At 39.7% G+C, this 144,179-nt stretch overlaps 9 protein-coding genes and 4 pseudogenes across 9 annotated transcripts in view; 5 read left to right on the top strand and 8 right to left on the bottom strand.

Moving 5' to 3' along the window:
• The first annotated feature begins 9,577 nt into the window (after positions 1-9,577).
• Positions 9,578-10,180, top strand: LOC133056659 (olfactory receptor 5B2-like). Its single transcript, XM_061142233.1, has one exon. It carries the CDS (start codon positions 9,578-9,580, stop codon positions 10,178-10,180), a length of 603 nt encoding a protein of 200 aa, XP_060998216.1.
• Positions 10,181-13,914: 3,734 nt separating this feature from the next.
• LOC133074314 (olfactory receptor 5B3-like) lies at positions 13,915-14,846 on the bottom strand (annotated as a pseudogene).
• Positions 14,847-26,744: 11,898 nt separating this feature from the next.
• LOC133056664 (olfactory receptor 5B12-like) lies at positions 26,745-27,692 on the top strand. Its single transcript, XM_061142247.1, has one exon. The coding sequence runs from the start codon at positions 26,748-26,750 to the stop codon at positions 27,690-27,692; it is 945 nt and encodes a 314-aa protein (XP_060998230.1). The 5' UTR covers positions 26,745-26,747.
• Positions 27,693-39,647: 11,955 nt separating this feature from the next.
• Positions 39,648-51,539, bottom strand: LOC133074458 (olfactory receptor 5B2-like; annotated as a pseudogene).
• A 1,506-nt stretch (positions 51,540-53,045) lies between these two features.
• On the top strand, positions 53,046-54,035 carry LOC133039978 (olfactory receptor 1S1-like). Its single transcript, XM_061119766.1, has one exon. The coding sequence runs from the start codon at positions 53,079-53,081 to the stop codon at positions 54,033-54,035; it is 957 nt and encodes a 318-aa protein (XP_060975749.1). The 5' UTR covers positions 53,046-53,078.
• A 6,887-nt stretch (positions 54,036-60,922) lies between these two features.
• On the bottom strand, positions 60,923-61,870 carry LOC133056670 (olfactory receptor 5B3-like). The gene has a single exon (XM_061142259.1). It carries the CDS (start codon positions 61,865-61,867, stop codon positions 60,923-60,925), a length of 945 nt encoding a protein of 314 aa, XP_060998242.1. The 5' UTR covers positions 61,868-61,870.
• Positions 61,871-75,307: 13,437 nt separating this feature from the next.
• LOC133056677 (olfactory receptor 5B3-like) lies at positions 75,308-76,249 on the bottom strand. Its single transcript, XM_061142273.1, has one exon. It carries the CDS (start codon positions 76,244-76,246, stop codon positions 75,308-75,310), a length of 939 nt encoding a protein of 312 aa, XP_060998256.1. The 5' UTR covers positions 76,247-76,249.
• A 348-nt stretch (positions 76,250-76,597) lies between these two features.
• Positions 76,598-90,216, bottom strand: LOC133040080 (olfactory receptor 5B2-like). Its single transcript, XM_061119859.1, has 4 exons — positions 89,305-90,216; positions 87,258-87,317; positions 77,261-77,394; positions 76,598-76,874 (listed from the first exon to the last, which is right to left on the bottom strand). Exons 1-4 carry the CDS (start codon positions 90,214-90,216, stop codon positions 76,598-76,600), a joined length of 1,383 nt encoding a protein of 460 aa, XP_060975842.1.
• A 9,467-nt stretch (positions 90,217-99,683) lies between these two features.
• Positions 99,684-100,652, bottom strand: LOC133040170 (olfactory receptor 5B2-like). The gene has a single exon (XM_061119949.1). The coding sequence runs from the start codon at positions 100,650-100,652 to the stop codon at positions 99,684-99,686; it is 969 nt and encodes a 322-aa protein (XP_060975932.1).
• A 5,845-nt stretch (positions 100,653-106,497) lies between these two features.
• On the top strand, positions 106,498-107,459 carry LOC133040262 (olfactory receptor 5B2-like; annotated as a pseudogene).
• Positions 107,460-113,120: 5,661 nt separating this feature from the next.
• On the bottom strand, positions 113,121-114,068 carry LOC133056679 (olfactory receptor 5B2-like). The gene has a single exon (XM_061142288.1). It carries the CDS (start codon positions 114,066-114,068, stop codon positions 113,121-113,123), a length of 948 nt encoding a protein of 315 aa, XP_060998271.1.
• Positions 114,069-124,080: 10,012 nt separating this feature from the next.
• On the bottom strand, positions 124,081-125,018 carry LOC133056684 (olfactory receptor 5B2-like; annotated as a pseudogene).
• An 18,625-nt stretch (positions 125,019-143,643) lies between these two features.
• Positions 143,644-144,179, top strand: part of LOC133056689 (olfactory receptor 5B3-like) — a 945-nt gene continuing 409 nt past the window's right edge. The window contains exon 1 of the mRNA XM_061142316.1: positions 143,644-144,179. This exon is cut by the window's right edge and continues 409 nt beyond it. Coding sequence (XP_060998299.1) covers positions 143,644-144,179 — 536 coding nt within the window.

Here is a 144,179-nt window from a genome sequence, read left to right on the forward strand (position 1 = left end):
AGATGCAGTGAGATGCATGCAGCATTAGAGACAAATACAACCAGCCAATCAGGTCTGAAGGGAAGGGATGGAATTGGGGTGAGATACTGAGTTCCAAGGAGACAGGCGTATGCACTCCCTATAAACCCTGCCATTGACGACCTGGGAGACATCGTCCTAAACCGAGTTTCCTTTTATCTAGCAATAAGATGAGGTGATATTGGAACCTACTTCAGAACTCCTGTGAGCGTTAAATAAAATAATCATGACAAGCAGTTCAGACAATGTGGGGGCTCAGTGCCATCCTGATGAGTGCTCTCTATAATCTTATAATTAAGATAGAATGATGGAGCCTATTGATTTAGAAAAGGCTGGTGACAACATGCAGGGCTTTGAGGCGTGGATGGGTTTTTAAGTATTGTAGTTTTATTTTATGATTTCTACTTTTTTTCACGCACTATGTCCACTTGGACCTTTCTTTCTTTCTTTTTTTTTTCAGTGTTTCCCACTCTGTCTTCCTGTCTTATGTTATTGGCTTTGTGAACTACTCTATGCAAGAAGCCAGGGATCTGCAAGACTTGTTTTGTTTAAGTACTTTTTTTAGTTTGATACGCATTTTAGCTTGTGTTGAATGACTATCTTAGACTCATTCTTAGAGTCATTACTGTCAACTTTTAGCTGGACAGCAGATACTGAGGGTTGAAAATTCATGTCTGTGGCATTGACTTTAACCCTGCAGATTGTTCAAGAGCAAGACAAATGTTTTAAGTCAATTAATTTGTACATTAAGTCTTTGAGAGGGCATGCATTTTCTGGTAACTACTACTTGTTACCATTTTCTACCTGGCCCTTCCACACATTCCTTCATGTGTCTGAATTGATTGTATTTGTATATAAACACATCACTCAAATCGTAGTATAGGCTATAATTTCTTGTTTAGCATTTGCTATATTTTATGATGACAGGTAAATTCCTATTGGGCCCAAATGGACAATCCAGTAAAATAACGGCTTCTTAAAATTCTTAATTTAGTCACATGCACACAATACTTGTCACCACATTAGAGAACATAAACACACATTCTAGTATTAGAATGTGGACATATTTGGAAGCCATTATTTAGACTGCTACAATGGGAATGAAAAAAGCATATAATAGATAAATTATCTATAGAATTAGAGATTATTGAATCTGAGGTGTCTTCATAGATCATGTGGCCAAATTCCTAGTTGTGTCTATTAATCGACAGGAATGCAAAAAGAAGTATTAACTTGTCCAAAGTCAAATATGTAGAATGAATCCATTCCCAGATCACATTTATGGGGATTAGTGACAGCTCTCACATAATACTTATGTGCTAGTTTATCTCTCAGCTAGACAGAAATCAGACAAGACAGACAAGTGGGCAGGCAGATAGATAGAAATATAGAGGATGGATGGATGGATGACTGGGTGATGAATGGATGGATGGATAGATAGAGAGATAGGCGATTAGACAGGAGAAGGAGAGTTTGTGCATACATATTCATATCCATATACAGATAAGCTCCTAAGATCCCCTGGAGGAGGGCATGGCATATAAAAACAACATGCATTTATGACCATGTGTTTATGACCATGCATTTATGACAACATGCGTTTATGAATCATAGCATCATTTAATCTAGGTTTTTGCTCAGTCTCTGAAGGAAAGCAGCTTGACATATCCTAAATATTACTGTACTACCTCCTGACTGAAATATTTTTACATTTAAATACTAGATCCATATGATGATTTCCGAAAAGTATTCAAAGAGCCAGATATGAGCTCAGAAACTCATAAAATATGTGACTGCTTCTGCATGAATTGCATTTTTCACTAAAAATGAATATTGAATATAGGAGCTTACCGTGTTCTTTGAGAAAAGGAAAAGTCAATCTTGAAATATGAATCTGAAGTCAGAAATCATCCTCAAAATTATTTGGAGATTTTGTCTCTCACGATCTGCTTCAAAGTTCCAATGTCCCTGAATCATAAAGAAATGAAGAAAAGATAATTATATGGAGCTAGGAAGCTTGAATTCAAGTCTCACATCTACTGGGTTTTTCTGAGTATTTGGAAGAGTTCTTTACCTTCTGCCAAGTTCAGCCTTTTTATTTATGACATTTAAAAAAGAAATAATAAAATTGTCACTCCCACATACTTTGCAGTATTTTGCCTGTAAAGAGCAAATGAAAGTTGGTCTATAAAAGACCTTAGACCTCTTCCTTTCAACAAGAATGAATACAATTTTTTACCATAGGGCATTTCCCCTGCTGTCTTTAAAGACTCTCTATAAATAGCTTAAGGAAAGGCCAATGTGTTGACTAAAATGTATTAGCATTCACCTGAATAAATGGTGAACAAATGCTTCTGCTTGGAGTCTAGCCTTTAAAAACTAATGCCATTAAAAAAGATAATAATGCCATGTGGTGTCATCATAAGATTTAGAGACTAATAAATGGGAACCAGGAGAAAATTATAAAGGTACATTGCTTTTGGAGGAGCAGGTGTCCTATGAGGGCAATTAATTTTTCTTTCCTCACGTATCTGGGGAAGAAACAATTCAACTGCCTACAGGGACATAGCTTGGTATGTTGAGGAGCACATGGATGCATTTTTCAGCAACTCATGTCACCCCCCCCCATATTTTATTAAGATGTAATTTATGTACATGAACAGCAGCTTTAACCCCTTTAATTTATTGTGACTGTTGAGACTTGAACTATCAGTTCAGTTCAGTCACTCAGTCGTGTCCAGCTGTTTGTGACCCCATGTAGCACACCAGGCTTCCCTGTCCATCACCGACTCCTGGAGCTTGCTCAAACTCATGTCCATTGAGTCAGTGATGCCATCCAACCATCTCATCCTCTGTCATCCCCTTCTCCTCCTGTTTTCAATCTTTCCCAGCATCAGAGTCTCTATTAAAATTTTGTTTTGTTTTTATGGACAAAACATTTTCCTTTTTCACCTTTCCATCTTTTAAATATTCTAGCCAAAGATTAGGCTACTGCAAGTGTTAGGAGACTGACAAACAATGTCTTTATTTCTTTTATGGGTTTGCATTGAACACACAGATATGGCACAGGAATAAGAAAGATGGGAATTAAATCAACTTTTATACTGATAATTTAAAATTTTGGTTTAGCTCTTTAGGAAGATGGGCTTCTTTTGATCTTGAATTACCCTCGTGTATAGGCTAGTGGTACCCCATCTACAAACCCATGGCAATCATTTTGTCTGTGTAGAGTACCAGCTCTTACAATGAGGGCTTATTTTTGCTGCTAGAATATGTTCAGTCTATGTATGAACCATATAATTTCTCTGGTGGCAGCCATCAGTAGTTGTCAGATAGAGGCAGAGTGATAAATCCCTCAGATTCTTCATCTTTCAGGTAGTAAAGCTCTGAGGCACGTCTATGCGGTCTTCAAGTGAGCCCTGGGGTAACTGAGGCCTAGTCGTCCACATGGGCAGCACGCTCACTCGTGTCGCCTGTCTTGGCCAAGCTTCTGTTCCTGAATCACTTGCTTGCTGCTCAATCTGTGCTTTCTTCTGGTAACTCTAACATACAACTATTTGAAATGAAATCCCCCTCTCCTTTTTTTAGCCACATCACTCAGCTTGCAGGATCTTAGTTCCCCAACGAGTTATTGAACCCGGGACCTCGGCAGCGAAAGTGCAGAGTCTTAACCACTGGAACCGAGGGAAATGAAATGAAATGAAATCCTTGACTCTGGGTCTGCTTATGGAAAATCTAACCTAATATTTATCCTAGGATTAGTGGTCTCTCCTTTGATGGGCAGTTCCTACCATTACTTTTTCTACATAATTAAAGCGGGATAGCAGATCAAAAGACACCTTTGCTGCAGATAAGAATGAAGAAAAAGAAAGAACAAATTATGCTCTACTCCTCTTCCAATTTCTGCAGTCTGATGAATTAATCTCTTACCTCCTGCGGAAGCACTTTCCCTGAACTTCTGCACCTGTGGATAGTATACTAACTTTTGATTTCTGTGTCTCTGATAATGTTTGATTTTGCCATCACATTCAAATAGTTTATCTGGCTATGGAAATCTAGCCTGATATTTATTTTGTCCTATTTTTTTAAAGCTATCAGGCCACTGAATAATCACTTCAATTTTTTTAAAATAAGAAAACTGATTCAGGATAATTATTATTATTACTCTGTTATGCTTCCCTCTGCGACAGATTGAATTGTTTTTGTCTCTTCCTCCCAGTTCCTATGTTGAAGTCCTAATACACAGTGCCATGACATCTGGAGGTGCAGCATTGAGAGGCATCCAGAGCTAGATTTGATCATGAAGGTGGGGAGATAATAAGGTGGGGACTACATGCCCTTAAAAAGAAAGGAAGAGACATTAAGAGCTGTCTCTCTTCGCCATGTGAGGATATAGCAAGGAGTTGGCCATCTGCAAGACTGAAAGGATGCTCTTATCAGATATAAATTGACCAGCTACTCGACCTTGGACTTCTCAGCTTTTTGAAGTGCAAGAGATAAATGTTTATTGTATAATCTATGGTATTTTCTTATAGCAGTATAAGTATCTGAACTAGACACTCTCTTTGGCATCTAAAAAGTTTGATCTTTGTATTTATTTTTAATTTAATTTAAAAATAAAAATTATATAAATGTAACATATAAAACACAAAGATTTATATATAGTGAAATGATTATAGCAGTCAAGATTACTAACACATCCATATCCTACATTTATTGTAGGACTACATTTAATTGTCATTTATTATACTTTTCAACTCCAAATCTATTGGTTCCATTTATAATGTCTTGTTGATATTCTCTATTTGTTGAAAAAGCATTCTCAGTATTCCTTTAAACCTTTATTCTATATTTAGTTAAATTCTTTAAGGATATTTAAAACAATTGATTTAAAATCTTTCACTAGTAAGTCCAATGTCTGTGCTTCTGTTAATTTCTGTTTCTATGTGAATGAAACATACTTTCATGTTTTTTAAATGTCTCTTATTTTTTGGTTGAAAACTGGACTTTTAGAATATTATAGTGTGGTAACTCTAGAGATCAGAATCTTTTTCCTCCCAGGGTTGTTCTGTTGTTTTTGTTGTTGCTTGCTGTGGGTTGTAATCCTTTCACGGAGAGTTTTCTACACTATTTTTTAAGAGTGTATCCTTTGTTATGTGAGGTTTCAGAAGTCTCTGTTGCTTTGGCTTGAGGTCACTTACGGATTTGACATATACAAATTTTATTTTTTGGGGCTCCAAAATCACTGCAGATGGTGACTGCAGTCATGAAATTAAAAGATGCTTGCTTCCTGGAAGAAAAGCTATGACCAACCTAGACAGCATATTAAAAAGCAGAGACATTACTTTGCTGACAAAGGTCCATCTAGGCAAAGCTATGGCTTTTTCCAGTGATCATGTATAGATGTGAGAGTTGGACCATAAAGAAAGCTGAGCACCAAAGAATTGATGCTTTTGAACTGTGGTGTTGGGGAAGACTCTTGAGAGTCCCTTGGAGTGCAAGGAGATCCAACTAATGCATCTAAAGGAAATCAGTCCTGAATGTTCATTGGAAGAACTGATGTTGAAGCTGAAACTCCATTACTTTGGCCCCCAGATTCGAAGAACTGACTCACTGGAAAAGACCCTGATGCTGGGGAAGAGTGTAGGTGGGAGGAGAAGGGGATGACAGAAGATGGGATACTTGGATGGCATCACTGACTAGATGGACATGAGTTTGAGCAAGCTCTGGGAGTTGGTGATGGACAGGGAAGCCTGGCGTGCTGCAGTCCTTGGGGTCGCAAAGAGTTGGATATGACTGAGCGACTGAACTGACTGAAACTCCATGATTAAGTCATGATTTTTATGATTTAGTGTTTGTTAATTGCTATAAACCTTTTAACATTTTTTAGAGTTATGACAAAAATTTGATTTTGAAAATTTCTGCTTTCTCTTTTTGTGTTTCTGTGGAATTCCTTAATCTGCCATTTTTCCTGCCTTATCTCTTTTAAGAACATTGGCTATTGCATTCAGGACCCACTGAATAATCTGGGTTAATTTCTCATGTTAATACTGTTAACTTAATCACAACTTCAAATTGTTTGTCACAGAAGATAACTGTATTAGTCAGCTTGGACTTCCATAACTGCATGCCACAGACTGGGTGACTTAACAACAGGTGCTACTTTTCTTATGTTACTGGAGGCTGGAAATTGCAAGATCAAAGTGCTGGACAATTCAGTTCCTGGTGAGGAATCTCTTCGTGGCTTGCAGATGCCAATTTTTCACTGTGCCCTCACATGGTAGAGAAAGAGAGCTCTGATACTTTTCCCTCTACTTATAAGGCAGAAGTTCTATTGGATTAGGGCCCAATTGTTATGACGTTATATAATTTCATTACCTCTTTCTCATCCCTGTCCCTGAAACAGTCACATTAAGGGCTATATCTGCACTATGTTAAATTTGGGGAGGACGGACATGATTCAGTCCATAACAGTAGCCATATAAAGGTCCAAGATATTAGGGACTCATTTATTTGGAAACATTATTCAGCCTCTCACAGATTTGCTTCTCAATATGCTACTATGTCCATTACAGTTTGCTTTGGGAAAAAGAGAGCTTCCTAATGTGGTCACTAAAAGATGTCAGTTAATGAAAGTGTCATCATCTACAGCAGCAAACTGAGCTAGAAAATTGAGCCCCCTCAGTCTGTCAGGAGAAGAGACAGCTAGTGTGTTATACATGTGCTTTCACCCACCCTGACATGACACATTTTTCCAAGTCCATTGTCTACAATTAGTAAATATCTCTGCTGAGTTGCAATGGAGTAGTCACATGTGAGGGAAAGCTAATGGACTGTTTGAACACCAGTATATTTGTGAAACTTGCTATACCAATTTTTGAGAATAAGAAAAGTGTAATATTTAACCTTAAGGGACACCAGAAATGCCCTGGAAACTGTACTCCTCTTGGTATAGATGTCATCTGATGATTGTCCTAACAATCCTCTGACAATTATGTGCTATTATCTCCCTCTTTACAGATGAGAAGCTAGAGTTTGGAGGAGTTAAATAAATTACTTAAATTTTAGGGTGACGCCCTCTCCATGCATTGAACAAATGGGTGACCACTAGATTTACTGCACTAAAAAAAGTGTGATGCCTTTTGGTGGAGTGTGATATCAGAGGCAAAAGGAGAGACGAAATCATGGATCTAATTCCTTTGTTGCAAAAAAGTTCCTAGGACAGAGCTGTGGTGGTAAGGCAAATGTGGTTTTTAAAGAGGATTTTCTGAGAGCTTTTTGAGACATCTTTGTGAAAGAGCGAGAAAAGATATGAGACAAAAATTAAATTTTAAAACACAACAAAACATCAAGCCCTGGGAAAAATAGGAAACAAGTGTAATGCATTGTAGGTGAGAACCAGCTAGTAGAATAAATTCAGAAAACAGTTTGACGTTCTTTTTCAATTAAGCATATATTTACTTTATGGCTGAGCTATCTTTCTCACAGATATTTACTTAAGTGAAATAAAAACCTATATTTGCAGAAAATCTCTTTAGGGTATATGTTTAGATCAGCTTTATTCATAATCACCAAACCCTAAACCAACATAATGCTCCTCAACTGAGTAACAAACAATCTAATGTCCAAAAAATGGAGTACTGCTAAAAAATTATATACACAAAACAAGTAGTTTCCAGAGGCAGTGGCTAGAAGGAGTGGACCACAAAGAACCGTGGGTTTTATTTACATGGTAGAAGTGTTCTATAAATGGTTAGATAGCTATACATATTTAAATTATTAGAATAATACACATAAATTTGTGGATTTTGCAGTTTTGCAATTATGCATTTAAAGAAAAAAAAATGGCAAGTAATACCAAAATATGCATGCACACTCATGTGCAATAAGGTCCCCACAGGGTGTTCAGCTACTTCTTTCCTGGGAAGGTGGGCTGAGGAGCTGTAGATGGTCCCATGGGGGCATCTCCAGAGAGCGCCATGTCTCTGTAACTCACTGCTGGTTCCCTGCACCAGCCTCTGAAATACCAACAACACTCCACATAACATCATTTTAGAGGGGCCTGACTGCATGCCAAGCTCCTAGGTCATCATACACTCACCTGAATATTAATCATCGTCATTGCACACAGGTCTCCCTCCTACCTAAGGAACTGCTATGAGCCTACTTATTGCCAAGGAAATCACCTCAAGTTAAAAGTTATGTTGAATGACTTTAAAATGGTAACCCTCTCTGCTGAGTTTCTCAGTAGACCTTCCCTTATTTGCTATTTACAGACACAACTCTGTAAGCTACACGGGAGTTCACAATGTTTATTTTACAAACTAGGAGAAGGTGATGACTCCAAGGGCACAGCAAGAATTAATGGTGGATCTGGGACTTGAACCTGGGTTCCTGGGTCCCTGTTAGTCCTGGTTCCTGGGTCCTTGTTAGAGTTTCGTCCTTGATCTTTCACTGTCTTAAGGTACTCGGAGTCTTTAGACCACTACCTACAGTTCAGCTTCTTTATCATTACTTAGGCATTATTTCATGGCTGAATTTCTGATTTCACATTCACTATTCAGGACTGACTGTTCCTTCTCTTCAAGGAGTGAGATAATTATTCCATAAACACTCTCAGTGAAAAGTGTAATTCATGCAAAAACAATGGGAAGCCTATTCATACTATGAGTTTTTTGAGCATAGAAATGATGCTTTGAACCTTTTTTCTAAAATAGTGATTTGAGATTGGAGTCTTAATATCAAAATTTCCATTGGTGAGAAGTTTAGTGGTACTTATGAACCCTCCTGTTGCTTCCCTAAAGAAGATGAATAAAAAATAAGACAGATGGTGCTCTGATTGAGCAGGTAGCAATGTTTTTTCTTGTTCATTAACAGTTGGTCTCTCATTAAAGGTAAAAAAAGGAGAAGTGTGAAGTGACTATTCTTTAAACTACACAGAGAACAAAAGGAAATAAATAAATTAGCAAGATCTAACAGCAATTTAACCTTTTACCATCCTTATATTTATTAGTACCTTTATATGTGTTGACAGTGAGGTGACTAAAAGCCCCTGGATTTTGATTAGATGAAAATTAGGCTTCAGTCTTGAGTTTTTTAGGCTAGCAGTAGAATTGTAGAATATCATATAATCTCTCAAATCTTTAACTCCTTTAATGGCAAAATAAAAATAATAGTACTACACATTGTACACATACGCACACACAGAGGCACACACATACTCATACACACATTTACATGTAAAGTTCTTAATATTAGATCAGGATAATTTTGAAGTAGAAATTGTTCATGATAATGCATTTAAATTTCACTGCAATTTCTTTTCTGTTTGTCACTTTTCCCCTTTATTTCTCACTACTACAGTATCTCTCATAATTCCCAAATGGCATTGATGGAGACCAAGATTGAAGTGACACAATTCATCCTCTTTTGACCTATCAGTTCCCCAGAACTGTAGATCCTCCTCTTTATCACGTTCGCTATCATTTACCTCATCAATGTGATTGGAAACCTGGGAGTGGTCACATTGCTTCCCTTGGACTCTCGTCTGCACACGTCTATGCACTTTTTCTTCAGTGACCTGTCTCTGGCGAACTTGGGTTACTCCTCATCTGTCACTCCCATAGTAACGGCTGGATTACTCATTGGAGACAAGGTCGTCCCCTACAATGCACGTGCCGCTCAAGTGTTCTTTTTTGTAGCCTTTGCAAGTGTGGAGCCTTGCCTTTTGGCCTCAGTGGCTTATGACTGCTACACAGGAGTATGCAAGCCCTTGCACAACACCACCACCATGACAACACATGTGTGTGCATGTCTGACCACGGGATCCTATGTTTGTAGTTTTCTGAATGCCTCTTTCCAAGTTGGGGACACATTCAGTCCTTCTTTATGCAAGTCCAACACAGTCCATCACTTTGTCTGTGATGTTCCAGCTGTCCTGGGTCTCTCTCGCTCTGATAAACACATTAGTGAAGTCGTTCTTATTTTCACCATGAGCTTTAATGTCTCTTTTGCTCTTCTGATTATATTGATTTCCTGTCTATTAATATTTGTAAATATCTTGAAGATGCACTCAGCTCAGGGGCACCGAAAGGCTTTGTCCACCTGTGCTTCCCACCCTACCGCTGTCTCCATCCTCTGTGGGACTGTCATCTTCAGGTAATTACAGCCCAGCTCCAGGCGCTCCACGGACACAGACAAAGTGGCCTCTGTGTTCTACTCTTGTGCTCATCCCCATGCTGAACTCTGTGGTCTATGGTCTGAGGAACACGGAGGTGCATTCACGAGAGTCATAGAGAAGGCAACATTTCCTACAGAATTCTAACACTGCAGATGTGCAGCGTGTGTGCTCAGCTGCTCAGTCATGTCCAACTCTTTGTGGTCCCATGGACTGCAGCCCACCAGGCTCCTCTGCCCACGGGATTTTCCAGGCAAGAAGACTGGAGTGGGTTGCATTTCCTATGACAGGGGATCTTCCCGAACCAGGGACTGAACTCACATCTCTGTTTCCTGCATTGGCAGGTGGATTCTTTATCACGAGCACCACCTGGGAAGCCCAGTTAAGAACAGTAACCTTTATTAGCTCCTCTCAGATTTTCCCAAGCAATGAGTTAATTTTTGAAGCTCCACACTGCATTTAAATTCCTGAGATGACACCCTTATCTTTTCAAAAGTCTGATTTCTGGTAAAAAGAAAGCATATTCAGAAATTCAATACCTGAATGAAGATAGCTAAGGAAAAGCGTTGGAAAATTTGGGACCTGTTTGTCAAAACTTACTTCTGATATTTGATTCATTATGTGGTAAAGTACTAATTATGTACTGATGTATTTGATTTGTCATTATTATGGGCACGTACACACTGGAATGGGAAATTCGTCAGAGGTAAATGGAGCATGGCTAGTTTTTAATAAAAATAATTTAAGTTGTTAGTTGAGATATTCAGTATAAAATTTTGTCTAATAGCAATTATTCCTTTTGTGAAATAGCTGTTTTAATATTCTGAATAGAAGGAAGAATTATAGTTTTTAAAATGAAAGTATCTACTCTTTTGGCACATTTTGTTGAGAGATACCTAAATATCATATCTTAAATGAATCAGTATTTCTGTCTTGACTGAGTCATTTTTGTTAAATCAACATGTTGCCATTATAATTTTTAAAAAGATAAAATAATCATCCAAACTCTATAGCGTGGTTCTATCTTTGTGTTCTACACGCTGTGGGTTGGGCACGCTGTTTGCTGTTTATTCGCTCAGTCGTGTCCAACTCTTTGCTACCCCATGGACTATAACCTGCCAGTTCTCCTCTGTCCATGGGATTCTCCAGGCAAGAATACTGGAGTGGGTTGCCATTTCTTTCTCTAGTGGGTTTGGACATATGCCTAGTGAAATGAGAGCTTTCCAGGTGGCTCTAGTTCTAAAGAACCTGACTGCCAATGCAGGACATATAAGAGACATGGGTTCAAGCCCTGGATCGGGAATATTCTCTGGAAGAGGGCATGGCAACCCAGTCCACTATTCTTGCCTGGAGATGGACGGAAGAGCCTGGACGGAGGAGCCTGGTGGGCTACTGTCCGTGGGGTCACAAAGAGCTGGGCACGACTGAGCGACTTCACTTTCACTTTCACAATGCCTTAAGGGAGATAATGGAAGACTGGTGTGTGCCTCACCCCAGAGCCTGTCCTCCATGCACAATGCTACGCCTTCCTCTCAGAGCCGCCTCTGTTGATGGATATGCCCCCGTTGATCCAGTTCTTCTACACATGCTCTATGCACATATCTTTTACTTCAATGTGAACCGTTGACAAGGTGAAGTTGAAAATTTTCTTAAATTAAATTTGATCTAAATATACTTAAAGCCAATCAACCCTGAATATTCATTGGAAAGACTGGCGCTGAAGCTCCAATACATTGGCCACCTGATATGAAGAACTGACTCATTGGCAAAGACCCTGATGCTGGGAAAGATTATGGGCAGGGGGAGAAGGGGACGACAGAGGATGAGATGGTTGGATGGCATCACCAACTCAATGGACATGAGTTTGAGCAAGCTCCAGGAGACGGTGAAGGACAGGGAAGCCTGATGTGTTGCAGTTGGACATGACTGAGTGGCTGAACAACAATGCAGATCATAGTCTTAGGAACCACTCAATGTAGATTTAAGGGTTGGCTTGGGTCCAAGGCATGGCTTGGCTATTGATACTCTTTATTTTATTCATTTTATTATTTTGCCTTGAAGTACAGTTGATTTGCAATATTATATTAGTTTTGGGTAAACAACAGTGATTCAGTAGGTTTCCAGATTATACTCAATTTAAAGTTATAAAATATTGGCTCTGTTCCATGTGCTCTATATTATATCCTAGTTTATAGTCTTAATCTCCTTCCTCTATCTTGTCCATTTTCCTTGGCCTCTCCACACTAGTAACCAATAGTTTGGTCTCTGCATCTGTGAGTCTGTTTCAATTTTGTTACATTCCTTTATCTATTTTATTGTTTTATTCCATTTGTAATTGAAAATATGCAGTATTTGTCTTTCTTTCTCTGACTTATTTTACTTAGCATAGTGCCCTCTAGGTCCATTCATGTTATAGTAAGTGGCAAATTTTAAGTCTATTTATGGATGCACAAACCAAACCAAATAAAAACAAATACATAAATAGAGACAATAGAATAGTGGTTATTAGAGGTGAAGAGGGCTGGGGCAGGTGAAATGGTTAAAGGAAGTAAACTGTATGGTGATGAGTAGAAACTAAACTTTTAGTGATGAATGCACTGCACTGTATACAGAAATGGAAATATAACATTGTATACATGAAACTTGGGATTTCCCTGGTGGTTCAAGTGGTAAAGAATCCATCTGCCAATGCAGGAGATCTGGGTGCGATCCCTGGGTCAGGAAGAGCCCCTGGAGAAGGAAATGGCAATCAACTTTAGTATTCTTGCCTTGGAAGTCCCAGAACAGAGGAGCCTGGTGGGCCATGTAGTCCATGGGGTTGCAAGAGTTGGACATGACCTAGCGACTAAACAGTAACAATAATGATGTGAAACTTATATAATGCTATAAACCATTTAAAGGGAATTAATAAGCATCATTAATTTATTTTAAAGCAACTGCAAACAGAAAAATACACAATGTTATTGCTATCTCAGTGCATTTTTAAAAAAAATGTGAATGTTGGTAGTCATGGATGAAAAAATTTAAAAATTATTATATTATTTTTCTTCCATTTTTCTTGTACTGTGTCTATTATATCCTTTTGAAGACTGTGACGTGAAAATGCAGCTTAATAAAATGACTCGATCAAGACAATTATTAATTCACTTAAGATGGTATGTTTATACATCTGTCAGTAAACTATGCCAACAAAATAAGCACATAGTTTCATCAAAAGTTTATTACTTTTTTTCTCAGACTAGGACTTTTAGAACAGTTATTCAACTAAAGAAAGTAATATTAGATATAAATTTATATTTTAATCCACTAAGTCACTGTTCACATTATTTTTAATAAAAATAAGCACTCTCCATCCATCTCTTGCTAATTTCTCCTCCGACGTGTATGCGTGTCTCTAGGGCACAGGCATGCACTTCTCTTCATGGGCTTGCTTGCTTTCCTGCTTCACCTGTATGCTGTTGTGCATGTGGCAGGTAAAATGCATGTTGAGCATGTAAATGTCCTTAACACGCTTTTCTGACAAGCAGAACAAAAGTATTTTATGCTTTCTTTGGCCATCCTCATTTAGTTGTTAGATTTCCGAACACAATGCTTCCTTATACTAGACAATATACTTTAGAAAAAAATAAGTCCTTATTCAGGACTTCATTTCTGCATGTGACTCAGTGCCTGGGAAAAATCTGAGAAAGTCAAACTGGATCATTATGTACTCTAAAATGTTAAAATGACAATCTTGCCTTCGCAATCATCTTTTTGAAAGCACTCTTGACCTCCTTGTTCCTCAGACTATAGACCAAAGGGTTCAGCATGGGGATGACCACGGTATAGAACACAGACACAATTTTGTCAGTGTCCATGGAATGACTGGAGCTGGGCTCTAAGTACATCGTGATAACCGTACCATAGAAGATGGAGACTGCTGTGAGATGGGAGGCACAGGTGGATAAAGCCTTCTGGTACCCTGCAGAGGAGTGCATCTTCAGAATGGTGACACATATGAATATGTAGGATATTAAGACAACCAGGAGAGCAAAGAAGACGTTGAAACTGGCTACATAAACGAGAACCATCTCACCAACATATCTGGGCAAGAGAGAACCGTGACTGCTGGAACATCACAGAAAAAGTGGTGGACCACATTGGACCCACAGAAAGAGAGACTGAAGGTGATTCCAATGTGGATGGAGGCATTCAGGAAACCGCAGACACAGGAGCCTGTGGACAGACTAGCACACGTGCTTGTCATCATAGCTGCGGTGTAATGGAGGGGTCTGCACACCGCTGCGTAGCGGTCATAGGCCATAGCTGCCAGGAGGAAATTTTCCACTGTGGCAAAGGCTGCAAAAAAGAACATCTGAGCGGCACACGCACTATAGGAGATGACCCCGCCGCCTGTAAGGAACCCAGCCAGGACTGTGGGAATAACAGCTATGGAGTTGCCAAAGTCCATCAGAGACAGGTTACTGAGGAAAAAGTACATGGGCGCCCGGAGACAAGACTCCAAGAGAACCAAGAGGATGATGCCCATGTTTCCAACCACACTGATCACGTAAATGAGAACGAATATTAGAAAGAGGGGAACTTGTAGTTTTTTGGTGTTGGTTAGTCCTAGGAGAATGAACTCTGTCACTTCTGTCGTGTTCTCCATCCGGGTTACTTAAGAATCAGATGTCCTAGAGCAAACAGAAACAAAAGAATAGAGTGTCAAATTTAGTTAAGATTGCCGTAACGGTGAAACTGAAATGTTTATATCGCATGAACATTTTTCATTACAGAAATGATATGTGCTTCAAGATTCTCCACACCTAAAGCATGGACTTAAGAGCGAAATTTAGTGTATTATTCATCTAGAATTCTAAAGTATTGAATGAGGGATTGTAATGAATCATCTATCCAGTTTTTAATTATTTTAAATATGTCAAAACATGATCATTTTGGAATTAATAACTCTGACAGTTCAGCTTTTTCCTAGCCTATTAGATTCATACACTTCTTTGCTGTTTATATGCCAAGACCCGCTCTAGACACAAGAGGACGAGTAATTTGTATTTCCACAAATATTTAGTGGCAAGTCAGATTCTCTTCTCAGACAAAGCATTTCTCAAGTGTGATGTGTCTTTACTAAATTTAAATTAAGCTGCATTTAGCTCTGTTTAAATTATTTATTGTCTTCATTGGTCCAAACTCAGTGTTGGAGGTTGCACAGTGAAAAATCTGAGACTTACATACACAGTGTATGCAGTGGGGTAACTGGAGGAGTAGGGGCATGTACAGCCAGCAGAGGCAGTTCTCAAGGGAAGACATAGCACTGGGTATAGAGTCTGGACTCTGAGAAGAGCCCTAAGTTAACAGCCTGAGTCTTTGGTCATCAACTGACATTCCTGGACCAGTTGTTCTCCAACTGGAAAATTAAGATAGTAAGGAGACCTAACTCAGGTGTTATTTTGAGAATTAAGTTAGATAATGCATGAAAAACAATGAGCAAAAAGCTGAGTGTGCAGCACAGTCTGAAGAAGATAGATAAAACATTACTATTAAAAAGGAATCATGGGCTGCTATCCAAAAGTCTACAAGCAATAAATGCTGGAGAGGGTGTGGAGAAAAGGGAACCCTCTTACAATGTTGGTGGGAATGCAAACTAGTACAGGCACTATGGAGAACAGTGTGGAGATTCCTTAAAAAACTGGAAATAGAACTGCCATATGACCTAGCAATCCCACTCCTGGACATACACACTGAGGAAACCAGATCTGAAAGAGACATGTGCACCCCAATGTTCATTGCAGCACTGTTTATTATAGCCAGGACATGGAAGCAACCTAGATGCCCGTCAGCAGATGAATGGATAAGGAAGCTGTGGTACATATACACCATGGAATATTACTCAGCCATTAAAAAGAATTCATTTGAATCACTTCTAATGAGATGGATGAAGCTGGAGCCCATTATACAGAGTGAAGTAAGCCAGAAAGATAAAGAACATTACAGCATACTAACACATATATGTGGGATTTAGAAAGATGGTAATGATAACCCTATATGCAAAACAGAAAAAGAGACACAGATGTACAGAACAGACTTTTGAACTCTATGGGAGAAGGTGAGGGTGGGATGTTTCGAAAGAACAGCATGTATATTATCTATGGTGAAACAGATCACCAGCCCAGGTGGGATGCATGAGACAAGTGCTCGGGCCTGGTGCACTGGGAAGACCCAGAGGAATCGGGTGGAGAGGGAGGTGGGAGGGGGGATCGGGATGGGGAATACATGTAGCTCCATGGCTGATTCGTGTCAATGCATGACAAAACCCACTGAAATGTTGTGAAGTAATTAGCCTCCAGCTAATAAAAAAAAAAATTAAAACTAAAAAAAAAAAAGAGGAATCGTGGTTTTCTATGCTGGTTTGAGCAAGGTGGATGATGGTGTGCAGAGCTCCAGGTGAGGATGAGTTTTGAGACCTTGTAATCTCCTCTTCATTTTGTTTTTTGCTCACACACCACTTAGGTCCATTCAATTTTTGGTGCTTCCCAATATATCACCCTCTGTTCATGCTCTGCCTGTATAATTGCCCACTCTGGTCAGTGAGCCATTCTTTTGCTTAATTTTCTTAAACTTATATATCAGCTTAGGTTGAAATAGTCTCCTTTTCTTCATTTTTCTTATTACTATTTATCCAATAGTTGAATCACAGATGTAGATGGTTGAAAGTTCAGGGTTTGTGAGTTACCTTTAGCTTGTAGATCTATTTCGGTGGCAAGCTTTTTGTTTTAAACATTTTAAATTTAAATGTATATATTGAATATCGATACCTACCTTACTCCTTGACAAATTAGGATGGTTAATCCTGAATAGTAAGTTTGAAGTCAGAAATTTAGCCATGAAATAATGCATAAATGCTGTCAGAGAAGTCATCTCCCAGGCAGCGGTAGAAATGCTCCCAGGTCTCTAAGGGAGGGAAGATGAGGGAAAGAACACTAGTATGCAGTCAGCTTCTGAATCTACCATGCATTCTTTCTGTGCCCTTGCAGGAGCTGCTTATGTCCTATTTGTGAAATAAATATAATTACATTACTTCTCCCATATAATTCACAAAATTGCCTCTGTAAATGGCAAATAAAGGAAGGTCTATAAAACACTAAGAGGTTATTATTTTAAGGTTGCTTAGTATAATGTTTACCTTGGGGCTTTTTCCCTGATGACTGAAGGCTCACAGCCAATCCTTAGGTCAGCTGAGGACCTGCTAGACTAACAGCCTGCCGTTATTAACATGCAGATTAATAAATGGTGGTAACAGGGCTCAGCGTGCAGTCTGCTCCCCTGAAGTGATGTTGACCAGAGTCAGGGTGGGATTTCAGAGACTAATGCATGGGAATCAGCAGGGAATTATAGAGACATCTCTCGCCCCAGGGATGACCTCCTGGGAGAGCATGAGGGCGTCTACAGCTTGTCACCCCACTTTCCAAGGAGGAAGCAATTTGACTTCCTGTGGGACTAAGCTGGATACTTTGAGGGTCAACACATTCGTTGGTATTACTTGTTATATTTCTTGTTATAGCCCCCATTTAAAATTGACGTATAACTTACAAACAGTAACACGCATACTTATTAGTGTATTGTTTTAAGACTTTGGTCACATGTAGAGTCGTGTAGCCACTACCACAATTGTTGTTGCTGCTGCTGTTGATTTGCTAAGTCGTGTCCACAATTACTCATTATGTTTTCCTAATCTTCTTTGTGGTCAACCCTATCTCTGACCTATTTCCCCTCACAGCCTCTTCTTGTCAGTGGCTTCTAGTGTCATGCCATTGTGGCTGTGAAAGAAACCAGAAAAAAAAACATTAACACATGGTAGATAAGCAATGTGCTTCTAAATAACCAATGATCCAGCAAAGAAACTAGGCAGGACATAAAATAATACCTTGAGACAAGTGGAGATGGAAATACAATGTTCTAAAATCTACAGGATGCAGCAAAAGCAATTTTTTTTTTTGACGCTGCCAGTTTTATTTAAGACTATACATATCTGAATAATCAGTTAAAAAGCAAATGTTCGTTTTTAGAGTTGCACAAAAGGAAAATAATAGGGAAAGTAATGACTGGCTTATGATGTGGGGCCAATTTCCACAAGTTAAAAAAAAAAAATCTAAGTTTTAGAACCTGGGGCTCTAAAAATAGCACTTGTAATTAATACTGTTCTTCAGATTCATAGTTTAAGGAAGTCACTACATTTTATTTCTTGATGTTATGGATTTAACAACATGTTGCTAGCAACATGTAACTTCTCACATGGATTAGACATCAAGAGACTAGTTTATGTAAACTTAAACACTGAAAATGAATACAGTCAGCTATTATGGAACTTACAACAAATACAAACTTGTTAACAACTTTCCAGAAGGCACAAAAGACAGTATTAATAAGAGTGGTCTTTAGCATCATTTTCAAAAATTCTTCCTTGTTTATCTCTCCATCCCCATCATGCTCAGCCTGATCAGCATTTGCTGAAGTTCATCATCTGTTAAATCTTCCCCTAGGTCCTTAGCAACCCTCTCAATATTGCTCAGTGATACACTTCCTGTATCATCATCATCAAATAATTTGAAAGCCTTCAGTATTTCTTCTTTTTCATCCTTTTCACTCATTTTTACACTCATTATGGCAAAAAGTTCTTCAAAACTAGTGGTGCCAATTCCTTCTTTGTCAGTTTCAGCTAACATCTTTTTAATTTCTTCTTTCTTTGACTCAAATCCTAAGGCCCGCATTGCAATCATGTCTCCAACCGGCGCCCCCGGCCGGGACCTCCCAGCTTTACCCGCCAGCCGAGCTGCCCAACAGTCAGCAAAAGCAGTTTTAAGAGGAAAGTCTACAGCAATACAGGCCTACCTCAGGAAACAAACGAAAGTTTCAAAAAAATAATCTAAGCTTACACCTAAAGGAACTAGAAAAAGAAGAACAAAGCCCAAATTAGTAGAAAGGAGGAAATAAGATCAGAGCAAAAGTAAATAAAGACTAAAATAATAAAAGAAAATATCAATGAAAATAAGAGCCAATTCTTCGAAAAGATAAAATTGATAAACCTTTAGCAGGACTCATTAAGGAAAATAAAGGGCCCAAATAAATGAAATCAGAAATGAAAGAACGTTGCAACAGACAACACACAAATGCAAAGGATCCACAAAAGATCACTACCAACAATTATATGTCAAAAAATTCATCAACCTGGAACAAGTGAAAAATTCCAAGAAACATACAATATTCTAAGACTGAATCAGGAAGAAATAGAAAATCTGAAAAGACTGATCACTAGTAATGAAATTGAATGAATAATAAAAAAAAATATTCCCATCAGACAAAAGTCGAGGATTAGACAGTGTTACAGATGAATTCTACCAAATATTTAAAGAGAGTTAAATATCTTTCTCAAACTATTTCAAAAAATTGAAGAGAAATAAATACTTCCAATCTCATTCTTAATCTCTGTCTCATTCCAGCATTACCCTGACACCAAAATTAGAAACTGTTGCATGCAGATTTTGTTCTGGAAAAAGCAATGAAAGGAAACTGCCAGGAAAAGTTTACCTGCGCAGGAGTCCCTCTGTCTTCCTTAGATTCTGCCAGCTTCTTGGACAACTCGGGGCCTTCCCACAACTTCTCTGTTTCCTTGGGTGGTCTTTGCCATACTGCTTTTCTTTATCTTTCGGGCATTGGCTGAGACATTGATTCTCCTGAGAAAATATTCTGACCATTCAGCTCACAGTAGATTTTTACCATTCACTGTCATATGGACACCTTTTTCAGTTTATAACTATATGCTTATCTGTGTGTTTGTTTCCTGTTTGTCGTCTCCACTAAACTTAAGCACATGAGACTAGTAAAACTAATATTGGAGTTTTGAATGAATATGTCTTCCTAGGCTCCAAACTGTGGCTGATACTCATTTGGGATCAATAAATAGTTGAGTGAATGGATAATTCTTAATAATGGTGTAAAGATTTAAGGAATGAGGGGTTGCAGTAAGTTTGGGATTCATTTTGCTTGTTTAATGTTAGAGCCTGTGGCTCTATACTCCCATGGTTATGTCAAATATGTGCCCTAGATGTAATGATGTGACTTGATTTTTTACCTATGTGTTATTAAGTCACTAAGCTGCATCTGACTCTTTTGCAACCCCATGGACTGTAGGCTGCTAGGCTCCTCTATCCATGAAATTCCCCAGGCAAAAAATACTGGGAAAAAAAAAATACTGGAGTGGGTTGCCATTTCCTTCTCGAGGGATCTTCCTGACCCAAGGATCGAAACCACTGTTCCTGCATTGCAGTTGAATTCTTTACCGCTGAACCAACAGGGAAGCCCTTATAGCAATGTACCAATAACTTAATTTTTTATAGATGTTTTAAAGAACAGTTTTAGGTTCAGAGCTGTATTTAGCAGGAGGTAGAGAGATTTCCCATTCATCCCCAGCTCACACAGTAGAGAGTACTAATACTATCATGGGTTCTTAAAACTACTTGCTATAATTTTTTGACATGATGGGTACTCTTCAAGGCATAGTGATGGCTTTTCTCCCAATGACACAGATTCCCAAGTTAGTGAGAACAAAGAGTTTCCAATTGCAAGCTAATTGTGAATCCCAAACTTCATTGCTTCTGGCAGGATGATAACAGTGCTTTCCTGTTAACCCACCTATTATGGTGCAGTGAGGCAGACCAATAATCCTGATGACAGTTTTCGTTTAGGGAATGGGTGTTTTTACTTTCTTTTATTAGGGTTTTATTCTGGGAGGGTGTTGAAATGTAAAGTGCTGAGGAAGAGGCCTTGCTAGCTATGCTGCAGCCACATTGCCTTCTTTTAGATTCTGGCAGCTTCCTTGAAATTTGGAGCTGTGATCCCGCGCCTTTTGTTTTCCATGGAATGATTTTTCCACACTGGTTCTTTGTCATTTTTAGGCCTGGCTGACATGTTAACTTTCCCTTAGAAAGCATTCTATCCAGTCAGATTTCTTCTTGTCTCTCTTACTTTTCCATGTACAATTACTTGCTTATCCTATACATAATGTTACGTATATATGCATATACACAAAGTTATATATGCTATATAAATATATGCTTTTTTTCTATATATTCATAGGCTTAGGTTATTTCCTTGTTTGATGCCTATCTTCTTCACTAAGCTTAAGCATCATGTATGCAAGAATGATTTAATTTTGCATGAGTATATAGTCCCATGTCTCACGGTTATAGTTTATATCCATCTGGGATTAGTAAACAGTTTAATGAGCTGATATTTCTTCTCATTGTACAAACATTTAAGGTGAATTAAGTGAACTGTTAATTCCATGGGTCCACTATGTCTTATTTAATGACAGAGCCTGTGTCTCTGTCCCCCAATATTTATGTCAAATTGCAGCTCTGGAGGTCATGCTGTGGTTGAATTAGTGCAACATCAGAAAGAATTGAGGGCAGGAGGAGAAGGGTGTGACAGAGGATGAGAGGGTTGGATGGCATCATTGACTCAATGGACACGAGTTTGAATATACTCCGGGAGCTGGTGATGGACAGGAAACCCTGGTGTGCTGCAGTCCATGGGGTCATAAAGTGTCAGACATGGCTTTGCAACTAATAAACAACAATAAAAAGAATTACTGCAAATAGTGAACATACACTCACGATCTCCCTCAACAAGCAGAGCTGGATCCCTATAGACAGGTCAATCACATGTTCCCTAGTTAGGTGAGATAACAAGATTTATAGCCCTCATAGGGTATTTGTCCCCTGAGAATTCTATGTCTACATAACTCCCTCCTGGTTCCCACATCACTCTAATTGTCCTCATATTAGAAAGTGGAGCCAAAGAATCAGAGTTACTTTGGCCATTTATTTTTCTTTCGATTTGTTAATAGTTGTCCAGTAGCAACAATGACCTTCCCCCAAATTGTGATATTGCTAAAAGCAGTAACAATGTCCGGGGAAAAACAATTCTAAATAACACTGATAATGACTATGATTGTGAGGACCACTCCTTACTAAGTATGAAGTATTATAGGAATTTTCTTATAGCAGTAGTCTTCAGACAAGATGTTGTTTGGGACTGCCTTTTTATTATTTCTATTTTATAGATAAAGACCCTGAAGCTCAAAGAGGTTAAGTGACTTATTTAGGAAGAGTGAGCACCAGACCCAGGAGCAGAACTCTTGTGCACTGCTTCCAAGGCTGAAACCACTTTTTTTCCTCCAGTTTCTTCCTGCAGCTAGGGAACTTTAAACCTTCTGGTCAAACACTAAAGAAAAGCATCACAATAGAATGTTCACTTGCTTTCATTAACTGAGTTTCTGATCTGAGGTCAACTCACGTATGAAGGTGCTGGATTTGCATGTTGTATTGTTCAGGCAGTCAGGTAAGCCTACAAATCAACTGGATGAAATCTCCTGCGTGCATAAATTTGCATAAATAGACATAGTCAAGAAAATGCATTAAGGAAGCCATTTACCCTTTGATTTACTCAGAGCTGGGGCTTAAGTTCTTTGAATATTTCTTTTATCTGTTTTATACAATTGAAAGTTTTCACCTAAACACTATAGAGGTCCTATTAAAACTTCTATATATTTATGTTGTATATTTTATATATTTATATCTATATATTTACAAAGTATATTTATCATGGGACACTGAGAAAAGCACAGGAAGACCTTGAGTCTCTGCTTGGCTAAGTATAAACTTGCTTGACTTTGAACAAGTTATTTAAACTATTCCAATCTCAATTTTCCCTTTTAGGGAATGTGATCATAGTAGTTATCTTGACAAACAAGCTTTAGCTTTATTTTTCCTCCAGGAGAATGTTGTGCTAAAACCTAAGACTTCCCATGTGGAGGAGAATGTGGGTGGGGAGTTTTATATTGATTCCTAGAACAAATTTTGTTTCCAGGATTTGAGAAATTTGTATCCACACTATTACTCAAGTGAGCAGTATTTAAGGAATCAACAGGATAGCCTAGTCACCCTGCTCTGTATAAATGAGTCTCATACCACTAACCGCAGGAGTGACCTTTGCCCAGAAATCTCCATGCTTCGGTCTGACCCTCACCTGTCTAATCACCTTCCACCCCCTATCTTCACCTTGAGACCAGAGGACTCACCTCATTGTTGCATTCATTACTGTCACTCAGTGTGAAGCTCAGGGTTGTCCTATCAGCCCTCAACTCCTACGAAATCAAGCCCACACATCTCTGTATCTCTCTTTTACTGATCCCAGCTCCCCTCCTGCCCAACTTCTGATATCATTCCACTCTAAAGTTGACAGTCAACCCTCTGCATAACCCAATACACACTTAACTTTTCCTTCAAAAGTTCTCTTTACCTCCTTTGTTTAGCCAAAATCTCTCTGTGTCCTGGGACAGGTCAGCTATCTCAGGAGGCAGTAACCTCCTCTCCCATATTCCCTTTGCTACTAAATCTCTTCATTTTTTAGACCTTATAGCAATCTAGTATTAGTCTGTCTAAATGCTTTCTTTGATACTTCTAAGAAATTTCATTGACTTGTTTATCTTTGGCTGTGCTGGGTCTTTGTTACTGCGTGGACGTTCTCCAGCTGTGGTGAGCAGGGGCTACTTCAGCTGCAGTTCGAGGGCTTCTCACTGAGGAGGCGTCTCTTGTTGCAGAGCATGGGCTCTCGTGGGCTCTGGCTTCAGTACTGTGGCACGTGGGCTCAGTCCTCTGGCTCCTAGGTTCTAGAGCACAGGCTCAGCGGTTGGGGTACATGGGCTTAGTTGCTCAGCAACATGTGGGATCTTTCTGATCAGGGATTGAACTCGCATCTCCTGCATTGACAGGCAGGTTTTTCTTTTTTTCTTTTTTTTTAACCACTGACTCACCAGGAAAGCTCCTTTTGGTGTTTTAATGTGATGGATTTAATATTACACATGTACGTTGAGCCATCGGAAATTTCCAAGAGATTTAATGGTGGTGGTTTAGCTGCTAAATCGTGTCTGACTCTTGCAACACTATGGTTTGTAGCCCACCAGGTTCCTCTCTCCATGGGATTTCTCAGACAAGAATACTGGAGTGGGTTGCCATTTCCTTCTCCGGGGGATTTTCCTGACCCAGGGATCAAACCCAGGTCTTTAGCATTGCAGGAGATCTCCTGTATTGCAGGCAGATTCTTTACCAACTGAGCCACTAGGGAAGCCTAAGAAAGTTCAAATTAATCTAATTTGAGACATCCTCTCTCTAGGAGGAGAAGGGGATGACAGAGGATGAGATAGCTGGATGTCATCACCAACTCGATGGACATGAGCTTGAGCAAACTCCAGGAGTTGATGATGGACAGGGAAGCCTGGCATGCTGCAGTCCATGGGGTCGCAAACAGTCAGACGCAACTGAGCGACTGAACTGAACTGAACTGAGGTATCTGGCCCTCTCTTCTGAGCTCCAGGCTTCTGTATCAGAGCTGTTAGTGCAATCCTTTTACTTGGATGGCCAAAAGGAATCTCAGGCTTAATGATGATTTCTTTTTCTCTTTGTCCCAAGAATCTGCTCCTTTCCCATCATTCTTTGTATCACTATTCAAAAACAGGAGTCAGCATTAATCCTGCTCTCTGCCATCAATATGCAAAGTATCAGTAAATCCAGTCAGCTCTACTTTTGAAATATATCCAAAATTGAACAACTTTTTATTATCTCTCTCACTACCACCTTGGTCTAAGCAATCATCTTCTCTTACCTGGAATAATATAATAGCCTATAATTTCTTTTGCAACTTTCATCTTTATCTTGCTAAATTCAAGTACCTACAGACCTACCAGAGTGATTCTGTTCAAAGAATTCGGATTATGTCACTTTTGGTTCAAATCCTATAATGCTTTCCAATCTCTTTCAGAATTAAAGTTCAATAACTTAAAGTAGTGTGTGAAGTCATTTTAGCTTCACACTGCTGTACTTCTCTCACTTTCCAACTGTAGCCTTATTGGTTTTCTTGCTGTTCCTGGAACTACTTGGCATGTTTTAAATCCCAGCGCCATGTATTTGCTGTTTCCTCTGCCTGGGATATGGGCTTCCTTGGGGGCTCAGAGGGTAAAGAATCTGCCTTCAATGCAAGAGACCTGGGTTTGATCCCTGAGTTGGGAAGATCCACTGGAGAAGAGATGGCACCCACTCCAGGACTCTTGCCTGGAGAATTCCATGGACCAGGAGCCTGACAGACTGCAGGCCATGGGGTTGCAGAGAGGGACAGCAGGGAGTGACTAACATTTTCATGTTCATTGCCTGGGCTGTGCCCTTCCCCCAAGTAGACTCCAGGCCTGCTCCCCTACTTCCTTCAGGCATTTAGTAAAAACTCTCATTTTTGTGAATGAGTCTATCCCAGACCACCATATATTTTTTTCCCCTCTTTTATTTATTTATTTATTTTTTCCATTTATTTTTATTACCAGACCACCATATTTAAAATCATACAGTAGAAGGAGTTTGCAGGGAAAACAAACGACATGAATGATGTTATCAATCCTTTGATTTCACTCTTATTGGCAAGTCATATCTTAGGTCATCCACCTCTCCAATATAGATAGACCAAACCTGCTGTTTGAATTATAATATCTAACAACTTACATAGTTTGAGTTTGTGATACCAACCTCATTGGCTGCTGGGAAGAATTGAGGGGATAATTGACAGACACATGATGTTGCATGCCACCAGAAAAGAAGTTCATCAGTTCTGTACAAGGTGATGCTGGAAGTTGCATCTTTTAATATGGCTATAACATGAATCCAGATCAGGAACATCTGAATGTGAAAGTTAGAAGCTGCATGAATTTAGTAAAAGTTAAAAACTGTTATTTTATAGATGTCTTTATTCCCTGGGCACAAATTTCTACTGTTTTCCACTGTGGGGTAAATTATATACCCTATTTACTGTACAATATAGTGAGAACATTTTAAGTTATATACAACACTATTCTTGACACAATGGAAAGCCAAAAAAAGTTAGTTGAAGTAAAATTAATCCAATTTCATATTTATTTTACTAAGTTTACTCTAGTTTAGTTTAAAGAATAATTTTTGTATTTGTTTTGGAAACTTTTAATTGGGAGCCAGAACTCTTCTAGTTAGCAACCAACCTGATGAAATAGCATACATTCTTTCTTTTCTTGTCTTTACCTTAATTCAGTCTTCTATGAAGTTAGGATGGAGAAGGAAATGGCAACCCACTCCAGTATTCTTGCCTGGAGAATCCCATGACAGACAGAGGAGCCTGGCAGGCTACTGTTCATGGGGTCACAAAGAGTCGTCACGACTGAGTGACAAATGAAGTTAGGAGGTTGGGATGCATTATCTCCAAATCCTTTTAACTGGGATACTCTATGACCTTTAAATAACTTATAATTTTAGCTATTGTGGTCAGGCTTTAAATCTAAACACTCCTGGAAACAAGTTATTTTAATACGGAAATAAAGCACAGAGTGATCATGATAATTGATTTCCATGGAGACTCCCTTTCATTTACTACTTTCATTCTGTTTTTTATTGCTACAGAGCAGCCACACAATTCCCAGTTGATCTCCATGGACAACACTACAGAGGTGACTGAGTTCGTCCTTGTGGGGTTATCCGATGACCCGGAAGTGCAGATCCTGCTCTTCCTCACCTTCTCTCTCATCTACCTCCTCACCCTGGTTGGGAACCTGGGGATGACCGAGCTGATCCTGCTGGACTCTCGTCTCCACACGCCCATGTACCTCTTCCTCAGCCAGCTCTCTCTGGTGGACTTAGGTTACTCCTCAGCGGTCACTCCCAAAGTGATGGCAGGATTCGTCACAGGAGACAAAACCATTTCCTACGAGGCTTGTGCCACCCAGTTCTTCTTCTTCGTGGCCTTTATCACCGTAGAAAGTTTCCTCTTGGCCGCAATGGCTTATGACCGCTATGCAGCCGTGTGCAAGCCCCTGCACTACACCACCGCCATGACGACCAAAGCGTGCGCACGTCTGCTCACAGGCTGCTACTTCTGCGGCTTCCTGAATGCCTGCGTCCACACCGGGAACGTCTTCAGGCTCTCCTTCTGTAGGTCCAACGTGGTCAACCACTTCTTTTGTGACGCTCCTCCTCTGCTGGCTCTCTCGTGCTCAGACGGCTACGTCAGTGAGATGGTTATTTTCTTCGTGGTGGGTTTCAATGCTCTTTTTTCTGTCCTGATCATCTTGAACTCCTATCTGTTTATATTTGTCACCATTCTGAGGATGCGCTCATCTGAAGGACGCCAGAAGGCCTTTTCCACCTGTGCCTCCCACCTCACTGCTGTCTCCATCTTCTATGGGACCGTCATCTTCATGTACTTACAGCCCAGCTCCAGCCACTCCATGGGCACAGACAAAATGGCGTCCGTGTTCTACACCATGGTCATCCCCATGCTGAATCCACTGGTCTACAGCCTGAGGAACAAAGAGGTCAAGGGTGCCTTTAAAACGGCTGTGGGGAAGGCAAAGTCTTCTATAGGATTCATACTTTAAAAATCTTGAATTTACAGTAAGGTACTGTCATCCACTTTAGATCTAACTGAGAAAAATACTTAACTGTTTTCAATTTTCTAATTTCTTATAGTAGTTTCTCCAACTGTTTATTAAGTCTACAAAGCAAAATCTTAAAAAAATCAGACCTAGGAATAATAGGTTAAGAAAAATCACTCATGAACATGGAATTCATATTACAAAATTTCTTCTTAATAAGCATGTTCACCTACATTCTCACATGAACATGTACATTTACATGCATATATTAGCATATGCACACATGCATGTCATTCATGAGAAACTCATGAAACCCAAACAACTACTTAAGGCAGACATGAGATAGATCTGCTGTTATAGAATGTAGAACTATTATTTGGGTGTCTGAGAATATATTCTTAGTATAAATATTTTGACTTATGGAAATAGAATGTTAGTATATATAATGTATATAAATATTATATATTTAGTTTTTTAAAAGTTATATCACCTTGTCCTTTCACATATGAAATGAAACAGGTTTTATATTTTAAAAAGTTGACCTTTATGAATAGCTTCAAATATCTGAGTATTGATTTCTTATTGTCTTTTTGTTTATTCTTGTTTTTAATAAAATGCATCTCTTTTTTTTAAATTTATTTTTTTATTGAAGGATAATTGCAAAGAGTTAGACACGACTGAGTGACTGAGCTGAACTGAACTGAATTGCTTTACAGAATTTTGTTGTTTTCTGTCAAACCTCAACATCAATCAGCTGTAGGTATACATATAGCCACTCTTTTTTGAAACTCCCTTCTGTTTCCCTCCCCATCCCACCCTTCTAGGTTGATACAGAGCCACTGTTTTGAGTTTTCTGAGTCATATAGCAAATTCCCATTGGCTATCTATTTTACATATGGTAATGTAAGTTTTCATGTTACTCTTTCCATACATCTCACTCTCTCCTCCCCTCTCCCCATGTCTATAAATCTATTCTCTAAGTCTGCTTCTCCATTGTTGCCCTGTAATAAATTATTCAGAACCATTTTTCTAGACTCTGTATATGTGCATTAGAATACAACATTTATCTTTCTCTTTCTGACTCGCTTCACCCTGTATAATAGGTTCTAGGTTCATTCACCTCATCAGAACTGACTCAAATGTGTTCCTTTTAATGGCTGAGTAATATTCCATGGCGTATATGTACCATAACGTCTTTATCCATTCATCTGTCAGTGGACATCTAGGTTGTTTCCATGTTCTAGCTATTGTAAATAGTGCTGCAATGAACAATGGGATACATGTGTCTTTTTCAACCCTGGTTTCCTCAGGGTATATGCCTAGGAGTGGGATTGCTGGGTCATATGGTGGTGTTATTCCTACTTTTTAAAGGAATCTCCATACTGTCTTCCACATTGGCTGTATCAATTTACATTCCTACCAACAATGCAAGAGTGTTCCCTTTTCTTCACACCCTCTCCAGCATTTATTGTTTGTAGACTTTTTGATGATGGCCATTCTGACCAGTGCGAGGTGATATCTCATTGTGGTTTCTATTTGCATTTCTCTAATGAGTGATGTCAACATCTTTTCAAGTGTTTGTTAGCCATCTGTATGTCTTCTTTGGAGAAATGTCTGTCTAGGTCTTTTCCCCACTTTTTGATTGGGTTGTTTGTTTTTCTGCTATTGAGTTGTATGTGCTGCTTGTATATTTTAGTAATTAATCCTTTGTCAGTTGTTTCATTTGCTGTTATTTTCTCCCATTCTGAGGGTTGTCTTTTCACCTTGCTTGTAGTTTTCCTTGTTGTACAAAATTTTTAAATTTAATCAGGTCCCACTTGTTTACTTTTGTTTTTATTTCCATTACTCTAGGAGGTGGGTCATAGAGGATCTTGCTTTGATTTATGTCATCGAGTGTTCTGCCTATGTTTTCCTCTAAGAATTTTATAGTTTCTGGTCTTACATTTAGGTCTTTAATCCATTTTGAGTTTATCTTTGTGTATGGTGTTAGGAAGTGTTCTAATTTCATTCTTTTATATGTAGCTGTCCAGTTTTCCCAGAACCATTTATTGAAGAGGCTGTCTTTGCCCCATTGTATATTCTTGCCTCCTTTGTCAAAAATAAGGTACCCATAGGTGCATTGGTTTATTTCTGGGCTTTCTATCTTGTTCCATTTGTCTATGTTTCTGTTTTTGTGCCAGTACCATACTGTCTTGATGACTGTAGCTTTGTAGTATAATCTGAAGTCAAGAAGGTTGATTCCTCCAGCTCTATTATTCTTTCTCAAGACTGCTTTGACTATTTGGGGTCTTTTGTGTTTTCATATGAATTGTGAAATTTTTTGTTCTAGTTCTGTGAAAAATGCCATTGGTAATTTGATAGGGATTGCATTGAATCTGTAGATTGCATTTGGTAATATAGTCATTTTCACAATATTGATTTTTCCCACCCAGAAACATAGAATATCTCTCCATCTGTTTATGCTATCTTTGATTTCTTTCATCAGTGTCTTATAATTTTCTGTATACAGTTCTTTTGTCTCCTTAGGCAAGTTTATTCCTAGATATTTAATTCTTTTTGTTGCAGTGGTAAATGGGATTGATTCCTTAATTTCTCTTTCTAATTTTTCATTGTTAGTATATAGAAATGCAAATGATTTCTGTGCATTGATTTTTCATCCTGCAACTTTGCTAAATTCACTGATTAGCTCTAGTAATTTTCTGATACTATCTTCAGGGTTTCCTATGTACAGTATCATGTCATCTGCAAACAGTGAAAGCTTTACTTCTTTTCTGATCTGGATTCCTTTCATTTCTTTTTCTTCTCTGATTGCTATAGCTAGGACTTCCAGAACTATGTTGAGTAACAGAGGTGAAAGTGGACACCCTTGTCTTGTTCCTGATCTTAGGGGGAATGCTTTCAGTTTTTCATCATTGAGAATAATGTTTGCTGTAGGCTTATTATATATGGCCTGTACTGTGTTGAGGTAGGTTCCTTCTATGCCCATATTTAGTAGAGTTTTAATCATAAATGGGTGCTGAATTTTGTCAAAGGCTTTTTCTGCATCTATTGAGATTATCATATAGTTTTTATCTTTCAATTTGTTAATGTGGTATATCACAGTGACTGATTTGCATATATTGAAGAATCCTTGCATTCCTGGAATAAACCCAACTTGATCATGGTGTGTGAGCTTTTTGATGTGTTGTTGAATTCTGTTTGCTAAATTTTGTTGAAGATTTTTGCCTCTATGTTCATCAGTGATATTGGTCTGTAGTTTTCTTTTTCTGTGTTGTCTTTGTCTGGTTTTTGTTATCAGGGTGATGGTGGCCTTGTAGAATGAGTTTGGAAGTGTTCTTTCCTCTGCAATTTTTTGAAAGAGTTTTAGAAGGATAGGCATTAGCTCTTCTCTGAATGATTGATAAAATTCTCCTGTGAAGTCATCTGGTCCTGGGCTTTTGTGTTTTGGGAAATTTTTGATCACAGCTTCAATTTCAGTGCTCGTATTTGAGGTGTTCATAATTTCTATTTCTTCCTGGTTCAGTCTTGGAAGATTGAACTTTTCTAAGAATCTGTCCGTTTCTTCCAGGTTATCAATTTTATTACCACATAGTTGTTCATAATAGTCTCTTATAATTCTTTGTATTTCTGCATTGTCTGTTGTAACCTCTCCTTTTTCATTTCTAATTTTGTTGATTTGATTCTTCTCTCTTTTTTTCTTGATGAGTCTGACTAAAGGTTTGACAATTTTATTTATTTCTAAAAGAATCAGCTTTCGGTTTTATTAATTTTTACTATTGTTTCTTTCATTTCTTTTTCATTTATTTCTGGTTGGATCTTTATGATTTCTTTCCTTTTACTAATTTTGTAGTTGTTGTCCTTCTTCTACTTTTTCCAGTTGTTTTAGGGGTAATGTTAGGCTGTCTATTCAGTGTTTTTCTTGCTTCTTGAGGTAGTCTTGTATTGCTATAAACTTCCCTCTTAGGACTGCTTTCGCTGCATCTCATAGGTTTTGAGTTGTTGTGCTTTCATTGTCATCTGTTTCTAGAATTTTTTTTATTTCTTCAGTAACCTGTTGGTTGTTTAGATACATGTTGTTTAATCTCCATGTGTTTGTGTTTCTTAGTTTTTTTTTTCTTGTAATTAATTTCTAGTCTCATAGTGTTGTGGTCAGAGAAGATGCTTGATACGATTTCAATTTTCTTAACTTTACTGAGGCTTGATTTGTGACCCAAGATGTGGTCTATCCTGGAGAATGTTCCATGTGCACTTGAGAAGAAGGTGTATTCTTCATTTGGATGGAATGTCCTGAAGATATCAATGAGATCCATCTTATCCAATGTATCACTTAAAACTTGTGTTTCCTTGCTAAGTCTCTGCTTTGATGATCTGCCCATTGGTGTGAGTGGGGTATAAAGTCTCCTACTATTACTGTGTTACTGTCAATTTCTCCTTTTATGTCTGTTAGTGTTTGTCTTATGTGTTGAGGTGCTCCTATGTTGGATGCCTAGATATTTACAATTGTTATGTGTTTCTCTTGGATTGATCCCTTGATCTTTATGTAGTGTCCTTCCTTATCTCTTGTAATCTTTATTTTAAGGTTTATTTTGTCTGATATGAGGATTGCTACTCCAGCTTTCTTTTGTGTCCCATTTGCATGGAATATATTTTTCCATCCTCTCACTTTCAGTCTATATGTGTCTTGAGGTCTGAAGTGGGTTTCTTGTAGACAGCATATATATATATATATATATATATATATATATATAGGTCTTGTTTTTGTATCCATTCTTTTGGTTGGAGCATTTAATCCATTTACATTTAAAGTAATTATTGATATATAAGTTCCTAATGCCATTTTCTTAATTGTTTGGGGTTAATTTTGTAGATCTTTTTTCTTCTTTTGTATTTCTTGACTATATAAGTCCACTTAACATTTGTTGTAAATCTGATTTGGTGGTACTGGATTCTCTTAAGTTTTACCTGTCTGAAAAACTTTTGATTTCTCCATCAATTTTGGATGAGATCCTTGCCGGGTACAGTAATCTTGGTTGTAGATTTTTCCTTTTCAGTACTTTAAATATATCCTGCCATTCCCTTCTGGCCTGCAGAGTTTCTGCTGAAAGATCAGCTGTTAAGAGTCTGAGGTTCCCCTTGTATGTTACCTGTTGCTTCCCTCTTGCTGATTTTAATATTCTTTCTTTGTGTTTGGTCTTTGTTAGTTTGATTAGTATGTGTCTTAGCATGTTTCTCCCTGGGTTTATCCTGTGTGGGACTCTTAGTGCCTCTTGGACTTGATTGACTATTTCCTTTTCCATGTTGGGGAAATTTTCAACTATAATCTCTTCAAATTTTTTCTCATATCCTTTCTTTTTCTCTTCTTCTTCTGGCACCCCTATAATTTGAATATTGGTGTGTTTGATATTGTCCCAGATGTCCCTGAGACCATGCTCAGTTCTTTTCATTCTTTTTTTTTCTGCTCTTCAGAAGTTATTTCCACCATTTTATCTTCCAGCTCACTGATTTGTTCTTCTGCCTCAGCTATTCTGCTATTGATTCCTTCCAGAGTATTTTTAATTCAGTAATTGTGTTGTTTGTTTGTCTCTGCATGTTTATTCTTTAATTCTTCTAGGTCTTTGTTAGTTGATTCTTGCATTTTCTCCATTTTACTTTCAAGGGTTTTGACCATCTTTACTATCATTATTTTGAATTATTTTTCAGGTAGTTTTCCTATTTCCTCTTCTTTATCTGGCCTTCTGTGTTTCTAGTTTGTTCCTTCATTTGTGTAGTGTTCCTCTGCTTTTTCTTTTCTTTTCTTTTTTTTTTTTTTTTAACTTATTGTGTTTGAGGTTTCCTTTTCCCAGGCTTCAAGGTTGAATTCTTTCTTCCTTTTGGTTTCTACCTTCTAAGGTTGGTCCAGTGGTTTGTGTAAGTTTCTTATAGGATGAGATTTGTGCTGAGTTTTTGTTTGTTTGTTTGTTTTTCCTCTGATGGGCAAGGCTGAGTGAGGTAGTAATCCTGTCTGCTGATGACTGGTTTTGTATTTTTGTTTTGCTTGTTGTTTAGATGGGGCGTCCTGCACAGGCTGCTATTAGTGGTTGGGTGATGGTGGGTCTTGTATTCCAGTGGTTTCCTTTGTGTGAGTTCTCACTATTGACACACCCTAGCGTTAGTTCTCTGGTAGTCTAGGGTCTTGGAGTCAGTGCTCCTACTCCAAAGACTCAGGGCGTGATCGCAAGTTTTACATGGGTCTGTATATTCTTTTCTGCTGGTCAGGCTCCTGTCTGCTCTAGCTGACATTCTGCATGCACTTCTGTGTCTGAAGGTGTGTTCCTCATGTATCCATGGAGAGAGATGTATTCCATGTCCACGTACTCCTCTGCCATCTTGTTCCTGTTAGAGCAGTTTTATTTTTAATAGACAAATGTCTAGTCCACGTCTCTGTGGGGCTCCCTGGGTCAACCAAGGGTCTGGCTGCTGCATTGTGGCCAGACTGTGTGTGCTTGCTCCCACAGCACTGGGTGGGCAGGCCTAAAATTACATTTCTTTCCATGCTTTACACGTCTTCTCAATTAAAATTATCGTTTAAAATGTACTACTTTTAGATAATTTCAGATGGAAATTTAGTTAGGAAAATAAATGCCTGTGTAAAGCAGTGTAATCTAGTAAGAAGAAGAAGAAAAAAAGAATGATTAACATGATAGGGAGAATTAACAGCATACTTTAATGAACTTAAATATATAATGTTTGATTTAAAACTTTTAAGTACCGAGAATTACAATGTGATGTGCTATGCTTAGCTGCTCAGTCGTGTCCAGCTCTTTGTGACCCTGTGGACTGCAGCCCTCCAAGTTCCTCTGTCCATGGGGGTTCTCCAGGTGAGAATACTGGAATGCATTGCCATGCCCTCCTCCAGGGAATCTTACCAACCCAGCGATCAAACCCAGGTCTCCTGCATCGCAGATGGATTCTTTACCAACTGAGCCACCAGGGAAGCCCAAGAATGCTGCAGTGGGTAGCCTCTCCCTTCTCCAGGGGATCTTCCCGGCCCAGAAGATGAACCAGGGTCTCCTGCATCACAGGTGGATTCTTTAAGCATCAACAAATTATATGTAATGTTAAAAATATGTTAATAATTTTGTCATTAATAGTTTGTCTCACTTTGCTAAAATATCTGAATCTATATATATTTCATTCTTTCCTCAGGAATCACTTCTTCAAATATTCTTTTTGCAGTTTCTCTCTTCTTTTGAGATTCCCCATTATACATATATTTGTACTCTTGATAGCATCCTGTTTGTCTCTGAGACTTTAATTTTCTTCATTACTTTTGAATTTTTGTTCCTCAGACTGGCTATCTTAAAACTCTTTAATTTTTTTATTCTCTCAGCTTAAATTTGCTACTAATCAACTTTGGTAAATTTTATATTTCATTTATTTTCAACTTAAAATTTCTATTTGGTTTTTGAAATAATTTGTATATTTATATTGATGTTCTCTATTTGGTGAGACATTGTTCTCTATTTTCCTTTGAATTTTCAGGCTTGGTATTCTTTAGTTCTTTGACCAGATTTGTGTTATCTAATTAAAATTTTTGCTTGTTAGAGTAACATCTGGTTTTCCTCAGGGATAGCTTCTACTGCTGGATTTTCTTTCTTTATTGAGATTTCCATTTTGTTCATATTGTTTTTTTGACTTCTTGCACATCTTCCTTTAGTTCTTTGAGCATTTTAAAGACAACTTTTTTAAATGTTTTTGTTTAGTAATCTAAAATCAGGTCTTTTTCAGAGACAGTTTCTGTTTATTTTTTTCCTTTGAGTTGGACAGACTTTCTTGTTTGTTTGTTTGCCTAGTGATTTGCTGTTGTTACTGTTTAAAACTAAACAATTTAATCTACCAATTCTGGACATAAGATTTTCTTCTTTCCCCAGGGTTTGATGCTTTCTGCTATTGCTTCTGTTTCTTGTTTTTGCTTTTTTATTGTTGTAGGATGTCGCTATGCCAAGAATCAGCCTGGAATGTAAACTTAAGGTCCTCTCAGATCTTTTCTGACCCTTTCCTGGGTAATTGTGGTCACTTTCCAATGTCCCCATATATGTAGTCATTTTTGAATGTCCTGGTTTTAATTTAGGGCTCCCAAAGAGGGGAAAAAGAGAAAAATAATGTGAGCAAATAAAAAGAGCACTGTACTTTTTAATGCAGCTCCTTGGTGGCTCAGATGGTAAAGAGTCTGCCTGCAGTGCAGGAGACCCAAGTTCAATTCCTGGGGTGGGAAGATCCCCCATGAAAGATAATGGCAACCCACTCCAGTATTCTTGCCTGGAGAATCCCATGGACAGAGGATCCTGGTGGGCTACAGTCCATGGGGTCACATAGAGAGTCGAACATGACTGAGTGACTCACACACAAGCATCTTCTTAAATTCCCTGGAAATCACTTCAGCTGAGGGAGTTGTTCCTCAGTCACTCAGTTGTGTCTGACTCTTTGCAACCCCATGGTCTGCAGCATGCCAGTCTTCTCTGTCCTTCACCATATCCTGGAGTTTACTCAAACTCATGTCCAACCAGTCAGTGTTGTCATTCTACCATCTCATCCTCTGCCTTCCCTTCTCCTCCTGCCTTCAATCTTTCCCAGCCCTGGGGTCTTTTCCGATGAGTCAGTTCTTCGCATCAGGTGGCCAAAGTATTGGAGTTTCGGCTTCAGCATCAGTCCTTCCAATGAATATTCAGGGTTGATTTCCATTAGGATTTATTGGTTTGATTTACTTGCAGTCCAAGGGACTCTCAAGAGTCTTCTCCAACACCATAGTTCAAAAGCATCAATTCTTCAGCACTCAACCTACTTTATGGTTCAACTCTCACATCCATACATGACTACTGGGAAAAAACCATAGCTTTGACTAGATAGACCTGTGTTAGCAAAGTGATGTCTCCACTTTTTAATATGCTTTCTAGGTTGGTCATAACTTTTCTTCCAAGGAGCAAGTGTCTTAACTTCATGACTGCAATCACAATCTGCAGTGATTTTGGAGCCCAAGAAAATAAAGTCTGTCATTGTTTCCATTGTTTCCCCACCTATTTGCCTTGAAGTGATGGGACTGCATGCCATGATCTTAGTTTTTTGAATGTTGAGTTTTAAGCCAACTTTATCACTCTCCTGTTTTAACTTCATCAAGAGGCTCTTTAGTTCCTCTTCACTCTCTGCCATAAAGGTGGTGTCATCTGCATATGTGAGGTTACTGATATTTCTCCTGGCAATCTTTATTCCAGCTTATGCTTAATCCAGCCAAGCATTTCTCATGATGTACTCTGCACATAAGTTAAATAAGCAGGGTGACAATATATAGCCTTGACGTACTCCTTTCCCAGTTTGGAATCAGTCCATTGTTCTAATTGTTGCTTCTTGACCTGCATACAGATTTCTCAGGAGGCAGGTCAGATGGTGTGGTATTCCCATCTCTTGAAAAGTTTTCTTTAGTTTGTTCAGAGCCACACAGTCAAAAGCTTTAGCATAGCCAATGAAGCAGAAGTAGATGTTTTTCCAGAATCCTCTTGCTTTTTCGATGATCCAGTGGATGTTGGCAATTTGATCTCTGGTTTGTCTGCCTTTTCTAAATCCATCTTGAACAGCTGGGAGTTCTCAGATCATGTACTGTTGAAGTCTAGTTTGGAGAATTTTGAGCATTGTTTTGCTAGTTGGTGAAATGAGTGCAATTGTGTGGTATTTTGAACATTCTTTGGTATCGCCTTTCTTTGGGATTGGAATGAAAACTGACCTTTTCCAGTTCTGTGGCCACTGCTGAGTTTTCCAGATTTGCTGGCATATTGAGTGCAGCACTTTCATAGCATCATGTTTTAGGATTTTTAATAGCCCAGCTGGAATTCCATCACCTCTGTTAGCCTTGTCTATAGTGATGCACACTTGGCTTTGCACTCCAAGATGTCTGGCTCTAGGTTACTGATCACACCATCGTGCTTATCTGGGTCATTGAAATCTTTTCTGTATAGTTCTGTGTATTCTGGGCTTCACTGGTAGCTCAATTGGTAAAGAATCCACCTGCAATGCAGGAGTCCCTGGTTCAATTCCTGGATCCGGAAGATCTGCTGGAGAAAGGATAGGCTACCCACTCCAGTATTCTTGGGTTTCCCTTGTGGCTCAAACAGTAAAGAATCTGCCTGCAATGAGGGAGACATGGGTTCAGTCTCTAGGTTGGGAAGATTCCCTGGAGAAGGGAACAGCTACCCACTCCAGTATTCTGGCCTGGAAAATTCCATGGACAATATAGTCATGGGGTTGCAAAGAGTTGGACATGACTGAGCGACTTTCATTTCATTTCAGTTCTGTGTTTTCTTGTCACCTCTTCTTAATCTCTTTTGTTTCTGTTAGATCCATACCATTTCTGTCCTTTATAGTGCCCATCTTTGCATGAAATGTTCCCTTGGTATCTCTAATTTTCTTGAGGAGATCTCTATTGCAGCAACAATGGCTGCCTATCTCTTTGTTTGCAACTTTGTGATTAGAAGCAACAATCAGAAAGCAGGGCACAAGTTCCCAGTATTGGGAAAATAAGAGTCCTTTTTGCCAGCCTGGAATTCCATCACCTAGAGCTGCAAGCTGCCCTAGGAAAACAAACACAGCTGCCTGTAACACCACGAGGGGTGGAAATGGGTCTGTAAGAGCTGAAATCAATCAAAATTTATCATCCAAATCTTCCTCTGAAGGTTGCAAGCCTTCAGAGTCCAGAGTTCCCAAATTTTTACACCAGACAGATTCTTCCAGTGCAGTTGTTGTCTAGAGAGGCACCCATATTCCCAGTCTTTCTGCATTCTCTTCCTGCATTTTTCCAGAATCCTATCCTCTCTAACTCCTTCCTATAATAATACATGGGATTTCCTTAGGGTTTAGGATACACAGAGATAATTCAGAATAACCTCTCAAATTAAAATTCTTAATAGTCATTCTAAACAGTCATTTTTCTTGCCATATAAATTAGTATTCACAGATTCCAGTAATTAAGCCTTGGATCTTTAGGCAGGCTATTTTCAGCCTGCCACAAAATTACATAGAAACATTTGGTTCTATTTTTAATATTTTATGTAACCTAAAATAGTTCTTAAAGAATCATTTAAAATAATAATTAGAAATGGTTCCAAGATGAGAAACATACTGACAGATATGTCATGTTTATATTTATATGAACATTCAGAATAATTTCAGTCAATTATAACTTAAATGCAGTGATTTTCTAATTAAAAATGTTTTTATTTTTTTCTCCATTTTTATTGGACTCTGGCTCGTCTATTCTTTTGGAAAATTTAATGTGAACATCTTGATTGTATAAAATGACTCAGTCAACTCATAAAAATTAACTTAATGTGTTATACTTATGAATCTATAGATAAAATGTGAAAAAGCAAATACTTTTATTTAAAATTTATCATTTTATTTTTGATCTAGGCCACTTATAACATTTATAAGTGTTATGACACTTATTAAATTCAACAAAAGAAATAAGTAACATTCAATTTAAATTGATGTTTTAATGCTCCAATTAATTACTTGAATTATTTAAATTAAAAAAACCAGACACATTCCATCATATATGGCAAATTTCACACTCCCATATATATGCATCCATGTGAGGCACATACAGAGACCTCTGTTCATGGGTTCATTTATGCCTCTGTTTCACATGTATCTTTAGAGTGGCATGTGATAGAGGACATGCATATAGAATGAGCTTTTGGTCAAAAATCTCCTTGACAAAGTTTTTGACGAGTTGGACACAAGATATGTTGTGCTTCATCTTAGCCATTTGCATTCAGGTATTATAATTCTGGACATAAATTTTCCTTGAGTAGGATAAGCCTTCAGGAATTTAATTCAGTGTGGCCTTTAAATGTGATTGCATACATGGAGAAGACCTGAGAAAAATAAAACAAAGTTTCCATGAATCCTGTGACATCAAAAATCACAAACCTAGAGACAATTTTGCCTAATAAAGAAACTTCTTGAATGCACTCTTGACATCTTTGTTCCTGGGCTAGAGACCACAGAATTGATCTTGGGGATGACCCTACTGTAGGACACAGATGCTATATTGTCAGTGTCCATCGAGTGGCTGGAGTTGGGCTTTAAGTGCATGAAAATGAGTGCCCCATAGAAGATGGAGGCTGCAGTGAGGTGGGAGTCATTGGTGGATAAAGCCTTCTGGTACCCTGCAGAGGAGTGCACCTTTAGGATGGTGTAAATATGAATATAGAGGATATTAAGATCTTCACCACCCAGATAATCACAACGGTGTGATCACTCACCTAGAGCCAGACATCCTGGTATGTGAAGTCAAGTGGGCTTTAGGAAGCATTACTATAAGCAAAGCTAGTGGAGGTAATGGAATTCCAGTTGAGCTATTTCAAATCCTGAAAGATGATGCTGTGGAAGTGCTGCACTCAATATGCCAGCAAATCTGGAGAACGCAGCAGTGGCCACAGAACTGGAAAAGGTCAGTTTTCATTCCAATCCCAAAGAAAGGCAATGCCAAAGAATGTTCAAACTATCACACAATTGCACTCATTTCACCAACTAGCAAAACAATGCTCAAAATTCTCCAAGCTAGACTTCAACAGTACATGATCTGAGAACTCCCAGATGTTCAAGATGGATTTAGAAAAGGCAGACAAACCAGAGATCAAATTGCCAACATCGACTGGATTATCGAAAAAGCTAGAGAGTTCCAGAAAAACCTCTATTTCTGCTTTATTGACTATGCCAAAGCCTTTGACTGTGTGGATCACAATAAACTATGGAAAATTCTTAAAGAGATGGATACCAGACCACCTGACCTGCCTCTTGAGAAACCTATATGCAGATGAGGAAGCAACAGTTAGAACTGGACATGGAACAACAGACTGGTTCCAAATAGGAAAAGGAGTATGTCAAGGCTGTATATTGTCACCATGTTTATTTAACTTACATGTAGAGTACATCATGAGAAACGCTGGGCTGGAAGAAGCACAAACTGGAATCAAGATTGCTGGGAGAAATATCAATAACCTCAGATATGCAGATAACACCACCCTTATGGCAGAAAGTGAAGAGGAACTAAAAAGCCTCTTGATGAAAGTGAAAGAGAAGAGTGAAAAAGTTGGCTTAAAGCTCAACATTCAGAAAACTAAGATCATGGCATCTGGTCCCATCACTTTATGGCAAATAGATGGGAAAACAGTGGAAATAGTGTCAGACTTTATTTTTCTGGGCTCCAAAATCACTGCAGATGGTGATTGCAGCCATCAAATTAAAACATGTTTGCTCCTTGGAAGGAAAGTTATGAGCAACCTAGATAGCATATTAAAAAGCAGAGACATTACTTTGCCAACAAAGGTCCGTCTGGTCAAGGCTATGGTTTTTCCAGTGGTCATGTATGGATGTGAGAGTTGGACTGTGAAGAAAGCTGAGCGCTGAAAAATTGATGGTTTTGAACTGTGGTGTTGGAGCAGACTCTTGAGAGTCCCTTGGACAGCAAGGAAATCCAACCAGTCCATCCTAAAGGAGATCAGTTCTGGGTGTTCATTGGAAGGACTCATGCTGAAGCTGAAACTCCAATACTTTGGCCACCTGATGTGAAGAGTTGACTCATTGGGAAAGACCCTGATGCTGGGAAGGGTTGGGGGCAGGAGGAGAAGGGGACAACAGAGGATGAGATGGCTTGATGGCATCACCGACTCAATGGGCATGAGTTTGAGTAAACTCTGGGAGTTGGTGGTGGACAGGGAGGCCTGGCGTGCTGCCACTCATGGAGTCACAAAGAGTCAGACATGACTGAGCGACTGAACTGAACTGAAGATAACCAAGAGAGCCAAAAAGATGTTGAAGCTGGCTACAGAAACAGGAACCATCTTACGTACATGCCTATCAGAACAAGACAGAGCCATGAAGGCTGGAATATCACAGAAAAAGTGATGGACCATATTGGATCTACAGATAGAGAGACAGAATGTATTCCCAACATGGATGGAGGCTTTCAGGAAGCCACAAAAATAGCAGCTATGATCAGATGTGCACACACACATAGTGTCATGGTGGTGGTGTAATTTAGGGGTTTACACACTGTTGCCTAGTGATCACAGGCCACTAATGTCAAAAAGTAATTCTCCAGAGTGGCAAAGGCTGCAAAAAGAACATCTGAGCAGCACAAGCATTACAGGAGATGACCTTGTAAACTGTAAAGAGGGCTTTCCTGATGGCTCAGACAGTAAAGAATCTGCCTGCAATGCAGGAGACTTGGTTTCAAAACCTGGATTGGGAAGATCCTCTAGAGAAGGGAATGGTGACCCACTCCAGTATTCTTGCCTGGAGACTCCCATGGACAGAGGAGCCTGGTGGGCTCCAGTCCATGGAGTCACAGAGTCAGACATGAGGACAAACTGTGTCACTTCTATCCTATGGTCTATTGATGTTCTTTGGGAATCATGAGATGTCTTGTAGCAAGTGAAAGTAAGGACAAGAGGGTTAAGTGGAATAAAAATTGCAGTGAAACTGAAGTGTTTATGTATCACATGCTTATTTCATTATAGCTAATACATATTTCAAGACTGTTGATATCTAACTGCAAAATTTAATACATTAATTATCTAGATTTAAAAACTGTTAAATTTTAAACTTTCCCAAACCAACAGAGACCTTATCTCTCTAGTTTTAAAATTTTGTATATTTGTAAATTTATATTTGGGAAATTTAATGATTTGGTCAAGATTACTTATCTGGGATGCTCTGTCTCTGCCAATTCAGTTTTTTTCCTATCCTAGTAAAAGCTTACACTTGTAGGGTTTCCCTTGTAGCTCAATTAGTAAAGAATCTGCCTGCAATGAAGGAGGTCCTGCTTCGATTCTTGGATCGGGAGGATCCCCTGGAGAAGCAAATGGCAACCCACTCCAGTATTCTTGCCTGGAGAATCCCATGGACAGAAGAAACTGGCAGGCTACAGTCTATGGAGTTGCAAGAGTTGGACAAGACTTAGCGACTAAGCCACCACCAAAAGCTTACACTTCATCACTCAACTACCATAACAGCTCTAGACACTTTGCACGTATATCCATTGATTCATCTCAGCAATTTCTAGAAGTTGGTTAGTTTTTATTTTTATTTAAATAGTGAGGAACAAGATGGTGAGTAATTTATTCATATTTTGTTGTTGTTGTTGTTCAGTTTTGCTAAGTTGTATCCAACTCCTTGTGACCCCATGGACCGCAGCATGCCAGGTTCCCCTGTTCTTCACTATCTCCCAGAATTTGCTCAGATTCATGTGCATTCAATCTGTGATATTATCTAACATTTTCATCCTTTCCCATCCCCTTCTCCTCCCACCTTCAATCTTTCCCAGCATCACGGTCTTTTCCAATAAGTTAACTCTTCATACCAGGTGGTCAAAGTATTGGAGCTTCAGTTTCAGCATCAGTCCTTCCAGTGAATATTCAGGGTTGATTTCCTTTAGGACTGACTGGTTTGATTCATATTTACATAAATATTGATGGCAAGCCAAGTTTCTGATCCAAATAGAGTGATTTCCAAGCAAAATGATCTTAATTGAATTTAAATCAAATTGTTGTTCAGTCCCTCGGTCGTGTCGGACTCTTTGCGGCCCCATGGACTGCAGCGTGCTAGGCCTCCCTGTCCATCACCAACTCCCTGAGCTTGCTCAAACTCATGTCCATCGAGTCAGTGATGCCACCCAACCATCTCATCCTCTGTCATCCACTTTTCCTCCTGCCTTCAATCTTTCCCAGCGTCGAGGTCCTTTCCAGGGAGTCAGCTCTTCACATCAGGTGGCCAAAGCATTTAACTGTAAATAAGTAAATTTAACTGTAATTAAGTTAAATTTAAATCAAATTAAATTTAACTTAATTTAAAATTGCTCATTTGTTCCATTGGTTCAAATCCAGTGTTTGGAGTTTCAGGGTGTAGTTACTGAGACTTATATACACAGTGTTTGTGGTGGGATAACTTGACCAGTAGGGACTTATACAACCAGTCGAGGTGATTCTGTGAGGAAAGCATAGCCTCATATATAGATCTTGGACTCTGGGATGATTTGCAGATCAGCCTTACTGTTTGCTATCCAGAAATCATGAATCCTAACATAAGTCCCCTGAACCTAAAATTTTCCATCTACAAAATAAAAGTAGTTCAAGTTCAATCGCTCAGTCGTGTCCAACTCTTTGCGACCCCATGAATGGCAGCACGCCAGGCTTCCTTGTCCATCACCAACTCCCGGAGTTTACTCAAAATCATGCCCATCGAGTTGGCGATGCCATCCAGCCATCTCATCCTCTGTCGTCCCCTTCTCCTCCTGCCCCCAACCACTCCCAGCATCAGGGTCTTTTCCAACGAGTCAATTCTTTGCATGAGGTGGCCAAAGTACTGGAGTTTCAGCTTCAGCATGAGTCCTTCCAATGAACACCCAAAACTGATCTCCTTTAGGATGGACTGGTTGGATCTCCTTGCAGTCCAAGAACTCTCAAGAGTCTTCTCCAACACCATAGTTCAAAAGCATCAATTTTTTGGTGCTCAGCTTTTTTCACAGTCCAACTCTCACATCCATACATGACCACTGGAAAAACCATAGCCTTGACTACACGGACCTTTGTTGGCAAAGTAATGTCTCTGCTTTTTAATATGCTATCTAGGTTGGTCATCACTTTCCTTCCAAGGAGTAAGCGTCTTTTAATTTCATGGCTGCAGTCACCAACTGCAGTGATTTTGGAGCCCATAAAGATAAAGTCTGACACTGTTTCCTCTATGTCCCCATCTATTTCCCATAGTGAGATCTAACTCAAGGTGCTATTGAGTAATCAATGAGACATTGCATTGAAAACCAATGAGTAAACCTGTTTATCATCCCTGCTTAGTGTCAGCTATAACATTACTAGGATAGAACGATGGTTTCTACATTGATTTGGCAAGGTGGATGCAGCATGTGGTGCTTTATGTGTGAGTTGTGAAATCTTGAAGCTGCTTCTTAACTTGCCTTTTGTCACACCATAAAGTCACCATGACTTTCTACACCCTCCAGTACTTTTCGCTCTGTTCCTGCTCCACTCATACAATTGCCTGGTTTGGTACTTTCATGTAGCCAGTTTCTTAAAAAAAAATTATTCCTTGAAAGACATATTTTAACTTGTGTTTAAAGAGTCTCCTTTTCTTAAACTCATTCTTTTTTTTTCAGTACGGTAATCCCATATTTGAATCACAGATAGAAGGTGAATAATTATTTGTGGCTTGCCTTTACCCTGCAGGTCTGTTTTAGCGGCAAACCTCAAGTTGTTAAATATTTTATGTGAATCTGTTCTTGTGTAGGAACAGTATTTTAATTCCTTTTATTTGAATCAGAATCCTTTGGAAAGACAGCCATTCAATGCTATCTCCTATTCTCTATCATGTTCCTCCTAGCCCATGAAGGCTTTATGCTCACCAAACTTAATGTACATAATCATGTTATTATATACTATGTTCTGCAACAAATGCTAAGAGCTTAATATATAAAAATGTGTTGTGTGCAAGGTAGGTAGCATTCTTATTCTTATTTTACTGTTAGAGAATTGAGAATTTCTGAAGGAATGTGGTGCTTTACAATTACACAATTGATATGAGGATGATTCAAGATTTAAACCCATTTAAAACCTAATCAAAAGCCTATATTTTTATCCACATCACTGCCAACATGGGTAGCTATGCTAGAAATATTAAAAATAAAATTCTGGGAAAATATTAAAATGAAACTTGAATCTTACTAATTTGCTTTGGTCTCTTCTGTAATTTAAAGAAGGGTCATATAACTCTCCTTTTTTTCCCTTTGCCTCTAATAAGAGGCTCACATATAGTGAACAGGATGAAATTAGTACCTAATTAGAGCATCACCTAGACTATTTTTTTCAATAATCTTTTTAGAGGAACATCATGATAATGTTTCTAAGTATCACCTAACTTCCTACTGATAGAAGTTTTGATGTTTAATATGCAGCTTTTTAAAAGAAAACTCCTGAATGTTTAAACAATTGTTCAAAATATCTATTAGTATATCTGTGCTTAGTAAATCATTGGGTGTAGCTGCCACATTGCTTTTGCATGAATTACAGTTTTCACTGAACGTGTATAATGCAGTAGAGAATCTTCCTGCCAGTGCAGGAGACATGAGTTCAATCCCTGGGTCGGAAAGGCCCCTGGAGAAGGCAATGGCAACCCACTCCAGTATTCTTGCCTGGAAAAATCCCATGGACAGAGGAGTCTGGTGGGCTACAGTCCATGAGGTTGCAAAGGACTGGATGCAACTTAGTTACTAAACAACAGCAACTGAGTGTAGACACTTACCTTGCTGCTTGAAAACAAGCAGCAGCCAATCCTGAAGAGCTGCTTGGAATAAAGAATTCAGCCATGGAATAAAGCGTAAATACTGCTAGGGAACCTCTCTCAAGTGGTGTTCAAAGATTTCAAGGTCTCTAAGTCAGGGAATAATAGTGTAAACTATGTTAATCTGGATTCAAGTTCAGAATTCTCCATGCATTCTTTTTATGCTCTTGGAGAAATCATTCACCTCTTCATTTGTAAAATAAATGTAATAGAATTACTTCCCCCCCCCCCCCCAAAATCCATAGAATTGTGTTTGTAAATAGCAAATAAAGAAATGTGTATAAAGTAACTTGAGAGGAGGGTTTGTAGTTTTAATATAATTAAATTATACAGAATATAAGTAAAGCTTAGTATATTTACTGAATTTCATTTTTACCTTGGAGTGTTTCCTCGGCTATGGCTATAGCGTCATAGGAAATCTTAACAGCCAGAAGAAGACCTGCATGTACAAACAACTATTAACATTTAGATGAATACAGGGTGATCACAGAGCCTAGGACCACAGTCTGGTTCCTCTAAAGGGAGGTCATCCAGAGTCAGGTTGGCTTTCAGAAGCTAATGCATGGGAACCAGGAGTGACTTACAGAGACATGGTGCTCTCAGGGGCTGGCTGCGTGAGAACGTCTACAGTGCTTCTTCCTACTTTTCTAGGAAGAAGTAATTAGACTATCTGTGAGGACCACGTTGGATATTTTGAGTGTGTACATGTTTTTTTTTTTTTTTGTTACTTTATATTGTTTTCATTTTTAATTAGCACATAATTTTCAAACAGTAAGATGTATACTTTTTACTGTATAACTGTAAGAATCTGATCAAATATAGAGTCGGGTAACCACTACCACAGTCAGCCACTATAAATTTCCCTGAGTTTCTTTGCAGTTAACTCAGTCACCAACCCATTGACCCTTATAACCCATAATTTTTCCACATAATTTTGCCTTTGCGAGTGTGTCCTTAACTAGAATCATAGAATATGCAGTCTTTGTGACCTCTTCCACTTGGAATAATTCAGTTTGAGGTCCATCTATATTGTCGCTTGATATCTATAGTAGAACATTTAAATTGCAGAGTAGAATTCCATAATATAAATTTTATGCAGTGGTTTTGTTGTTGTTGTTTTTCCCTTTCTCATGTGAGGACCTTTGTGTTGTTTCCAATACTTCGTGATTGATTATAAAGAAAGCTGGCCTAAAGTTTGGCTAAATTTTTGTATGTGTGAACAAAGGCTTTATTTTGGTGAATTCCTTCACTCATGGCTCATACTGTGGTGCTGGGGTCCAGCCCCGGCAGGACCCAGGGGGTACCCTCAGGATGAACGGCGTCAGTGAGGGAAGACACGTGAGACCAGCCTTGATGGGGCCAAGTCTGCGAGGAAGAGAGAGAGACAGAGAAAGTGACCAGATGGGGTGGGCAGCAGAGTCTGGCAAATCTTTTATTTTTTTTACCGTAGCTTTTATATTCTAAGTTAGTACATTTTTAAGGAGAAGATAGTTTAATATTACATTGGCTCATCCTTCACGAAACCAGGGTGTTTTCTGCATACTTCTTTGTTTATGAGGGTCTTGTACATTATCTTCTGGCCTCAGGGCCTATTGACACTTTATGACCTAGGTGAATGCAAAGCTGTTTTAGGTAATCTATTCTTGAATGAACACAAAGGTCAGTCCTTTTGCAGAAGTTATCAGTTAAATTTATCTAAAAGTTTTACCACACAAAGACTCTGCAGCTCCAGTGAGGCAGCCCCTGCTTAGCATTCCTGGTTAAAATTAACAATTCTGAACTCTTATTTTTCTAAATCTTTAACTATAACCACTTTTAGAATAATATTTTTGTGTTCTCTAATAGGGCTTCCTCACCCCCGAAGGGCTCTGTGCCTGTTAGGGCCTTTATGTGATCAGGTTCTTTATGCTGTTTATGATTAAGGTGTTGTGAGCAGTCACATGCATTAGCACGCATTTGCCAAGCAGGCTAGAATGCCAGCAAAGGGGTCTAAATTGAAACACTCCTTTCATCCTGGATAATCTTATAGGATACAACAGTCCGGCGGACATATTAAGTAAAGTTCTAAGTTGATTCTGTTTGGAAATAGATCGGGGAAGGCCTTCTACCTGTGTCACCGAAATTAGGGAGTAGTCTAATATAGCAAGCATCAGAAAGACAGAGATCATCTTTAAGGTGAGCGCCGGGGCAGCTTTTCGAAATCCCTGAAGTCCTGATCTGCCTTGCTTGTCAGGTCTTCTCCTCACGACCTTGTCATGGGTGGGATCTCGCGTGCTGGCTCCCGGCACTGTGGCGGAGCTAGGGAAAAATTCTGGGTTCCCCAGAAAACCATCTAGACCTGCCACACTCTGAGCCCTGAGTGAGGGCATCTACGGAGTGATGGTGGCAGAAGGGGAAGACCATTGGTAGAGGGAGGGAGCATCAGCCACAGACAGGAAGACTGTGATATTTTCTGATGACATTTTGGACTTAATTTTGCAGGAGATCAAGACTTGCCACCACTCTGGGAGGGTCTCAACAAGAATGATATTCACCCTCAAGAGGGTAAAGGTTAGTCCTTCAGGGGTGAAAAAAATCAGACATTTTAATGGTTTGTGCCTTTCTAAAACTCAACCCTATCTGACAAAATCTTATGTCATCATGTTTAATTTCATGGGAGATGGAGAGAAGTGAGACTAAAGGATCTATAAAGGCTCCTTAAGGATGTGCCTGGGCAATAATGGATAAAAGAATGAGAAGCCTTGCTCTAGACTAATTGGGCTTGAACTTCCCTTCTCAGAGTATTTTCATTGTTTGGCAAAAATTATACTAGATAACTGGAGATAATGAGAGGATGTGAATAGATATGAGTAGCACAGGAGTTGGGTGGTGTTGGACACAAACTTTATATTACTTTCTTCTTTCTAATGACATAGTTCACCCCTGGAACTCTGCTAGCTCTTTCCAAGCTCTCTAGCTGGCTGATACCTGCATTAAACCTATATGCCCAGCGTGCCCATGCAGAGCTTCCCTCAGCTTCTGAACTCAAAAAGTCTTCTTGTGGAATATGATTCCTAACTTCCCGTGTGGCCACCAAGGGGACAGACGATGCAACTTGCAAGTTTGAGAGTGTCAGCCCCCCCCCACCCGGGATGGATGTTGACTGATGGGAAGCAAGAGATGAAAAGGAACAGGGCATGTAAGTGTCCATTTCTTCTCTCCCTGGACTGATCCTAGCTAGGATTTCTCCTTCCAGAAGAGTATGTTGACTGAATATATCTAATGAGACCATGTTCTTGTGAACAATCACCCTTGCAACAGCGCCTTTCATTGCACTGTGTTGCATCTAGCCTAGCCTCTTCACCCTCTATTGTCCTCCTTCTTAAATCCCTGGGATTTCATCTTCCCAATAAAATATCAAGACTGAAATTCTTCCTTCAGGCTCTAGAACTGAGAAGACCTGTGATGAGATAGTAGTTATCATAGTCCCTCTGGGCTGCTATAACAAAATACCATAAATCGGGTGGCTTATAAATAACAGAAATTTATTGCTTACAGCACTGGAGGCTAGAAGTCCAAGACCAAGAGTCTAGCAATTCAATGTCTGGTGAGAGCCTGCCTCCTGGTTCATGGACTGCCATTTTTTGATTATATCATCCCAAAGTGGAAGGGGAAAGGGAGCTTTTTCAGACCTCATTTATAAGGATGCTAATCCCATTCCTGAGGGCTCTGTCCCCATGACCTAATCAACTTCCAAGACTATACCTCCTAGTGCCATCAACTGGGGTCATGTTTCAGCATACTAATTTTAAGGGGACACAAATATTCAGACCATAGCAGTAGTAGGAGAAGGAACTCAAAAATATGCCTCATGGACAAGTCATAGAAATAAGGATTCTGGCTCCACACACATTTCTTTCCTAGTCATGACCAGACAGATAGATAGACAGAACAATTTGCCTTTTTTTCTCCATTACTCAGTTATTTTAAATATTAGTCACAAATATCTATACAGTTAGTCCATGGGTTACACTGATTCCTGTTGAGGAGGAGGTGACTCTTCTTGGTTTGGGTGAGAAGTAGCTGTACTAGATTATGAAGCATGTGTAGTGATTAGAAGTAGGAGTTGATTAATTCTGATTATCTTTCTGGCTATATGAGCTTCCCTGGTGGCCCAGACAGTAAAGAATCTGCCTGAAATGCAGGAGACCCAGGTTCCATCCCTGGGTCAGGAAGATGCCCTGGAGAAGGGAATTGCCACCCACTCCAGTATTCTTGCCTGGAGAATCCCATGGATGGAGTAGCCTGGTGGGCTACAGTCCATGGGGGTCACAAAGAGTCAGACACAACTGAGCAACTTTCACTTTCACTGTATACACAGCCTTCCTTTTTCCTGTCTATTTCAGGGTCTATATTTCCAGCCTTCCCAGTGTATCTGTGAACAACCAAATATCATTGCAATATGTTTCTTTTCAACATTAAAAACCCAGAGTTTACTTCTTTAGTTTACAACTACGAGCTCCAAAGGCCAAATCGCTGGGTCTCCCGATTCCCTTCCAACACTGACATCCATTCAAGTGGAAAGGAGACTGTAGTTTACCCCTTTCCACGAGGGATGGTGTTTCTTTGGAGTCATAATCCCTAGTGCAGGAATTACAGTTGGCTCTTGAGGTATTTACTGTTTTCGCTCTACTTGTCACTAGCGAGAAAGCAGAGAAGGAACTCTCAAAATTCTTACCATCTATCTCGCTAGGAACATAAGACATGCAGCAAATAATTCACTTGCTACCATAGGTAATAAGCGACTAAGTTACAAACAGGGAATCACAGGTGGGAAGAGGCGCCTGAAGATAAACAAACAAAAAAGCTGAGCAGCCTATCTATTCCCCGTAGACCTCACTGAGCCTGGGATCTGAAAACAACCATCTGTCCTGAGGAAAACCCTTCAGGGACACTGTCCCCAGGGATTTGGAAGTAGCTCACTGTCCCACGTGAGCCCGGCGCCGTGACTGTATCAGCGCTGTGCTTGGGGAAAGAGCCTGGTTCTGGGAAGAACACGGGACCTGCTGTCTGTCTCCCCTGCAGCCCTGCCCCCAACAAGCTAAGCTGCTAGGTCTAGAGCCCAGTGGCGTCCTGAGGTCCGAGCCTCTTCCAGAGGTGAGCCCGGTTAGGCTGCAGCGTTGCTGCTCTCAGCTAGCTAGGCAGGGGCCCCAGGGACTCGGGGAGGGTTTTGCAGAACTTCTCGTGGCAGGACATGTAGGGCAGGAAGGGGAGGTTAGAGATCGTTGCTCAAAATACACACTTGCTCATGCTGGTCAAGCGCAAACCAGCCCAGGGCTTCACCCTCCCAGGACCCTCGAAGGCTGCTCCGTGTCTGGCCCCGAGGTTGGGTAGAGATGCCTGCTGCTCCTCTGTGTCTCTTTGGTTTGGCCTTGGCTCCTCCACTCTAAGTTTCTCTCTCTGTCTCTCTGTCTGTAAGTCACGCTTCATGGGGGCAATGAGACCCCGGACCTCCTACTCAAGTCTTCACTGCCTTTTCCAGTTTTCCAAAATCCTGGGGTCAAGAATTGATTTTCTTCTGGCTCCTTCATGGAAAGAAAACCTACGTGGAGACTTGGCTCTCCCTAATCTTTGAGGGACAAAGATTTTGGAGATAACAGCGGAGAGAGAGAAAACCGAGAGGGAGCGAATACCAGGAGAGCAGAAAGGTGAGACCCGGGCCTCTCGGCTCTCAAGCCAGTTTTCTTCCCAATAGTCACATCCCTGCCCCAGGTAGCACCTTGGGAGGTTCTTATCATTTTCTGATCACTTTTAGCCTGTAAAAATAAGTTTTAACTTGAAACTAAAGACTCACTTCCAGGTGGCCAAAAGCCCAGCCCAGTTAGAAACTTCAGTCTCGCGTCCTTCGCAGCCTGCGTCCTCCCTTCTGAGCCGAGTCAGCTCTGCAGCGTGGGGTGTGGCGCAGGGAGCCATAAGGGGAAGACAGGCAGTGGAAAGGGGGCATCTTCTCTCTGCTGCTGTGGAGTACTCGGGGGTGGTGAGTTGTGGGTGGCAGGCCGGCTCCATCGTGAGAACGCTTGGGATTCTTCAGAGGCCTTTCAGGGACTGCTCCACGAAGCATTTCCTTGACAAGGGCGATGAGTTTTCTCCCTGATCTCTCTCTGACTGCCGTTTCCTAAGACAGCCCCTCCCTGACCCCTTATTCTATAACCTCCTCTACCCCAAAAGGCTCCTTCCTGGTTGGAGTCCCAACAAGGAGGCTTGAGCTCAGCGACTTCCCGCAGCCACCACTTGGCCTGTGGGCAAGTCATGCTGTGTCCCGTGTGAGGATAGATGCAGGATGGTCCTGCCATATAAGCAGTGAGCAGATCCACTGTGCTTCCCATCTTCCGACAGAGAGGAAATTCCAAGAGTTTAGGTTCTTACATGTCCCCTAAACCTTCTCCATTCGCCTAACATCTAACCACAAACGAAGTAAATTTCTGGTCTTCCTTTCTTGTACACCTTCTCCAAGAACAGTTCTTTTGGGGTTGGCCCCTGAATTATTCTAATGAGCATACCTAACACTCGGTTGGCTAGTCCCCAAACTCGTTACTTTAATGACTCTTCAAAAGGATGCAGGTGAATAGTGGGAAAGGTCTTGGGACCAGTTAGTTCATTTTTAAGTAATTCCTTCAGAGTTATCTAACATCTTTAGAGAATGGAACATACCTCATATATTGTCCTCAGTTCAGGGCTTGTCACTAATTTGGAGCCAACTGTAAAAGTCACTTTCCGAACCATGTTAGAGTTTAAAACATATTCATTGAGAAATATCTATCATGTCCCCAACTTTTCTTTCTAAGGCATTTCTTGAGTCTCTGCACTGCTGACGGAGTTCCTTATTAAATAATCTTTCTCCATCCTTCATTCCCTTTCAGCCTAGAGGGAGTGTCCACCTCCCTGCCATGACCCCAGGTGAATGGCCCCACACTGGCTTTTCATGTGGGGGTGAAGACTTTGTGGTCCTTTCTCCAGATCAGCAGAAATATGCATGAAGGAAACCAAACGAGCATCTCCGAATTTCTCCTCCTGGGACTCTCCAGCCAACCTGGGCAGCAGGAGCTCCTCTTTGTGCTTTTCCTGGCTATGTACCTGGTCACCGTGGTGGGGAATGCGCTCATCGTTATGGCCATCGGCTTGGACCCTTACCTTCACACCCCCATGTACCTCTTCCTCGCCAACCTATCCTTGGCTGATATTTCCTCCATTTCCACCTCAGTCCCCAAAATGCTGATGAATATTCAGACCAAGAGTCAATCCATCTCCTATGAGAGCTGCATCACACAGATGTATTTCTCCATTGTCTTTGTTGTCACTGACAACTTCCTCTTGGGGGTCATGGCCTGCGACCGCTTTGTGGCTATCTGCTACCCTCTGAGCTACACGACCATCATGGGACCCAGGCTCTGCCTTTGGCTGACCGCCACCCCCTGGGCCCTCAGTAACGCTGTAGCCCTAACACACACCCTTCTCCTCCTCCGATCCGTCTTCTGTGACGGCCACGCTCTCCCGCACTTCTTCTGTGACTTGGCCCCGCTGCTCAGGCTGTCCTGCTCAGACACGGCGGTCAACGAGCTCGTGCTCTTTGTCGTGGGCTCGTCGGTCGTCACCCTGCCCTTCGCCCTCATCCTCGTCTCCTACACCTGCATCACCAGGGCTGTCCTGAGACTCTCATGCCCAGAGGGGCGGTGGAAAGCCTTCTCCACCTGTGGCTCTCACCTGACAGTCGTGTTCCTCTTCTACGGGACCATCATAGGGGTCTACTTCTTCCCCTCGTCCTCTGACCCTGACAACAGAGACAAGATCGGGGCACTGCTGTTCACCGTGGTGACCCCTATGTTGAACCCCTTCATCTACAGCCTGAGGAACAAGGACATGAAAGGGGCCCTGAGGAGACTCCTCTGTGGGAAAAAGGGTTCTCCCTGTGATGCCCTGAGCGTCTGAATTCCTTTTGTCCCCACTGCAAAATGGATGATTCTGCTCAGAGTCCATAGCATAGACAGGATGGTTTAACTTTTGATGAGCTTTCAGAAATCTGCTTCCTATTCCAGTCACTGTGGGGCTGGGGCTTTTCCACACTGCACTGGTCTTGGAAACAAAGTGCCTTATGCCCATGGTGACTCACAACAGTAACATACATTATTGATTATCATCTATGCAACTAGAGAGTTCTGTGAAAATTGTTCATAACTCAGACAATAAGAAGTGCATGTACCACCTATAGTTTAGCTACTGCATCTTTGAGGACAGTTGTTACCAATTCCTTCAAACTACATTGCTAAAAAGCAGGTGTAAAATCCACCTGCTTTTCTATGGGTTACCAAACATCCTCTTAACATCCTTCCTCGAGTACCTCAAAATCCACCCTGTCCCATAGCTCCAACAGGAGCCGTCACTTGACCTCTGCTTTCTTTATTCCATGTGGGCCAGCATAAGACCTAGATTTGTCCTCGAGAGGCTTCAGATCTGACCCAAGTCTGCTGCTAACTCACTGTGTGACAAGCCGTGTTACTAACCTGCAAAATGACAAGTGATCTAATAAGAACAAGTAAGGTGTGTATCGCTAAAATCCACTCATGTAAAACTGAATATGCAGAAGGAGATGCCTGGGAGGAGAGTCAGCAAGACATTAACAGCGGCCGTGGCAGGTTAGGTTTTCCAAGAATGGACGCGACAACATTTCCATCCCACGTGCTCTTGAAGGACTGGCCACTTCCTCATCAAGAGGTGGAGTCTGAGGCCCTCCCCTGAACCCGCAGGACTGTGGGGGTGGCTTTGACCAACAGAGGATCCCAGAGTGGTGCTGCGTGATCCCCGAGGCTCTTAGAAAACCCAGCACATGTTCCTGTAGCACTCCCTCAAGAATGCACTCTGGGGCCTGAATTAGCATGGAAGAAGTCCCTGTATTCTGAGGTCGCCCTGCTGGAGAGACCAGAAAGTCAGAGAGAGATGCGCAGGGTGGACCAGGTGTTCCAACCGACAAGGCTTTGAGCCTTCCTGCCAGGCACCCGCCACGCGAGGGAGTGAAACTCCTGCTGATCCTAGCCTCAGCTCTGATGGCAAAAATATCGTTGCATTTCACAGCTCTGAGTGAAAATTGCCTGGTTGCTTTCAGTCAACTCCTAGAACTCTGAGACACAACAATCAAATGACTACTATTATTTTAAGCCCCTTACACTTGGGGTTTGTTATATAGCAGCATGTAACCAAAGTGGTGGTTCTGTTTCTTGGAGTAGAGTGATTAATACTGTATCTGATAATATCGTTTTAACATTTTACAGTGACTATCACTCTAGGAAGAACAAAAGCACTTTTTAAATTTAATTTTAAGGAATAAAGGCTGTCTTGCCCACTAAACCATCATGCCAGAATCTTCTACGTTGCATAACGTCAGTTAGGCAGAGCTATAACTGTCTCTCTTTATTGTGATTTCATTGAGCCCATATTTGATGGAATAAGAACCATGATGGCCAGACCTCGATCATTTGGTTTGAATTGGGCCTCGTCCCTGTGGACCTGTCCCGGACCTCTATTACCTCTGTCTTACAGATCCTATAGAAGGTGCATTCATTCTAAGATATCACTCCATCTGCAGTGAGTAACAGAGAAGCTGGGTTGGTTAGAAATAGACTTAAACGCAGGTTGGGAGTTTGCCTGAGAAATTAAATTAAGATCAAGTTTGGGACACAAAAGACAACTAATTAAGAAGATAGGGAATCACAGATTTTTATGAAAACCTTGGCAATTTTTACAGAACAAAGACATAAGTCTGTACTTAAATTCTTGTATTTCCCTGAATCATTCCTCTGTCATTTTCAACGAACATCTATTATAAACCTTCTATTCATCACACTCTGAGTCTGGCCCTGGGACAAAGAATGAATAATTCACAGTCTATGCCTTTAATGCACTCACAAACTAAAGAGAGAAACTGGAAAAAAAATTAAGGATTTTTAAGAATTGAGAAGCAAAGATGGCATTTAATCAATAATTCATCTCATTAGATTTAGAAAGCATAAATATTTTGTGCAAGACACAGGCAACCAAATTTTATAACATTCTTGTTCTTTTGTGTTCACTATCCCTGAGAAAAGCAAGTTTAAGCTTTGTGAATAAATTAATAGACAACCCTGCCATCTACGTGTAGGTAACACAATTGCAAGAGAAATATCTGGGGAAAAAAAAATCCGTACATCGAGTAGAAACGATTTGTAAAACCTAATACATAAAGTGTCAGCAAATATTTGTTATTTCTTCACCAAACAAATGTTTCTTGAGTACATAGTGAGTCAAAAGGAAAAACAGCAGCACCGTTGCTTTCCTGGCTGTCGCTTCGCTGTGCATGAGATAGATGATGGAGACACATGCTGGCTTTAATATGTGGGACAGGAAGGCCTGTGATAGGAAAAGTAGGGTCAGGTGACAGACAGTGTCACAGGTTGGAACAGCTATTTTAAGTAAGGAAGTTCAGGGGTTGAGGAAGGCTTTTTTCAGGTATTTGAGCTGAGAATCGAATAAAATTAGGGAGTGGGCCATGATAAGATCTGGGAAAACACATTCCAAGAAAAGGGAAGAGCAGATCCTTTAATAAATAAATCAAGATCCTGATATAAGACCATGTCTGATATGTTGAAGGATTAGTATGTGCATTGGACTGTGGGGAAGAGGAGGTAAGTATAGTCCCGGAGGTAGTTGGGTATCCAACCTGGTTGGATCTTGGAGGTCATGACAAAGAATCTGAATTTTATTCAAATACCTCAAGCACTTAAAGCCGTGAGACGGGATGAAATTACCCAAGGAGTGACCTCAGAGGGAGAGGAAGACCTGCGACTAAGTCCTGGATGACTCTGATAGTCAGAAGTAAGGAGCCAGCAAAGGAGGCTGAGGAGCAGCGGCCCAGGAGGCAGGGAAACAGACCAGAGTCAGGACGATGGAGGAAGGAGGTGAAAGCTCTTCCAAAGAAGGGGGGTCACCTGTCTCAAACCCGCAGGGGCCACCATCACTCCGGAAACCACACGTCCCCATCTGCGCTCCTCAGTCCATGCTGCTCTCATCCTTAGCCATCTCCCCACCAGATCTACATCCTCAGGGCTGAATTCAGATTGGGAATGCCTCCTTCAGGACATATTCCTCAGAAGATGGCAACACCTCAGATTTCTCATTTGCCTCCGTCTTCCTTCCACGGCTTATGCCTCTCTCTGTACTCTCTTTTTAACAGAGGAATTTAGATGACTCAGAATGACGAATCCCATTTAAAACTGGCCTATGACTTTAGGCAATACCCTTGGTGACCTTTTTAATGAGCTAAGAATACCCAGGAACATCCTCTGCTTTCTTTGACAATAAAAGTATTACTACACTGCAATCAAGTATGGTTTTTCTCAGAGAAAATTAACACTGTTTACATTTCAAAGCAATCAGTGTAATTTACCACATTAATAAGCAAAAAATTAAACTGTTTGATAATTCTAGTGGATGAAGAAATTGACTTTGGACAAAATCCAGTATTCATCCTTGATTTTAGGGGGGAAAAAAACAATTCTTAATAAACTAGGAATCAGAGGGAACTCCCTTAACCTGGTAAAAAGTCATCTGTGCATAATGAAAGCTGAGAGACTGAAAATTTCCCTAAAGTCAAGAACAGGAAAGGGATTTTCATTCTCATCATTTCTCTTCAACATTTTATTAGAAGTGAATAAGTCAGCCAGAGAAAGAAAAATACTATCTGATCTCACTTATAAGTAGAATCTAAAAAACTCAAACTCACAGAAATAGATATTTGTGGCTTCCAGAGGCAAGGGATAGAGGGTGGGGGCACTGGAGGTGAGGGTGAAGGGTGGTAGAACTGGGGTGGGGGTGGTCAAAAGGCACAAGCTTCCAGCTATAAGACAAATAAGTCCTGGGGATGTAATGTACAACATGGTGACTACAGTTAATGACACTGTTCTGTATCTTTGAAAGTTGCTAATAGACTACATCTTACACACTCTCATCACAAGGGAAAAATTTCATAACTATGTCAGGTGATGGATGTTAAGTAATTGTAGCAACCATTTCACTGTATATACATATATCAAATCATTTTGTACTCTTTAAATTTTTGTCATGTGTCAGTTATATCTCAAAACTATAAAAATTAAGTAAATAAATAAAAGTATTAACTAAGACATGTAAGACAGAAGAATATCCCAGAGGCTCAGTACCCAAGGAGAACTCATGGTAGCAAATTTGGATTAAGTTCAGTTCAGTCACTGAGTCGTTTCTGACTCTTTGTGACCCCATGGACCGCAGCACACCAGGCCTCCCAGTCCATCACCAACTCCCGGAGCTTGTTCAAACGCATGTCCATTGAGTCGGTGATGCCACCCAACCATCTCATCCTCTGTTGTCTTCTTCTCCTCCTGCCTTCAGTCTTTCCCAGCTTCAGGGTCTTTTCCAAGGAGTCAGTTTTTTGCATCAGGTGGCCAAATTTTGAATAAAAAACAAATAAACCTTGTATTGATGGTTCAAGCCAGTGCAATAAGGCAAGAAAAAGAAAACAAAGGCTGATTTGTGAATCCAAATCTCTTGGCCACCAGTGCAATTTTTCTTAATATTTTTCTTACACAAATCCACTCAACATTTTTCTAAGATTTTTATGTCATCATAATGAAAGTTTCTCAAGAAAAGAGATGACATGAGTTTGGGTAAACTCCAGGAGTGAAAAAAGGTGACGGACAGGGAGACCTGGCATGCTGCAGTTCATGGGGTCGCAAAGAGTCAGACATGACTGAGTGACTGAACTGAGCTAAACTGAATAAAAATTTCTAAAGCTCAAAAGATACTATCCATTTAATCTAGGTACTTCATTTTCTCACAAACAACTACGAGTATGTGAGTTGTATGTGCTGCATACGTTGCAAAGTACTAGCACATCAGGGCTGCAAAATACATGGTGTTGACGGCTTCCTCTCTCCACAGACTGAACTTTTATCTTTTCTCTACTATGTAAAAGGAAAAAGAAAAATGCAATAGCAGTAAATTTCAGATTGAGTGATTATATAGGATAGGTGGTTATATAGGAGATAGTGATTATATAGGAGGTCACAGCAAGAGACTGTTTATGACAATGAAGAGCTCAGGCATGGAGCCCCACTCTAGCACGTGCTTGCTGACCTTGGGACAATTAGTTAACTTTAAGTCTCAGGTGCCTCATCTACCTGTAAACAGGGATAATAATAGAACATGTCTCATAGAGTTGTGGTGAGTATTAGATTAGATAAGCCCTATACCAAATATCATGCATGGGCTTCCATGCTGGCTCAGTGGTAAAGAATCTGCCTGCCAGTGCAGGAGATGCAGGTTCAATCCCTGGGTCAGGAAGATTCCTTAGAGAAGGAAACGGCAATCCACTCCAGTATTCTTGCCTGGAAAATCCCATAGATAGAGGAACCTGGTGGGCTATATAGTCCATAGGGTACAAAGAGTCAGATGTGACTTAAGTAACTAAACAACAACAATAAGAAATAGCAAATATCATAAATCCTGGAAGGCAATAGCTGTCTAAAAAGTATGCTGTCTATCTGTCTAAATCTATCTATCTGTCTGTCTACCTACATAACCATCATCATCATTAATGTTATTTTTATTATTCAAAATCCACAGAAACAACAAGAAGAAAAATGATGACAACATAAATAATAAGCTTTGGAAAATTCCTTTGGATCAAGATAGTAGTTGTATCTATAGATAGCCTTTTGGTTTTTCAGATATTTTTGCTTCATGCCTCAGGTATTTGTTGTACCAGGCAATGCCAATTTATTACAGAATCTGAAGTCATTATCAAGTGGTTGTTAGGGTGCCCGCTCTCTCTTGAAGTTTATAGAGTTTTTATGACTTACTTCCACCAACACAAACTGAAATTTATTGAGTTGTTAACACTAAACAAAATGAATTTTAATTTAAGATTCAAAGTTTTATTTCCAGTTAAATCACCAGATTAAGCTAGAGCTCACAGGGAGTTTCCATTCAAGTTGAGGGATATAGATGAAAATAGGTGAACAAATAAAAGAACTGAGTGTTGATGGCAACTGTGAAGAAGGAAGCAGGCTGAAGAAGAAGCCTTAAAGAGAGTGAAGTGACTATTTTATAAAGTAGTCCAAGGAAGGCCTATATGACTTCCCTAAACAGATAACATCTAACAAGCAATCTGAAATGACTTGAGAAGTATTCTAGGCAGAGAAAAGGGCAAATACAAAACTTCTGAGGCAGGGGTATGTGTAGCACTGTCCAGGAATAGCAAGAAATCAGTGGGACTAAAGGGGGTGAGTGGGTAGAAGAGTGATAAAACAAGGTAATAGCTCAAGTTAAGTATTATGGTGAAATCAGCCACTTCAAAGCATTTCTGAAAAAAGGAAAGGAAGATAAAAGAAAATAGCCTTAATAATATCACTGCACTATTTTTAACATAATGTAGAGAGATGGTAGTCATAAAGTTAATGTAAGAAAAGGTCTTAATATTCTCTGCACTTTTAGTCTAACATGACTGTTTATCTTTTGGAAATTGTCACGTGAACATGATTTCTCTCACCAAAACCCTCAGTAACAACTCAAACGTTAACTTCTAAGATGATGATATTATTTGATCTTATTAAAATGTGTCAAAAGCCACATTTACTTCATTAAAATATTTTATTCAAAATAATTATAATATTTTTGAATTTTGAAAGCTTGGACCTGTTCCTAAACTTTGACAAAATTTTATGTTTGAGTCCCTACATGGCTGTGAACATTGAGTTATGATGTAGAATAGGTCTAAGGGAGATGAAATAATTTCTGTGGATGTCACACCATTAAAAGATTAAACCTAGAGAGTACTTTGCCTTCTCAACAACCTTCTTGAATGCACTCTTGACTTCCCTGTTCCGTAGGCTGTAGACCATAGGGTTCAGCATGGGGATGAGCATCGTATAGAACACAGATGCGATTTTGTCTGTGTCCATGGAGTGGCTGGAGCTGGGCTGTAAGTACATGAAGATGACGGTCCCATAGAAGATGGAGACAGCAGTGAGGTGGGAAGCGCAGGTAGACAAAGCCTTCTGGTAGCCTTCACCTGATTGCATCTTCAAAATAGTGGTAAATATGAGCAAGTAGGAAATCAAAATAACAAGAAGTGCGGAAAAGATATTAAAGCTCGAAATAAGAAAAAGAATCAGCTCATTAATGTCTTTATCTGAACAAGTCAGAGACACGACTGCTGGAATATCACAGAAAAAGTGATGGATGATATTGGACATACAAAAAGAGAGACAGAATGTGTCCCCAACATCGATAGCAGCAGTCAGAATACCAAAGATATAAGAGCCTATGGCCAGACGTGCACACACACTTGTGGTCATGGAGGTGGTGTAATGCAGGGGCTTGCACACTGCTGCGTAGCAGTCATAAGCCATGGAGGCCAACAGGTAACTTTCCACAGTGGCAAAGGCTACAAAAAAGAACATCTGAGCCGCACATGCATGGTAGGAGATGATCTTATCTCCTATAAGGAGCCCAGCCATCACCTTTGGAGTGATGGTGGAGGAGTAACAAAAGTCCACCAGAGAGAGGTTACGGAGGAAAAAGTACATAGGGATGTGGAGACGAGAGTCCAGCAGGATCAACGTGGTCATCCCCAGGTTCCCAATCAGAGTGAGGAGGTAAATGAAGGTGAAGATTACGAAGAGAGGAACCTGCAGCTGCGGGTCATCTGTGAGTCCCAGCAGGATGAGATCAGCTCCCTCCGTATTATTTTCCATGAATGAGATTTGAGAGTCATAAAATGCTCTGTAGCAAAGAGAAGTAAAGGAGCAGATGCATGAACAAAAAGCAGTTGCACAGAAGTTGAAATGCACAAGTATTATTTTATTAGAACAATCAGTTTTTCATCAGCATTTACCACTTTTGTTACATAGGCATGACAGCACAGTTTGGTGATATCTTTATCTACACAGTAGTAGACTTCTGAAGAGGAAGGGTCTTTATGGATCACCTTCTCAAGTTCTTGTTTTTGTATATGAGTAAACTGTGTTGCAGGTAGAACTAAAGTTTTCTAAGTTCATATGCCGACAGTGAATCCATCTCCTAAATCAGATCTTTTGAGTCTTCTAATAGTTTACACTTCTATAGTGCTCACTTATTGGATGCTTTATATGTACATATTCTTTTAATTCTTTTTATCAGTTCTATGATTGATTAGTTATTTTTCTCATTGTTGTATATGGCAAGTTGACAACAAAGAGACAGAATAATTTACTCAAGGTTACACAGATGTTATGCTATTAATGAATAAAGTCAAGCTTTAGACCCTGAGTGATTCTCAACCTAAATGCCATTAAAAATTTTGAGTTGATTTTCGCTTCATTCAGTTTACATTTAGTTATCTTTACTGCCCTGAATTTAACACTTGGAGTAGTATGGTTGATTTACACACAAATAAATGCACAGTAGATAAGCTCATTTAGATGTGGGCTAAATGCAGGACTAGAGGTATATGCAACAAACAAAGCCAGATCTGAAGATAAGGTACAGCATTGGGTAGGGAAGCTTTACTCTGAGAAAACATGTGTAAGACACAGCAGACCTACCATTTACTACTAGGAGACACTGGTCCTAACTTATCCCTGCATCTCATTTTATCTGTCAGAAAATGAAGGTGGTGTTGAGACCTACCTTAAAGGAGTATTGTAAAAGTGAAAAGAAATGATGCATGAAAACAGCAGCATGTGGGTCTGAAACACAATTCTGATGAGTGCTAGATATAATATTATGGATTGGCATAGATCAGTGGGTCTCTATGTTGGTTTAGGAAATTCAGGTGACAGACACAGATGGGTAGGCTTTGAAGTCCAATAACTCTAATCTTTAATATGCTTTTTCCTACATACTGTCCACTCGGATACTTTGCTTCACCCTGTATTTCTCAGTCTGTCCTCTTGGCTGGGTCAATCATTTTGGGTGAGAACTCAGGCATCTTCAAATCCTCTTTTTGTTAATGTCTTTCTTGAGATCTACAGTTTAGCTTGTGTTGAAAGTGCTCTCCTATCTTAGACTCGATCTTGCTGTCATTCCTGACAACAGTTAGTTGGAAAATAGATACTGAGGTGTGGAGGGGTGAAAAGTCATAGTCTGGAGGGTGAGACTAACCTGCATACCTGTGAGTAAGCACAGATCTTTGTATTTTAAAAGGAGATTTGAGAAAGAAACCCATTCTTGGTAACCAGCATTCTCTACCATCTTCCTCTCAGCCCTGAAACACATTATTTTACATGTCTGCTCCTTAAATTATTTGTGTTTGTCAATACCTTACCCACACAGTAAAATAAGATGTATAGATATAGATGTAGATCTATATATCAACACACACATGTAAATCACTGTATTCTATGATGACTAACAGATCTCCTGAATTAGTTAACAGCTTAAATTTACTACTTACTTGTAATTTGTTTCATAGATGGGGAGATAGATATATAGATAACAGATGGTACTGATAATAGATGATAGATAAATGAATAGATATTAGCAGAAAGATACAGACTGCATGCACACACACTCACACACACACAATCTAATTTACAGTTAAAATGTGACTTCTTAAAATTTGACAAATAGTATGAGCTATCCAACATACAAACTCAAGTCTAATTGATCCCAATGCCTGTACATTTAATCACTGCATTGCCAGATTTTTTCTAGATAAGCAAATAGTGAAAGGGTGAGATTGTGGGGAAATGATAGTGAAAATGCAGTAAGGATCTTGGTACTTTCATGATGTACCAAAAACTTTCTGGTTTTTAAAGAAGTGGCATTGCACCCTGTTTGGCTATCTGTCCCTTCAATGACAAGTTAACATATGATAAACAAAAGGAATTTGTAACCCACTCAATCAGCCTATCATCTATTGTAGGGCTTTGCGTGAGGGCTTGCTCAGTAGCTTCAGTGGTGTCTGACTCTTTGTGAACCTATGGACTGTAGCCCACCAGGCTCCTCTGTCTATGGGATTTTCCAGGCAAATATACTGGAGTGGGTTGCCATTACTTCCTCCAGGGGATCTTCCCTACTCAGGGATGGAACCCACATCTCCTGAGTCTCCCGTATAGCAGGCGGCTTCTTTATGGCAGAGCCACTGGGGAAGCCCATCAGAGGTCTTTCCACTTAAGGAAAGCAGCCTGGAGGAGGGCATGGCAACCTCTTCTAGTATTCTTGTCTGGAGAATCCCCATGGACAGAGGTACTTGGTGGGCTACAGTTCACAGGGTCACAAAGAGTCAGATATGAAGCGATTAGGCAAAGCACAGCACAAGGAAAGCAGCGTGGAATTTCATAAATATTCATTTACTCTCTGCTGGTTAGAATGTTATGCATTTGAATTCTACACTTACGCCAGTGTTTCAGAAAAAGTGCTCAAACAACCAGGTACGAGGTCACTCAGAGAACATGTAGGTTTTTCACTGCTTCTGCATCAGTTGCATTTTTCATTAGAAGTGTATATTGAATATAGATCCTTACCTTGCTGTTGAAAAGAAGGAAAAGACAATACTGAAATGTGGATCTGAAATCAGAAATTCAGCCTTAGAAGAATGTATAAATAATACAGGAGGAATTCTTTTTTATGTAATGGTCAAAAAGTTCCAAGTTCCTTGAAGCTGAAGAGACAAAGAAAAGATCATTACCCCTGAGCAAGAAGCCTGGATTTAAGTATTACACCTACTGTGGATTTTTCTGGGTACTCGGAAAAGTATTTGCCTTCTGTGGATCTTAATTTTATTTGTGATACAGAGATAATAAAATTCTCTCTCCCACACACTTTGCAATTTTTCTTCTGTAACAGATGAAAGTAATATCTTAAGACGGGTTTAACTTTTTCAACATGAATAAATTTAACTTTTATCTTACAGTGTTTTCCTTGCCTGTGGTTTCAGACTCGCTGCAAATATTCAGTTTGGGAAGAAGCTGGTATATGCTAAAAGTATAAACATTCATTTCAACAGTGATGACCAAATGGGATCTGCGTATAGTCTGGTCCTTTTAAGACAATGTCAAGTGGAGTCAAGATGGGATTTCAGAGACTAATGAATGAGAAAAAGAAGAAAATTGTACAGGCACGCGTCTCTCAGGAGAACAGGGCACCTGTGAGGGCCCAGCTGTGTGCAATCCCTTCTCCTCATCCCACTTGATACAAAGAAGAAGCAATTAAACTGTGTGCAGGGACATAATTTGATATGTTCAATAGCACATGCATGTATTTGCAATCTTGATATCTTTTCTTCTCCCATTTAAAAAATTAAAATCAAGAGTACAAAAATTACATTTATTTTGATTTTTGATACTTGCAATATATTTCTAAAAATTAATTTATTTTTTATCTTACATTTTTATTATGTTTTTGTCCTTTCTGTTCTTTTATGTGCTACAACTAAATGTTAGGCTACTAGAAATGTTAAGAAGTTGATAAATAATATCTGTGTTTTCCCAAGATTACCAAGGGCAGACAAATATGATGCGTGTCAGAGAGAGAATATATTGTGCCTTAATTCTGATAAGTCAATCTGAAAGTTAGATCTGTAGTCAGAGGGATTTCTTTTCTCCTCCAAATCACCCTCCTGGAGGTTCTCTGATGGTACTCCTCTAGGCACTCACTGTCCCTGTACAGAAGGTGCACTGGATTGAAAATATTTCAAAGGAAATTCTAAAAGTTTCCAAAAAGCAAAATGAATTTGTCAGATGACAGCAACTATTTACATTGCATTTGCATTGTATTAGGTATTTTGAATAGTCTAAACATGATTTAAAGTAAATGAAAGAATGTACACATGCAAATGCTACACCGTTTTATATAAGGGTCATGAGTGTATGTATATTCTGGTATCTGGGTGATCCTTAGAACCAATCCCCTGCTGATATGTAAAGATGACTATATTTCATTTTGGGGGTGCTAATATAAAAAATCTTGCCTTTTAAATGTCAAATTCCACTTGATCATTGCCAGTACATAGAAAAGTGATAGAATTTTGCATCTCAACCTTGCATCTTATAGCCTTGCTAATCATTTATTAGTCCCAAGAGTTTTCTGTCTATTCTTTCTGAATTTCTACATAAATGATCACATTATCTGTGAACAAAGAGAGTTTCTATTTCTTCCTTCCCCAGTCTATCTCCCTTTTATATCACTTTCTTATCACATTATACTAGCTAGGACTTCCAGTATAGTGCTAAAAGAAATGATATAAAAGGACATTCCTGATCCTAGTGAGAAATATATTTTCTCACCATTAGGTACAATGTTAGCTATAGACATTTTGTAGGCAGTCTTTATCAAGTTGAGCTAGCTAAAGTTTTTAATTTTGTTGTTATTAAGTTGCTCTCTCATGTCTGACTTTTTGTGCATGGACTGTAGTACACCAGGCCTCCCTGTTCTTCACTATCTCCTGGAGTTTGCTCAAATTCAAGTCTATTAAGTCGATGATGCCATCCAACCATCTCATCCTCTGTCACCCCCTTCTCCTCCTGCCTTCAATCTTTCCCAGCATCAAGGTCTTCTCCAATGAGTCGGCTCTTCCCATCAGGTGGCCAAAGTATTCTGCTCTTATTTACTGAGACTTTTTCATCATGAGTGGATATTGGATTTTGTCAAAAGCTTTTTATTTATCTATTGATACGATAATGCATTTTAAGCTTCTTTATTTGATGGATTACATTAATTGGTTTTCAAATGATAGACAGTTTTGCATGCCTGTGATAAATCCAGGTGGCTATGATGTATAATTCTTTTTACCCATTGACTTTGATCTGTTAATATCTTTTGAGGATTTTTACATCTATGTTAATGAAAGATATTGGTCTTTATTGGTCATAATACCTTTGTTTGGTTTTGTCATTAGGGTATTGTTGGATTCATAGAATGAGTTAAGAAACATTCTCTCTGCTTCTACCCTCTGAAAAAGATTGCAAAGGATTGGTATAATTTTTTTTAAATGTTTGGTAGAATTCAATAAACTGGACTGAAAATTTCTGTTCTGGAAAATTATTAATTGCTAGTTCAACTTCTTTAATAGATATAGGCCTATTGAGATTGTCTATGTCTTCTTGTGTGATTTTGGCAACCTGTGGCTTTCAAGGAATTAATCAGTTTCATCTAGGTAACTAAATCTGTATGCACAGAGTTCTTCCTACTATTCTTTTATTATCATTCTAATGCCTATAGAATCTGAAATGATATCCCAGCTTTCATTTCTGACATGAATAATTTGTCTTCTTTCTTTGTGTTTTAGTAAGTCTGGTTTGATGCTTATTGATTTTATCAACCTTTTCTAAGAAATAGCTGTTAGTTTCATTGATTTTCTCTTATTGATTTCCTGTTTTCACTTTCGTTGATTTCTGCTCTGAAAGTGTTAGTCACTTGGTCATGTCTGACTCTTCGTGGCCCCACAGACTGTAGCCCACAAGGCTCCTCTGTCCATGGGATTCTCCAGGCAAGAATATGGAGTGTGTTGCCATTTCCTTCTCCAGGGGATCCTCCTGACCCAGGGATTGAAGCTGGGTCTCCTGCTTTGCATGCAGATTCTTTACCATCTGAGCCACCAGATTTCTGCTCTTATTATTTATTTTTGTCTGATTACTTTGGATTTAATTTGTTCTTGTTTCCTAAGGTGGAAGCTTATATTACACATTTTAAATCTTTGTTTTATTCCCCAGTACATACACTCAATGCTGCAAATTTCTCTCTAAATACTACTTCCTCTGTATCCCACAAATTCTGATAAGTTGTGTTATCATTTTCATTTAGCCCAAAATATCTTAAAATTTCTCTTGAGATTTATTCTTTGATCCATTTTTTAAAAGTATGTTCTTTAATCTCTGCATATTTTATTAATATGTATTTTATTTCCAAGATTTCTTGGTTTCCTTTTCATATTGTGTGTGGCTGAATGATAACCACTTATTTTTCTTTCATTTATTTCCAGCTCTCAAATGATGTGAGAATCCATGCAGAATTGTCTAAATTGTCTAAAATCCATAATCTTAATTGTCCTTTTAAGTACACTGTTCAAATTAGATAACTTTTCTGAGAGTCACTTTTCTCATCCAATCAGAATAATAACATTTTCCCCATTTAAATTAGATAAGTGGAGTAAACTAAGCCATAGTAGTATAGAAATCTACTCTTCCTCATAGTACTGCTGTTATTATTAGTATTATTAATGCTCTTAGAAGTAACATAGCAGACAATGGATTGTATTGATAAAAATATAAAGTAATAAAAATACTGTAAATATAAAATATGATCACATTATAGCACTAACAAAGCATAAGTCACAATCAAAAACTCATTTAAAGATTGAATGAGGGGATGAGAGAGAGAAGAGGGAGAGAGACAAGAGAAAGATAAAGTGAGAAAATGTGGAAACTTGAGAAGATTTAGAAGGAACAATTTGTCCAATTATGAGTGTAGTATAATCATTTAGGAGAAAATACCCAGAGACTATTTACCCAAGGGTACTGCATGGACTTTAGTAATTTCCCTGGATTGTACAGATAAGCGTGACCAATTAGCAACTTAGATGGAGTTGGTTTTGGGAATATTATTTGCCAGTCCTTGAGTCCTACTTTCATTCCTGTTAAAAGTCCTGTCCATATAATATCCAGTATACTTATTTCACAAAGCTATAAATATTAAATTTACGCTTACATAGAAACCATCTAACACAAAGACTGATAACAAGAAAAATTGTCATCATTAGTTCCCTTCCTATTCCTCTCATTCTCCTCCAGCTATCTCTGCACACACGTCAAAATTTAGAACAATTGTTTGCCTTATAGTAAAATTGTATATGTATAAAGCTTCTACATCTTTGGTTGCACAGAATATAATCAATCTGATTTTGGTATTGTTGATTTGATGATGCCCATGTGTAGAGTCTCCTCTTATGTTGTTGGAAGAGGGTGTCTGCTATGACCAGCACATTCTCTTAGCAAAACTCTATTAACCTTTGCCATGTTTCATTATGTACTCCAAGGTCAAATTTGCTTGTTACTTCAGGCAAAAGTAGGAACACTTTTGCATTCCAGGGGCTATTTCAAATTCTAAAAGATGATGCTGTGAAAGTGCTGCACTCAATATGCCAGCAAATTTGGAAAACTCAGCAGTGGTCACAGGACTGGAAAAGGTCAGTTTTCATTCCAATCCCCAAAAAGAGCAATGCCAAAGAATGCTCAAACTACCACACAATTGCACTTATCTCACATGCTAGCAAAGTAATGCTCAAAATTCTCCAAGCCAGGCTTCAATAGTATGTGAACTGTGAACTTCCAGATGTCCAAACTAGATTTAGAAAAAGCAGAGGAATCAGAGGTCAAACTGCCAAAATCTGCTGTATCATTGAAAAAGTGAGAGAGTTCCAGAAAAACATCTACTTCTCCTTTATTGACTATACCAAAGCTTTTGACTGTGTGGATCACAACAAACTGTGGAAAATTCTTAAAGAGATGGGAATATCAGACCACCTGATCTGCCTGCCTCCTGAGAAATCTGTATGCAGGTCAAGAAGCAACAGTTAGAACTGGACATGGAACAACAGACTGGTTCCAAATAGGAAAAGGAGTACGTCAAGGCTGTATATTGTTATCCTACTTATTTAACTTATATGCAGAGTACATCATGTGAAATACCAGGCTGGATGAAACACAAGCTGAAATTAAGATTCCTGGGCAAAATATCAATAACCTCATGTACGCAGATGACACCACCCTTATGGCAGAAAGAGAAGAAGAACTAAAGAGCCTCTTGATGAAAGTGAAAGGGGAGAGTAAAAAAGTTGGCTTAAAACTCAATATTCAGAAAACTAAGATCATGGCATCTGGTCCCATCCCTTCATGGTAAATAGATGGGGAAACTGGAAATAGTGAGAGACTTTATTTTTGGGGGCTCCAAAATCACTGCAGATGGTGACTGCAGCCATGAAATTAAAAGACACTTGCTCTTTGGAAGAAAAGCTATGATCAACCTAGAGAGCATATTAAAAAGCAGAGACATTACTTTGCCAACAAAGGTCCATCTAGTCAAAGCTATGGTTTTTCCAGTAGTCCTGTATCTATGTGAAAGTTGAACTATAAAGAAAGTTGAGCACTGAAGAATTGATGCTTTTGAACTGTGACGTTGGAGCAGACTCTTGAGAGTCCCTTGGACTGCGAGGAGATCCAACCAGTCCATCTTGAAGGAGATCAGTCCTGAATATTCATTTGAAAGACTGAGCTAAAGCTGAAATTCCAATACTCTGGCCATCTGATGTGAAAAACTGACTCATTTGAAAAGATCCTGATGCTGGGAAAGATTGAAAGTGGGAGGGGAAGGGGATGACAGAGGATGAGATGGTTGGATGGCATCACCAACATGATGGACATGAATTTGAGTAAACTCCAGGAGTTGGTGAAGGACAGGGAGGCCTGGCATGCTGCAGTCCATGGGGTCGCAAAGAGTCGGACATGACTGAGCAACTGAACTGAACTGAACTGAAAAATTTATACATGCCCACAATTTAATAGTGTTTGTCTACCTCTAACTCTCAGGGCATATTCTGAATCACTTTGATTTAATTCATTCACATAAGCAAAGCATATTGAATCCCAGTTGTGTACCAAGTGATATGCTTGTTACTATTATTACAAAGTAAATGACACGAGTCTTTCCTTATTTTGTGGGTAGAGACAGCAAAAACTGCAAATCCACATTCAAATAGTGATAAGTGCTATAATCAAATATCAGTGACATGTTATTAAATCACCTTGAAAGTTTTCAGAATGTGCCAGAACATTCTGGTGACCACAAAGTTCTTTCTGTGAGTTACCATATTGGGCTCAAACACATGTGCATCTGGTTACACTTACTTTTGAAAGCAATTAATTTCTGTATTCCTTTGATACAGAAAGAGTGGCAAATGTGTTATCCAAAATCTCTTATTTGTACTCCAACGTGTAATGGGAAATAAATGTCTTTTTGATCAATAAATTTAGAGATATAAGGATATGTTTAATATTGTACTACAAAACAGTTGACCAATTCCAGTCCTAGTTACCTGATTGATAATCAGCTGTGTATGATGGTTACAGACCTACCATGATGTGATTTTCTTAATTCACAAGATAAAAAAAACCTTCTCCACCTACCTCATAGGTTTTTATCCTGCTCTCATGTGAGAGTGAATATGAAAGTTCTTTGAAACTCACAAAATATACTAAGATTTTAAGGTCAAGCAATATGAGCCACTTTTTGTTGTCTGCCTCATTTATTCTTGGTTATTGCTACAGGTTTTCTATCTGGTTAATTTTTATAATTTCTGTCTCTATTTATTCAGACTTTATACTTTTGATTTCCTCTAGTTCATTGTCTAAGATTTTAGTTAGTTCTTTGAGTATATTTAAGATATTTGTCTTAAAAGTGCTAAAAATATAGAATACTGATGAATGAAATTTTAGAAAATGAGTATAATGGTGTCCATGTTCGTGTTATTGTTCAGTTCCCAAGTCACGCCCTACTCCTTGTGACTGCATGGACTTCAGCACTCCAGGCTTGCCTGTACCTCACTGTGTCCCCGAGTTTGACCATTAGAGTAATTAGAGTTGATTGCATTATGGACCTCATGAAATCAGCATTGAAACCCAAAGAAAACTTTCTAGGGTAAATTTTGACATGATAGTACAAATAGATATGGAACTGTAAAACTTGCAAACAGACAAAATAATTATGAAAAAGATAAAGGAGAAGCATGAAAATCGTCCTGTTTTTGACTTACTATAATATGTAGTATTTATTTATTTTTACTTTTGTCTGCAAGGTATGTGGGATCTCAGCTGACCGATCAGAGATCAAACCTGCATCACTTGCATTGGAAGGCAAAGTATTAACCACTGGACTACCAGGGAAGCCCCAATCTGTAGTATGTAAGGCAGTGTGGTATTAGGGGAAAGAGGGACCTATGGATCAATGGAATGGATTATAATATCCAAAAATGACCTGCAGCTATGTGATCAACTGATTTTTGTGGAAGATGCAAAGGAAAGTGGATGGAGAAAATATATTTTTTCGACAAATTTTGCTTCAATGGTCATCAGTTCATATATAACACAGCACCCCCCCCCCAAAAAAAATACAAACTAGAACTTAAATGTAAACTGAAATCACATTTTTTGCAATGTTCTTCATTTCTCTTTATGCAAATATTTTAAAAGTTTTATTAAAAACTGCCAAACTGAAAGCAACCAGATGCGCTTCCAGAAGTGAATGATTAAACAGTCATACAATATTATATTGGGAGACTATTAAGTGATACAATGGAGTATTAGTGATTCATGCAACAACATGGATGAATCTAAAGTGAATTTTTAAAGAAGTGAGGCCTAAAGGCTCTATATTGTGTTATTCCAATCATATAACATAGGTATGGAAAAAGCTTAATGAATTCCACGGGCTGGGGCATAGGGAGTGGTTGTCTGTGAAGAGATGGAAAGGGAAGTTTTAAGATAATGTAAGTATTCTTCGTGTTTCCCAGGGGCCACTAGTGGCAAACAACCTGCCTGCCAGTGCCGGAGACGTGAGGGATGCGGGTTTGATCCCTGGGCTGGGAAGATCCGCTGGAGAAAGTCATGGCAACTCACTCCAGTACTCTTGCCTAGAGAATCCTATGGACAGAGGAGCCTGGCGGGCTGTGGTCCATAGGGTTGCAAGCAGTCAGACACGACTGAAGTGACTCCATGCATGTGGGCAAGTATGCGTCATGGTACTGGGCTGGTGAACACACAGTTCTACATTTGTTAAAACCCATAGAGCTATACTTAGCATAGAGTGAAATTTAATATATACAAATTTAAAAGAATCGGCCAGGAGCACAGGAGAACCACAGGAGTGAACACAGATTGTTAAAAAAATTAATTGTACTACAAATGACTTAGCCTCTTTGAAGAGAAGGGGGGAAATAAGCTAACGTTGGAAAACAGTGTGCTCATAGGGAATTGCAAGGGAAAAAATGAAAAAAAAATCTATAAAATACTGTTCTTTAATTACTCAAGTTGTTCCTCAAGAGAGTATAGATCAGCAATTTTTGAATTTCTTTTCTTTTCTTTTTCTTTCATTTATTTTTATTAGTTGGAGGCTAGTTACTTTACAGTATTGTAGTGGTTTTTGCCATACATTGACATGATTCAGCCATGGATTTACATGTGTTCCCCATCCCGATCCCCCCTCCCACCTCCCTCCCCATCCCATCCCTCTGGGTCATCCCAGTGCACCAGCCCCGAGCACTTGTCTCATGCATCGAACCTGGACTGGCAATCTGTTTCATGATTGATAATATACATGCTTCAGTGCTATTCTGTCAGATCATCCCACCCTCACCGTCTCCTATAGAGTCCAAAAGTCTGTTCTATACCTCTGTGTCTCTTTTTCTGTCTTGCATATAGGGTTATCATTACCATCTTTCTAAATTCCATATATATTCGTTAGTATACTGTATTGGTGTTTTTCTTTCTGGCTTACTTCACTCTGTATAATGGGCTCCAGTTTCATCCATCTCATTAGAACTGATTCAAATGTATTCTTTTTAATGGCTGAGTAATATTCCATTGTGTATATGTACCACAGCTTTTTTTTTTTTTTTTTTTTTTTTGTACCACAGCTTTCTTATCCATTCATTTGCTGATGGGCATCTAGGTTGCTTCCATGTCCTGGCTATTATAAACAGTGCTGCGATGAACATTGGGATGCATGTGTCTCTTTCAGATCTGGTTTCCTCGGTGTGTATGCCCAGGAGTGGGATTTCTGGGTCATATGGCAGTTCTATTTCCAGTTAAGGAATCTCCACACTGTTCTCCATAGTGGCTGTACTAGTTTGCATTCCCACTAACATGAACTGCTTTTTTTAAAAACTGGACTCATGCGAATAAATTAATGAATGGAAATTGTTAGGAGTCAGATTTCTCACTGTCAGAGATGGAAGTTACAGATAAGAAAGGGATGAAATAGATTAGAGTCAGAGATATTAGTAAGCACTCATGTTTAATTGATATGGGTATGATGAATAGGTAGAGAAATAAGTGTAATTATGAATACATACTTTGGCCTCCTGATGCAAAGAACTGACTCATTGAAAAAGACCCTGATGCTGGGAAAAATTGAAGGGAGGAGGAGAAGGGGATGACAGAGGATGAAATAGTTGAATGACATCACCAACTCAATGGACATGAGTTTGAGCAAGCCCCAGGAGTTGGGGATGAACAGGGAATCGTGGCATGCTGCAGTCTATGGGGTCACAAGGAATCGGACACAACTGAGTGACTGAACTGAACTGATGAATACATACAAACCTTGTATATGTATACTTCTTACCTCTGTAGAAAGAGGATCTAGAAGTGAAACTAATATAAGCAAGCATATTCAGCATCAAAATCTTGTGTTTAAGAGACCTCTCTGGTGGTCCAGTGGTTAAGAATCTGCCTTACAATGCAGGGGACGTGGGTTTATTCCATGGTCAGGGAACTAAATCCCAAATGCCACAGGACAACTAAACCCACATGCCACAACTACTGATCCCATGCACCACAACCAAAGATCCAGTCTGCTGCAACTAAGACCCACAACTAAGTCAAATAAATAAATAAATGTTTCAAAAAACTCTTGGGTTTTAAATACTTTTCATTTTTCCCACTTTTCTTACACTCTGGCTACATTATCCTTTGAAAATCATAAAAATGAGCATGTTGGTTCTATCAAATGACTCAGTCAAGATAGAAATATTAATGTATTTAAAATGCTTTATTTATCTCTTGATAAATCTCTTGATATCTCTTGTGATCCCCCAAATCATATACTTGTATTCAATAGTATAACATTTTATTTTCAAATTTAACATTTAAATTAAATGCTAAATTAACAACATTAACAATTTAGCATTTAACCAAAGAAATAGAAATCTATTACACACATATGTATATTCTAATACATGAAGTAAACATTTTAGTTAAAAAAGCAGGCAGGATAAATGAATAAACCAATGTCCTTAATAAGGTTTTAAACTAGTCAGCCACAAGACATCTTAGTCATTCTTGTTTGGGTATTATATTTCTGGACATAGTATTTCTTCTTCTTCTTTTTTTTTTTCAGGACAAGAGAGCTTTTATTGGTCAGGATATCATTTTACAGTGTTGAAATCAGAATCCTAGAGACAATTTTGCCTCTACAAGCACCTTCATAAATGCACTCTTTACCTCCTTGTTCCTCAGGCTGTAGACCAGAGGGTTCAGCAATGGAATGATCACAGCATAGAACACAGAGGCCGTTTTGTCCACGTCCATGGAATGACTGGAGCTGGGCTGTAAGTACATGAAGATAGTCGTTCCATGGAAGATGGATACAGCAGTGAAGTGGGAGGCACAGGTGGACAAGGCCTTCTGGTACCCTGTGGATGAGGGCATCTTTAGGATGGTGATAAATATGAATATATAGGATATCAAGATAACCAGGAGAGCAAAAAAGACATTGAAGCCCACTACATAAACTAGAACCAGTTCACTAACATGTCTGTCAGAACAAGAGAGAATCATGATGGCTGGAACATCACAGAAAAAGTGATGGACCGCATTGAACATACAGAAAGAGAGACTGAATGTGTCTCCACTGTGGATGGAGGCATTCAGGAATCCACAGACATAGGAGCCTGTCGCCAGACCAGCGCACACACTTCTTGTCATGGTGGTGGTGTAATATAGGGGTTTGCACACAGCTGCATAGCGGTCATAAGCCATTGAGGCCAACAGGTAATTTTCCACAGTGGCAAAGGCTGCGAAAAAGAACATCTGAGCCGCACACGCATCGTAGGAGATGACCTTGTCTCCTGGAATGAATCCAGCCAGGACTGTGGGAGTGACAGCCGAAGAGTAACAAACATCCACCAGAGACAGGTTACTGAGGAAAAAGTACATGGGCGTGTGGAGATGCGAGTCCAGCAGAATCAACGTAATGATCCCCAAGTTCCCAATCAGAGTGGCGAGGTAGATGAGGGTGAACATTATAAAGAGGGGAACTTGTAGTTCTGGGTCACTGGTTAGTCCTAGGAGAAAGAACTGTGTCACTCCTGTCGCGTTCTTCATCGTGAAGAGAACTGCAAAGCGCTCTGTGGCAATGAGAAAACAGAATCAGTGATACTCAAAGAAACTTAACTTGAAAACTGTACATACAATATTTCACTACGGCATTCCTTTATTACAGTGATAGCTTGTATTTCAGTGTACTCCAGATAAAGATGCACTTGTCACCAAGACTTAGTCCATTCATTACATAGAGATTTACATGCTGTTGAATCTGAAGGATCTTCACAGATAATCTCTTCAATTTTAAAGTGTATGAGTTTGTAAGCTGAGATATAGAAAATTAACTTGATAGGGGCTTCCCTGGCAGCTCAGTGGTAAAGAGTCCACCTGCCAATGCAGGAGACGCAGGTTCTATCCCTGATGCAGGCGGATCCCACACGAGGCAGGCAGCTGAGCCCACGCACCACAACCGCTGAGGCTGCGCCCTGCGGCCCAGGAGCCTGACCACGGGGCCCGGCGGCCGCTCTGCAGCCTGAGCACCCTGTGGCCTGTGCTCACAAGCCCTGCCACCACAGCAAGAAGCTCGCGGACCCCAGCTAGAGGGTAAGCCCTGCTCTCCACAGCCAGAGCAAAGCCCCTGCCGCGACGAAGACCCAGCACAGCCAAAACTACACATGTAAAATAAAGCCTGTAAAAAAGAAGGTTAACTTGATAAATAACTAGTCCAGAATAAATACATCTGCCAATTCACTCTTTCCAAGCCTAGTAAGAGCCTATCCCTGCATGTTGCTCCTCTGTCAGGAACTTCTCCAGACACCTTTTTTGTTGTTGTTCAGTCACCAAGTCGTGTCTGACTCTAAATACACATTGATTATATCCTTTCAAGGATATCGTATCTTGATATGATATTGCCTTCATTTAAATTATAATGCATAAGAGGTTGAGTAATCTTGTTTATTTTTAAACGAGTGTTAATTAACAAGGCATGCTTTGGACCCAAGGCAATCTCTGAACCCACATGGAGTGGCTTCCGAAATAATGGCCTTTATTGTGTTTAAATCGAATTGAGTTTACCTCCCTTCCTGATTACTCTTTGCCTTCATCGGTCTGAGCTCAGTGTTGGATGTTTCAGAGAAGTAAGTGAAAGTACGGGCAGTGTATGTGATGAGATAACCGGAGCGGCAGGGCTGTACCACCAGCAGGCAGCTCTGAGAGGAAGACAGAGCACTGTGCATGGAGCACTACGGTCAGAGCTGAGGTAGATATGAGCCCTACCTTTCACTGCCTGGGGGTAACTCTAACCTAACTCACCTGAAGCTCGTATTTCCATCTGCAGAATTAGGACCATTATGACCCTACTTTATAGTATTGTTGTGAAAATTAAATAAAGTAATACATTCAAAAATAAAATTCTGGATGGTTAGCACAGTCTAAGAATAATAGCTATTATACTGTTACAAGGATGGGATGCTTATCGATGTGTTGGTTTGCAAAAATTGGGTGGTGACCTGGAGGGCTTCAGGAATGCACAAGTTTTAGCCATGCAGTCTTCCCCTTCAGTCTGCCTTTTTTTCACACACGAGGGCCACTGAGGCTGTTCTGATCTCCCACTGTTTCGCTGGCTATCCTTGCTTTGCCTGTATGATTGACTGCTTCGGCAATTGCATGTGACCCATTCTTTTGTTTAAATTCTTCCTCGAAATACATACCTTACTTGAAACAGTGCTTTTTTTAAAAACTCATTCTTTCTCTTATTACTGTCATCTCAAAGCAGAACCACAGACATCAAGGATGCAAAGTCCCTTGTTTGCGGGCTGTCTTCATTCTCTAGAGCTGCTGTTACTGACTCCAAGCTTCCTCTGCTCACCACACCATAGGACAATGAATCTGAGAGATGAGGTGCTGAGGCAAGGAATATGACTTTATTCGGAAAGCCAGCTGACTGAGAAGATGGCAAACAAATGTCTCAAAACAATCATCTTACTGGGGTTTGAATGCCAAGTTCCTTTATAGATCGGAGGTGGGGGAGAGGTGAGGAAGCAAAATAAGAAGGCAGTTAATCTTATAGCTATCTCCAAGAATGGCAAGCCTCAGGCAGGGGATGTTAATTTCTTCCTTCTTGCCATCCACAGATAGACAGGGTCCTGAACAAAGGCACTTCAATTTGAGTCAGGCAGAGGGGTAGGGTTCTCTGAGGCAGGACTTTATGTATGATTATAGTAACAAAACCAATGAAAACAAGTCAAAGAAACAGTTTCAGCAGGGAGTCAGAATTGGTTCTTCCCCCCAACACTATTTTGGTGAAGAGCACCATGCTGTAAGGTATTTTACTAGAATCTCTTCTGGTGTAGGAACAGTATTTTAAATATTTTTCTTCTTGGAAGCCTTTGGAAGGGCATCTGTCTTCTGTGAACTACTAACAGAGGTATGACCTAAATCAAATCCCTTATGATTATACGTGGAAGTGACAAACAGATTCAAGGGATTAGATCTGATAGACAGCGTACCTGAAGAACTATGGATGGAGGTTCATGACATTGTACAGGAGGCAGAGATCAAGACCTAAGAAAAAGAAATGCATAAAGGTAAAATGGTTGTCTGAGGAAGCCTTACCAATAACTAAGAAAAGAAGGAGAAAGGCAAAAGAGAAAAGGAAAGATATGCCCATTTGAATGCCGAGTTCCAAAGAATAGGAAGGAGAGATAAGAAAGCCTTCCTCAGTGATCAATGCAAAGAAATAGAGGAAAACAATAGAATGGGAAAGATTAGAGATCTTTTCAAGAACATTGGAGATACCAAGGGACCGTTTCATGCAAAGATGGGCTCAATAAAGGACAGAAACAGTATGGACCTAACAGAAGCAGAGGATGTTAAGAAGAGGTGACAAGAATACACAGAAGAACTGTACAAAAAAGACCTTCATGATCCAGATAACCACGATGGTGTGATCACTCACCAGAGCCAGACATCCTAGAATGTGAAGTCAAATGGGCTTTAGGAAGCATCACTATGAACAAAGCTAGTGGAGGTGATGGAATTCCAGCTGAGCTATTTGAAATCCTAAAAGATGAGGCTGTGAAAGTGCTACACTCAATATGCCAGCAAATCTGGAAAACTCAGCAGTGGCCACAGGACTGGAAAAGGTCAGTTTTCATCCCAATCCCAAAGAAAGGCAATCCCAAAGAATGCTCAAACTACTGCACAATTGCACTCATTTCACATGCTAGCTGAGTAATGCTCAAAATTCTCCAAGTCGGCCTTCAACAGTACTTGAACTATGAATTTCCAGACGTTCAAGATGGATTTAGAAAAGGCAGAGGAACCAGAGATCAAATTGCCAACATTTGTTGGATCTTGGAAAAAGCAAGAGAGTTCCAGAAAAACATCTACTTCTGCTTTATTGACTACACCAAAGCCTTTGACTGTGTGGAAAATTCTTAAAGAGATGGGAATACCAGACCACCTGACCTGCCTCTTGAGAAACCTGTATGCAGGTCAAGAAGCAACAATTAGAACTGGACATGGAGCAACAGACTGGTTCCAAATCAGGAAAGGAGTACGTCAAGGCTGTAGATTGTCACCCTGCTTATTTAACTTATATGCAGAGTACATCATGAGAAACGCTGGGCTGGATGAAGCACAAGCTGTAATCAAGATAGTCGGGAGAAATATCAATAACCTCAGATATGCAGATGACACCACCCTTATGGCAGAAAGAGAAGAAGAACTAAAGAGCCTCTTGATGAAAGTGAAAGAGGAGAGTGAAAAAGTTGACTTAATGCTCAACATTCAGAAAACTAAGATCATGGCATCCGGTCCCATCACTTTATGGCAGATAGATGGGAAAACAATGGAAACAGTGAGAGACTTTTATTTTTGGGGGCTCCAAAATCACTGCAGATGGTGACTGTAGCCATGAAACTGAAGATGCTTACTTCTTGGAAGTAAAGCTATGGCCATCCTAGACAGCATAGTAAAAAGCAGTGATATTACTTTGCCAACAAAGGTCCGTCTAGTCAAAGCTATGAGTTTTCCAGTAGTCATGCGAGAATTTGATGTGAGAGTTGGACTCTAAAGAAAGCTGAGCACTGAAGAATTGATGCTTTTGAACTGTGGTGTTGGTTCTCTTGAGAGTCCCTTGGACTGCAAGGAGATCCAACCAGTCCATCCCAAAGGAAATGAGTCCTGAATATTCATTGGAAGGACTGATGCTGAAGCTGAAACTCCAATCCTTTGGCCACATGATGGGAAGAACTGACTCATATGAAAAGACCCTGATGCTGGGAAAGATTGAAGGCAGGAGGAGAAGGGGACGACAGAGGATGAGATGGTTGGATGGCATCACTGATGTGATGGACATAAGTTTAAGTAAGCTCTGGGAGTTTATGATGGACAAGGAAGGCTGACTTGCTGCAGTCCATGGGGTCACAAAGAGTCAGACAGGACTGAACAACTGAACTGAACTGAACAACTGAACATCTTCCTCCTAAAACTTTTGCAACTTCATTTCACAAGCCTGTACCTTGAAGATATTATGTTTACCAACCCAAACACCCATGACCACTTTTAGCATATACTATGTTCTATTACCAACCAGTTCTTTATAGATAAGTGAGTGTTGTGTGTGTGTGTGTGTGTAAGGTAAGTAGCATTATGATTTCTGCTTTACCATTAGTAAATTAAAGACTTAAAAAGTTATGTGTTGCTCTAAAATTACACAATAGTTAAATCCACTTTGGGTCAAATCGAAAGTCTATGCTTTTAGCCATTCACTGCTAACATGTGTACACATTCTAGTAATAATAAGCATGAGATTATGAAGAAAAGGTCAAAATGCAGTTTGGATTTTGTTAATTCTTTTTAGACACTTTTATGTTGCTGTTGTTGTTTAGTTGTTAAGATGTGTTCAACACTTGGTGCCCTCCAGGCTCCTCTGTCCATGGAATTTCTCAGGCAAGAACACTGACATCGGCTGCCATTTCCTTCTCCAGGGATCTTCCTGACCCAGAGACGGAACCCACATCTCCTGCACTGGCAGGCAGCTTTTTTTTTTTTTTAATTTATTTTTTATTGAAGGATAATTGCTTTACAGAATTTTGCTGTTTTCTGTCAAACCTCAACATGAATCGGCCATAGATATACATATATCCCCTCCCTTTTGAACCCCCCTCCCATCTCCCTCCCCATCCCACCCCTCTAGGTTGACACAGAGCCCCTGTTTGAGTTTTCTGAGCCATACAGCAAATTCCCATTGGCTATTTATTTTACACATGGTAATGTAAGTTTCCATGTTACTCTATCCATACATCCACTCTCTGCTCCCCTCTGCCCTCGTCCATAAGTCTGTTCTCTATGTCTGTTTCTCCCATTGTTCATTGCAGCGCTGTTAACAATAGCTAGAACAGGGAAGCAACCTAGATGTCCATCAACAGATGAATGGATAAAGAAGTGTGGATAGATACACAATGGAATATTACCCAGCCATAAAGAGGAACACATCTGAGTCAGTTCTAATGAGGTGGATGAACTTAGAACCTATTGAATTAAGTCAGAAAGAGAAAAGTAAATAATGTATTCTAACACATATATACAGAATCTAGAGAAATGGTACTGGAGAATTCACTTGGCAGGCAGCTTCTTTTTACGAGCCACCAGGGAAGCCCAGACACTGTCACAGTTTAAGTGTAACCAGGAAGGGTTAATTTTGAATTTACACTGGATCTGCTTGTGTGACTGTAACCCATATTTTGCTGCTTTTGTTATTATAGACACGCACAATGGCCTGCCTCAGAGAGATAACTTGACCCTGACCACCTGTGAAAGATGCCACCCTCTTGAGTCCTTTCTGTCCCCAGGTGCAGAGCCAGGGCCCCTCACACGCTGCTAACTGTCTTAGCCCCAAGCCGGAATCACAGGTAGACGTGCATCCTTGTTAGCTGATATAACAGGAGATATTCCATTTCACACCAGCCATGAGATGACTTAAGGAAGTGAAGTGAACATGTCCTTCTACCTGAAGCTTGCCAGTCTAGGAGATATTTGCAGGAATTAACTGGTCTTTTTACTTTGTTTCCTCACCTCCCCAAACTCTGATCCATAAAAGGACCTGGCCACCAGGCCTCCGACAAGATGATTATTTTGAGACACTAACTTGCTGTCTTCTCCATAAGCCAGCTTCCAAATAAAGTCCCTTCCTAGTCCCAACCCCTCATCTCATATTCATTGACTTTTCTTGCGGCAAGTCAAGCAAGCTTGGACTCAGTAATGAGGATTTTTTTAACCTCTGCTTTTTGACTTCCCTGGTGGCTCAGATGGGAAAGTGTCTGCCTACAATGCAGGAGACCTGGGTTCAATCCCTGGGTCAGGAAGATCTCCTGGAGAAGGAAATGGCAACCCACTCCAGTATTCTTGCCTGGAAAATTCCATGGATGGAGGAGCCTGGTATGCTAGAGTTCATGGGGTCTCAAAGAGTTGGACATGACTGAGTGACTTCACTTTGGCTTTTTTTTGTTGTTCTTTTGTTAGTATTGATTTGTTTCCTCTCTCCATTGAGAAGCCAATATTTGATGAACAAGATGAAATTACCATTTAATCAATCAGAGAATCTATCTAGGTTATTTTTCTGTTCATATCTTTCGGAAAGTAGGATGGGGTTTCCTCGGTATCAGTAAACTCTACTGATGGAAGTTTGATGTTTGTATCCCAGTCTCACCTCAATATTTTAGGAAAACCTTGAGAATATTTACTTTTGTTCCCTAATAACTTAAAGTGAGAATAGTTTCCCCATTCCTCTGGCATGAATCACACTTCTAACTCAAAATGTTTGTGTAGTATACATGCTCACCTGTGTGCTGGGAGAGAAGGAAAGTCAGTTCTGCATAACGAGTTGGAAATCAGATTATCAGCTGTAGAATGATGCAGAAATACTGTCAGAGGAACTCTCCTTCCAACAATGCTCTTATGATTCCAAAGTCTCTAAGGCAGGAAAACAGAAGAAAGAATATTAACATGGCTTAATTCCTGAACCTACTGTGCATTCTTTCTGTCTCCTTATCTCCTCCTCCTTTGAACAATAAACATCGTAAGATTACCTGTCATGTAATTCACAGAATTGTTTCTGTAAATAACAAATTCCAATAAGAGATTATCTTTTAAGAGCCAGTCAATTTCATTTTTATCTTGGAGTGTTTCCCTGACTATGGGTAAAGGTACATATCAAATTCTGGGATAAAGCTTCTGTGTACTGACAAGTATAGTCAGATGAATAAATGACGGCTGAATGGTTTCAGTATGCAGAGCCATCCCTCTAAAATGAGGTCACACTGATACTGGGATTTCAAAGGCTAATGCTGGGGTGTGTTATAGAGACGCAGAGCTCTCTAGGAATTTCCCTTGTGGGTGCATCTACAGTTTCTCATCCCACTTTCCCAGGAAAGGTGCAATTAAACTGTCTGTGGGGACCATGCTGATTATTTCCATTGTAAACACATGGTTTTTGCTGCTTCTTTTTCCTTGTTATTTTGGTCCATTTATTATGAACATATAACATACATACAGTAATATCCAAAATTTTAATGTACAGTTCTAAGACTTTTGTCAAATTTACTGTCAAAGAGCCACTATCACCTGAATAAATTCCTATAAACTTCTTTGGATAAACACATTTTGCTATCCACTGCCCCTGACAATCAGAGAGTTTTGCCTTTGCAAGAATGTCCTTAACTGTTATCCTAGAACACGTACTCTGAGTTGGTAATCTTTCTCTCAGCATTTGAGATTCACTCATGTTATTACTTGTGTCATAATGGAACCTTTATTGCAGAATCAGATTCTACACAATGGACATTACAGCTTGTTTACCCTACTTCGTAGCTGAGGAACGTTTGTGTTGGTTCAAGGGTCTGGTGATTACAAATAAAACTTATATAAACAGTTGCCTAAGATATTTGGACACAAGCATTCACATCATTTGGATAAATATCTAGGAGATGGGCTGCTTCATTATAGGGTGAGTATGTGTTTATTTAAATGAAAAATCGCCAAGATATTTTCTGAAGTGTTCTACTATTTCAATTTCTTACCAGCAATGCATTAAAATTATTTCACATTTTTACCATCATTTGGTATTTAAATTTTTAAATTTAAATTTCCAGTGTCATTTTTCAAAGTTATTATAATATCATTTACATATTCATTATGCTGCATGTGGCGTTCTAATGGCTCCTGTGTTTTGTCACTGGGCGTTTGCACCTCTCATCCCCTTCACCTCTTTTGCGCCCTCACGCTCACCCTACCTGCAGCCATCAGTTATTTCTCTATGAGCTTGTTTTCATTTTGTGCTGTTTGTTTTTTAGATTCTCATACTGGTCAGAATGACCATCATCAAAAAGTCCGGAGCGGGTGTGGAGAAAAGGGGATCCTCCTACACCGTCACTGGGAACGTAACTTCATACAACTACAGACAACAGTATGGAGGGTCCTCAAAAAGCTAAAAATAGAACTCACGCATGATCCGGCAATCCCACTCCTGGGCATATTTCAGAGAAAACAATAGTTCAAAAAGATACATGCACTCCAGTCTTCATGGTGATACTATTTACAGTAGCCAGGACATGTTCAGTTCAGTTCAGTCGCTCAGTCGTGTCCGATTCTTTGCGATCCCATGAATCGCAGCACGCCAGGCCTCCCTGTCTATCACCAACTCCCGGAGTTTACTCAAACTCATGTCCACTGAGTCAGTGATGCCATCCAACCACCTCATCCTCTGTCGTCCCCTTCTCCTCCTGCCCCCAGTCCCTCCCAGCATCAGGGTCTTTTCCAATGAGTCAGCTCTTCACATGAGGTGGCCAAAGTATTGGCATTTCAGCTTCAGCCTCAGTCCTTCCAATGAACACCCAGGACTGATCTCCTTCAGGATGGACTGGTTGGATCTCCTTGCAGTCCAAGGGACTCTCAAGAATCTTCTCCAACACCACAGTTCAAAAGCATCAATTCTTCGGTGTTCAGCTTTTTTCACAGTCCAACTCTCACATCCATACATGACCACTGGAAAAAACATAGCCTTAACTAGACGGACCTTTGTTGGCAAAGTAATGTCTCTGCTTTTTAATATGCTATCTAGGTTGGTCATAACTTTCCTTCCAAGGAGTAAGCGTCTTTTAATTTCATGGCTGAAATCACCATCTGCAGTGATTTTGGAGCCAAGAAAAATAAAGTCAGCCACTGTTTCCATTGTTTCCCCATCTATTTGCCATGAAGTAATGGGACCAGATGCCATGATCTTAGTTTTCTGAATGTTGAGTTTTAAGCCAACTTTTACACTCTCCTCTTTCACTTTCATCAAGAGGCTCTTTAGTTCCTCTTCACTCTCTGCCATAAGGGTATTGTCATCTGCATAGCTGAGGTTATTGATATTTCTCCCAGCAATCTTGATTCCAGCTTGTGCTTCCTCCAGCCCAGCGCTTCCCATGATGTACTCTACATATAAGTTAAATAAGCAGAGTGACAATCTACAGCCTTGACGTACTCCTTTTCCTATTTGGAACCAGTCTGTTGTTCCATGTCCAGTTCTAACTGTTGCTTTCTGATCTGCATACAGGTTTCTCAAGAGGCAGGTCAGGTGGTCTGGTATTACCATCTCTTTCAGAATTTTTCACAGTTTATTGTGATCGACACAGTCAAAGGCTTTGGCATAGTCAATAAAGCAGAAATAGATGTTTTTCTGGAGCCAGGACATGGTGACAATCTAAATGTCCATTGACAGATGAATGGATAAAGAAGATATGATATGTATATACAATAGACTATTTCTCAATCATTAAAAAAAGAATGAATTAATCTCATCTGCAGTAGCATGGCTGAACCTAGAGATTGTCATACTAAGTGAAGTAAGTCAAACAGAGAAAGATATATATTCCACTCACATGTGGAATCTTAAAAAATGATTATAGCAATGAACTTATTTACAAAACTGCTGGAGTCCAGCCCCAGCGGGTCCAGGAGTACCCAAGGAATGAGTGGTGTCGGCAAAGAAGAAGACAGACACACACAGAAGGTTGCGTGGAAGAAAAATCTTCTTTTATTTTTAGGACAGTTCAGTTTTTATAGAATGAATGTTATCTCCCCCTTAAGTCACCACATATTGCATCAGATATTGGTTTCGTGCTTCTGTCAATATTTTTCTTTACCATGTTTATCCCCTATGCATTCATCTGGAACATTTCTGATTACAGGGTTTTTTCTTAAATGTCCCATACATAGTCTTCTTGCCTCAATGGCCTAAAATTTTCACTCTAACAAAAACAATGTTCCACAAATTTCAGGTATAGTATGAATTCTTTAGACAATAAAACAATACATGGGAAGGGCTACACAAACATGTTTGACATTCCTGAGAATAGTACCATGTGACAAACCCTGATATTTTTCTTTACCTAAAATTGCAGTCTACAGTGATTAACTATGAAGCAGCAAAACACCTCTATTAATAGTGAGGTAATGGCAGTGAAGCTGGTTAATATAAATCTTCTATTGAAATGCTATGTACCCAATTTCCTAACTCTACAAAAATACCCATAATCTTCCATGTTGTTTAAAGGAAGGGAAACAATGGACAAATAGCAGCAAGGAAATAGCAATAATGAAAACCCTCTCAACTAAGGAGCAAGTAAACTGAAGCAGAATATCTACTTCTAAATCTAAATGCCTCTACTCTTTTCTATTCTAGAACATTATAATCTTTAAGCAAGCAGCCAAACTATGCCTATGGCCTTTTCCTTTTTGACTTGATGTTTATGGTTGTGTCCTGAGCCAGAGCAATCATGAGCATTTCTAAATAGGCTTGGACTTTTCCAGGGAGGCCTGATCACTATATGTTACATTTCCAAAAATTAATAGAAACCCAACTACAGTAAGACACAAAGAGGAAAGGGACATATCGGGCCTCCGGGACACCCTCGAGGGGAAGAGCTGCCTTGCAGGTTCCTTTCGCGTCCCATGACCTTGTCCCCGGGACAACCTCGAGGGGAGGAACTGCCTTGCAGGTTCCTCTCTCATCCTGTGATCTTCTCACGGCCTGGGCACGTCCCGGTGGCTCCCGACAGAAAACAGACTCACAAACTTTGAAAACAAACTTACAGTTATCAAAATGTAAAGGTGGAGTGGGGGAATAAATGAGGAGTTTGGGATTAACATACACACACTACTATGTGTGGGGCTTCCCAGGTGGTGCTAGAGGCAAGGAACCTGCCTGCCAATGCAGGAGATGTAAGAGACGTAGGTTCGATCCCTGGGTGGGGAAGATCCCCTGGAGGAGGTCATACCCACTGCAGTATTCTCGTCTGGAGAATCACATGGACAGGGGAGCCTGGTCGGCTACAGTCCATGGGTCACAAAGAGTCAGACGTGACTGAAACAACTTAGTATGAATGCACTAATATATGCGAAGCAGATAGTCAACAAGGACCTACTGTGTAGCCCTGCAATTCTACTCAATATTCTGTGATAAATTATGTAGGAAAACAATCTGAGAAAGAGCGTGTATATACTGAATCTTTTTTCTGAACACCAAAACTTAACACAATATTGTAAATCAACTATGAGTATGTTCAGTAGCTTAGTCATTTTCAACTCTTTGCACATCCATGGACTGTAGCCCGCCAGGCTTCTCCATCCATGGAATTTTCCAGGCAAAAATACTGAAGTGGGTTGTCATTTCCTCCTCCAGGTGATCTTCCTTGGATTGAACCCCTGTCCACTGAAACTCCTGCACTGGCAGGCAGATTCTTTATCACTGGCTTCACATTCCAATATAAAATTTAAATTTAAAAAGAGGAGATTTAAGAAAATGAAAATACTCTGCATGGTATTATAATGATGTATTCAGTTCATTATACATTTGTCCAAACCAGTAGCATGTAGAATACCATTAGGGTAAGCTATGGATTTGGGTTGATTATTTTATCTTATTGAAAATTGTAGTGTGACTGTGTTGTGATTTAGTCAAGAAGAAATATTATTTCAAGATATTTATGTATCTCTTAATAAAATGTGCCAAAACAATACATAATTTCATTTAAAATAATGATTTTCCTCCTATTCAGAATCACAGAACAGTTATTCAACAAAAGAAATAACCACACATAGACATAATTTTATATTTAATGTCAAATAACTGCTAAAATTATTTTTATTAAAAACTAGCCACAGTCCATTTTTTCATTTAATAGAAGTTTTACTGGAGTATGGTTGATTTACAATATTTTGTTAGTTTCTGTTATACAGAAAAGTGAATCAGTTATGCATATACACATGTCCACTTTCTGTAGATTCTTTCCCATATAGGTCATTACAGAATATTAAGTAGAGTTCCTTGTGCTATACAGTAGGTTCTTATTAACTATTTGTTTTACATATAGTACTGTGTATATGTCAGTTGCAATTGACCAGTTTATCCCTCCCCTCCCCATTCCCTCCTAGTAACCATAAGTTTGCTTTTAAAGTCTGTGAACCTGTTTCTTTTTTGTAAGTAAATCTGTTTTACCGTTTTTTTTCGATTCCACATACAAGTGATATCAAATGTCTGTCTTACTCTGCCTGACTTCACCCAGTGTGACCATCTGGAGGTCCGTCCGTGTTGCTGCAGATGGCATTATTCTGTTCTTTCTTATGCCAGCCACACTTCAGTTACCTTTGACAAAGTTCCCTTTCCAGTGTGTGTGTGCCCACACGAGACACACACCTGCACCTTTGTTTATGGACTTAACTGTACTCCTGTATTAGCATGTGTATTTGCATTGACAGGTAGTCAACCAAATGTAAGTGAAACAGGTGAATAAATCAAATAGCATCAATAAGTTTTGATAAGCAGGTCCTAACATTTCTAAAGCTTCCCATTTAGTCATTCTCATTCAGGTTTTAGATTTTTAAATATGTTATATTTTTTACTGGATGACAGATTTTTAAAGAGATAAAGATGCCCCCCCAAAAATGTAAATGCGGTGTGCACTTGAAGAGCAACAAGTTACATGGGGAAAGTCTGAGAGGAGTTAAATAAGGTTACTGTCCATACTACAATGTTAAAATCCCAACCCTATAGAAATATCTGTCTTCTCAACTACCTTCTTGAAGGCACTCTTGACCTCCTTGTTCCTCAGGCTGTAGACCACAGGATTCAGCATGGGGATGACCACAGCATAGAACACAGAGGCCACTTTGTCTGTGTCCATGGAGTGGCTGGAGCTGGGCTGTACGTACATGAAGATGACGGTCCCATAGAAGATGGAGACAGTGGTGAAGTGGGAAGCGCAGGTGGACAAAGCCTTTTGGTGACCCTGAGCTGAGTGCATCTTCAAGATGTTCACAAATATGAACAGATAGGAAATCAGTATAACCAGAAGAGCAAAAGAGACATTAAAGCTCGACAGAAAAACAAGAACCACCTCACTGATGTGTTTTTCAGAGCAAGAGAGAGCCAGGACAGCTGGAACATCACAGAAGAAATGATGGACCATGTTGGACTTACAGAAAGTAAGACTGAATATGTCTCCAACATGGAAGCAGGCATTTAGAAATCCACAGATGTAGGACCCTATGGCCAGATGTGCACACACACTTGTCGTCATAGTTGTGGTATAATGCAGAGGTCTGCACACGGCTGCATAGCGATCATAGGCCATTGAGGCCAAAAGATAATTTTCCACAGTGGCAAAGGCGACAAAGAAGAACATCTGAGCAGCACATGCATTGTAGGAGATGAACTTGTCTCCTATAAGTAACCCAGCCATGGCTTTCGGAGTGACTGCCGAGGAGTAGCCAAAGTCCACCAGAGACAGGTTACTGAGGAAAAAGTACATAGGAGTGTGCAGACGAGAGTCCAGGAGAATCAGTGTGATCATTCCCAGGTTTCCGACCAGAGTGACGAGGTAAATGACAGTGAACATGATACAGAGGAGGCTCTGCAGTTCGGGGGCACTGGATAGTCCGAGGAGGATGAACCTAGTCACTTCTGTCCTGTTCTGCATTTGTGCCATTTGGGAATCATGAGATGTCCTGTAGCAATGAGAAATGAAGGGAAAAGTAACCCCCAAAATAATAAACTGTACTGAAATGGAAGTGCCTAATTACCTTGTGTAATATGTCATTAATAATTTGTACTTCAAAATTATCTTGATTTAATGATAAGAGCTTTTCATTTAAATTTGTGCATGTGGTTGCTAGTGGTAAAGAACCCACCTATCCATGGAATTAAAAGACGCTTACTCCTTGGAAGGAAAGTTATGACCAACCTAGACAGCACATTAAAAAGCAGAGACATTACTTTGTCAACAAAGGTCCGTCTAGTCAAGACTCTGGTTTTTCTAGTGGTCATGTATGGATGTGAGAGTTGGACTACAAAGAAAGCTGAGTGTCAAAGAAATTTGAACTGTATTGTTGGAGAAGACTCTTGAGGGTCCCTTGGACTGCAAGGAGATCCAACCAGTCCACCCTAAAGGAGATCAGTCCTGGGTGTTCATTGGAAGGACTGATATTGAAGCTGAAACTCCAATACTTTGGCCACCTGATGCGAGGAGCTGACTCATTGGAAAAGACCCTGATGCTGGGAAAGATTGAGGGCAGGAGGAGAAGGGGACGCCAGAGGAGGAGATATCTGGATGGCAGCACCGACTAAATGGACATGAGTTTCGGTAAACTCCGGGAGTTGGTGATGGACAGGGAGGCCTGGTGTGCTGCGGTTGTGGGGTCGCAAAGAGTCAGACATGACTGAGTGACTGAACTGAACTGAACCCATGCAGGAGACATAAGAGACGTGAGTTTGATCCTTGGGTCGGTAAGATGCACTGGAGTAGGAAATGGCAACCCATTCCAGTATTCTTGCCTGGAGAATCCCATGGACAGAGAATCCTGGCAGGCTACAGTCTGTAGGGTTGCAAAGAATCAGACACAATGAAGCAATTTAGCATGCACACAAGTGTGTATATGTGTATATGTATGTGTGTGTATGTACATATGTGTGTACAGTAGATAATGTTATTATATTTATTTTGCCACTATAAGAATTAAAGATTTGAGAAGTTATGTGTTATTCTACAATTTCATTGAAGAAATTTCAGGATTCAAGATTGAAATCCAGTTTCAATATAATAAAAAATATGTGTGCATTTATCCACTCTATTGCCAGCATATTTAAAGGTGCCTGTAATAACAAGGGTGAGGTTATGGGGAAAAGGTTACACTGCAGTTTGATCTTGCTAGGGATCATATGGTTCTCTGTGCAGTTTTAAAATGATCACTTCACACATATGCTTTTGTTTTAAACCTCCAATGGGAGACCAGCTGATGGTGTACAAGATGAAATTACTACTTACACAATCACAGTATCATGTATCTTATTTTTTAAACTTCTCTTTATTCAGGTCTTCCCCGATAGCTCAGCTGGTAAAGAATCCACCTGCAATGCAGGAGACCCCTGTTCGATTCCTAGGTTGGGAAATTCCCTGGAGAAGGGAACGGCTCCCCATTCCAGTATTCTGGCCTAGAGAATTCCATGGACCGTATAGTCCATGGGGTCACAAAAAGTCAGACACGACTGAGCGACTTTCACTTTCACTTATTCAGGAAGCAGCAGGATTCATAAGTATTACCAAATCCCTTACTAACCAAATTTTTGACATTTATACTCCAGGTTTTACTTACTATTATAAAAATATTCAAAACATCTTTTTCTATACTCTAATAATTCATAGTGTGTGTAGTTTCCCCACACTTTTTACATGGAGTGCACTTTTTACTAAAAATCCCTGGGTTAGGAAGATCCCCTGGAAAGGGAAATGGCAACCACTTCAGTATTCTCGCTTGAAAAATTCCTTGGACGGAGGAGCCTGGCAGGTTACAGTCCATGGGGTTGCAAAGAGTCAAACATGATGGAGAGACCAAGAACACACACACATTGATATACGTGGAATATAATAGCTTACCTTGATCCTTGACGAGAAGGGACAATCAATTTCGAATAGTGAGGGTGAAGTGAGAAATTCAGCCATAAAATAGTTCATCAATAATGAAAGAGGGTCTATGTTTTAGGTAGTGGTCAAAGGTTTCTAATTCTCTGAAGCAGAGAAATATGGAGGAAAAAACTAACAAAGATGGAGGAGCCTGGGTTCAAATTTCAAATCCATTATCAATTCTTATTGTGCCTTGTAAGGAGTCACTTAACCTCTCCTTATTTGTAAGAATAACACAATAAATAATTTCTCTCACGTAATTTATAGATCTAGTCTCTATAAGTAGCAAATAACAGAAGGTCGACATAATTTTTACATAGAGGTGATTTTCTTGGCCATGGTTGTAGGCTCATAGCAATTTCTCATGTAGGAGGGAGACCTGGGTGCAATGACGATGATTAACATTCAGGTGAGTGTATGATGACCAAGGAGCTTGGCATGCAGTCATGCCCCTCTAAAATGATGTTACGTGGAGTGTTGTTGGTATTTCAGAGGCTGGTGCAGGGAACCACGAGTGAGTTACAGAGACATGGAGCTCTCAGGGGATGCCCCCATGGGACCATCTACAGCTCCTCAGCCCACCTTCCCAGGAAAGAAGCAATTGAACACCATATGGGCACCTTATTGCATATGAATGTGCATGCATATTTTGGTATTACTTGTTCTTTCCTCTTGAGTTTTTCTAAATATATAATTCACAAATATTAAAATCTACACTTTTTGTATATAGTTTTTAAAATTTGGCCTAATATATATGGTTATGTGTTACTGCAATCAAGATATAAAATCCTTCTATCATGTAAACAAAACCTGTAGCTCTTTATGATCCACTCCTTCTACCCGTGGCCCCTAGAAACCACACAAATGCCTTGTGTACAAACTTTGCCTTTGCAAGAATTTCCTTAACTAGAATTCTAGCATATTTGGTCTTTGAGTCTTGTTTCTTTCACTCACTATAATGCAATTAATATCCATCAAGGTTGTTAACCTGACTATCAGTGGAATTTTTTAAGTTGTATTCCATTTTCATCAGCTCCTCATTGTTGCATGCATGCTAAGTTGCTTCACTCATGTCTGATTTTTTGCAACCCTACAGATTGTAGCCTGCCAGGCCCCTCTGTCCATGGAATTTTCCAGGCAAGGATACTGGAGTGGATTGCTATCTCCTATTCCAGGGGATGTTTCCAACCCAGGGATCGAATTCTTGCATCTCTTGGGTTAGCAGTCGGGCTGTTTCCAGTAGTGCCAGAGATATCATGTTGGTTCTAGTGTTTAGTGATTACAAATAAAGAGAAATAAAAAATAGATTAAGACAAATAAAAATGAAAATGTTACATATCAAATATTTACTAGTTAACAAAAACAGTGTTCATAGAGATCCTTACAGCTGTGAGTAATTATTTCAGGAATGAGTGAAGATCTCTAGGGAAAAGAAGCGCTCACTGAAACCAGAATTCAAAGAAGGCAGTAAATAGTACAGATTCGAGTGGAGATAAGTGAAATAGACAATAAAAATATGTAATCTGTAATAGAAGCCATATGAAACTAATAAACCCTTACCCAGTTTTCTCCATATCCTGTATTTATTACTAAAATGTAAAAAATAACAGCTGCATGTATTTGAGTACAACATGATATTTTGATGTACATGTACATAGTGAAATGATTGTCTCTGTCAATGTAATCAACATAAGCATTTTTTCACATAGTTACTTGGTTTGCTATGTGTGTATTTCACAGCATTATTCACAATAGCCAAGATCAGGAAGCAATCTAAGTGTCTCTGAAGGATACAAGGATAAAGAGATTGTGGTATATATACATGCAATGGAATAATAGTCAGCCTTAAAAAAGGAGATCTTGCCTTTTCCAACAACATAAATATACCCAGAGGACATTATACTAAGTGAAATAAATGAGAACTGGGAAGAAAATTGTTGCATGATCTCACTTATGCAAGTCAGGAAGCAACAGTTAGAACTGGGCATGGAACAACAGACTGGTTCCAAATAGGAAAAGGAGTACGTCAAGGCTGTATATTGTCACCCTGTTTATTTAACTTATATGCAGAGTACATCATGAGAAACGCTGGTCTGGAGGAAGCACAAGCTGGAATCAAGATTGCCGGAAGAAATATCAATAATCTCAGATATGCAGATGATACCACCCTTATGGCAGAGAGTGAAGAGGAACTAAAAAGCCTCTTGATGAAAGTGAAAGAGGAGAGTGAAAAAGTTGGCTTAAAGCTCAGCATTCAGAAAACTAAGATCATGGCATCTGGTCCCATCACCTCATGGGAAATAGATGGGGAGACAGTGGAAACAGTGTCAGACTTCATTTTTTTTGGCTCCAAAATCACTGCAGATGGTGATTGCAGCCATGAAATTAAAAGACGCTTACTCCTTGGAAGGAAAGTTATGAGCAACCTAGATAGCATATTAAAAAGCAGAGACATTACTTTGCCAACAAAGGTCCGTCTGGTCAAGGCTATGGTTTTTCCAGTGGTCATGTATGGATGTGAGAGTTGGACTGTGAAGAAAGCTGAGCACAGAAGAATTGATGCTTTTGAACTGTGGTGTTAGAGAAGACTCTTGAGAGTCCCTTGGGCTGCAAGGAGATCCAACCAGTCCATCCTAAACGAGATCAGTCCGGAGTGTTCATTGGAAGGACTGATGTTGAAGCTGAAACTCCAGTACTTTGGCAACCTCATGCGAAGAGCTGACTCATTGGAAAAGACCCTGATGATGGGAGGGATTGGGGGCAGGAGGAGAAGGGGACGACAGAGGATGAGATGGCTGGATGGCATCACCGACTCGATGGGCATGAGTTTGAGTAAACTTCGGGAGCTGGTGATGGACAGGGAGGCCTGGCGTGCTGCGATTCATGTGGTTGCAAAGAGACGGACATGACTGAGCGACTGAACTGAACTGAACTGAAGAAAACTAAATACATAGAAACAAGTAGTAGAACGTGAATCTGTTGCAATGTTATTTTTTTCACTTTTTATGGTGAAATTAAAATATCTCCTGCCATTTCGATAAGCAAGAAATGTCACAGCCATCAGCGATTTCTGGCCTCCAAATGGGAATGAGGGTTCCCCAAGCTGGGATCAGCAGATGCCTCCACCCTCCAGGGTGATTGCTGAGCAGCTGGGGGCAGGCAAGAAGCAGCCATCTCCACATCCACCACCCTTTAGGGTGATCCAGGAAATAGGATTGGCCCCAGATAGCAGAGGTGCATATGAAAGGAATGAATTCCGGAGGCCAGAGGCTTGCATCTTCCCATATATAGAATGCTAAATTCCTTAACTTGATACCAGATCTTTGATGTTCAGACTGCCTGCTCCCTTTGTTGCATATATAGCCTTTGTTTGTATATAGCCTGAGTTCCTCTCCTGCCTCCTTGGAGCAGTTTTCTCAGAACTACTGAGATACCATCCCCCGGGCTCTGAGTCCTAAACATTCCCACCAAATAAAATAGCTCTCTACTTTCAGGTTATGACTATATTATGTTCTTTGAAATAAGTCACTAAGTCGAGCTTACTGAACTCCAGGTGTTGTGGAACTAAGCCCCACCTCCTAGGGGTGGCAATGTTTTAACAGTTTAAGAATTCTGTTAGTGAGATTTGTCTCTTCTTCCCGATTTATAATTAGTCATGTATTTTTATTAGTGTGTTCTCCTACATTTATACCTTGGGTTATAATCCACTCCTAGGTTATTTTTTTGCTCTAATTATTCCAGTTTTCACCATGTGAAATTTTTTCAGTTGGTTCCTTTGTCTCCCTGACATAGCATGAGCCTTCTGTTCTTGGAGCATTTCTTTACTTCGTGGCACTACAGAATGCTCTAGGCAGAATGCTCTTGTTTTTCCTCTTCCCCCAAACCAGAATCAATACTTAAAAGCTTGGTTGCTTAAAAGAACAGAAAGTTATTCTCTCACAGTTCCAAAAGCTAAGCATCCAAAGTCAGTTTCACCGTGCCAAATTAGTGGTGATCCCTTTGGAGGCTGTAGGATTGGCTGCATTATTGCTTGCTTGTTCCATTTCTGGTAGTTGCATCACCCCAATCTCTGTCTCCATAACTACTTCGCCTTCCCCTCCTCTGTGAGCTAATCTTTCTGACTTCTTCTTACAGGGATACAGGTGATTTCCTTTAGGGCCCACATGTATAATCCAGGACAGTTGCTCAGTCTTAAACCCTTAACATAACCACAGCTGCACAGTTCCCAGTCTGCACAAGTTCACATGCGAACATTCTACATGATCTTTGAAAATTGGCTATAACTCAAAAAAGCTCTAACATTAAATGATTAAGTTTCAACAGGGAAACATCATAATAAAGACAGATGTGAATCTTATGATATACTTCACTGCCTACATGTAGCAGCATGATCGTCTTAGTACATTCCAGTAGGATCTTACCAATGCTGAGATGGTGAAGTCTACAATCAGATAGAGACAGTAAAAGGAGCCACTGGTGCATGTTCCCTTTGGAGTTTTAGTATAGAATTGAGTTCCCTGAGGATCTAATTAAATGCATAATGATTGTGTTATAGCCACGCTTTCCGGGAAACAAACTCACTCAGAAGGACAATGCAGATAGTGGAGTGCAGTTTATTACACCGGCAGGCCCAAGGCAGAGTCTCCTCTTAGCCAAGGACCCCAACCAGCATTTGTGAAAATCTTTTATACCCCATGTGTACATGTCCAAACCCACCACCCCAAATTCCTTGAGACTTACAGAAACAAAGGAAGGGTAAATACAACTACAATAACCCCATTATTCACGTGTTATGTGTTCAAACAGTTAATAATCAATAAGCCGGTGGTCACATTCCAACCAGTTAATAATCGGTAAGCCTGTGATTACATCCCGATAGATACAGAAAAATTTTATGACCTGTCCAGAGGCAGGGGTGATTAGGGTATGTTTCCTCTTAGGCAATGAGTAACCTGGATGTGATCTTCAAGATTCCCCTGCCCAGAGAAGGTCTTATCCTTCCACTGTCATTCCCATAGGTGCTAAGCACAGAGTTCAGAGCCCACTGGAGAAGTGGCCGTGCACGACCAGCACGGACAGGCCTGAGATGGAGTCCAGGCCCTATGAATTCCTTCTTCAATTGTGCTTTATATTACAATATAGAATGTATGTTATGCTTATTACTGACAGGTATTTTTATATGGACATTATGTAGCATTTCAGTTAGATGTATAATCAATATGTATGAAGTAATTTTTCAAATTAACTGTGTAAACTTTTATATAATCTTATTAGTGCATTTTTATGATTTACCAAATAGAATTCATTTGGTGCTTACTTGCCATTGTATAAGGCATCACTTCTGAATAAAATGTGTTGAGATGATTTGAGATTACCCAGTTGACGAGATGTCTAGGAAACCATTGTGCCAAAAGTGGGGCATGAAAGCACTAATAATGTAAATTAAAACATTTCCCCAAAGCAAAAAATAAGTTGTAACTCTAAAAATGCTCTAGAAGGTTACTAAGGGGAATAAGCTATAATGTAATAATCAATGGTTCAAAGATTTAACATATAGTACAAAAGGACACAAACAATTTATTTGTACATTTGATAATCTTTTATTAAGCGTCTACTATGAGGGGCTTCCCTGGTGGCTCAGTGGTAAAGAATCTACCACTCATGCAGAAGACATGGGTTTGATCCCTGTTCTGGGAGGATCCCACATGCCACGGAATAGCTAAGCTGCAACAGCTAAGCCTGCAGTCTAGAGCCCGTGCTCCACAACAAGAGAAGCTGCCGCAATGAGATACCCACACACCACAGCCAGGAAGCAGCCTCCACTTGCCACAACTAGAGAAAAGCCTGCTAGAGAAAAGCAGCAGTGAAGACCCAGCACAGTCAATATATATATAATTATTTTTAAAAAAGAATCTACTATGAAATATATATCCATGATCTACTATGAAACATGTGCTGAGAATCATGTAATGAGAAAATCAGATAAAATCACTCTTCTATTGGAGCTTACATTCTGGTTAGATGTGTGCCAAGTTGCTTCAGCCGGGTCCAGCTCTTTGCGACCCTATAGACTGTAGCCCACTTGGCGCCTCTGCATGGCATTCTCCAGGCAAGAGTACTGGAGTGGGTGCCATGCCCTTCTCCAGGGGATCTTCCTGACCCAGGGTGAGGAGAAATATTTAACAAGCCAGTGGGCAAATAAATATTGACAAATGAGTAGTGATAAGAAGTCTAAAAGACAATACAGGATGAGGAGTATGTGTATGTGGGGAAGAAACAGTGACTGCTTTTAAAGATGATCAGGGAAGCTCTCCATGTTAGGATAACACTTAAAGACACCCTGAGTGAAGTAAGCAGAGATTCCATTCAGAAGGAACCTCAAGTACAAAAGCAATGAAACAGAAGCATGTGCAGACTTGTCAGGAAACAGAAAGAGGATCACAGAATGAGTGGAGTGAGGAAGCAGACACTGGGAGTGACAAGAGATGACCTAATTCAGCCAAAGTATGAACATTAACCATTTCACAGCATTTGTAGGCAGAAGAACATACTGGCTGGGCTTTGCTGGTGGCTCCGTGGTAAAGAATCCACCTGCCAATGCAGGAGACACCTGTTTGGTCCCTGGGCTGGGAAGATCCCCTGGACATGGAAGTGACAACCCACTCCAGTATTCTTGCTTGGGAAATCCCATGGACAAAGGAACCTAGTAGGCTGCCTGGCATGCTACAGTCCATGGGGTCGCAAAGAGTCAGACACGTCTGTGCTACTGAACAGCAACTCTCAGGGCATTTTTAAACATTGTGAAAATTTGTGGTCATCTGTGACGAACTGAACACGCTTTTATTTTCCTCTGTTTTACTTCTAGTGTTTTCATCCTTTCATAAAACCAAATGTTTGGCTTTTCATTCTTCAGAATGACTCAGTCAAGACAGAAATATAACTCCATTTAAATGTGATATTTGTGTGTCTTTCAATAATGTGGGCCAGTAAGGCACATACTTTCATTTAGAATTACATAATATTTCTCTAATTGAGACACTTAGAAGAGATATTCAGTTAAATAAATAAATTAGACATAAGTTTACATTCTAATACCCAAAAGTCATCTTAAGTTATTTTATTAAAAACTACCTATACTTTATCAATGACATTTACACCACTGTCTCATGTATGTGACCACATGCCTCATGCCCACATAGAGTACAAGTATGTGTTTCTGATCATAGCCTTGCTTGTCTCACGTTTGCACTGGCGTGTGCTAGACAAAAAGCCTGTGTAGCAAGTGAATGAATCAAATCCATGACTAAGGTTTTTGAGAAGCAAGACCCAAAGCATCTTAGTCTTTCCCTGAGCCACACTATTTCAAGTAGCACATTTCCAGACATATTTTATTATCGCTAAACAACATATTTTTGAAGTGGTAAGGCTATAACTTTAGGTATTAAATGCATGGTGAGGTTAAAAAGAGAGAATAGAATAACCTGAGAGAAATGAAACTACATTATTATACATAGTACAACATTAAATGCAAATCCTAACGAGAATTTTGCCTTCCCCCAAACCTTCTTGAATGCTCTTTTCACCTCTTTGTTCCTCAGGCTGTAGACTATAGGGTTCAGCATGGGGATGACCATAGCATAGAACACAGAGGCCACTTTGTCTGTGTCCATGGAATGATTGGAGCTGGGCTGTAAGTACATGAAGATGATTGTCCCATAGAAGATAGAGACTGCTGAGAGGTGACTAGCACAGGTGGACAAAGCTTTTTGGTTTCCCTTAGCCAAGTGCATCTTCAAGATAGTGATAAATATGAGAAGATAGGAAATAAATATTACCAGAAGAGCAAAAAAGACATTAAAGCTTGAAATTAAAACGAGAACCACCTCGCTAACGTGTTTATCAGAGCAAGAGAGAGCCGTGACAGCTGGAATATCCCAGAAGAACTGACGGACCACGTTGGACTTACACAGAGAAGGGCTGAACGTGCCCCCAACATGGATGGAGGCATTCACGAAACCACAGATGTAGGAGCCTATGGCCAGACAGGCACACACACTCGTTTTCATGGTGGTGGTGTAATGTAGGGGTTCACACACTGCTGCATGGCGATCATAGGCCACTGAAGCTAAGAGGAAATTTTCCACACTGGCAAAGGCTGCGAAAAAGAATATCTGAGTAGCACAGGCATTGTATGAGATGACTTTGTCTCCTCTAAGAAACCCAGCCATCACTTTTGGTGTGACAGCTGAGGAGTAGCCAAAGTCCACCAAAGACAGATTAATGATGAAAAAGTACACTGGGGTGTGTAGATGGGAGTCCAGCAGGATCAACGTGGTCATCCCCAGGTTTCCAAAAACACTGATGTGGTAAATGAGGGTGAACACAGTAAAGAGGGGAATCTGAACTTCTGGAGCATTGGTTAGCCCCACCAGGATGAAATCCGTCACCTCTGTACTATTCTCCATGGAAATTTTCTAAATTCTCTGTAGTAATGAGAAAGCAAGGATTATCTGGTAAACAGCAAAGCATTTGCACTGGAATTATAAAAACATCCTGTTATTTTATCATTTTATGATGGCAATAAATTATTCTTCACAATTCTCTGATCTAGAGCATAGGTTTGAAACAAAAACCTAGCAAATATCTTATAGTTACATACTGATTTATCTTACAGCTACATACTTTATGTTTTGGGGCTTCAAAGTCACTGTAGATGGTAACTGCAGCCATGAAATTAAAAGTTACATGCTCCTTGGAAGAAAAGTTATGACCAACATAGACAGCATATTAAAAAGCAGAGACATTACTTTGCCAACAAAGGTTTGTTTAGTCAAAGCTATGGTTCCAGTAGTCATGTATGGATGTGACAGTTGGATTATAAAGAAAGCTGAGTACCGAAGAATTGATGCTTTTGAACCATGGTGTTGGAGAAGACTCTTGAGAGGCCCTTGGACAGCAAGGAGATCCAACAAGTCAATCCTAAAGGAAGTCAGTCCTGAATATTCATTGGAAGGACTGATGCTGAAGCTGAAACTCCAATCCTTTGGCCACCTGATGCGAAAAACTGACTCATTTGAAAAAACCCTTATGTTGGGCAAGATTGAAGGCTAGGGGGAGAAGGGGACGACAGAGGATGAGATGGTTGGATGGCATCACCGACTCAATGGACATGAGTTTGAATAAGCTCCAGGAGTTGGTGATGGACAGACAGGCCTGGGGTGCTGCAGTCCGTGGGGTTGCAAAGAATCGGACATGACTGAGCGATTGAACTGAACTGAACTGAACTGACTGTTACACACTGTTGAAGTTGCAAGATCCATACAGAGTACGTGCATTGCACAACTTCCCACTTTTGCAGATGAACAAACTAAGGTGCAGAAAGAGGTTATAATTTGTCTAAGATCACATATTTATCATAAACACATCTCCCAAGTCTGATAACTTGAATCTGTTAATGCTTACTGTTAACAGTTACATAGTGCTCATTCTCAGTACACATTTATATTTAATAGGTTGGGCTTCCCTAGTGCCTAGATGGAAAAGAATCTGCCTATAATGCAGGACACCTGAGTTCAACCCCTAGGTCAGGAAGATCCCCTGGAGATAGAAATGGCAACCTACTCCAGTATTCTTGCCTGAAGAATCCTGTGGACAGAGGAGCCTGGAGGGCTACAGTCCATGGGGTTGATGTTAAAAACTACTTGATCCTCTTAACAGTCATACAAAAGGTTAAGTGTTTTGTGGACCTTTACAAGTGACAGAGTGAAGCTTTGAATCAAAGGCAGAGCTTGGACTCTGGAAAAGGTACATATATATTTAAAAAGCAGCTCCACCATTTACTATTCATAAAGTAACTTCTTAGAGCCTTTCTTTCTCTATATACAAAATGAAAAGTTTAATAAGACATCTAAAATTGGATTATTATAATAATTAAATGAAAGAATACATTTTTTAAAAAGCACAAATGGTTGTTCACCACAATCCCAGTGATTTACTATGTGTGTTCTCATTAAGATAAAATGGGAGTCTCCATCTTGGTTTAGGAAATGTGGGTGGTGACATGTAGGGTCTCAAGATGTGGGTGAGGTTGACCAATTCTAATTTGACCTATGAGATTCTAATTTGACCAGTTAGAATCATACACTAAAAGTTATGAGTTTTGGCTTCACTGGTGGTTCAGACAGTAAAGAATTCGCTTGCAATGCGAGGAACCTGGGTTCGACCCCTGGGTTGGGAAGATCCCCTGGAAAAGGGAATGGCTACCCACTCCAGTATTCTTGCCTGGAGAATCCCATAGACAGAGAAGCCTGGTAGGCTACAGTTAATGGGGTGGCAAAGAGTTGAGCATAACTGAAGTGACTTAGCACACCACAAAAATGATGGCTATTAAGTGTTTGTTGTTGCTAGTGGTAAAGAGTTAGCCTGCCAGTGCAGGAGACACAAGAGAATGGGTTCAATCCCTGGGTCGGGAAGATCCCCTGGAGAAGGGAATGGCAACCCACCCCAGTATTCCTGCCTGGGAAATCCCATGGACAGAAGTGCCTGTAGGGCTGCATTCAATGGAGTCACAAAGAGTTGGACATGACTGAGCAGCTGAGCGCACATATATTTTAATTAGAAAATGGAGAAGGAAGAAGAAATAACAAGCAATATGATAACGTGTGCACCATCAACATATCCAGCTAGATCACACAGGTAATTCAATTCTTTCTTCCCTAAGAGAGAGATGAGAGCTATAGATGCCCTCATGGGCAGTATCCCCAAAGAGCTCCGTGTATCTATAACTCCTTCCTGATTCCCATGAGCTAGTCTCTGAAATCCCAATATGACTCAGTATGACATAATTTTAGCTGAGATCCCTTGGCTGTCATCTAGTCCTCTGATTGTTAGTAGTTGTAAACATATGCAGGCGTTTGCCCCCCGAACCCCCAACCTGAGGATTTGCTGTGATGCTGCAGTCATGGCCAGAGAAAACATCCCGGTTGCTCTGCGTCAACCTAGAGGGGTTGACAACCCTAGAGCGGTGGGAGGCAGGAGGCGGGAGGGAGGTTTGAGAGGGAGGGGACGTATGTATGCCTGCGGCTGGTTCATGCTGATGTACGGCAGAAATGAACACAACATTGTAAAGCATTTCTCCTCCAATTAAAAAAAAATAATTTAAAAAATATATATTGATTGACTTTAAAATGATAGCACTTCAGCAAGGCATTGCTGCTAATCATAGGCCCAATACTGTGAAATATACGGAAGAGGTAATTTTATTATTTCTTTTTCAAATTAGCAGAAGACAAGTGACTCTGCCAAGAGCAAAGTAAGAATTAGTGAAGTGTTCAGGAATTTCTCCCAGGTTTCTAACTCTATGTTGGGTTCTTTCCTCCATCTTTACTTGTCATAGAGGTCTTAGAATCTTTGGACCAGTGCCTGACAGAGAACATCCATCTCTAGCCATATACATGCATTATTCCACAGTTAAAGGCTGATTCTAGACTCACTATTTGGGACTCATTGTCTTTTCCAGCAGTAAGGTAAGACTTTATGTTTCATATAAATTTTTAGTGAGTGTAATTCATGCAAAAATCTGTGGGGCAACTTTAACTATTATGAACTATTTGAGTACAGAAATAGATATTTTGACAATTTTCTTCCCTAAAACAGTAAGTTGAGACTGGAGTTTAAATGTCAAAACTTCCATCAATAGGAAATTTAGTGACACATGGAATATCATCATACTGCTTTCCTAAAACAATTAGTAAAAAAAAATGTAAGTGCTGTTGTAAGTCTTACTTCATTTTATTTACTATTTCTTGTCCTTTTAAAAAACATTAAAACACCAGAACAGAGTAAAATGATTCTTCTTTAGACCACGGAAGTGTTATAATTGAATTAGCAAGATCAATATTCCATTGCAGTCTTTCCCCAATAACCTCACCCTCATCATTATTACTAGCATATTTATAAAGGCCAATAGAGAGGGGGCTAAAAAATAAGGCCTTTGATTTGATCACAGCTGAGTTTGAATTTTGAATCTTTAATTTTCCTCATAGTAACTATGTAATTGTAGAGCTTCATATAATTCTCAAATCCTCAGTTTTCTTAATGGTGAAATAGGAATAATAATACCTACCTTACAACATGACTGAGGATTAAACAAAAAGAGATATGTATTTGTATATATACATATAAACACATGAATAAATAAAATATATATCTAACAATTAGAAGTACAATGGTAGAGAAGAATAACAGATGGCCTGCTAAAGGACTAAATTCAAGTAAGAAATATTTAAGGCACTCTTCCTACACAAGAACATATTCATATAAAAATTTCAAACATGGGGCTCACCACCAAACCAGACCTGTAGGCAGGCTGAAGTCTGCCAACAAACTAGGAAATTTTCAACCCTTGACCTCTGTGGTTCAACTATGAGAAGACAGTAATAAGAGAAAGGATTAGTTTCTAAAAAGAGGCTCTGGGAATTCCCTGGCAGTCCAGTGGTTAGGACTCCAGGCTGTCACTGCCTAGGGCCTGGGTTAATCCCTGGTTGGAGAACTAAGATCCCAGAAGCCACATGGGCTGGCCAAAATAAAAATAAAGAAGAGACCCTTTCAACCCAAGCCAAAAAGTGGATTTTAAAGGAGGAACCTGAGCAAGAGAATCACTCGCATGGAATGACCAGAAGAGCCACTCTGCACAGCTAGAGGGACAGCCTGGGAGACCCTGGAGGTCACAGGAAAACGTCAGTGGACCGAAGGTGAGAGGGAGGCCACAGGACTACGCTTGAACCTTGCACTTCACTACCCACGTTTCTCAAACAGTCATGGAGGTGGTCAATTCACCGTAATACTAATATTACATCTGATCTGATTAGACTGTACTCAATACCCAGCATTTTACTCATTGTTTTTAATATGTTTTATCTCCTTTAATTCTCATAATAATACCTTGTTAAGTCTCATTAAGCAGGAACTTCCCCGGTGGCTCAGATGGTAAAGAATCCACCTGCAACGCAAGAGACCTGGTTTTGATCCCTAATTTGGGAAGATCTCCTGGAGAAGGGAATGGCCACCGACCCCAGTATTCTGGCCTGGAGAATCCCATGGACAGAGGAGCCTGGAGGGTTACAGTCCATGGATTGCAAAGAGTCGGATGACTGAGCAACTAACTTTTTTAGTCTCATGGCTGTTTTCACTTTGTAAATGAAAAAGATGGGTTCAGAGGAGTTAGGTCAGGCTCAGTGATTCCCAGGTAGTGGACGGCAGGCTGTGTGCACCGCATCTCAGAACCCAGGCTTCTTGCTGGACGCTGCGCCCGCCTCGCTGAACTGTCTCTGCGGGTTGTAGAGTCCCTCCCGCCCCAGTTATCCCACCACGTGGGCTTGTGTCTGTCAGTTACTTCACTGTAAAACTCCACAGGCTGGGTTAGAACACGGGAGACATAGAGTAACTGTAAACCGAATTAAGTTCAACTTGATTTTAAACTCAGTTAAGACAGTGGACTTACACTGGCAGTGTAATCCCTTACATACAGTGGAATCACTGAAAGGGAAAGTCGCTCGGTTGTGTCCTACTCTTTGTGGCCCCGTGGACTGTAGCCCTGCAGGCTCCTCTGTCCATGGGATCCTCCCAGCAAGAATACTGGAGTGGGTAGTCATTCTCTTCTCCAGGGGATCTTCCCCACCAAGGTATCAAACCCACATCTCCTACATTGCAGGCAGATTCCTTATTGTTTGAGCCACGCCGGAAGCTGGGTACAAACATTGTTCTGGCAGTCATAATTTTATAAACTTAAATACAATACTCAGCCTTTCTGCTTCCTGAGTTAAATGAGGATAACAATCAATCTCATGGGGTTGTTGAGAGAAGTAAAAGGAAATACGTGTCACGTGTCCAGAGCAGTTTGGGGCATTTGAGCAATTTATACCTAAGTGTTTACTAGGCTGAGAAAAACTGAATTAACAGATTTATTTATTCAGGACAGTTTGTCTTAGTCAGGGCATAATATTTTCTACTTTTCAGTTCACGAACTTACAAAATTTAAAAGTTGGAAAATGATCCATGAAGATCCCTCAGCTTCAACAGTGTGAAACTCTACAGATACTTTGCGCCTTAAATTTTACTTAGTCTGTACTTCAGATGTGGAGAATCTTGAAGTTCAGATTATTCCTTAATGAAATATTTGTATATGTGTATATATACACATAAGGGCCCACAATACTGAATTAATTTCACTTTCAGTCTCCCATTTGTTTATCACTGTGTTCCCTTCTTTTTCTTTGACATAGGACCTCCTGTGATTCAGAAACTGCATCCATGGAGAATAATACAGAAGTGCCTGAATTCATCCTGCTGGGACTAACCAGTGCCCCAGAACTGCAGGTCCCCTTGTTCATTATATTCATGCTCATTTACCTTGTCAGTGTGGTTGGGGATCTGGGACTGATCCTGCTGATCCTCTTGGACTATCGGCTTCACACTCCCTTTTTCCTTACTTGTACTTTTTCCTTACAAATCTGTCCCTGGCAGACTTCTGCTACTCCACAGCTGCCACTCCCAAGGTGATGGCTGGGCTCCTTGTAGGAGACCAGGTCATCTCCTACAATGCATGTGCTGCTCAGATGTTCTTCTTTGCAGCATTTGCCACTGTGGAAAGTTACCTGTTGGCTTCAATGGCCTATGACCGCTTCGTAGCAGTATGCGACCCCCTACGTTATAACACCACCATGACAGCAAGCATGTGTACTTGCATGGCTATAGGCCCCTACTTCTGTGGTTTCCTGAATGCCTCCATCCACACTGGAAACATTTTCAGGCTCTACTTCTGTAGGTCCAATGTGGTCCACCACTTTTTCTGCGATGTCCCAGCAGTCATGGCCCTCTCTTGCTCTGATAAACATATCAGTGAGCTGATTCTCCACATGGTGGCAAGTTTCAGTATCATGTTTGCCCTCCTGGTTATCTTGATTTCCTATTTGTTCATATTTACCACCATCTTGAAGATGCACTCAGCTGAGGGATATCGGAAGGCTTTATCCACCTGCGTGTCTCACCTCACCACAGTCTCCATCTTCTATGGGACAGGCATCTTTACATACTCCCAGCCCAGCTCCAGTCATTCCATGGACACAGACAAAATTGCATCTGTGTTTTATACCATGGTCATCCCCATGCTCAACCCCTTGGTCTATAGTTTGAGGAACAAGGAGGTCAAAAATGCTTTCAAGAAGTTGGTTAAGAAGGCAAAATTTTCTAAGCTTCACCTTTTAAAGTTGTAGGATCCAAATGACTTAGTTTCATTCCCCTCGGACTTTCATCATGCAGTAATTCACATTTTAAGGCTCATACTGCACCCAAATCACTGAGGTAACACCATTCCTTCTTTGAAAATCTATCATCTAGAAAAACAAAAAAAAAATTATGTTCAAATATGTGATAGTTGATTGAGGATGGCCAGAGGGGACTTTAAGAATATTGAAATCCTGCTTGTAGTGAATTTTGTTAATTACATTTGATTTATTCACATGTTGATATTGTCTCTATCATGTGGCAATGCTAGCATATATGAAAACACGGCACACAGAAACCCTCTAATGGGAGCATATGTGAGAATCTTGTAAGTGCACATACACGCAGGAGTGAGAAATTTGTTAAAGGAGTTGGGGTATGGCTAGCTTTTAAATAAAAATTTAAAATAACCAATATATGTCCATGTCTGACTTTACTTATCTAGTTGAGAAACTGTTTCCAGAGTCCAGAATGAAGAAAATTGTGACTTGGGTTTTTAATAAAAATGTATGATTTTATTGGCATAATTTATTCAGCGCCACATATGTATAACATTTGACAAAAATCAATCTCTCTGTCTTTTGTCATCTGGTAGAAAGAGTAAGATCACAGGGTAATCTTGAGAAGCAAGAAGCCCATAGTGCAAGAAAAGGTGATCAGTCAACACAAATGGAACTTTTCAGTTGTCCCATACATGACTATTGTCTCTTACATTTTGAGAAAAAAAAGGCACTAATAATAATGTCATCCACTTTCCTCCCTGGAAATACTATAAACTGGCTAAAGCCACTCACTTATAAATACTTTGGTTTTAGATGAGCCACGTGGTGTCTTATCTCTTCGAGGCGCTCACACCACTTCTTTCACACCTAGTTCGCCGCTGTTCCTGGACAACCTCAGTGCGCTTCATCCCCAGGGTCTCTGTCCTCGCTGTTTCTAATGACCAAAGGCTCCTGCACAGCCTCCAGCTTTGCTTCAGTGTTACCATATCCTAGTTACCCCAGGCCCAGCGAACACTGTCCCTTCTTACTTCCCTTGCTTTATTTTTCTTTGCTCTGCTCACTGCCCAAATCCTATTTATTTCTTAAGGCTTTTAAAAATTAATTATTTGACTCTGCCAGGTCTTAGTTGTGGCCTGCGAGATCTTCACCATGGCCTGTAGGATCTATTAATAGTTCCCGGAACAGAGTTTGGACCCAGGCCCCCTGCAATGGGAACATGGAGTTTTAGCCACTGCACCACCAGGAAAGAACCTTACTTCCTTCTTTATTCATTCATTTACCTTTCTCCCAAAAACATACACTACACAAGAGGAGTGACTTTGTCTTCTTCATGAACAACTTCGTGCACAATACGTGAATAATGATCTGATTCATACTCATAGTTCAATAAACATTTGTTTAAAGAATTCAGTTTGGTGTCCAGAAGTCAATGTATCTGAATCACTGATAGTTATAGTTCACTACTCTTTGGAGAATTCTTCAGAAAATAATTTGAGAGCATTTCAGGAGATACAGCTTGTTTCTCTGTATTCTCACTCAGTATTTGTACTTTTGGACAAATTAGTTTTTTGGAAATCAACAGTATTAAATGATTCATATCAAACCATCTTAATTTTTCATTAGCGATTTTTTAAGGGGAAAATAACACATGAAATGAATTTTATTTAGTAAATCAAAAAGGCAAATTATGAGAACATGAGAAGTTTCCCACCTGATACAATTTGCAAAATTTCTCCATAAATAATTATTCATTTAACTCGAATGATTCTAAACAGACAAGACTTGCATAATTCTCACCAAGTTTCCCCTATTTTTAACATCCTATTTTATCATATTGGTCAAACTAAGAAACCAATATTCTCACAACTTTTTTTTTTCTTTTTATTTATTTATTTATTTATTTTTATTTTTTATTTTTTTATTAGTTGGAGGTTAATTACTTCACAACATTTCAGTGGGTTTTGTCATACATTGATATGAATCAGCCATAGAGTTACACACATTCCCCATCCCGATCCCCCTCCCACCTCCCTCTCCACCCGATTCCTCTGGGTCTTCCCAGTGCACCAGGCCCGAGCACTTGTCTCATGCATCCCACCTGGGCTGGTGATCTGTTTCACCATAGATAGTATACATGCTGTTCTTTCGAAACATCCCACCCTCACCTTCTCCCACAGAGTTCAAAAGTCTGTTCTTACTTGTGTGTCTCTTTTTCTGTTTTGCATATAGGGTTGTCGTTACCATCTTTCTAAATTCCATATATATGTGTTAGTATGCTGTAATGTTCTTTATCTTTCTGGCTTACTTCACTCTGTATAATGGGCTCCAGTTTCATCCATCTCATTAGAACTGATTCAAATGAATTCTTAAAAAACTGGAAATAGAAACCAATATTAACAGGCTGCTGCTAAGTCACTTCAGTCATGTCCGGCTCTGTGCAACCCTATAGACATCAGCCCACCAGGCTCTCCCGTCCCTGGGATTCTCCAGGCAAGAACATTGGAGTGGGTTGCATTTCCTTCTCCAATTAACATGCTACTATTACCTAAAACTTCAATAATTTATTCAGATTATTATTGATATTTTCAGTTATGTCATTTTGCTCTTACAAATCTAATCCTGGACACAGCACTGCATAGATTTATTGTATCTCTTTATTCTCCTCTGATTTGTGACAGTTTCTCAGTCTTTCCTTATTTTTCTTGAACTTAATATCCTTAAGGAGTACTGGACCAGTGTTTTGTTGAAAGTCTTTCAATATATGTTTGCTGATTTTTTTATGGGTTACAGTTATACAGAATGTATAAGTTTTGAGAAAGGATAAGTGACATTTGTTATCACATCCTATCAGATACTACATTTTATCTGACTTGTCAGATAAAGACTTGTCACTGGGGGATGTTAACCTTGATCACCTACTCAAGATACTTTTGCCAGGTTCTGCAATGTAGTGCTAACTTTTCTGCTTGCATACTCTATACTCCAGAAACAAATCATTAAGTTGAGGACATGTTTAAGGTAGAAGGGAATATGCTCTATCTTCTAATGGAAGTCTAAATCTATTGTTTAGAATTTTTCTATAAGGAAGGATTATTTATTTGTTTGTTATTTATATCAGCATGGAGTCATGTATATTTGTCTTATAGTTTGGTTACACTTTGGTACTATGGTATTTATTGCATTGTTCAAATTGTTTCATCTTTGGCCATTGGGAGCACTTTAAGTTTTACTCTGTTTCCTTTTAATATGCCCCAACTCTTTTGTCTTTTGGGTTCCTCCATATTTTCTGGAACTACCAGGTATTCCAGGCTCATTATGTATTATCCTTGTCCCAATCCTATAATCAGCTAGTTCTCCAAAGAACCACACTTCCCTTTTATTCAGTTCAGTTCAATTGCTCAGCCATGTCCAACTCTTTGCGACCCCATGGACTGCAGCATGCCAGGCTTCCCTGTCCATCACCAACTCCCAGAGTTTACTCAAACTCATGTCCATCAAGTCAGTGATGCCATTAAACCATCTCATCCTCTGTTGTCCCCTTCTTCTCCCCTTCTCTTCTTCCTTTTATTAGATAATGATATTTAGTATTGAGTGGTGTGTTGCATATAGTTATTGCTACTGGGCATCAGTTATTTCAGGCCTTCAAAGCCAAGAAACCAGGAATAAATATTATATATAGATATAGATCTATATAGATATAGATAGCTCCATGCAAGAAAAAGTGAAAGTGAAAGTGTTAGTTATTCAGTCGTGTCCAACTCTTTGCAACACCGTGGACTGTGGCCCACCAGGCTTCTCTGTCCATGGGATTCTCCAGCAAGAACACTGGAGTGTGTTGCCATGCCCTTCTCCAGGGGATCTTCCTGACCCAGGGATTGACCCCAGGTCTCCTGCCCTGCAGGTAGTTTCTTTTACCATCTGAACCATCAGGAAGGTAGTCTCATTGTTTTGACAAATGCATAGAGTCAAGTGTCTATCATCCCAGGAACATATAGACTAGTTCTATCACTCTAAATGTTTCCATATGTGTCTCTTTTGCAGAAAACAGCTCTTCCTTTTCCCAAACCACCAACAATGAACAATTGGAAAAGGAAATTAATGAATAACTGTACAGTTGAGCCTTGAACAACATGGGTTTGAACTGCATGGGTCCACTCGTATGTGGATTATTTTTCACTACGTACGTAGATGAGTAATACACAATCTGTGGTTGGTTGAATCTGCAGATGTAGAATTGCAGATATGGAGGGCCAATTTTAAAGTTATATGTGATTTTTTAACTGTGAAGAGCTCTAATACTGAACAGTCTTTGAGGCTCAGCTGATTTACAATAGCATCAAAAGGAATAAAATGCTTAAGGATAAATTTAATCAAAGAATTGAAAGACTTGTATGTACACTGAAAATTACAAAACATTGTTAAAAGAAACTAAAGATGATACAAAAAAGGAAAGATAGTCTATATTCATTGATTGGAAGACTTAATGTTGTTTAAACAGCCATACTACCTCAAGGAGCCCACAAATTCAATGCAATCCCCACCGCTGAGCCAAAACTACCCAAATACGTTCATGTTGCTACAGCTTATGGGCAATTCTCGCCAATGGAATGTATTCAGAAATTATGTGTACAGCATCTACATCACTTTCTTGAAAAGAAATGATTTTTCCTCTAACTTACCTATTTCTCCTCTCCTCTAGATATAATAGTTATAATGAAGACAGACTTGCAAGACTCTAGGCAATGGTAGAAAGAGACAATGTGGAATGAATTTGGTCCCAGGATGACCGAGACACACAAGTTTGTAATTCATTTTCACCATGCTGCATTAGCTACCACTATTTGAAAAATAAATAGCTCTATTTTTAAAATCCACTATATTTTGTCTCTCTTTGTTATAGAAGTTTAACCTAATTGTGATAAATAAATTATGGGCAGAAATTCTTTGCAGTTCTTTTCTTCAAGAGAGAGAGTCTTTTTCTTCACATTTGGATCTTGACCATCCTTTTGACATTCATTGATTAGTATAACACGGTCAAAAAAGATGTTTCGAGTTGGGAGTCTGGACTTTAAGAAGCTTTTCAGTTTTGCTTTCACACTGTGAGAATGTTAGCCTGAAGATATTATGAGAGAAAGCTTTTCCAGCCTCTGGAGAATCAAAGACCATGTGTAGAAGAGACAGAGTAGCCAGAATCAAAATCCAGGCATGTAAGGCCATCTTTAAGCTTTCAGCCCAGCTGACCATGCAGAAAATAGGCTACCTCATATGTCTATGTGAAAGCAGCAAAATAAATGCCCTGCCAACCACAGAACTAAGAGAAATAATAGATAGCTGTTTTAAGCTTCCCTGGTGGCTTAAATGGTAAAGAATCTGCCTGCAGTGCAGGAGACTTGGATTCAATCTCTGGGTCAGGATGATCCCCTGGAGAAGGGAATGGCAACCCACTCCAGTATTCTTGCCTGGAGAATCCCATGGACAGAGGAGCCTGGCAGGATATAGTCCTTGCGGTTGCAAAGAGTCAGACACGTCTGAACAATGAACACTTTCACTTTTCACTACTACTTTAAGCAACTAAGTTTCTTGGGTGCTAAATACAAAATAATAGATGACTGATTAGTAATACATATTGTGTAATCTCTTTAATTCAATCTATGTACTGAACAGAAGCTTCATCTTCTTAATGGCTCTCCTGAAAGCATTACTAACCTCTTTATTCCTTAGACTATAGACGAGAGGATTCAACATGGGGACAATTATTGTATAGAACACAGATGCCATCGGGTCGGTATCCATAGAATGACTAGAACTTGGCTGTAAGTACATGAAGATCACAGTTCCATAGAAGATGGTGACAGCGGTGAGGTGAGAAGAACAGGTGGAAAAGGCTTTCTTCCGTCCCTCCGCTGAGTGCATTCTCAGGATGGCCATGAATATGAACAGATAGGAACTCACAATAACCATCAGGGCAAAAAAGACATTGAAAGCTGCTAGAATAAAGAGCACCATCTCATTTGCGGAGATATCAGAGCAGGAAAGAGCCAGGATTGGAGGAATATCACAGAAGAAGTGGTGGACCACATTGGAATGGCAGAAGGAGAGGCGGAAGGTGAATCCAGTGTGGATGGCAGACTCGGCAAAGCCCCAGACATAGCAGGCCATGACCATCTGAGCAGACACACTGGGGGTCACAGTGCTGGCGTAATGTAGAGGCTTACACACTGCAGCATGCCGATCATAGGCCATAACAGCTAGGAGAAAACAGTCTACACTGGCAAAGGCCACAAAGAAGAACATCTGAGCAACACATCCCCTGTAGGAGATTACCTTATCTCCTGTGAGAAGCCCAGCCATCACCTTGGGAGTCACAGCTGAGGAGTAAACACAATCCACCAGAGAGAGGTTGCTGAGGAGAAAATACATGGGGGTGTGGAGCGGAGAGTCCAACAGAATCAGCGTGACCATCCCAAGATTTCCAGTGAGAGTGATGAGATATATGAAAGTGAATATTATAAACAGGGGGACTTGCAACTCTGGGGCATCCGTCAGTCCCAAGAGTCTAAACTCATTCACCTCAGTGCTGTTCTTCATGAAGGACATTTTGAAATGATGTTTCACCTGTCAGAACAAGGGAAGCAAAACAGATGAATTATTGATGCACAGAAAATGACTCACTGCACATTCTGCCACCTGAATGACATGAGCACACCTTGATACCACGACCAGTATAGTTCAGTCCAGTTCAGTCACTCAGTCGTGTCCGACTCTTTGCGACCCCACAGACTTCAGCATGTCAGGCCTCCCTGACCATCACCAACTCCCGGAGTTTACTCAAACTCATGTCCATCGAGTCAGTGATGCCATCAACCCATCTCATCCTCTGTTGCCCCCTTTTCCTCCTTCCTTCAATCCCTCCCAGCATCAGGGTCTTTTCCAGTGAGTCAGTTCTTTGTATCAGGTGGCCAAAGTATTGGAGCTTCAGCATCAGTCCTTCCAATGAATGTTCAGGACTGATCTCCTTCAGGATGGACTGGTTGGATCTCCTGGCAGTCCAGGGGAATCTCAGGGTCTTCTCCAACACCACAGTACAAAAGCATCAATTCTTCGGTACTCAGCTTTCTTTATAGTCCAACTCTCACATCCATACATGACTACTGGAAAAACCATAGCCTTGACTAGATGGACCTTTGTTGGCAAAGTAATGTCTCTGCTTTTTAATGTGCAATCTAGTTTGGTCATAGCTTTTTTTCCAAAGAGCAAGCATCTTTTAATTTCACGGCTGCAGTCACATTCTGCAGTGATTTTGGAGCCCAGAAAAATAAAGTCTGTCCTTGTTTCCACTGTCTCCCCATCTATTTGCCATGAAGTGATAGGACAGGATGACATGATTTTAGTTTTCTGAATGTTGAGTTTTAAGCCAACCTTTTCACTCTCCTCTTTCACTTTCATCAAGAGGCTCTTTAGTTCTTCTTCACTTTCTGCCATAAGGGTGGTGTCATCTGCACATCTGAGGTGATTGATTTCTCCCGGCAATCTTGATTCCAGCTTGTGTTTCATCCAGCCTGGAATTTAGCGTGATGTACTCTGCATATAAGCTAAATAAGCAGGGTGACAATATATAGCTTTGACGTACTCCTTTCCTATTTTGGAACCAGTCTGTTGTTCCATGTCCAGTTCTAACAATATTGCATAGGATCCTGGAATGTTAGGTCCATGAATCAAGGCAAATTGGAAGTGGTCAAACAGGTGATGGCAAGAGTGAACATCAACATTTTAGGAATCAGTGAAGTAAAATGGAGTGAAATGGGTGAATTTAACCCAGATGACCATTATATCTATCTCACCTGCATCTTGCCATTTGTAAAGGCATGCACTGTATTCATTAGTTCCTGACCCCACTCGGCTATTCCAAACAACCACTTAATTATGTACAAAATATCTATTGCTTGGGCTTCCCTGATGGCTCAACATAAAGAACCTGCCTGCAGTGCAGAAGATGCAGGTCCGATCCCTGGGAAGGAAACATAACTTGGAGGAGGAAATGGTAACCCACTCCAGCATTTTTGCCTGGAGAAGCCCATGGACAGAGTAACCTGATGGGCTGCCGTCCAGGGGATCACAGAGTCGGACATGACTGAGCACATGCATACTGCTCACGTCTATTGTTTATTTTTATATGGGTTGAAAGTTGTGCTTCCTCTGCAGATTACTTTTTCTAAGAACTTTTTTTGTCACAGACCAGTTTTGAAATGTTTATTGAATTTGTTACAATATTGGTTCTGTTTTACACATAGGTATTTTGACCACAAGGAGTGTGGGATCTTAGCTTCCTGACCAGGGATCAAACCCACACCCCCTGCAATGAAAGGCAAAATCTGAACCCCTGGACTGCCAGGGAAGTCCCTATTTATACTTTTATCACTGTCTTTCCTAAGCAAGACATCACTCCTATTCACTGAGCATTTACCATATGCCAAGTAGTCTGAAAGAATAAATAATATTTCATTTGATCTTCTCAGCTCTCCTATTAGATTATCACCTGAGAAAAACAATGATATATCACTGTCTTTCTGGAGGTGAACAATGTGAAGAGATTATCACCCAAGCAACTGTGGTCTCTCTGAGGTTTAAGAAATGGAGAGTCAATTGCAATGCTAAATGCAGATTTTTGACTGTGCTGAGGGTCACTGCCCCTAAATCTCATGTTGTTCAAGAGTCAGTCTTACTTAGCGAAATATGTTTAAATCACAAGATGAATATAGGCTGGTTCATCCTGATGGCTGTCAGAGGTTGGGGAGTGGAGGGTGGGTGAAATGGGTGAAAGAGTCAAATGATACAAACTCTTAGTTACAAAATAAATCATGGGAATATGATATACATCATGGTCAATACATGTACATTATAGTCAATAATACTATATTTATAGTATAAATACTGCATATTTGAAAAAAATTGTATGTATAGTGACAGATGTTATCAAGACTTATTCTGATGATCATTTTACTATATATACAAATATCAAATCACTATGCTGTGCATCTCAAACTAATAGATAGAAGATAGAAAAGCACAGAATTTAAAGGTACATTTCAGATAAAAATAAGCTAGGGCTCCATGAAAGTTTTGTTTCTACTGTATGTGTGTATGCGTTATAGGTGGGTAGATGTGCTGAGTGACAATGTAAATCATATTTTTTTCCTGTAGATTTCTTATTCAAAAAGCCTGAAGCTTTTGATCTCGGGAGTCTGAAAATCTTGTGCAAAGTTACACCTGAGACTGCTCTAGTAACATAGGACCATGTACTTCATAATGTGTTCAGTGGAGTTCATTTAGTGATTTATTCATTCATTCATTTCTTCATTTGTTCACTCAGTGCCTTAGTAAACATTTACTGAATACCCACCATTTTCTAAGTGCTGCCCTAAACACAGGGTTGTGCTTAGAAAAATATCATCTTCTATTACTTGAGAAAAATCATTTCTTAATTAATGAAGGTTGTTGAAGTATCTGGACTCTAGCTTGGAAACATGAGAGCATTAAAACTCAGGATTTTAAACTCCAAAGACATTTGTGGGGACACATTGCCTTTGTAACTTTACATAGCACATCTTGTGAGACCACAGTCCAAACTAGGCCACAGAACTGATCTAGAAATTTGCCTTACTTTTCAAGGAAAGCGGCACAGCTTCTCTTGTGACCTTCAAATTGTTAGTCCCACTCAAAGAGAAAGGATCCTATTGAAGCTTTTTCTTCATGTCTCGTTACAAAGATCGAAGTTCTCCAGAGGCAGGGAGATATAAGGAAAATGTAATTTTTAAGTGAGGATGATAAAATACTTTCAAATGTGTCACACAGGGATGTTGCTGTGAGGACAAACAAGAGAACATCCTTGCATGAACTCTATAAAGGGCTAAGCAATGTCAAGAAAGGATTATCATACTCACCACGGACATTTTAGCTTGGGGTTTTATCCCTGATCGTTGTTACAGGCTCAGAGTAATATGCCTGGAAAATAAGTCCACTTAGTAAAATGGACGAACTATTACCTTAAGATTAATAGAGGAATGCCAAAGGGTCTTTGACAAACAGACTGGTCCATCTAAAATGATGCCAGAGTCATTTGGGATGTTACAGGCCAGTGAATGGAAACCAGATAGATTTATGCATACATGCAGTTAATCAGGGGATTAGGTACCCAGGAGGGTAGCCACCATCTCTCATTCCACCTGGAGAAGAAGCAATTAAACTGTCTGTAGAGACCTACCTTAGTTTGTGAAGGCACAACACGATATATCTACATCACTTGGGGTTATTTCTTTTGATAGTGCAGACATCTTTAGAAGAGGTTTTTCACTAACTTTCCTGATAGAATCAGATAGAATCTTGAGAAGAGTAATGAAAACTATGCTAGGACATTAATTCTGTCATCTCACAGCAACATGAGTTCTTAAATTCACAACAAAACTGTTACAGGCTACATGACCCTTGTGCATATCAGTTCCCTCATTTATAAAAAGGAGATGATGACAGTGCCTACTTCTTATGGATGTTATGAGGAATGTATTAGTTAATGCTGGTAAAGTTCTTCAAACAGCCTGATACATGGTAAAGTCATCAAATACTATAAAAAACAAAGTCTTAATTTTCTTTGTAAAAGAGCCTCCATTTCTGAAAGTGTGATTTTCTCTAAAACAAATCATTTATCCCTTATGGTGGTGATGTTCAGTCACTAAATCATGTCTGACTCTGTGATCCCATGGACTGCAGCACTCCAGGCTTCCCTGTCCTTCACTGTGTCTCAGAGTTTGCTCAAGTTCATGTCTGTTGAGTCGACGATGCTATCTAACCGTTTCATCCTCTGCTGCCCTCTTCTTTTGCCTTCATTCTTTCCCAGCATCAGGGTCTTTTCCAATGAGATGGCTCTTCAGATCAGGTGGCCAAAGTACTTAGACCTTCAGCTTTGGCATCAGTCCTTTCAATGAATATCCAGGGTTGATTTCCTTCAGGATTGACTGGCTTGATCTCCTTGAAGTCCAAGGAGACTTAAAAGTCACCATGAGTTAATTTCAAAGACACTAACACATAGTTGTGGGGTTGGGGATTCATGTGAATAATTAACAAACCGAGAAATAAGACAGAGGAGGGTCAAAACATGAACTTCCTTAAGGTGTCAAAAATTGCAAAGGAAGGATTCATCGGTAGCATATTTGATTTTTTCCCCCAGTTATAGACAAAGCTGAACAATTCTGGGACTCAACCAAAACAAAAATTCAGATGTATTTCTATGTGGAAACTGTAACATGACCACTAGGAGCTGACATACGACATTTTTCTGGAAGTTCTTTACCTTAACTTTTCCTATTTTTGATAATTCCCCAGTATGCGAAACTCGGTGGAAAGCTATACAATACCGTGTTCAAGGGTCTCCCTAGAGAACATCTAGAGAGTGGCATGGTTGCAAACTTGGTTCTGTGCAAACTGCCCTGGACCTCGGGCAAGTTATTTGGTGTCTGCAAGCCTCCGTTTCCTCATAAGTAAAATGGGAATAATGGTACCTATTCATGGAGTTGTTGTGAGGATTAAATAAGCTAAGACATGTGAAGCACTGAGAACAGCATGAATGTTCTAAGAAGCCATATAAATGAGAGCTACTGTTCTTGTCATTATACTCACCATGCTCACTGCTCGGCCGCAACAGGAGTACTTATCTCAGTCAAGGGGAGGCCACAGATGACATGCGGAAGTTAGGACGGTCAGGACTTGTTGACATTGGCGCTGTGGCATGTGACATTAGCAAAGGGCCTTCAGCTGTGATTGTGACGGCCTGAGGCAGACGTGATGGATGTGCCAGAGGAACTGTCTGAACAGAGCTGTCTCAGGGGGTTTGTCTTGCCTGTGCTTCCTGCCTTCCGGTTTCCTTTGTTTAACACTGATTTCCTTCGCTTAATTAGCCATCCTTCTTCTTGGTTTTGTGAGTACTTCTTTATTCCTCCAATAAACGCCTCTCTGTTAAGTTGGCTAGAGTTGACTTCTACTCTGTACATCCGCCATCCTGTCTCACCAACCACACCTACCCGATCGGTGGGGACGGTGATGCAGGAGGAAGCCTACAAGAAAAGGCAGAGTGCTGACGTCGCGTTGCTCAGTCCCCAAGCTGTCCTGTCTCACACTTTTGCTCCCATGGGGGTCATGGCTAGGCTGCTTGACACAACATGCCAAACACGGAGAAGTTTGTGGATTTTATGTCTTAGATACTTTGTCTCTGCTTCTTTGTCTCTGCTTACCACATTATCTCGCCCTATTTACACTTTACCCTTCGTGCTGGATCAACTTTGTCCCAGCAAAAGCATTCCGACTCAGCTGGGGAAGAAAATAAAAATAAAAGCCATGAATGAGAAGCACATTGCCATCTGTTCTCAGGTTTCCTAATTCAACAATATTTAAATACAAGTTTATAATAAGTCTTTTAATTGCAAGTGACCAAAAAAAAAAAAAAAAAAGTATAGAAAGTACCCTAATACTAACACCAGAAAAATACATTAAAAGTAAAGAAAGTTACAGACCAATATTTCTCACGAACATAAATGCAGAAGTCCTCAACAAAATATTACCAAACCAAATCCAGCAAAGTATGAAAAGAATTATACGCCACAACTAAATGGGATTTATTCCATGTATGCCAGGCTGATACAACATTTAAATATCAGTCACTGTAATCTGGCATATTAATATGCTAATAAAGAAAATAACATGATCATATCAATTGCTGCAGAAAATAATAATTGATAAAATTCAATTTCATGATAAAAACCCTTAGAAAGCCAGGAGTACAAAGGAGAAGTCACACATAAGTAGGGAAGACTGAAAGAACCATCAGGATGAATGTATTATTTAGTTTACTGTAGATATAGATGGACTGATATAGAAAGAAACATACTTTTGGATGTATATATTTGTTATTGTTATTTAGTCTCTAAGTCAAGTCTGACTCTTTTGTGACTCCATGGACTGTGGTCCACCAGGCTCCGACTGTGCATGGAATGTCCCAGGCAAGAATACAGGAGTTGGTTGCCATTTCTTCTCCAGGCGAGCTTCTTGACCCAGGGATTGAACCTGCACTCCTGCATTGCAGGTGGATTCTTGACCACTGGGCCACCAGGCGAGCTCAAATACGTTTGTTAGTGTATGTATATATTTCCTGGTTTTATCTCTGAGAGCGCCTAGAAGTAGCACCCCAGTAACAATGAGCCTTCCTGGCTCCTGGCTCCTACTTCCTAAGTATCCTCCTCTAATAGATTAAAGCAGAGCTCTTTGGAGAAATAATTTATTGATTCTGGGACTGAGCAGGTTAAATACAAGATGACCCTGGGTGTCCTGTAACTCTCAAATATAAATAAATGTTCAAATATAAAAGGATACAGGACATGTCAAAAGGAAACAGGAAAAAAAAAATTAAAGAGTTTCCAATGACCAAACTTGGAACAATTTAAGCAAAATAAATAAATCAATATAATATTGAATTACAATACAAAGTGCACAGTAAATATGTGTTTCTGTGGTTACATATACAAATAATTGAATAAATAAAATTAAGTGGTAGAGAAGAGATCATTTTTTCCCTTCAAAGCATTCTAAATAATTTATTGGTATATTCTCCTCCACTGCAGGAGGTCAACCTTAGTCTTCCATAGCCTGGAGGATCAGCTAGACTTAGTAAGTTGCTTACAAAAAAAAAAAAAGAAAAAAAATAGGAAAGGGAGAAATTTTCTTTACACTGGACAACATAGCAAAACTATCTTGGGCCAGTGACGGAAGTTAATATCACAGTGTCAAGTCACGTTGCTTACATGTACCCCTTTATATAAGATGATGAAAAGGGGTCTTATTCTTCACATAATCCCCCAACCCTCATCTCACAATGATCAAAAAATTCAGACAAATGCAAGTTAAGAGACTTTACAAAACCTCTGACTAGTATTCCCCAAAACTTTAGGATTATGAAAAATGAGGAAAGACTGAGAAACCATCATAGACAAGAAGAAATGAAGGAACCATGAGATGTTGACTCAATGTTGTTACTGAATTGTCTCCTAGAAGAGAAAAAAAATTGGTTGGAAAAAATTGCAAAACCCAAGTAAAATCTAAAGTTTAGATAATAGTAACACCAATGGTGATGCCCAAGTTTGACAAAGGTACCTGGTGGCTCAGCTGGTAAAGAATCTGCCTGCAATGTGGGAGACCTGGGTTCGATCCCTGGGTTGGGAAGATCTCCTGGAGAAGGGAATAGCTTCCCACTCCAGTATTCTGGTCTGGAGAATTCCATGGATTGTATAGTCCATGGGGTACCAAAGAGTCAGACATGACTGAGCAACTTTCACTTTAACACATGGTAAAGACAGTGATCATTGGATTCTGTGGGTTCCAAAAGTTCATTGTGTAACTGAAAGTGGGTTCTGACTGCTCACCACTCAAAAGTCATTAAAGGCAAGGTAGATGGAAAGGAAATTTTGCTTCATTTTGGATGATGGCAACTGGCAGGAAGAGCAGACTCCTATGCAAAGGCCAGCTCTGTCTTACCTCCAACAATCAGAGGGCAAGAGCTTTCATAGGCTGAGAGAGGGAGCTACTCATAGAAACAGCACTGTCAGCTCTGACAGTCATCTTGAAATTGGTCATCAGTGGCCTGGCCAGTGTCCTCTTGATTGATTTAATGACAAGTAATCTTCAGTTCCGGGGTCATTTTGTTGTCATGTTTTTTTAGGCCAGTTCTTGGAATTGTGGCCTCTTGTGTCATGACTACAGTCTGGTCATCACGTATCTTCACGCCTCCCCCTGGGGGAGCTTTCAATATCTATGGCCCAGAATATCATCTACAGCACTTGAGAAGGAACTAAAGGGCCTAAACTTTGCTTACTTTCTAAACTATTATTATTTGGCCTCCCTTGACTATTTACCTTTGTTTCTGCATTTTCTCACTTATCTGGTTAAACTTAAACAAGTTTAACCCCCACCAGTTTTCTTCTACTATAGTCATTTTATCTCTTTGAAAATTATCATGTGAACATGCTAGTTCTCCAAAATGACTGAGTCAAGATGGAAATATTATTATAATCCATTAAATGCTGTGCTTATGTAGCTTTCTATAAAATGTGCCAAAAAAATGACACCTTCATCTGAAAAATGGCAAAACTCTTCCTCTACATTGGACAATTTTTCAATTAAATAAATAAAGGTTCAACATAACTTTATATTCCAATACCCTAATTAATTTTGATTTTACTAAGGGGAATACACTGTAATATGATCATCATCAGTTCAAAGATTTAACATATGATGCAAAAAAGACTCAATTTATTTGTACTTTTGATGATTGTTTATTGAGAATCTATTATGAGACACATAGCCATTTAAGTGCTGAGAATCACATCATGAGAAAAAGAGATAAAGTCACTGCTCTTATGGAGCTTACATTCTAGTTAGGAGAAATGGTTAACAAACCAACGGGCAAATAAATATATATGAGTGAGTGTTGATAAGGATTATAAAGAAAATTATAGGGTTAAGAGTTGCTGTGTATGGGGATGAGAGAGTGTTTTATAGTCAGGGAAGTCTCTGGGTTAGAATAACATTTAAGGACATCCTAAATGAAGTAAGGGAAGATTCCATTCAGAGGGAGCAGCAAATTCAAAGGCTCTGATGCAGAAATATATGTGAAGTTGTCAAGAAACAGCAAGGGAATTTGTGTGAATGGAGCTGGGGAGAAGACTTGGAGAGCGAAAAAGGTGACCTAACTCAACTAAAGTATGAACAAACGAGAAGCATCAACCATTTCAAAGCATTTGCAGACAGAAAAATGCACAATGTTATTAATACTCTCTGCATTTTTTTAAACATCATTAAACTTTGTGGTCATATATACATAATTTAAAATGCTTTTATTTTCTTTTATTTTTCTTATATTCAAGTTTGTTCATCCTTTTGAAAATTTTAATGTGAACATTTGGTTTTACAAAATTACTCAGCCAAGACAGAAATATAACTTCATTTGAATGTGATATTTATGTGCCTTTCAATAAAATGTGCCAATGAAGCCCATCCTTTAGTTTAGGATTACATAACTTTTTAACCAATTAAGGCTCTTAAAACAGATATTCCATTAAAGAAATAAAGAAGATTAGACATAAATTTATATTCTAATAGCTTTAAATTGTCTTAAATTATTACATTATAAACTACCTATACCACAAATTTACCAGTGCCATGTGTATGTGATCATATGCCCACACAGATCACACATATGTGTTTCTGTTCATGAACTTGCTTATATCACTGATTTATATGTATGTTTGCACTGCCATGTGATAGAGAAAATGCCTGTGTAGCAAGTGACTAAGTAAAAAACCATTAGAAATGTTTTTAAGAAGTAGGATTCAAAATGTCTTATGTTTTACTTGAGACATATTTAGTTCAAGTATCACATTTTATTTTTATTATACAACAGATTTTTGAGTGGTAAGAATATAACTTTACCAATTAAATGTACTTCAGGGCTAAAAATGTGAATGGAAAGACTTAAGAGGAACAAAACTAGATTATTGTACTTCATGCAGCATTAAAATCCTAGAGAGAATTTTGCCTTCCCCCAAACCTTCTTGAATGCTCTTTTCACCTCTTTGTTCCTCAGGCTGTAGACTATAGGGTTCAGCATGGGGATGACCATAGCATAGAACACAGAGGCCACTTTGTCCATGTCCATGGAATGATTGGAGCTGGGCTGTAAGTACATGAAGATGATTGTCCCATAGAAGATAGAGACTGCTGAGAGGTGACTAGCACAGGTGGACAAAGCTTTTTGATATCCCTTAGCCGAGTGCATCTTCAAGACAGTGACAAATATGAAAAAGTAGGAAATAAATATTACCAGAGGAGAAAAAAGACATTAAAGCTTGAAATTAAAACGAGAACCACCTCTCTAACATGTTTATCAGAGCAAGAGAGAGCCATGACAGCTGGAATATCCCAGAAGAAGTGACGGACCATGTTGGACTTACACAGAGAAAGGCTGAACGTGCTCCCAGCATGGATGGAGGCATTCACGAAACCACAGATGTAGGAGCCTGTGGCCAGATGGGCACACACACTCATCTTCATGGTGATGGTGTAATGTAGGGGTTCACACACTGCTGCATGGCAATCATAGGCCATTGAAGCTAAGAGGAAATTTTCCACACTGGCAAAGGCTGCAAAAAAGAATATCTGAGTAGCACAGGCATTGTATGAGATGACTTTGTCTCCTCTAAGAAACCCAGCCATCACTTTTGGTGTGACAGCTGAGGAGTAGCCAAAGTCCACCAAAGACAGATTAATGATGAAAAAGTACATTGGGGTGTGTAGACGGGAGTCCAACAGGATCAACGTGATCATCCCCAGGTTTCCAAAAACACTGATGAGATAAATGAGGGTGAACACAATAGAGAGGGGAATCTGGAGTTCTGGAGCATTGGTTAGCCCCACCAGGATGAAATCCATCACCTCTGTACTATTCTCCATGGAAATTTTCTAAATTCTCTGTAGTAATGAGAAAGCAAAGAGCATGTGGTAAACAGCAAAGAGTTTGCACTGGAATCATATAAACACCCTGTTATTTTATCATTTTATGATGACAATAAATTATTCTTCTTGATTCTCTGATCTAAAGCATAGTTTTCATCTTCCCTGGTGGTCTAGTGGTTTAGAAGCTGCCTGCCAATGCAGGGGGCATGGGTTGGATTCCTCAACCAGGAGAGTTCCACATGCTGAGGAGCAACCAAGCCCTTGCACCACAACTGTTGAAACCCACACACTCTAGAGCCCAAGCTCCACAACAAGAGAGATCATGGCAATGAAAAGTCCGTGCACCACAGCTACAAAGTAGCCCCATTCACCACAACTCTAGAAAGCCTGTGAGCAGCAACGAAGACTCAAAAGTCAAAAAACGTAGGAGAAAAATAAAGCATAGAGTGGAATAAAAAACTTAGCAAATGAATTGTCTAACAGTTATATGCTGTTTGTTGAAGCTGAAAGATCCATGCAGATTACATTGTCAATTTCCCACTTGAGCAAATGAACAAACTGAGGTGCAGAGAGAGATTATTATTTGTCTTATATCACACAATACTTTGACCACCTGATGCAAAGAAGGTAATTTGGAAAGACCCTGATGTGGGGAAAGATTGAAGGTGGGAGGAGAAGGGAATGACAGAGGATGAGGTGGTTGGATGACATCACCGACTCAATGGACATGAGTTTGAGTAAACTCCAGGAGTTGGTGATGGACATGGAGGCCTGGTGTGCTACTGTCCATGGGGTCACAGAGTTGGACACGACTGAACTACTGAACTGAACTGAACTGACTGATCACACATTTGCCATAAACACATCTTCCAAATCAGATTACTTGAATCTATCAACAGGTTATGTTTATACAGTGCTCACTCCAAGTACACATTTAAGTTTAATATGCTTAAATATGCTTAATCCTCTCAACAAACCTACAAAAGGTTAAGTGTTTTGAGCAAGTTTATCTGACTACCAACTGACAGAGTCAAGCTTTGGACCCAGGCAGAGTGATTTCCAGGACACATGCTCCTGAAATTTAATTGAATTTATTTTTAACTAATACTTATATTTATTTATTCATTGCATATCATAGAGCCATACATAGCCAAAGAGGCAATTCTAAAAAGAAAGTGTGCCATAGAATGTTGAGCTTGGGTTCTGAAAAGAGGTGCATATGTGTTCAAAAGCAGCCTTGTAATTTAAAACCTAGGAGACATTATTCGAGATATAACATCTTTGAGCCTCATTGTCTCTATAAAATGATGTGGTAATTAGATCCTTGAAAAACAATTATTATAACAGTTAAATGAGGTAATATATTTTTTAAAAGCACAACTAGGGTGTTGCTATGAAAGTGAAAGTCACTAGTCCTGTCTGATTCTTTGCAACCCTATGGTCCATGGAATTCTCCAGGCCAGATTAGTGCAGTGGGTAGTCAACAAAAGAGTCCGAAATGCAGTACTTGAAGGCAATTTTAAAAACAACAGAATGATCTCTGTTCATTTCCAAGGCAAACCATTCAGTATCACAGTAATCCAAGTCTATGCTCCAACCACTAAAGCTGAAGAAGCTGAAGTTGAACGGCTCTATGAAGACCTACAAGATCTTCTAGAACTAACACTCAAAAAAGATGTCCTCCAGTTCCATTCTTCTTTCTCAAGATTACTTTGGCTATTCGAGGTTTTTTGTATTTCCATACAAATTGTGAAATTATTTGTTCTAGTTTTGTGAAAAATACCTTTGGTAGCTTGATAGGGTTTGCATTGAATCTATAGATTGCTTTGGGTAGAATAGCCATTTTGACAATATTGATTCTTCCAATCCATAAACACGGTATGTTTCTCCATCTGTTTGTGTCCTCTTTGATTTCTTTCATCAGTGTTTTATAGTTTTCTATGTATAGGTCTTTTGTTTCTTTAGGTAGATATACTCCTAAGTATTTTATTCTTTTTGTTGCAATGGTGAATGGTATTGTTTCCTGAATTTCTCTTTCTGTTTTCTCATTGTTAGTGTATAGGAATGCAAGGGATTTCTCTGTGTTAATTTTATATCCTGCGACTTTACTACATTCATTGATTAGCTCTAGTAATTTTCTGGTAGTCTTTAGGGTTTTCTATGTAGAGGATCATGTCATCTGCAAACAGTGAGAGTTTCACTTCTTCTTTTCCTATCTGGATTCCTTTTACTTCTTTTTCTGCTCTGATTGCTGTGGCCAAAACTTCCAACACTATGTTGAATAGTAGTGGTGAGAGTGGGCACCCTTGTCTTGTTCCTGATTTCAGGGGAAATGCTTTCAATTTTTCACCATTGAGGGTGATGCTTGCTGTGGGTTTGTCATATATAGCTTTTATCATGTTGAGGTATGTTCCTTCTATTCCTGCTTTCTGGAGAGTTTTAGTCATAAATGAGTGTTGAATTTTGTCAAAGGCTTTCTCTGCATCTATTGAGATAATCATATGGTTTTTATCTTTCAATTTGTTAATGTGGTGTATTACATTGATTGATTTGTGGATATTAAAGAATCCTTGCATTCCTGGGATAAAGCCCACTTGGTCATGGTGTATGATTTTTTTAATATGTTGTTGGATTCTGTTTGCTAGAATTTTGTTAAGGATTTTTGCATCTATGTTCATCAGTGATATTGGCCTGTAGTTTTCTTTTTTTGTGGCATCTTTGTCTGGTTTTGGAATTAGGGTGATGGTGGCCTCATAGAATGAGTTTGGAAGCTTACCTTCTTCTGCAATTTTCTGGAAGAGTTTGAGTAAGATAGGTGTTAGCTTTTCTCTAAATTTTTGGTAGAATTCAGCTGTGAAGCTATCTGGTCCTGGGCTTTTGTTTGCTAGAAGATTTTTGATTACAGTTTCGATTTCCTTGCTTGTGATGGGTCTGTTAAGATCTTCCATTTCTTCCTGGCTCAGTTTTGGAAACTTATACTTTTCTAAGAATTTGTCCATTTCATCCAAGTTGTCCATTTTATTGGCATAGAGCTGCTGGTAGTAGTCTCTTATGATCCTTTGTATTTCAGTGTTGTCTGTTGTGATCTCTCCATTTTCATTTCTAATTTTGTTAATTTGGTTCTTCTCTCTTTGTTTCTTAATGAGTCTTGCTAATGGTTTGTCAATTTTGTTTATTTTTTCAAAAAACCAGCTTTTAGCTTTGCCTGACTTCAGACTCTACTACAAAGCCACAGTCATCAAGACAGTATGGTACTGGCACAAAGACAGAAGTATAGATCAATGGAACAGAATAGAAAGCCCAGAGATAAATCCACAAACCTACGGGCACCTTATCTTTGACAAAGGAGGCAAGGATATACAATGGAAAAAAGACAACCTCTTTAACAAGTGGTGCTGGGAAAACTGGTCAACCACTTGTAAAAGAATGAAACTAGAACACTTTCTAACATCATACACAAAAATAAACTCAAAATGGATTAAAGATCTAAACATAAGACCAGAAACTATAAAACTCTTAGAGGAGAACATAGGCAAAACAATCTCCGACATAAATCACAGCAGGATCCTCTATGACCCACCTCCCAGAATCCTGGAAATAAAAGCAAAAATAAACAAATGGGATCTAATGAAACTTAAAAACTTTTGCACAACAAAGGAAACTATACGTAAGGTGAAAAGACAGCCCTCAGATTGGGAGAAGATAATAGCAAATGAAGCAACAGACAAAGGATTAATCTCAAAAATATACAAGTAACTCCTGCAGCTCAATTCCAGAAAAATAAATAACCCAATCAAAAAATGGGCCAAAGAACTAAACAGATATTTCTCCAAAGAAGACATACAGATGGCTAACATACACATGAATAGATGCTCAACATCACTCATTATCAGAGAAATGCAAATCAAAACCACAATGAGGTACCATTACAAGCCAGTCAGGATGGCTGCTATCCAAAAGTCTATAAGCAATAAATGCTGGAGAGGGTGTGGAGAAAAGGGAACCCTCTTACACTGTTGGTGGGAATGCAAACTAGTACAGCCGCTATGGAGAACAGTGTGGAGATTTCTTAAAAAACTGGAAATAGAACTGCCATATGACCCAGCAATCCCACTTCTGGGCATACACACTGAGGAAACCAGATCTGAAAGAGACACGTGCACCCCAATGTTCATCGCAGCACTGTTTATAATAGCCAGGACATGGAAGCAACCTAGATGCCCATCAGCAGACGAATGGATAAGGAATCTGTGGTACATATACACCATGGAATATTACTCAGCCATTAAAAAGAATTCATTTGAATCAGTTCTAATGAGATGGATGAAACTGGAGCCCATTATACAGAGTGAAGTAAGCCAGAAAGATAAAGACCATTACAGCATAGTAACACATATATATGGAATTTAGAAAGATGCTAATGATAACCTTATATGCAAAACAGAAAAAGAGACAGAGATGTACAGAACAGACTTTTGGACTCTGTGGGAGAAGGCGAGGGTGGGATGTTTTGAAAGAACAGCATGTATATTATCTATAGTGAAACAGATCACCAGCCCAGGTGGGATGCATGAGACAAGTGCTCGGGCCTGGTGCACTGGGAAGACCCAGAGGAATCGGGTGGAGAGGGAGGTGGGAGGGGGGATTGGGATGGGGAATACATGTAACTCCACCGCTGATTCATATCAATGTATGACAAAACCCACTGAAATGTTGTGAGGTAATTAGCCTCCAACTAATAAAGGAAGAAAAAAAAAATATGTCCTTTTCATTATATGGGACTGGAATGTAAAAGTAGGACATCAAGAGATAGCTGGGGTAACAGGCAAATTTGGCTTGGAGTACAAAATGAATCAGGGCAAAGGCTAACAGAGTTTTGCCAAGAGAATGCAGTGGTCATAGCAAACACTCTCTTCCAACAACACAAGAGAAGACTCTACATATGGATATCACCAGATGGTCAATACTGAAATCAAATTGATTACATTCTTTGCAGCCAAAGATGGAGAAGCTCTATAAAGTCAGCAAAAACAATACTGGGAGCTGACTGTGGCTCAGATCATGAACGCCTTTTTGCCAAATTTAGACTTAAACTGAAGAAAGTAGGGAAAACCACTAAACCATTCAGGTATGACCTAAATCAAATCTCTTATGAACATACATTGGGAGTGAGAAACAGATTCAAGGGATTAGATCTCATAGACAGAGTGCCTGATGAACTATGAACAGAGGTTTGTAGCATTGTACAGGAGGCAGTTATCAAGACGATCTCCAAGAAGAAGAAATGCAAAAAGGCAAAATGGTTGTCTGAGGAGGTCTCACAAATAGCTGAGAAAAGAAGGGAAGCTAAAGGCAAAGGAAAGATATATCCATTTTAATGCAGAGTTCCAAAGAATACCAAGGAGATGTAAGAAAGACTTCCTAAGTGATCAATGAAAAGAAATGGAGGAAAACAATAGAATGGGAAAGACTAGAGATCTCTTTGAGAAAATTAGAGATACCAAGGGAACATTTCATGCAAAGATGAGCTCAATAAAGGACACAAATGGTATGGACCTAACAGAAGCAGAAGAGACTAAGAAGAGGTGGAAAGAATACACAGAAGAACTGTACAAAAAAAGATCTTCATGACCCAGATAATCCCGATGGTGTGATCACTCACCTATAGCCAGATATCCTGGAATGTGAAGTCAGGTGGGCCTTAGGAAGCATCACTACAAACAAAGCAAGTGGAAGTGATGGAATTCCAGTTGAGCTATTTAAAATACTAAAAGATGATGCTGGGAAAATGCTGCACTCAATATGCCAGCAAATCTAGGAAACTCAGCAGTAGCCACAGGACTGGAAAAGGTCAGTTTTCATTTCAGTCCTAAAGAAAGGCAATGCCAAATAATGTTCAAACTGCTGCACAATTGCACTCATCTCACACGCTAGCAAAGTAATGCTCAAAATTCTCCAAGCCAGGCTTCAACAGTACATGAACAGTGAACTTCTAGATGTTCAAGCTGTATTAGAAAAGACAGAGAAACCAGAGATCAAATTGCCAACATCCATTGGATCATGGAAAAAGCAAGAGAGTTTCCAGAAAAACATCTGCTTCTGCTTTATTGACTATGCCAAAGCTTTGGCTGTGTGGATCACAACAAACTGTGGGAAATTCTTAAAGAGATGGGAATAACAGGCCACCTGACTTGCCTGTTGAGAAATTTGTATGCAAGTCAGGAAGCAACAGTTAAAACTGGACATGGACCATCAGACTTGCTCCAAATAGGAAAAGGAGTACGTCAAGACTGTGCGTTTTCACCCTGCTTATTTAACTTATATGTCAGGCAAAATGCCTGGCTAGATGAAGCAGAAGCTGAAATCAAGATTGCTGGGAGAAATATCAGCAACCTCAAACATGAAGATGACACCACACTTATGGCAGAAGGTGAAGAAGAACTAAAGAGCCTCTTGATGAAAGCGAAAGAAAAGAGTGAAAAATTTGGCTTAAAGCATCTGGTTCCATCACTTCATGGCAAATAGATGGGGAAATAACTGAAACAGTGAGAGACTTTATTTTGGGGGGCTCCAAAATCCCTGCAGATGGTGACTGCAGCCATGAAATTAAAAGATGCTTGCTCCTTGGAAGGAAAGTTATGACCAACCTAGATAGAATATTAAAAAGCAGAGACATTACTTTGCCAACAAAGGTCCGTCTGGTCAAGGCTATGGTTTTTCCAGTGGTCATGTATGGATGTGAGAGTTGGATTGTGGAGAAAGCTGAGTGCCAAAAAATTGATGCTTTTGAACTGTGGTGTTGCAGAAGACTCTTGAGAGTCCCTTGGACTGCAAGGAGATCCAACCAGTCCATTCTAAAGGAGATCAGTCCTGGGTGTTCATTGGAGGGACTGATGCTGAAGCTGAAACTCCAGTACTTTGGCCACCTGATGTGAAGAGCTGACTCATTGGAAAAGACCCTGATGCTGGGAAAGATTGAAGGCAGGAGAAGAAGGGGATGACAGAGGATGAGATGGTTGGATGGCATCACTGACTTGATGGATATGAGTTTGAGTAAGCTCTGGGAGTTCGTGATGGACAGGGAGGCTTTTTGTGCTGCAGTCCATGGGGTCACAGTCAGATAGGACTAAGCAACTGAATTGAACTGAACTGAGCTGTTCCCTTCTCCAGGGGAACTTCCCAACCCAGGGATCGAACACAGGTCTCCCACATGGCAGGAGGATGATAACAGAGCAAATCCTGATAAATTATTATGTTATCGTTACCATGAAATGATGATCTCCATCTTAGTTTAGGAAAGGTGGATGGTGATTTTCAGGGTCTCAAAATATGGGTGAGTTTGAAGTCTGGACTTATTTCTCAATATTCCTTTCCTCACACATGAGTTCATTTAGTCTTTCCTGTGCCCTCCAGGATTTCTTACTCTATCCCAGACATTTTAGGGCTTCCCTGGTGATGAACCTGTCAATGCAGAAAGTGCTGTTTCGATCCCTGGATGGGGAAGATCCCTTGGAGTAAGCAGTGGCAACCCTCTCCAGCATTCTTGGCTGGAAAATCCCATGGACAGAGGAGTCCATGGGGTTGCAAAAGATTTCAACATGACTTATGACTTAACAACGACAGACATTTTATATGAAAATTCAAGGATGTTTGGCCTATCTTTCTTATTTTTCCTTGTGATCCATATTTGAAGGAGTTTTCTTCTCTAAAACTCATTTTTACTCACTTCACTCTCATTCATTAGCTGGGTCACAGAAATATAGGGTTGATAAATGATGGACCAGGAGTTTAATTCTAGCCTGCACCTCTTCTGGGGCAAGTCCCATGTTTTAACTTTTTAATTTAGATTTGGAGCTTTGGAAGTATGTTCATTCTCTGGCAGCACTTGTCTCTAAAATCTTTCTCTGTCCATGCTGCTATTTAAGTTTCCATTCCTAATCTCTAAAGGCATTTGTGCTTACCAATTTCTGACAAACATGGTAAAATAACCTATAACAATTTATAGCATACACTGGGTCCTACGATCTTTAATAAGAGAATTATATATTTAGATATAGATTGTCTCAATCTTCATGGTAAATGTTAACTCCATTATGAATGTTTTAGAGATACTAAAAATGAGAATTTGAGAAGGTATTTCCTAAATTACCTATCTAATACAACATAAATCTAAGATTTAAATGAAATAAATGATTCATTTTACAAGCTTTGCTTCTGAATGACTGCTCCGTCAACTTTTCTGAAAAGGGTGAGATTGTGAGGTAAAGAATAGCTAATAGCATACAGATCTAAAAAAATCTAATGAGGACTCTTCTGGAATCTAAACTGTTAATTCAAACATTGTAAGCTTCCACCACAATGACATGAGAAGACAGAAAACAATGAAATTACCGCCTCCTCAGTCAGAGCATCACCTGCTGTTTTTGTCCATCATCTTTAGGAGCATGATGTAGAGCTTCATGAGCATAACTGAACTTCCAACCAGTGGAATTATTTTGTAATTTGCCTCTATCCCAGTTTTTTCAGGAAAATGTTAATGACATTCCAGCTTGAGCTCAAATAGCTCATAGGATCAGCTTCATGACTGCTTTTACATGTATTACACTTCTTGCTCAAAATGTGTATGGAATACAGAAGCTTACCTGTCTCTTGAAAAAAGAGGCTGCAAATCCTGAATTTTCAGTCTGATCTGAAGCTCTTCCAGGGTAAAATTTAAAAATTCTGTTGAAGAAGCTCTCTCTGTGACGCTAATCAAAAGGTGTCCTTATCAGTCCAGATTTCTTTCAGTTCAGTTCAGTTCAGTCGCTCAGTCGTGTCTGACTCTTTGCGACCCCATGAACCGCAGCATGCCAGGCCTCCCTGTCCATCACCAACTCTCAGAAAATAAATAAATAAATAAAAGGTGTCCTTATAATTGTCACTTACCTTAGACCAATCTTTTGTGAAATGGATACAATATGATTGACACATCAGCGTAATTCACCGATGTGTGACCACGGAGAGCTAATGAAGAAGGTCTATAATACAGCTCAGTAAATTGTCATTTTGACTGCATTTCATATAATATTTATCTTGGGGGCTTTCCCTGTCAGTTTTTGCAGACCCACAGAAAATCCTGTTTTGAGGAAGGCCTTTATGTGTACTAACAATTATTCACATTCAGATGAGTAAATAAATGACCAGAGAGGTTCCGTATGTAGTCTGTTCCTTCTGAAATGATGTCAAGGAGAACTATTTGGGGGTGTTAGAAGCTAATGAATGGGAGCCAGGAGGGAATGTTAGGGACCTGGAGCTTCTCTCAGGAGAAGCCCCCATGAGGATAGCCAAAAGCTCTCATTCCACTTTCTTCAGAAAGAAGCAATTAAATCACCTTGAGGACGAGCTTGACTTCCTAAGCCAGCAGCACACAGATATATTTACATTATTTTCTTGTCATTTCTTTCTTTTTTTTAAGTTTAAGTGTAATTTATTTGCAACTTCATATTTTAGTGTGCAGTTCTGAGAGTTTGGACAAATGTGTGTGTGATCATGTAACCACCAACACAATCAAAATAAAGAACAGTCTTGTCTGCCCTCAAATTTCCCTGCTCTTTCTCAGTGAAACTCTCCTGCCACTCCCAGATCCTGGAACCTGAATTTGTCATATGACTGTTCCTTTGTAAGAAATACAAGTGAAATCATACAACATGTAGCTTTTGGGGTCTGGCTACTCTCATCTGGGATAACACATAATACATTCATCCTTTTGTTGCTTGTATCAGTAGATTGTTATTTTTTTATTATCAGGTACTATTCTATTATACAGATCTAACCAGGTTGTTTATTTCTAGTTTTATTGATTACAGTTAAATCTGCTATAAACATTTGCATATAGTTCTGTGCTTGAACAACACAGTTCTGGGTTTGCGTTTCACTTGAGTAAATACCTTTAAGTGGAATTGTTGGCTGATGGGGTAAATTTATGTTTGACTTTCTAAGACTGACAACTTTTAAAAAATGTAACATACCACTTGCATTCCCACTGGTAAAGTATCTCTATTCCTTCCTACCATGGCCAGCCCTTACTACTGTCTACACCAGGGTTGAGTGTTCCTGACAGAACGAAGCAACTGAGTGAAAGTGCTGAGGCTGGGAGGAAGTTACACTGTTTAGAGAACTCAGAGAGGTCTATGGGTTCCAATAGCAACTGGTGGAACTACTGGAGAAGGCCAAACCACAGGTGTCTAAAGCTGTGATATTGTTCAGGAGAAGTAACGGAAAAATTAAAGTTTTTAATGATATCTAGAAAATGATACATGGCCTTTAAGAAGTTCTGACATTTTCCTGGGTATTGAGGAGGTTACGGTCATGTTCAAGATTATGGGAAAACAGTTGGTGGTTTAGTCGCTAAGTCATGTCTGACTCTTGCGACCCCACGGACTGTAGCCCACCAGGCTCCTCTGTCCATGGGATTCTCCAGGCAAGAATACTGGAGTGGGTTGCCATTTCCTTCTCCAGGGGATGTTCCTGACCAAAGTATCGAACCTGGGTCTCCTGTACTGCAGGCAGATTCTTTACCAACTGAGCTACGAGGAAAGAACAGAGCAGATACCAATTACTTATTCCAACTGACCTTGAGGACCTGCACAAACAGAAAACAAAAGCCAAAGCAAGATTTGTCAACTGGGCAAATTTCGGATATGGTCCCCAGTCCACACATTCAGACCCTCTTATCAAAATGTGTATGAGGAAAACTCTGACTATTGGTTGACCAGTACTACAGTTGCAACCCCAAAGATGACAAGCTTGTAAATAAAAATGGGATTTTTGAAGACTGGGCAGAGACTTCAGTGGCTCTACAGCACAGGGAAACAGACCCTAAAATTAGCACACACAGGTCACTAAACAAACAAAAGCAAATATCAAACAATTACAAGCTAGTCAGAATGCAATTTCAACACTATATTATCTAAAGCGTCCATTTATTTAACACACACACACAAATGTGGATCATGAAAATTTGGAGGAAAATATGAAAAAGTAGTCAACAGAAACTCTCTGAGGGTGTCTATATACTTTCAAAGAACTGAGGGAAACAATAGGTAAAGAATTGAAGGAAAATTACAGGTGGTGCAGTGGTAAAGAACCCGCCTGCTACGGCAGGAGACATAGAGATGCAGGTCCGATCCCTGAGTCAGGAAGATCCCCTGTAAGAGGAAATGGCAACCCACTCCAGTATTCTTGCCTGGAGAATCCCATGGACGGAGGAGCCAGTCAGGCTGCAGTTCATAGGGTCACAAAGAGTCAGACAGGAATGAGGCAACAGCACAGACAAACACACGTGATTATAGTGACTGATCTAATAGAGACTGGGCGTCCCTAGTGGCTCAGCGGTAAAGAATCCACCTGCCAATGAAGGAGATGGAGGAGATGTGGACTTGATCCCTGGGTCAGGAAGATCCCCTGGAGAAGAAAATAGCAACCCACTCCAGTATTCTTGCCTGGAAAGTCCCATGGACAGAGGAGCCTGGAGGGCTATAGTCCATGAGAGTCGCAAAGAGTTGGATTTGACTTAGCAACTAAACAACAACAACATCTAATAGAGAATATCAACAAAGATATTAAGTTATAAAAAAAAGCAATTAGAAGTTCTGGAGTTATAATTTTAACTTTATTAAAATTCAAAATGCTTCTATGTTAAGAAACACCATTTATAAAATTAAAAAAATAAATCACAAATTTGGAGAAAATGTTTGCAAATCAAATATCTAATTAAAAAGATAATTTTGAGAATATAGAAATCTTACAACTCAATAATGAGAAAACAAATGTCTCAATTGAAGATGGGGAAAATTTGAAACTACATTTTATAGAAAAAGGTGTATTAGTGCCTAAAACCCACATGAAGAGATAAAAAATGATCATAAATCATACAAATTAAAATGACAATGAGATATATCAGATACACTGGGATGGCTATAACTGAATAAGCAGATTATAACAGATATTTTAAGAGACGTGGTAAAAAGAAAATCTCCATACATTCCTAGTAGTCTTTAACTTTTGGATAAGTGGGTGCTAAAGAATTGGGCAAAACTCTTCTATTACTGATAGCTCAGTTGGTAAAGAATCTGCGTACAAAGCAGGAGAGCCCAGTTTGATTCCTGGGTCAGGAAGATCTGCTGGAGAAGGGATAGGCTACCTATGCCAGTATTCTTGGGCTTCCCTTGTGGCTCAGCTGGTAAAGAATCTGCCTGCAATGCGGGAGACCTGGCTTGGACCCCTGGGTTGGGAAGATCCCCTGGAGAAGGGAAAGGCTACCCACTCCAATATTCTGGCCTGGAGAATTCCATGGACTGTATAGCCCACAGGGTCACAGAGTTGGACACGACGGAGTGACTTTCACTTTCTTTCACTTCTATTAAAGGTAGAGTAAAATCCCCTGAAGTATCTTTATATGAAGAGACAAATAAGTGCTAGAGGAGGGAACTCTGTTTCAAGACAAGGACACTCTCACTCACATGACAGTCATATGTTAAAGGTAATAGGGTGAAACACTAGAGGGCTGGACTAGAGAATTCTGAATTTTGAGGAGACAGACTCAGTAGAGTTCCAATAAACATTTCTGGCAATGTAAGTCAGAAAGAGAAAAGCAAATACTGTGTACTAGCACATATATAGGAAATCTAGAAAAACAGTACTGATGAACCCATTTGCAGGGCTATATTCCTGCAGACATAGAGAACAGACTGTGGGCGCAGCGGGGGAAGGAGCGGGTGGGGCAGATTGAGAGAGTAGCTTTGGAACATACACATCACCACATGCAAAACAGACAGCTGGTGGGGCGCTGCTTACAGCGCAGAGAGCCGGACCTGGAGCTCTGGGACCACTCAGATGGGTCAGAGCAAGTGCGGGGTGGGCGGAGGTTCAAGCGCGAGGGGAAACGTGTAGACCTATCGCTGATTAACTTTATCGTAAGGCAGAAACCACAACACCGTAGAGCAATTTTCCTCCAGTTAACAATTTATATATATATATTCATATATACATATACATTTCTGGCAGGAGACAACTTAGATTGCCAGTTAATCACCATAGACGCTCAATGATCAGCATATCCAAGAAATAACCTTGTCATCCCCATCTAGTCCAAACATGGGTCTTTCTGATCCAACAACCTGTAACCTGAAAAGAAAACTTAATTTGTCCCATAAACATACCCAAGATATAATGCTGAAGCAGCGTAAAGATAATAAGGGGGAAGATCCTCAATAATAAAATGATAGAAGACATGATAGCCAATTCTGAAATTCTTCTGAGCTTGCACCACAAAGACATCCCCCCTCCCCGCCGAACTCTGAGTTATTGATTTGTATCTTTATTGAGAATTATATTTTTCATTCCTTTTCTTAGCATCTGGTTCAACTTTTTGAATGTTGCTTTCTTAATATTTTATTTTTATGATGACTTCTGAAGTGGTGTTGAAGGGTCTTTCCTCCTTGAAGAATATTTGTTTGTGGCTTACTTCCATTCAAGTTTCCCTGGTGGCTCAGAGGGTAAAGCATCTGCATGCAATGCGGGAGACCCGGGTTCAATCCCTGGGTCAGGGGAAGATCCCCCAGAGAAGGGAATGGCAACCCACTCCAGTACTCTTGCCTAGAAAATCCCACTGACGGAGAGGCCTGGTGGGTCCAGAGGCCTGGTGGGTCCATGGGGTCGCAAAGAGTCGGACACATGACTGAGCAACTTCATTTTTCCATTCATGCAGTTTGGAAATTTTAGAGGCAATTTAATGTTTAGTCAGACTTTTTAAACAAAGACATAGCTTTCTTAGGAATGAAATCCCTTCAGAAACATGGAGGTTCATTATCCAGAGGTCACAACAAATGAACAAGCATGATAAACAGAAACAGGATCATAGATGCAGAGAAAAAACAAATGGTTGCTAGAGAGGAGAGGGTGGGGGATTGCTGAAGTAGGGGAAAGGGATTAAAAGGTACCATCTCCAATTATAAAATAAGTCTTAGGGGTGGAGTATACAGAGTAGATAATATGGTTAATAGTACTATAAAAACTTTAAATTGAGAGAGATGGTAACTAAACTTAATGTGGTGATCATCTTTAATGCATATAAGTCACCGTGTTATACACCTGAAACTAATGTAACATTGTATGTCAATTCTACTCCCAACTTTTAAAAAGGTGGAAGGAGTTCATCACTGGTAGACCTGCCTGATAGGAAATGCTAAAAGCAGTCCTTCAAGTTGAAATGAGAAGACATTAGAGAGCAATGCAAAAGCCATATGAAAATAGAAAACTCACTGATAAAGGAAAATATATAGACAAATACAGAATCTTGCAATATAGTAATTGAAGTATGTAAATCACTTTGAATTCTAGCATAGAGTATAAAAGATAAACAGATAAAAATAACTGTAACTGCAATTTTGTATTACCAGATACCAAATATGGAAAGATATAATTTGTGATATGAGTAATGAAAAGAGAAAGAGAGGTATATAGGAGCAGAGTTTTGTAAGTGATGGAAGTTAAGTTGTTGCTAGTCAAAAAGAGATTGTTGTAACTATGAGATGTTTTGTGTAAGCCCCAAGACATTTTGGATTTGGATTGTGGTAATCCCAAAGACAGTACCAGTAGATGCACAACAGAAATGAGAAAGGAATCAAAGTCTATCACTACAAAATGTCAGTGATGCACAAAGCAAGGTATCAAGAGAGTAAAAGAGGGGGGAAATAGCTACAAGACAGCAAACGACAACAAAATGAAAATAACTAGTCCCTCTGTGATGGTTAATTATATGTATCAACTTGAGTAGGTCAGGGAATGCCCAGATACGTTATTAAACACTGTTTTTGATTGTGACTGTGACAATGTTTGTAGAAGAGATCAGCATTTGAATCAGTGAAATGAGTGAAGCAGATGACCCTCTCCAATGTGAGTGAGCATCATGCAATTCATTGTGGACCTGAATAAAACAAAGTGGTGGCAAGTTGAATTCACTTTCTACTTGAGTGCTTGAGCTTAAGACATTGATAATCAGCCCTTGGCATAAAAAAGCTCAGGGTTTTTGTTAAGGTGATAGAACTCTTCTGTATTGTAGTTGTGGCAGTGGTACCTGACCAGATAAAATATAACCAAACTCTTAGAATAATACACTAAAAGCTATGGATGTTAATGGTTTGTAAATTATACTTTGAGCACAAAATGGAAAAAAATGAAGAACAAGCAATGAATATGAAAACATGTGTACATTATAAATACATCCAGCATAATCCCACAAGCAATTTACTTCTGTCTTCCCTAAGAACATGGGATGAGAGCTACAAATGCTCTCATGGGGAAACCCCCAGAGAATTCTGTGTTTCTGTGGCTCCCTTCTGATTCCCATGAGCCAGCCTCTGAAACCTCAACATAAATTCATGTGACATCACAGAATGTATGCTGAGCCCCTTTGGCCATCATTTACCAAACACAGGCATCCCTCTCTGACCTCGAACCTGAGGATCTGCTATGGTGGCCGGAGAAAACGTCTCAGAGTAAAATTACGTTGATCAGCTTTAAAGTGATAACCTCTCAGCAAGATGTTTTATGGAGCTTCCCTCATCTGCTAGTTACAGGCACAATTCTGTGAAATATATGAAAAGAGGTAATATTATTAATTGTTTTTCAAACAAGGAGAAGACAAGTGACTTCTCCAAGAGCATAGTCAGAATTAGTGGTGAATTCGGGACTTTTATCCAGGTTTCTAACTCCATGTTGGGTTCCTTCCTCCATCTTTACTTGTCTTTGAGGTCTTGGCATCTTTGGACCAGTATCTGATAAAGAGCATATCTAACAGTGGTGGTTTAGTCACTAAGTCGTGCCCAACTCTTGCAACCCCATGGACTGTAGCCCGCCAGGCTCTTCTGTCCGTGGAATTCTCCAGGCAAGAATACTGGAGTGGGTTGCTATTTCCTTCACCAGGGGATCTTCCGGACCCAGGAATCGAACCTGGGTCCCCTGCATCACAGGTGGATTCTTTACCAGCTGAGCTACAAGGGTTATGTGCTTTATTCCATGACTAAATGTCTGATTTCATTATCACTCTTCGGGATTGACTGTCTCTTCTTTTCCAGCAGCAAGGTAAGCTTCTATGTTTCACATACATTTTTAGTGAGAAGTATAATTCATGTAAAATCTATGGGGCAGCTATATCTACTATGAATTATCTGAGCACAGAAAGAGATGGTTTCAACATTTTTTTTTTCTTAAACAGTGAGTTGAGGCTGAAGATTGAATGTCAAGATTTCCATCCATGGGAGTTTAGAGATATGTATAGAATAAAGTCATGCTGTTCTACTATAAATCAATAACAACAACAACAAAAAAAATAGATGATCCTGTTACTAAGTCTTAATCTCATCTTAGTTGCTATCCTATGTCATCTCATTGGAGGCAAGAAAGGAAACCACAAGAGTGAAATAACCTTTCTTTAAACCACAGAAGTGTTCTAATCAAGTTAGCGAGATCCTAACTCTATTGTAATCTTTCCCCCATAATCTCATCCTTATGATTACTAGCACATTTACAAATGCAGCTAGTGAGGTGGCTGAAAGCACAGGCTTCTGATTTGGTCACAGTTGGATTTGAATCTTGAATCCTGAATCTTTTTCATACTAACAACTAATCGTGCAGCTTTACATGGATGCTCAAGTCCTCAGTGTTCCTACTGGTAAAATGGGTGTAACAACATGATCCACCTTACAACATTACTGAGGATTGAAAGAAAAGGTGGGCTTCCCTCATGGCTCAGACAGTGAAGAATTCACCTGCAAAGTGGGAGACCTGGGTTTGATTCCTGGGTTGGGAAGACCCCCTGGAGAAGGGAAAGTCTACCCACTCCGGTATTCTTGCCTGGAGAATTCCATGGACAGAAGAGCTTGGCAACCATGGGGTTGCAAACAGCTGGACACAACTGAGCAACTTTCACTCACTCACCATTCATGGTAGAAGAGAGCCGACAGACTGAGAAACATTGGAAGACACAAAGTTTCAGTGGACAGAGTGTGAGGAAAAGTTGAAGAGAGGCTGCAAGACTTCAGAACTCATCCACATCCGAATCCCTGATTTCACCTGCCTTTCTCACACATAGAGCCTATCATTTCATCCTCATAACAATATTACAACTAATGCTTATCAGGAGATGCTAGGCACTCAGCATTTGACTTATTTTTTGATACATTATTTCATCTAATTCTCACAATACTACCTTGAGGTGTTGTTATTCTGTACATGGAGAAAACCAGGTCAAGTAGTTAGGTTACCACCAATGACTCTTGGGTAGCGAATGATAAGACTTGCATGCATCTCTTCCCAGAACCCAAGCTTTGCACCCAACGCTGTGTCTTCCCCTCAGAATTGCCTCTGCTGGCAAGTGCTGTAGTTACTCCGCTAGATCTGTTACACATACGTGTCTCAGCTACTTGACGGGGAAACCCAAACACTGAGTTTGGGCCAATGGAGACAATGAGTAGTTGCAAATTGAGTAAAACTCAATTTTATTTATTTATTTATTGGAGGGGAGTTTAATTTATTTCTTTTTTAAAAAATTTTATTGAAGTACAGTTGATTTACACTGTTGTTTCATTTCTGTTGTACAGTAAAGTGACTTGGTTATACATATACATTCTTTTTCATGTTCTTTTCCACCATGGTTTGTCACAAGCTATTGAATAGAGTTCTCTGTGCTATACAGTAGGATCTTATTGCTTATCTATCCTGTATACCATAATTTGCATCTGTTAATCCCAAAGTCCCAGACTAGTGGACCAAAGAATGACTCTTCCTGGGTACACAACTTGACTTTGACAGTAATGATTTTGTAAATTTAAATACATTACTCAACCCCTATGCTTCAAAAATTAAAAGAGGGTAACAACTAGTCAGTCTTATAAGCCTATTGAGAAAAGCAAATTGATACACAGGTGAAGTGTACAGGGCAGCTCCTGGCACAACAGAAACATACAAAATGTAAGCATTTACCAGGCTCAGGGAACCGAAAGGACACGTGTATGCATTCTAGACATGCCATCTTGTTTAAGACTTTATATTTTCACATTTCAGTTCACAAGTTTATAAAATTTAGACAGTAGGAGATGAACCATAAATACCCTTCATTTTCAACAATGTATAACTCTATAATGTATTAATATGAACAGCATGTATACTATCTATGGTGAAACAGATCACCAGCCCAGGTGGGATGCATGAGACAAGTGCTCGGGTCTGGTGCACTGGGAAGACCCAGAGGAATCGGGTGGAGAGGGAGGTGGGAGGGGGGATCGGGATGGGGAATACATGTAAATCTATGGCTGATTCATATCAATGTATGACAAAACCCACTGAAATGTTGTGAAGTAATTAGCCTCCAACTAATAAAAAAATTAAAAAAAAAAACTTGTCAAAGCATATTTTATATGAATAATATTTAATTTGTAATTATTGCCATAATGCAATAATGCACATCTACCTATCTACCAATCATCTAGTCATCCATCTGTTTCCATTTCTCTCCATTAAATTTCTCTGTTCCTTTATTTCTCATTGCTACAGGGCGTCATCTTGTGATTCCCAAACCACATCCATGGAGAATAATACAGGGGTGACTGAATTCATCCTGCTGGGACTCACCAGTGCCCCCGGACTGCAGGTCCCCTTGTTCATCGTGTTTACTCTCATCTACCTCTTCAGCGTGGTTGGAAACCTGGGGATGATCGTTGTGATCCTCATGGACTCTCGTCTCCACGTCCCCATGTACTTTTTCCTTAGTAACCTGTCTTTGGTGGACTTTTGCTATTCTACAGCTGTCACTCCCAAGGTGATGGCTGAGCTGCTTATGGGAGACCAGGTCATCTCCTACAATGCATGTGCTGCTCAGATGTTCTTTTTTGTAGCCCTGGCCACCGTGGAAAATTTCCTCTTGGCATCAATGGCTTATGATCGCTATGCAGCCGTGTGCAAACCCCTACACTACACGACCACCATGACAACCAGTGTGTGTGCGGGTCTGGCCGCAGGCTCTTACGTCTACAGCTTTCTGAACGCCTCTGTTCACATCAGGGACACATTCAGTCTCTCTTTCTGTAGGTCCAATCTAGTCCATCACTTTTTCTGTGATGT

Source organism: Dama dama, chromosome 1 (assembly GCF_033118175.1).
Source record: "Dama dama isolate Ldn47 chromosome 1, ASM3311817v1, whole genome shotgun sequence".
NCBI classification, from domain to species: domain Eukaryota; kingdom Metazoa; phylum Chordata; class Mammalia; order Artiodactyla; family Cervidae; genus Dama; species Dama dama.

Coding starts and splice junctions, on each gene's coding strand:
- LOC133040080 (XM_061119859.1), bottom strand. CDS start 90,216: ATGGCACAAATGCAGAACAGGACAGAAGTGACTAGGTTCATCCTCCTC. Junction 77,395..87,257: donor CACCGGGACGTGCCCAGGCC/GTGAGAAGATCA, acceptor TCTTCCTCTCAG/AGCTGCCTGCTGGTGGTACA. Junction 76,875..77,260: donor AAGAGTAATCAGGAAGGGAG/GTAAACTCAATT, acceptor TCTTTTTTACAG/GCTTTATTTTACATGTGTAG.
- LOC133056664 (XM_061142247.1), top strand. CDS start 26,748: ATGGACAACACTACAGAGGTGACTGAGTTCGTCCTTGTGGGGTTATCC.
- LOC133039978 (XM_061119766.1), top strand. CDS start 53,079: ATGCATGAAGGAAACCAAACGAGCATCTCCGAATTTCTCCTCCTGGGA.
- LOC133056679 (XM_061142288.1), bottom strand. CDS start 114,068: ATGTCCTTCATGAAGAACAGCACTGAGGTGAATGAGTTTAGACTCTTG.
- LOC133056677 (XM_061142273.1), bottom strand. CDS start 76,246: ATGAAGAACGCGACAGGAGTGACACAGTTCTTTCTCCTAGGACTAACC.
- LOC133056659 (XM_061142233.1), top strand. CDS start 9,578: ATGCACTTTTTCTTCAGTGACCTGTCTCTGGCGAACTTGGGTTACTCC.
- LOC133056670 (XM_061142259.1), bottom strand. CDS start 61,867: ATGGAAAATAATACGGAGGGAGCTGATCTCATCCTGCTGGGACTCACA.
- LOC133040170 (XM_061119949.1), bottom strand. CDS start 100,652: ATGGAGAATAGTACAGAGGTGACGGATTTCATCCTGGTGGGGCTAACC.